General features: G+C 51.8%; 6 protein-coding genes and 1 non-coding gene across 8 annotated transcripts; 3 read left to right on the forward strand and 4 right to left on the reverse strand.

The window, feature by feature from the left end:
* Positions 1-389: 389 nt before the first annotated feature.
* On the forward strand, positions 390-20,453 carry MGRN1 (mahogunin ring finger 1). Of its 2 annotated transcripts, XM_056866188.1 has the most exons (16): positions 390-499; positions 2,585-2,703; positions 3,829-3,917; positions 5,488-5,634; positions 8,200-8,317; positions 8,638-8,704; positions 9,518-9,570; positions 10,591-10,638; positions 11,871-11,939; positions 12,848-13,007; positions 13,461-13,570; positions 14,177-14,400; positions 14,727-14,850; positions 18,881-18,926; positions 19,304-19,420; positions 20,341-20,453. In XM_056866188.1, exons 1-16 carry the CDS (start codon positions 412-414, stop codon positions 20,451-20,453), a joined length of 1,692 nt encoding a protein of 563 aa, XP_056722166.1. In that variant the 5' UTR covers positions 390-411. The 2 variants fall into 2 exon arrangements, with proteins under 2 accessions (XP_056722166.1, XP_056722165.1); XM_056866187.1 differs by lacking the exon at positions 19,304-19,420.
* On the forward strand, positions 2,060-2,131 carry TRNAV-UAC (transfer RNA valine (anticodon UAC)). The gene has a single exon. It is a non-coding gene; the product is annotated as a tRNA-Val (tRNA).
* A 2,161-nt stretch (positions 20,454-22,614) lies between the features above and the next one.
* Positions 22,615-24,900, reverse strand: LOC130492470 (forkhead box protein J1.2-like). The gene is given in 4 exon segments (XM_056866220.1): positions 22,615-23,235; positions 24,112-24,674; positions 24,677-24,749; positions 24,751-24,900. Coding segments are annotated over 4 exon segments (1,407 nt in total).
* An 11,262-nt stretch (positions 24,901-36,162) lies between these two features.
* On the reverse strand, positions 36,163-41,020 carry NAA60 (N-alpha-acetyltransferase 60, NatF catalytic subunit). Its single transcript, XM_056866190.1, has 5 exons — positions 40,867-41,020; positions 39,770-39,899; positions 39,345-39,441; positions 37,471-37,718; positions 36,163-36,308 (listed from the first exon to the last, which is right to left on the reverse strand). The coding sequence occupies exons 1-5, from the start codon at positions 40,974-40,976 to the stop codon at positions 36,165-36,167; spliced, it is 729 nt and encodes a 242-aa protein (XP_056722168.1). The 5' UTR covers positions 40,977-41,020; the 3' UTR covers positions 36,163-36,164.
* Positions 41,021-51,924: 10,904 nt separating this feature from the next.
* INTS15 (integrator complex subunit 15) lies at positions 51,925-63,613 on the reverse strand. Its single transcript, XM_056866189.1, has 6 exons — positions 63,412-63,613; positions 60,317-60,538; positions 56,010-56,175; positions 54,120-54,647; positions 52,472-52,511; positions 51,925-52,132 (listed from the first exon to the last, which is right to left on the reverse strand). Exons 1-6 carry the CDS (start codon positions 63,601-63,603, stop codon positions 51,925-51,927), a joined length of 1,356 nt encoding a protein of 451 aa, XP_056722167.1. The 5' UTR covers positions 63,604-63,613.
* Positions 63,614-65,480: 1,867 nt separating this feature from the next.
* Positions 65,481-70,171, reverse strand: LOC130492471 (deoxyribonuclease-1-like). The gene is made up of 8 exons (XM_056866221.1): positions 70,025-70,171; positions 69,088-69,176; positions 68,558-68,641; positions 67,797-67,912; positions 67,234-67,346; positions 66,888-67,042; positions 66,122-66,218; positions 65,481-65,534 (listed from the first exon to the last, which is right to left on the reverse strand). The coding sequence occupies exons 1-8, from the start codon at positions 70,169-70,171 to the stop codon at positions 65,481-65,483; spliced, it is 855 nt and encodes a 284-aa protein (XP_056722199.1).
* A 12,056-nt stretch (positions 70,172-82,227) lies between these two features.
* LOC130492472 (deoxyribonuclease-1-like 2) lies at positions 82,228-116,800 on the forward strand. Its single transcript, XM_056866222.1, has 9 exons — positions 82,228-82,337; positions 92,051-92,201; positions 93,086-93,174; positions 109,985-110,068; positions 111,601-111,701; positions 111,930-112,042; positions 113,049-113,203; positions 114,169-114,265; positions 116,747-116,800. The coding sequence occupies exons 1-9, from the start codon at positions 82,228-82,230 to the stop codon at positions 116,798-116,800; spliced, it is 954 nt and encodes a 317-aa protein (XP_056722200.1).
* Positions 116,801-122,434: the final 5,634 nt, after the last annotated feature.

Below are 122,434 nucleotides of genomic sequence, written 5' to 3' on the forward strand. Positions count from 1 at the left end.
TACTTTTATTGTTGTTTGTTAACATGGAAAATTTATATTATAAAAAACAATAAAAAATTTCAAAAAAAAAAAGAGCCGCCTGGAAGAAAAAGACGAATGCAATCAACAACGAACCAACACCCCCCCCCCTTCTTCTTCTTTCTCCTTTGCGGGGCCGTCTTGGCAGCCTCCGCCCTTCCCGCGCCGTTCAGCCTCGCCGGCAGCCGCCCCACCGCGCGGACTGGCCCCCACCCTCGCCGCGGCCTCTGCTCGGCCTTCTCGCTTGTCTTCCCCCGCCGCGCGCAGCGCATCCTGGGGGTTGTAGTTCTCGGGCGGAGGCACTCGCTTTCCCGGGGTGCCCCGCGCGGGAGCGGCCTGGGCCGAGCGACGGAGCCTCCCCGACGCCCGACTCGCCTCGCCGCCGCCGCCGCGATGGGCTCCCTGCTCAGCCGCCGCATCGCCGGCGTGGAGGACATCGACATCCAGGCCAACTCGGCCTACCGCTACCCCCCCAAGTCCGGTGAGCCCCCTCCCCCCTTTGGGACCCCCCCCCCGCCGGCCCTTCCCGAGGGGAGATGCTCACGGGAGGGGGAGGCCTGCTGTGGCCCCTCGGGAATGCAGGCCGGGATGATTTGGGGAGGGGGCACGGTTCCCATCTCCAGTTGGGAAATTCCTGGAGGTTTGGGGGCGGAGCCTGGGGAGGGGGGAGGGTCCCCCAATGCCCCAGAGCCCACCCTCAAAAGCAGAACTGGTCTCTGTCGCCAGGAGGTCTCCAGGAGCCACCTGGAGGTTGGCATCATTGTGGGGTGTGTCAGCCCCCTGGGGAGTTGCTTTTGCGCGGGGGGGGCAGGTGAATCTCTTTCCCCCTGCTGTGCCTGTGGAACTCCCCGCTTGGGCAGGGATCACAATATCTGCTTGCCCAGGGCGGCTTCTGCCCCCCCACCCCTCCCTCTCTTTGCCCTTGTCCCTGACCGCGGGGCATCAACCCAGAGGGTCATTTATTTGTTTCTGTTGCAGATTTAAGAGTAGCAGTTCTCTTACAAAGGGATTTTAAAGGGAGATTGGAAAGAGAAACTGCTGAAATACGATTGATATTCAAACTAAAGTCAATGCATTTACCTGGGCTGAATAAAGACCTTGCATTCATGGCTCATTACCAATGCTGATTTCTCCACACCCATTTCTCCCCTGGACATCACAGGCTCTTCTGCATACCACACCTAATCCCGTCACGCCTGCCATTCACATTGACATACTGTTAACATTTACCTACTAATGCTTGTCTGAATTCACTCTCCTCTACTTAAAGACCGATGGATTCACATTCTAGCTGTATCTGAAGTAGTGAGCTGTGGCTCACGAAAGCTCATACCCTACCAGAAAATATTTTTGTTAGTCTTTCAGGTGCTACTGGACTCTTGCCCTTTTTGACTGCTGTAAACAGACTAACACGGCTACCCACTGTGATTTATTTGTTTATTTGCTGTATTCACATTTCACCTTTCTCCCCAAACGGGGGCCCAAAGCTGCTCATGTCATTCTCTTCTTTTTTTTCATCCTCACTACAACCCTGTGAGGTAGATTGGACTGAGCTCTTGTGTGTGTGTGTGACTTGCCCAAGGCTGGCCAGCAAGCTTCTGTGACCAGAGCAGGGATTGGAGCCTGGCTCTCTCAGATCCTAGTCGAACTTCTACACCATGCTGGCTCTGTGGGGTGGCTTTGCTTTGGGCGGGGTGGCGGAGGGCTCAGTCCAATGTTTTGAACTGTCACGGCCCCTTCGAGACCTCTGGGACACAGGTCTTTGCATCTGGCTTTGTACCTGCCTCCTTCGCCACAGAGGAAGCCCACCCAATGGAGATGTGGAAGAAACCGCTCCTGGGGTTGCCAACCGTGTCCCATATGCTGACCCTCATCTGTGGGCTTGTTTCCTGCATCCATGCTAACGTGCAGATCTAGGGATGCCAACCTCCAGGAGCTGGAAATCTCCTGCTATTACAACTGATCTCCAGGCAACAGAGATCAGTTCATAGTGTTGCCAACCTCCAGGTGGAGGCTGATCTCCCAGTATTACAACTGGGGAGGGGTTGTGGCTCAGTGGTAGAGCCTCTGCTTTACATGCAGAAGGTCCCAGGTTCAATCCCCGGCATCTCCAGTTAAAGGGACCAGGCAGGTAAGTGATGTGAAAGACCCTAGAGAGCCGCCACTGGTCTGAGAAGACAATACTGACTTTGATGGACCAATGGTGGAGTATTCAGTATAAGGCAGCTTCATGTGTTCATGTGATCTCCAAATGACAGAGATCAGTTCACCTGGAGAAAATGGCTGCTTTGGAAGGTGGGCTCTATGTTGTTATGGCCATTGAAGTCCCTCCCCAAACCCCGCCCTCCTCAGGCTCCATCCCCAAAATCTTCAGGTATTTCCCAACCCAGGGCTGGCAACCCTGGCTGATCGCAAACATGCCACGAGTTCAAATCTTTCAGCTTCCGGGCACAGCTGAAGCGGACCGCTGGCCTCGCAGAACCTTTCAGCCCAAACCCCGTATCTTGCTGTATAGGTGCAGTCAGGGTATTTTCAATCACCTTTTTGCCCCCCTCCTTTTCTCCAGGGAACTATTTTGCCAGCCATTTTTTCATGGGGGGAGAGAAGTTTGACACTCCGCATCCAGAGGGGTACCTTTTTGGGGAGAACATGGACCTTAACTTCCTCGGCAACCGGCCAGTCCAGGTGAGTATTCTTAAGTTACAAGCGGGAGACTCATTGGCACCAGAAGGAATGGGGGTGAGGGTGGGTGGGTAAGCAGCCATCTCTAGCGAGTTCTCCTAATTTGATTTCATCCTTCCACCTTATTTGGAGTGTTGCTTTTTTTTGTTTGCTGTTTAAAGAAAAGGCTTTCCAGTTGCATTCGGAATGAGGATTGATATATTTCAGAAAAGTAAAAGTACAAAATATGTTTTCTATTTTTTTAATTTATTTTTTAAGATAATGATAAGATACAAAGAATAATAAAAAATAAGCAAAAAAAAATAGATAACACTGAGATTGCTACTACCCATTAAATTAATCTGACTTGTTTAAGACAGAATAACTAATGGCCATCATCTATACCAGTGGTTCGCAAACTGTGCTCCACGGAGCACTTGGTGCTCTGCAAAATATCTTCTAGTGCTCCGTGAAAAGATTGGAAAGAAAAATACTACTGTCATTCGGTTTAGTATGTAGGTGCTTGGTGAAAATTAGTGCTCCGTGATTAATTTCTCTCCTGAAAAGTGCTCCATGACTCAAAAAGTTTGGCAACCGCTGATTTATACAGTCGTTTATAGACCTAAGTTATAACACTTGAAAATATTTTGTTTCGGGAAAAACAGTGTATTAGATATATAAGCCATCATATTTCTACAGTCATTTCTATATTTGACTCTTTCCATCCTGTGATTTCTAGATAATCAGTATCCAAGATACAATACCACAAATATTTTGTTAATTTATAAACTGCTTCATATTTGTAATATCTTATCCAGGATGGCTAAACGTTATACAAATAATCTTAATTAAGTTTCATCAAAAGTACAAAATATATTTTCTATAATCCCCACAAAGCTAATTCTTTTTAGAAAGTGCCCCTCACAATGACAACTGGTACTCTAAAGATGTCGGGCTTTCTTATGAAAACGTGCTGGTTTCTGTGCGTGTGCAGCCTTTCATTTGTATCTTGCCTGGATGCCCGTGGCCGAGTTCTGCCTTGGTGCAGAGGTGCCTCATCTATGGATCTCGGGTTGGGCTTTGCCAACCAATCTGCCCATCTCCCTTGGTATGTCTTTTACCCAAACGGCTTCTGGTCTTTCGTTCCAGTTCCCTTATGTAACCCCGGCGCCTCATGAGCCAGTGAAGACATTGCGGAGCTTGGTGAATATCCGTAAAGACTCCCTTCGCCTGGTCAGGTACAGTAGACAGACATGTCTGGAGCAAGCAGAGGCGAGACTTTTGTCTCAGGCCACGTAGTGGTCAGGGTTTCCCTTATGGCTTATCTGCTGCTACAGGCAAGGGGCCTCTTACATTGCTGTTCATGTCCGTAGCACCATCAGAGGGCCGTGGCACTTCTACTGAGTACAAGGAGGCTGGTCTCTTCCCTGAGGAGTTTGCAGCCAAGGTTTTGACACTAGGGAGGGTGGAGAAACAGCTAAGATCCTGTGCGGAAAGTTATCAGATTCGTTTGTAATAACAACTCTGTATTAAAAAGGAAATGTCAAGAAACTGTACAGTTTAGGGGAGGGGCTGTGGCTGAGTGGTAGGGCATCTGCTTGGCATGCGGAAGGTCCCAGGTTCAATTCCCAACATCTCCAGTTAAAGGGACTAGGCAGGTAGGTGATGTGAATGGGACCCTGGAGAGCTGCTGCCAGTCTGAGTGTATAGTATAGGGCTGTGATTCAGTGGTTGAACATCTGCTTGGCATGCAGAAGGCCCTAGGTTCAATCCCCGGCATCTCCAGTTAAAGGGACCAGGCAAGTAGGTGATGCAAAAGACCTCTGCCTGAGACCCTGGAGAGTTGCTGCCGGTCTGAGTAGACAATACTGACTTTGATGGACTGAGGGTCAGATTCAGTAGAAGGCAGCTTCATGTATTTATATGGGACCAGGAGGGTTCAAACCGCCTCCCTTTTCACTGGTCATGAGTGGCCAGTCAGTTGACGACGTAACCATTTTTACTGGCCTTGAGCTTGGGATCAGTGAGATGAAGGCCCGAGTCACAGGGAGGGATCCTTGTCCTGGCGGCAGAGAACAAAAGTCCACCTGCAGACCTGTTAGAGGCAGCCAGCGCTTGGTGGCGGAGGCAACACGTTGGGATGGCTGAGAGGGTCGGTGGAGCAGGAGCCGGAGCCTTCCAGGCACAGCCAGGCCGGGGGTGGGGGTGGGCCGCTTAGGATGTGAGAGCAGGAAGTTCGAGGGCGGACCGGAAGCCAGCTCCTAAATTTAAGGAAGGGCCTTGTGTGATAAGAATGATGGAGGAGAGAAATGATCTCAGTGGTAAAACACTGGATAGAGAGAGGAAGAGGCCGTGGTGTGCAGTGGAGGAGGCAGCCGCAGAAGGGCTGGCCGGAGTGCGGAGAGGTTGTGTGAAGATGGCAGAGGAAGGGAGCCGTGTCCTTGTAGTTTTGGACGTGGCATGGCTCAGCACGCTGGTGCACAGGGTGGTTCCGTCTTTGGCTCCTGCGGCATCCATGGGTCTTGGCTGTATAGGATGAAGGCCCTGGTCCCATGGCCTGCCTGGACTCCTTGATGGCTACTGGAGAAAGGGCGGGAGGTGAAGGCATGGCAGGGATGGAGAGGGGGGAGCACCACCAACCCATGTCCTCCTTCGAAGAGTAGAGCCTGTGCTGGTGAGGGCTAGAGGCCTGATATTGGTGAGACAAGCATAGAAAAAGACGTGAGTGGTTCAGGAACTTAGGTCTTGCCTGGGGCAAGTGAGTTCAATGGAGCCCCCCACCCCTGACTCCAGCTTCCTCTGTGTTAGGTATAAAGAGGACACTGACAGCCCCACTGAGGAGAGCGGGAAGCAGAGAGCCTCATACAGCCTGGAGTTCACCTTTGACGCTGACGCCCGGGTGGCCCTCACCATCTACTGCCAGGCGACAGAGGAGTTTGTGAGCGGCATGGCAGTGTAAGTGCCGGAAGGCTCTTTGTGCCACAGGATGACCTGCTGTGGGAATCCCCGACCGTTTTAACCTGGCGAGCACCTTGGGAACGCTGATGCAGGGTGGTGGACACAGCCACAAAATGGCCACCGCAGGAAGTGGAGCTGCACAATGTTGGGGGTGGGGGAGGTCAGGCATCACTCTTGACGGGCTCTTTAACATTTCGGGCAGAAGTTCATCTTAACAAGATGCCTTTTAAAATGAATATATCATTTTAAAATTCTTTGTTGCATGCACACAGCTTCCCTTCAGCTGCGCAGTGAAGCCCCTGTGTGGTGGGGGCAGCTGCCACCAAAGCCATTTTTAACAAAAATCTGCGCAGCCCGACAACAGCTCCATCTGTCCCCAACCTCTTTCTAAAAAGGCTTGGCGCGTGCCAGGAAAAGTGTTGGTAGGCACTGTGGCACCCACAGGCACCACGCTAGGGACGCATGATTTGTTGGAAGCCTCGGGCGGGGGTTTCTGCCCATCCAGCAGCCTCCTTTGTGGAGGTCTTCTCTCTGACTGGGGCACCATCTTAGCCCAGCCGCAGAGGGAATGTGGGGGTCTCCAAGACCATCAAGCAGGGTGGCGCTCGGGCAGTTCTGCGCAGTCTGTATCCTGCACACCTTCTGCAGCGGGTCTTGCAGCACGCCACTCCCAGGCATGTGGTGTGTCCCCAGTCTTGCAGGATGGGTCATGGGGATGGTCTTGATGGGCGACCTCCAGGGAAGCTGGCAGGGGCCACGTTTCCTTAAACAGGCCAAACGCAGAACCAAAGAGGGGCCCAACAGCAGCAGCAGAGAAACCCACGTTTCCAGTTGCTGCAGCCGGTGTGGAAGAGCCCAGTTCCCATCTTGAATCCGTACCGAGGTCAGGATGACCCCTGCAGGCCTTGTCAGTCTCCAGCTTCTCCAGGCTTATCGAGAACTCCGTTAGTAGCTCCAGGCTCAGGCTGTTCATGGGGGGTGGGGGCTCTTCAGCTTCATCACTGCGACCCCTAAGCGACACACCCACACGACAGCAGGAGAGACTAACAGGCTGGAGAATTGGGCTAAAACCAATAAAATGCACTTCAACAGAGATAAATGTAAACTTCTGCATTTAGGTACAAAAAATCAAATGCATAATTATAGGATGGGGGAGATTTGTCTTAGCAGTAGTGTGTGCGAAAAGGATCTTGGGGTCTTAGTAGACCAAACACTGAACATGAGTCAGCAGTGTGATGCGGTAGCTAAAAAGGCAAATGCCATCTTGGGCTGCATTAACAGAAGTATAGTGTCCAGATCACATGAAGTGATGGTATCGCTTTACTCTGCTCTGGTTAGACCTCACCTAGAGTATTGTGTTCAGTTTTGGGCACCACAATTTAAGAATGATGGAGATAAGCTGGAAAGTGTCCAGAGGAGGGCAACAAAGATGGTGAGGGGTCTGGAGACCAAGTCTTATGAGGAAAGGTTTAAGGAGCTGGGGATGTTTAGCCTGAAAAGGAGAAGACTGAGAGGGGATATGATAACCATCTTCAAGTACTAGAGGATGGTGCCGAGTTGTTTTCTGTTGCCCCAGAAGGTGGGACCAGAACCAACAGGTTAAAATTAAATCCGAAGAGTTTCCATCTAGACATTAGGAAGAATTTTCTAACAGTTAGAGCGGTTCCTTGGTGGAACAGGCTTCCTTGGGAGGTGGTAAGCTTTTTTCCCCTGGAGGTTTGTAAGCAGAGGCTAGATGGCCATCTGTCAGCAATGCTGATTCTATGAACTTAGGCAGTTCATGAGAGGGAGGGCATCTTCTGGGCACTGGGGTGTGTGTGTGGGGGAGGTAGTTGTGAATTTCCTGCATTGTGCAGGGGGTTGGACTAGATGACCCTGGTGGTCCCTTCCAACTGTATGATTCTGCTCTAGCAGGGCTGCTCTTACATAAGAAAAGCCCTGTTGGATCAGGCCAAGGCCCATCAAGTCCAGCGGCCAACCAGGTGCCCCTAGGAACCCAGCAAACAAGACTTTGACTGCAGCAGCATTGTCCTGCCTGTGTTCCAAAGCATCTAATATAATAGCCATGCTCATCTGATCCTGGAGAGAATAGGTATGCATCATGACTAGTAGCCATGAATAGCCCTCTCCTCCATGAACATGTTCCCTCTTAAAGCCTTCCAAGTTGGCAGCCATCACCACATCCTGTGGCAGGGAGTTCCACAAATTAACCATGCATTGTGTGAAGAAATAGTTCCTTTGGTCTGTTTTGAATCTCTCAGCCTCCAGCTTCAGCAGATGACCCCTTGTTCTGGTATTATGAGTGAGGGAGAAAAGCTTCTCCTTGTCCACTCCACACCATGCATAATTTTATAGGCCTTTATCATGGCTCCCCTTAACTGCCTTCTTTCCAAGCTCAACAGCCCTAAGCAGGCAGTTGCAGGAGGCACCTCAGCACCCATGCACCAGCGCCTCAGTTGGCCTCGGCTTGTGCTCGGCTGATTTCTGGCAATGGCCAGCCGCTGGCTACAGGTGGGCCGGCCAGAGCAGCATTCAGCTCGAGCCTCTTTCTGCCCCCTGCAGTTACAGCACCAAGAGCCCCTCCCTGCAGTCTGAGACGGTCCACTACAAGCGTGGGGTGAGCCAGCAGTTCTCGCTGCCCTCCTTCAAGATCGACTTCTCCGACTGGAAGGAGGATGAGGTAACCCGCCTGCTCTCCCGGGCTCTTGAATCCGCCCTCTCTGCTCCCCCCTGGCCTCTTGTGGCTCAGGCGCATGGCTCCTGGGTGGGCTTGTGGCTTTTCGTACCAGTCTGGGGAGTGGAAAGAGCAGCTGGGAGGTGGAGCCGAGCACAGCCTTGCCCCGGAGGGAGAGCTGGCAGTGGGCGGCCCTTGGGGGTCCCGCCTCCCTTCGAGAAGCAGGGGCTGCCCCTCTGCCGTGCCACCGGGCCGGATCCCTCAGCGCCTGGCCCTGGGCCTTTGCCTCTACAACTGACCTCTCTTGCCTTGCTTTCCTCTCCCAGCTGAACTTTGACCTGGACCGCGGCGTGTTCCCTGTTGTCATCCAGGCCGTGGTGGACGAAGGCGATGGTAAGTGAGAGGAAGGGGCCTCAGTCATGATTCTGTTTCAGAAAGTGCAAGGGCTGAAGAGGCGGGCAGGTGACACAACTGACCTTTCTGCAGGCCTCAAAGGGCACATATTCCACCCAGAGAGAATTTGTGCAAGAGGCAAACAGCTGAGTGTCTGACGCTCCAGACTGCTGCGGAAGGACCAGGCCTTAGACTTGGCATGCAGGAGATTGGGGGGTGCCGGTGGGAGATTGCTTGTGCTCTCCGGCCCATGGGGAAAGGGCCATGAGCAAAAGAGTATGCGATGGAGGCTCTGGGTACCTTTGAGAGAGGAGCCTTGCTGGGGAGAGTCTTTGTCCTCAGAGTGGGGCCTGTCTGAACTGGGACGGGCTGAAGGCACTGCATGGAGGGCTGTGCCGCCCATTATCCTTTGCCGAGCCACAGAGTGCACTCGGGTGCCTCTGTAAACGATCCAAGCTCGGCATTCTCTGCCAGGGAGTGAAATCCCAGGAGCTCTTTCGGTCTGTTGTGACGGAAGAGCTTTTTGCATGGACTGAGCAGAAATGCAGGACTGGCTGCTGACCGGGTAGCAGAGAAAAGAGCGCCACACACGCCCGGATCCTGCAGGGTCATCAGATCTAATCTCGCTCCCCTCTTGGCTGGCAGAGCTGCTGGGAAGGTGCCCATGACTGCCTGGGGGAAGGGGAGGGTCTCTCTGAGCAGGCCCTTCCAGCTCCACAGTTACGACGGGAATCCCAAGTGTGGGGGGGCAGCCATGGGGCTTCCCAAGCATCTGGGCCCCCGGTTCTCCTGGGCCTCTGGTTTCTCTTCCAGTGGTGGTGGAAGTGACAGGCCATGCGCACATCCTCCTGGCTGCCTTTGAAAAGGTAAGAGAGGCTCTTGCAGGGGTGTTATGGGACAGCAGAAGCGCTCCTCTTGTGCTGAATGGGGGGGGGGGAAAGCACTGACTTTGTCCCTGAGGCAGCTGGGTCTATGCGGGGTCATTTGTGGGGGCTGGAGCACCGGAGAGGCAAGAGCGCCCTTCCGCAGCGCAGCCTCCTTGCCTGGCTCTCTCCTGTCTCTGTTGCCTCGGCCCCTTTCCTGCTTCCCACACAACCCACCTCCTGCTTTTAAACAGAAAACCAGTATACCAATAGGGGAGTGGTACCCAAAGTACACATACACAGAAAAAAAAATACCACTAGACACCTGAATGTGATCAATTATATAATTTCAAAAAGGTGATTTATAATTCCAAATGTACACTTATAATATTCAGAATACTTATGTCCAAACAATGCAAACTATCCATACAAGGTTTCACGATTATGTCCTTGTTTCGTATCAGCTTCATCAGAAGTCTGTTGCTTTATATCTTGCTATTTGCAGGAGAATCTTGACCGTTTCTTTTAGTCTCTCTGATTTTAATCCTGTTGCCAAGCAGATTGTTCTGTTTGAGCTGGTAGACCACGCCGGTGCGGCATCAGCCTTTCGCCCAGGTCTGTAAATTCTCCTGTAAATAGCAAGATATAAAGTAACAGACTTCTGATAAAGCTGATGCGAAACAAGGACATAATCGTGAAACCTTGTATAGATAGTTTGCATTGCTTGGACATATTTTGAATATTATAAGCGTACATTTGGAATTATAAATCACCTTTTTGAAATAATATAATTGATCATATTCAGGGGTATAGGGGCATTTTAAATGGAAAACCGGCAGCACCTGCGGTCTCTGAGCTTGCTGGTGGAGTTAGTTGGCCGGCAGGTTCCGTGCATCTGTGCCGGGATGCTGAAAACCATCCTTGTGGGAGTGGGCCGGTGGCTTCCTTCTCACCTGCTTCTGGAGTTGTGTAGAGCCGCACTGATCTCCTTTTCCTCTCTGGTTGCTCCCTCCTCTCCCACAGCATGTCGATGGCAGTTTCTCTGTGAAGCCCTTGAAGCAGAAGCAGATCGTAAGTTCTCATGGATCAAGGAGTGATTTAAAATATTTATTAGCCGCCTTTCTTCCTTACAGCGCTCGTGGCAGCTTAAAATTATCATAAAATGCATGAAACAGATCACATAAAAACCATAAAACCAAAATTTAAAATAGCAGTTTGGGACTCCCCTTTGAGTCAGCTCCAGGTTCGGCTGAAATTCTGAATGTCTCCTGAGAGACCCTGCCCCTTGTCCGTCCGTTTCCCCCCCCCCCTCCCAAGATTGAGTTGCATTCTGAAGTTCCTGCCGGGAACTTTTGTTTTGCCTTCACAAAGGATCTTGCTGGAAACTAACAAACGAGCAAGGTTTGCCTTGAGTGGACATGAGAATGGAAAACGGGGCAAGAGAAATCTTTAAAGGGAGCCCCCATGACAGGCAGAAGGGCTTGATGTGTCATTTGGTCAGATCTAAGCACGGGGACGGATGGACAAGAAGGTTTAGTCACATGACGCGTGATCCATTTCTTAGACTAGAGGAGGGAGGGGCTGCGGCAGCCACTGGGTAAGGAATTCTGCAGCCAGGTGGCCAACCGAGGGCGGGTGGAGGACAGCCACCGCTCCTTTGCCTGCTCCCCTTCTGGAACTGCCAACTTCCTTGCTGGTTGGTGGGTGCCTGTTTCTTGAGCTTGAAGCAGACAGAAGTCCCATAGGTACTGCATGGGGAGAGTGTAAGGTGTAACCATAAGGCACTTATAACGCTCCAGCTTCCAATTCCTGGGACAGGTTGCTTCAGAGGCCAAATGAGAGAGAGAACTTTGTTCTTAAAGCAAGGCAGGAAAGAGAGCAGAGTTGGCCACTCTCCTGAACTCTCCCCTCTTTGGCCCACCTGATCTGGACCGTGCAGGCTGATCCACCCATGTGACAATTATGTAAATTATGAGAGCCATTGTGGTGTAGTGGTTAAGAGCAGTGGTTTGGAGCGGTGGACGCTGAGCTAGAGAACCGGGTTTGATTCCCCACTCCTCCACATGAGTGGTGGAGGCTAATCTGGTGAACTGGTTTTGTTTCCCCACTCCTACACATGAAGCTAGCTGGGTGACCTTGGGCTAGTCACAGCTCTCTTAGAGCTCTCTCAGCCCCACCTACCTCCCAGGGTGTCTGTTGTGGGGAGGGGAAGGGAAGGTGATTGTAAGCTGGTTTGATTCTTCCTTAAGTGTTAGAGAAAGTCGACATATAAAACCAACTCTTGTTCTGCCCCCCCTTCCCAGGTGGATCGGGTCAGCTACCTGCTTCAGGAGATATACGGCATCGAGAACAAGAACAATCAGGAGACGAAGGTGAGAAGAGGTGGCCTGCAGCCCCTGAGTTGGAGGTTGGAAGATGGCTGTGGAGGGGCAGGGGAGCCCCTTGTGTCCAGGGGAGGCCCTTCCTTCTCTCGCTGCCATTCTGGGACAGGGCCAGGAGCCAGTGTGGGGCAGCGGTCGGCACATCTGAGGGTTAGAATCAAAGAATCAAGAGTTGGAAGGGACCACCAGGGTCATCCAGTCCAACCCCCTGCACAATACAGGAATTTCACAGCTACCTCCCCCCCCACACTCCCAGTGACCCCTACTCCATGCCCAGAAGATGGCCAAGATGCCCTCCGTCTCATGACCTGTCTAAGGTCATAGAATCAGCGTTGCTGACAGATGGCCATCTAGCCTCTGCTTAAGAACCTCCAGTGAAAGAGGCTCACCCGAGGAAGCCTGTTCCACTGGCGAACCTCTCTAACTGTTAGAAATTTCTTCTTCTGTCTAGATGGAAACTCTTTTGATTTAATTTCAACCCGTTGGTTCTGGTCCGACCTTCTGGGGCAACAGAAAACAACTCCTCACCCTCCTCTATATGAAAGCCCTTCAAGTACTTGAAGATGGTTCTCATATCCCCTCTCAGTCTTCTCCTCTGCAGGCTAAACATACCCAGCTCCTTCAACCAATCCCCGCTTGTCCACGCAGCGGACGCCCTGTCTTTCGGCCTACCCTCCAGGGTGGTCATCAGTATCAGGCAGGGAGGGGAGAATTACTGCACGGCATTCCCGAAAGGAAGGGGCCGTAAATGTGTGGCGGGCGAGTCTGACTGGTGGGGGAACGGGGGCAGAAATGGGGGGTCTCGGACGGCGGGGGAGAATCTGACAGCTCAGGGGGAGCTGCCTCTTACGGCTCCCCAGAGAGGTCCCAGGGAAATCCCTTCCTCCTCCTCCTCGCAGCCCTGCGACGACGAGAACAGCGACAACAGCAACGAGTGTGTGGTGTGCCTCTCGGACCTGCGGGACACCCTCATCCTGCCCTGCAGGCACCTCTGCCTCTGCAACTCCTGTGCCGACACCCTGCGCTACCAAGCCAACAACTGCCCCATCTGCCGCTTGCGTGAGTCGGAGGAGGCCGCTGCTCCTCCGTGGGGGGCTCTTCCGCTCTCGGGCAGCTCTGCTGCGTGCGTGAGATTCTCCGCTGGGGCCCCCGCTTCCGTGGTTTAATACGCATCGCCAGCCTTATGTGGGAAGGAGCTTTCTGGAGGTCCTGGGGTGGAGGTTTCTGGGCTGGAAGGCGTACCTGTTCCTTAGATGAAATTAATGCCCTGGCATGGCAGCAGGGGCTCATATGGCCAGCCCAGCCCTGCCCGTTTGTGCTGCTAGAAGCCAGCCCTCCCCTCAGCCCCAGGGCAGTCATCCTAAGCAGCTTGGCCAGTGGGCTGTTAGGGGGTCCCGAGCCTCACACAGGCTCCTTGAATGTGGGCAGCGGCACTGAGTGGGCTGAGCAGGTCATCTCATCCCAGAGGCTTCCAATGCCCACGGTCATGGTGCCACTCGTCTTCCCTCCCAGCCTTCCGGGCCCTGCTGCAGATCCGAGCGGTGAGGAAGAAGCCGGGGGCTCTGTCCCCCATCTCCTTCAGCCCAGTCTTGGCCCAGACGCTGGACCACGACGAACACTCGGTGAGGGGCTGCAGCTCTTGGGGTAGGGAGGGGGGACCTGCTTGGAATACAGATGGTCTCCAGTTCCATCCCCGCCACCTTCAGCTTATGGGGGAAGGGTGGCCCATGTCGGGGAAGACCCTGGGGGTGAACCGCTGCCACGGAGAGAGGATGGGGTTGAGCTCGAGGGGCTGCTAAGGCAGTGTCATGGGCTCAGCAGAACGAGCTGTCATGTGTGTCGAGAGGCAGCGTGTCCTCATGAGTAGTTTGTGTGTGTGTGTGTGTGGGGGGTCTTGGGCATGGTGACCAGGACCTTTGCAGGTCCCACTGCAGCCTTGAGTCATGGAAACGGTAACGGTCGACCTAGGAGGGAGCATGGTGGCCAAGGAAAGGCTCTGTAAAGTTGGCAAAGCAAAAAGAGAATGAGAGCCCCTGGGTCGGTTTGGTTGGGTCCTGGGAACACGAGATCCCAGCGGTGGCACTGGAGTCTCCCCCTGTGGGCGAGAGGCTTAGCGGTGCTGGAGGCGTCGCCGGTGTCTGGCTGGTGGTGGGGAAGAGCAGGTCAGGGGTGAGCCAGGAAACCCAGCAGTGCAGAGGTGGAAGAGCTTTGCCTTGCTCTCCCTGCAGTGTTCGGACAACATCCCTCCTGGCTACGAGCCCATCTCCCTGCTGGAGGCCCTGAATGGCCTACGCTCTGTCTCGCCTTCCCTCCCTTCCGCTCCCCTCTATGACGAGATCACCTACACAGGGGTGCTTGACGGGCTCCCCCCACCCGGAAGACCCCTTGTGGGGCTCGACCGAGCCGTGGAGAGCAGTCACCAGAAGAGCAAACGCAGCAAGTCACCAGACAGGTGAGCGGCTCGGCCTGGGGAAGGGAGGGACCGCGGAGGGGCGGCCTGAGGTCCTTCCCTCTCTCCCGCAGGTTGGTACTGTCCATTCTTCGAGGCGGCTGGACTCGGGATCTCAACCTGACAGCTCTCACAGGGCTTTGCTTGGACCCTGCCACTCTCAGGAGAGGCCTGAGGGACTTCTGAGCCCACTTCCCCTCTGGGCTGGGGGCTGGGCGGGAAGCAAGCGTTGGCCAGGAGAGGACAAAGCCGCACCCCTGTTCCTCTCCACCCTTCCAACGGAGCTGGCTTCTCAAGCACAGCCGCCAACCTTCTTTCATTCTCCGCAGCGCCCTCCGGTCACCGTCTTCGCCGATCCACGAAGAAGACGAGGAGAAGCTCTCCGAAGACTCTGACCTGCAGCCGCCGCTGAGTGGGACGGAGCTCATTCTTTGCGAGAGCAACTCCCCCGAGGTGAGCTTCTCTTGTGCCCACGTGCCCCCTAGCCTCTTGGCAGATGCAGCAGGTCCAGACCAGCTGCTCCATGGAAGTACTGCAGTCAACTGCCCACAACTGCTGGGCTACTGGATGCCCCACGAAATGGGGGCCGTGGGTGGGTGTTGGGTGGGTGTGGCTGCACTTGGGGCTACAGGAAGAGCTCCCCGATTCCTGAAGGGTCTGGATCTTTGTCCACCAGACCCTGCTGAGGTCTGCAGTTGGAAGTGAGGATCCAGCGGGGGCCTTGCTGTTGCATCTGAACCCAGGCCTCCAAAACTGGTGGGGGGAACAGAGCCATTCTTCCAATTGATGCCAATGGCTAAGAAAAGGGCAAGTCTGCCCTCCTGCGCCAGGCTGGCTCCCATAGCTGAGTTTTGGAGGTGCCGTGGGAGGCTTTTTCTCCTCTGAAGTGTACGCAGAGCCAGCCCTCTGCCCTTCACCCCTCCTTTCGTTATCCTGTTTCTGGGGGGCACCACCGTCATTGGTCAGGCGCTTGGCAGGGGGTGAGATTTCCACATTCTGCTTCTGGGTTGCGGAAAGCATGCTCCCTGCTGCTGCTGAGCCCCGCCCACTCCTTCTTCAAGCTTTGCAGCTGGAAAGCAGGGCAGCCAGTTGGGGCGGGGAGGTTGGATTCTGTGGTGTTGCTCAGCCTGCTCTCTGCTGCTGCCAGAACCACAGACAGGTGGGCTTTAAGAAGGCCCATAGAGGACTCTCCCCTGGGAAAGCCGCCACTTAAAAATGACCTTGCTTTACAACCAAATCACAGCAGCGCAGCAGGAGAGAGATGGTGCCTTGAAAAAAAGCAGTTCTCGTTTGAATGAGTAAAATCAGGATGATGATGCCGGGATTCGCTGAATGCTGCTGTTGCTCTCCTCTCCAACCTGAACCTGTGGACGGAAAACCATTCCTGAAAGGACGTCTATTCAGAAGTTGTTCAGGAACGGCTCCGCCCAAGTTTGTTTCCCTTTGGCAGACTCTGGTCATTTATGCCTGGGAGTTTGACCTGAGGTTCGTTGCTGGCAGGACCCACACTTTCCTGTAGAAATCTTTGCACTAGCAGTCCCCAAGCTGAAATCAAGTCTCTGCCCCTTTAAATACTGTTTTGTAATTGGCTTACTTGTAGTGCTTACTGTGAGAGAAAATCCCCTCCAAACCCAACTGCCACATAAAAAAGCATTTTAAGAACAACAACATAAAAACCGGAGCAATCTGAAAGTGGTGGTGGGGGGAATCCAAGCCTCGGTTTTAAAAAAGCCTTTCTTGTGCTCAGAAAGAGCTCCGAGGATGCAGGAAGCATTTGAATCCCCGCCTCTGTCCATGCTGCTTTGTAATTGACTGTGAGTGAAACCAGGCTTGTGTGCCCCGCACTTTGCTTTCTGCATGGGGATTTCACCTGGGCTGAGCTCAGGGGAGAGGGAACAGTCGGGTTAACAGAGGAATGGGAAGACCTGGATGGCAGCGAGGTCACCACTAATGGAGGGGAAACTCATGCATAACTCCAAGGAACAACCAAGACAGACCGGGGGTGAACGTGAGTCGAAGTACCCATGCATAAATGACCTCAGACAACCAGTTTCCATGTTATGATGCAGCAAAACGGAGTCAGTGGAGGCAGGAGCCTCCAGCTCGGAATCGAGGTCTCCCACAGAAACAGAGGCCCTGATCGTGTGGATGCAATATTTTGAACTTGGGCTGTGTAAAGTGGATGTTTCCCTCCCTCCACTACCCTTCAGCAGTCATCTCTGCCCCCTGAAATTGTTCCCCTGTGGGAGTCCAAGGGGAGGGGCACAGTGGGGAGGAAAACAGCAAGTGATGCTCCCCCGTCCTCTTCTGCAAACGGAGGGGTCATGAGTCAGCAGAAAGGCAGCCTCTTCCATCCTTTGGCCCTTCATGAAAGTGTGTGTTTTTTAAGACATTAAATTACTATTAGCTGTTGCATCAAGAGCCTTTGCCATATTACATAGCTCCTAATCATTAGGAAAGCCTCCAGCATCATTCATATTGGACCTCATGTTTCTAAAAATGGATCGGAGAAAGGAGGCAGAGCTTATTCCAGCAGCTGTCCCACACAGAAGGAACGGGGCTGTCTCTCACACTCTTCCTCGGATCCTCTCTGCAGCAGTTGAAATGTGGGCAGAAGGACCCACAGACCTCCCCCACGGTCTAAGGGGACAGCTTTTATTAGGACCCATAACAGACCTCTGCCTTGTTTGGGCTTGAATGAACCTCTGACTACCCCAAACAAAGTCTGATAGCCTTTTTTTGCCAGCATTACTGCTCCCTGGCGCTAATTGGCAAAGGCAGGCAGATGTACAGGAAAAGGATCCTGGGAAGAACTGACATTTTAACGGAAGTGATTCAAGCAAACAGAGAGCATCTATCCACATTTTTTAAAAAGCTACCTGAAGTAAAAGGCAGTTAATCTCTGCTCTCGGTGCCAAGTGTGATGTTAACATCTACATGCAGAGCTGATTTATTATTTTAAAAGTAAATCCGTACTATGCAATGAAATGGGTCATTTATCTCTGTTCACCTCTGATGCAGCAGTTAAGCCAAAATCTATCATTGCCATAAAGGCTGAAAGAAGCAGAACGGCTGTTCCAACTAAAGCTCCACGTGGCTTTCTCTCTCAGCCTTCACAGGACAGTTTTTGCCTGATTCACCCAGATCACTAGTAACTGGATCCCGCAGCTTTGATCAAACTATCTAACCCCAGCAACCAGCAGTCTGATAGCAAACACAGGCAGCAGCTGTGATGGCGAGGTTCCTCTTTTCAAAACGGAAGAATCGGTCAGGAGTTGAGTGAGAATCCTCTCCAGCCGGAGAGCTTGTGGGGAGCTTTCAGTGCAGCCCTACTGAAGGGGGGCGCGTATTCGGTTTAGGGGCCGAGCCAGAAACAGAGGGATGCCCCCTCTGCCCACCTGGGAATGTTCCCCATGCCTTTCTCCTCTTGGACTGGAAGGATGGTGCCCCCTCCCGCCCAATGAGAACTGGCTAGTGGGGATCCTGGCAGAGCTTGCAAACTGGTGCGGCTGGTCTGGAGAGGGAGAAGGCCCAAGTTCTCTCGCCGTTCCCATTCCTGAATCTCCCACCACAGATCTGCTTTGCTAGCATGGCCTAATCTCATAGAATCGTAGAGTTGGAAGGGGGCCATACCGGACATCTAGTCCAGCCCCCTGCTCAATCCCTAGGATCGGCCTAGAGCATTCCCGACAAGCGTTTGTCCAGCCTCTGCTTAAAGACTGCCAGAGAAGGGGAGCTCTCCACCTCTCTCACCCAGGGTCTCCCTTTGGGGCTTGCAGGTCCTCCCTTCCCCCCCCCCCGCCCCGATCAAGGTGATTCCCTCCACCTCAGTGGAAGACAGGCTTGCTACCAGCCGTGGGCTTCTGAGGCCAATGGCCCAGGGCGCTCCCGCTGCCTCTTCCTTGTGGCTGCCGTCTGGGTCCTGCCTCTGCAAGCATCCTGCAGAAGCCTCCGGGCCAAGCCATGCATCCCAGAAGTCTCCTTCTGTGCTCACTGCTTCCTTCAAGGGATTGGACTGATCTCAGCGGGGTATGTGTGTGTGTGGAGTTTAGCTTAGAATCATAGAATCATAGAGTTGGAAGGGACCACCAGGGTCATCTAGTCCAACCCCCTGCACAATGCAGGAAATTAACAACTACCTCCCCCCACATCCCCAGCTTATTGTTGTTATGGTCATAGACCAGTGGGGAGGTGCTCTACTGCTTTGGGGTAAAAGGCCAGTCGTGTGGAATATTGTGGGGAGGGGCTGTGGCTCAGTGGTAGAGCATCTGCTTGGCATGCAGAAGGTCCCAGGTTCAGTCCCTGGCATCTCCAGTTAAAGGGGCAAGGCAGGGAGGTGAAGTGAAGGACCCCTGCCTGGTACCCTGGAGAGCCGCTGCCGGTCTGAGTAGACAATACTGACTTTGACAGACCAAGGGTCTGATTCAGTATAAGGCAGCTTCATGTGTGTTTATGTGAACTCTCTCCCTCTTCTGTTTTCAAGAGCCTGACAGTGGAAGAAGCGGAGGAGGTGGTCTCGCTACAGCAAGGTAAATACTAGGCGTGGCGGTGTGTGTGTGTCTGTGACAGTTGACCCTTCAGGGTTAGATTGGAACCAGCCAGCGCCCCCCCCCCCCCCCCCGAGGTCTGCTTCTCTGGGCGGAAGGCTTATCAGCACAGTAAGAGCTCGAGGTGGAATCCTTCCCGGGGTGTCGCTGAGTGCAGAATCCGCTGGTGGAAGATTTGGAGTTGGGCAGGGTGGAGCGGGAACAGAGCTGAGCCCCTGGAACTGGGTGGGAAGAGGCCCAGATTGAGGCCAGTCCTGGGGCACAGAAGGGAAGCTCGACCTGCGCGCGAGCAGTGGTGGGGAAGGGGGGCCCCTCGTTGCCTCCAGCCGCCCGAGCACCTTCTCTTCGGCCTGTCTCAGGTAGCCCGCTTCCCTCCGGCGAGGACATCCTCAACGAGAGCCCTGGGGGGGCCTGCGAGGCGATCACCCTCCCAAAAGCAGAGAGCGAGGCATTGCCGGCGGAGGTGTACGTGCCAGGTAACAGCCCAGAGGAGGGAGTGGGAGGCCCTGACACCAGGCCAGGAGCCCCGGGAGCTGGGAAGGAGCCCAGCCGGCCTCGCTTGCAGGAGGGTCCTCTGTGGCTCCCCCAGGCTGCCAACTCTCGCTTTGGGCACGGGAGCCAAGCACGGGAGGGCAGCACCCTCCCTGGCTGTGCTGGAGGCATCGGGGCTCCACCTGGGCTCATCACCTTCTGTTGATCTTGGCCCCTATTGCAAGGAATGGAAGCGGATGGGAAAGGCAGCGGAGGGAATACGGGGATGGGGCTTTTCTGTAAGCCTGGTCAAGTTGAGGGGGGAGCCTTTTAAGAAAGGCTTAGGGTGGCTGAGAGGGCCAAGGGGCCCCCTCTGAAGGCATGGTCTGCCCAAGAGAGGGTTCGAGAGGGCCAGTAGGGCCAGTGATGTTGGTGAGGGCAGCCGTGCGCTGTGGTGTGGCGGAGCCAGGAGGGGCCCGTGTGTCCCCAGCACTTTCTAACGTCTCCCTCTCTGTCTGCCCCCATGCCCCGCCCCCCGCCCCTCCCCCACCCTGCCTGAGCAGCGCTTGGCCCCGATTCCTGCTCTATTGGGATAGAGGAGTGAGCCGGTACGTCTTCTCTTTCCTCCGTACACGCTGGCAGGTGTCTTTCGGGAGGGGAGGGGGTGGGGTGGGGAAAGGCAGGCAGAATTGGGGGGTGGGGTGGCACAGGTAGACCCCCCGGGCTGTATCCCTGCCCACCAGTCCTGGGGTGTGGCTGGATGCAGCTTCGGGCAGAGGGGGGCCAATCTCCTTTGATGGTTCAGGCACCTGGGGGGGGTGGCTTCCATCCAGGTCTCACCATGCTGTTGCTTCTGCCTGGCCTCTCCAGGAAGGGAGGGGTGGCGGCTTGGCCCCTTTCCCCACACACCTCTCCCCCCTTCTAGGGTCTTCTGACTTTGCGGGCATCCTCCAGAGCCGCGGGACCAGCGACGCCGGGCCGGCCACCCTCTTCAGCCATCCCCATCTCTGTATGGAAAGCAGGCACAGCCCGGCCTGAGTTGGACCGCCAGGCACAGTGCAAAAGCCCACGAGCCCCTGGGGGCCACCGCTGCCGCCGCCTCCTCCCCCCGGGACGCTCTGCGCACGCTCTGTTCTGTTCTCTCCTGCTGCTGGCCAGGCAGTGTTCCCCCCGCAGTTGGACTTGGCCTCCCCCTATGATGGACTTGTGTCTTTGTACAGACGTGCATTGTTCAACTCCCTGCCCCTCCAGGACCCCCCAACCCCCTGCCCGGCAGGACCCCTCTCATTTCTTCTTGGGCAATTAAGACCGAAGGATCTTCCTCCCTCACTGCCGTCCTGCTGGAACTGCCTTCCCCGTGTCAATAGCTGGCGGGACTTCAGCCCTCTTAAACGTTCTGCCTGGCTGCAGGTTGGTGCAGTGGCCAGGCCGTGGCACCTCCCTTTGCTCTCCTGCCTGCCTTGCCCTGTCACTTGCTGGCAGACCCGGGAGGGTGGGTCCTTCCTTCCTGGGCTTTGCCACAGGGCCTCCTTGTGCCCCGGGGGTGGGGGGCATCTCTGTAAAACTGGGCAGCCAAGCACTGCTCCCGTGGTCAGCAGGGGGCTCTGCTGGAAGGGGAGGCCACCCCTGCTGCTGCGTGCCTGCCACTGGAGGGGACCTCCCTTTCCCCCATCCTCCAGTTTCCCTCTCCACCTCGGAGCATTTGCGGCCCAGGTGCAGACTTCCAGCAGAGGAGCCAGGCAAGAGCTGTGCTGCTGTGACCAGAGGCCACCTGCCCCACAGTTTCCCTCTCCCCTTTGACCCCCAGTGGCCCTGCTGCCGCTGTGACCCTGTGCCTGTCTGAGGCCCCCCACACAGGCTTTTGGAGAGGGGGATGAGGAAGGGCCAGCTGGATCGTGGCAGGAGTCCCTCCCGGGTCCCATTCCAGCCTCCACCCTCTTTCTGTCAAGCGTTGTTGGCTGGCGATAGGGAAGGAGAAGACCCTCGGGGCATGAGTGGTCCTCCCAGGCCCCTAACTTGGGCAAGCCAGAAAGGGAGATGCCGCGGCCTCCCCTCTTCGGCTCTCCTGCCCTGCCGGGGGCCGTGACGTGCCTGGGGTTTGCCCCGTCCTCTCTGGTGGTGCCATCCTTTTCTGTCCGTGTCTCCTGAAGGGCAGTGCTGAACTCTTGCCCACGCGGCTTGGTGTGTTTCTATATTTATAGGAATAAACTCCTCCTGTGTCTTGCCTGCGCTCCCGTCTCTGGCTGTTGGGGGGGTGGAGCAGACGCCCTTGAGCCCTTGGCGGCAGGGCGAGTGTTCCCCAGGGGCTGGGCGGCACAATCTCGGATGCGGCCTGGTTGCCCATTCAGAAGGACTGTGCGAGAGGCAGCATGCTTTGTAGCCCTTCCTGGGGAGCACAGGCGGGATGCTGCTGCCGCCGCTGCAGTCACCCTGTTTGTGGGCTTCCAAAAGACCTCTGGTTGGCCACTGTGTGAGCAGACGGCTGGACTTGATGGGCCTTTGGCCTGATCCAGCGTGGCTCTACGGAAGTCCTTATGCCTTCTGTGGGGCTAAGACGGGCTTCCCCTTCAGGCTGATGGGGCGCAGGGAGTGGTTTGGGCACAGGAAAGGCGTGAGTGAAATGCTAAGTTCTGCCCCTTCTCCTCCCAGCCCCAGATTGAGGGCGGGGCCAGTAGTTTCCTCTTGTTGACTGGTGGGCCTGCTCCTTGGGGGCTGCAGCTGAGCTGCCCCGCTTGCCTTTCAGGGGCAGCCATGGCACGGCACTGCCCCATCTGCCTCTTGCACCTCTCCTCCTCTGGAGAGCCAGCATGGTGTAGTGGTTAAGAGCAGACCAAAGCAACCTCTGCTCCTGGAAAATGGTGGGGAGGGGCAAAATCCTCATTCCCAAGGCTGGGGGCTTGTTCCTCATGTAAGAAAAACCCACACACAGCAACTTCTGCCACGTTACAGACTTTTCTTTTTTTACAAAAATGGAAAAGGGGGAAGTTGGGGGTCAGGGCCTCAGAACATTGGGAGGGGGCCATAGTGGAGGACTTGCCCCCACCCTGCCAAACACAGTGTGTATATACTTGCACCCGGAGGACTGGAGCCGCCACCAGGCAGGACACCCAGCCAGAGTGCAGCGCCTGACAAGCAGCCCAGGCCGGCAGCAGGGGCTCCGCCATCCCTTCTGTTGCAGAGGGCTCAGAGGCCAGCCAACTCACACTTCCCAGGGCTGTATCTCAACCAGGAAGCTCTCGGCAAAGCAAGGGTCTTCCTCAAGGCCCCAGCTGGCTCCCAGGGCCGGCTCCTCTCCCGCTTCCTCCCATGGCTCGGTCAGCGGCTCCAAGCGCAACACCAGGTCCTCCTCCTCCACTGGGGGACCCCGTTTGCTCAGAGCGTCGAGAGGCAGAGGGTGGGAGAGGGAAGCCATGTCTTCCTCCGCCGGGGCCAGAGCGCAAAGGGCCGTGGCGAGCTCCACTTCGTCTTCGCCGGCAGCTGCAAAGGTCCCCTCCAGCCCTGGGACCCAGCTGAGGTTGCTCGGCAGAACGGCCGTCTCCCTGCTGATCTCTACCATAGGAGAGGAAGGGGCCCTCCTGGCGGCTTTGCTGGGACGCAGCAGTGGTGCCTGCATGCATGTCCCGCTCAGCAGGCTGTCTCCTCTGGTGCTTGCAGCAGCGGAGGGGAGGGCTGGCATTCGTTTCCGTGGGAACCCACCATTGATGAGCGTGTCTGCGTACTGGGGGTTGATCTGCCAGAAGCCCCCCTTGCCCGGCTCATCCTTTCCCCGCGGCACCTTCTGGAAACACTTGTTCAGGGACAGGTTGTGCCGGATGGAGTTCTGCAACGACAGACACACACACACACATACAGGAGGCTTAGCTGGGGGATGCAAGAGAGGGCTGTGGAGGGAGAATGGGGGCCACTGGAGTGGTTAATTTATAAACACCGCATGGCTACTGGCCAAGCTGGAACAAAGAGTCTCTAGCAGAGTTACCCCAAGGTATTTGGGAAACATTGACCCAGCACCCAGCCGGACCATTCTCTCCTGCCCTCAACAGAATCATAGTGCTGGAAAGGGCCACCAGGGTCATTAGTCCACCTCCCTGCACAATGCAGGAAATACACAACTACCTCCCACACCCCCAGTGACCCCCTGCTCCATGCCCAGAAGATGGCCAAGATGCCCCTCCCTCTCATGATCTGTCTTAAGTTCATTGAATCAGCAATGCTGACAGATGGCCATCTAGCCTCTGCTTAAAAACCTCCAGGGAAGCCTGTTCCACTGAGGAACTGTTCTGACTGTTAGAAATTTTTTCCTAATGTCTAGATGGAAATTCTTGATTTAATTTTAACCCGTTGGTTCTGGTCTGACCTTGTGGGGCAACAGAAAACAACTCGGCACCCTCCTCTATATGACAGCCCTTCAAGTACTTGAAGATGGTTATATCCCCTCTCAGTCTTCTCTTCAGGCTAAACATCCCCAGCTCCTTCAACTTTTCCTCATAGGACTTGGTCTCCAGACCCCTCACCATCTTTGTTGCCCTCCTCTGGACACGTTCCAGCTTTTCTACATCCTTAAATTGCGGTGCCCAAAACTGAACACAAGTAATCCACAAAGCCAATGGGCCAGAATATTTACACCAGAGAACAGCTATGTCCTGCCCCCGCCATCCCCCCATAGCCCTTTGCCACCCTGGGGCTGCCCCTAATTCACCTGCCAGCTGGGATCCGCATGGCGGTAGTAGCAGAAGTTCTCTATGATCCAGGTGTAGATGGCGGAGAGGGTGAGCTTGGCCTCTTTGCTGGCCCGCATGGCCATGCAGATGAGGGTGGCATAGGAGTAGGGGGGCTTCACCCGGGCATCAGTCTTATAGTCGGCTGTTTCGGAAGCAGGGGCGGGGGGCCGCCAGAAGCTGGTGCTGGAGGAGGTGGGCTTGCCCATGCTCGGGGGCATCCCCTTGGCGGCTGTGTCTCCGGCCGGGGGGCTGGCTGGGCCGCAGGAGCCCTGAAGGACCCTCGAGGGGCCAGGCTGGCCAGAGGCAGAGGAGGCCTCGGGGTCAGCAGGGAGGAAGGAGAACTCCTGGAGCCACTGGAGGCTGGTGAGGCTGTCGTCCAGGGTCCCGGCCCCGTCGCCATCCTTCCAAGCTCTTGAGTCCAGCTGCTCCTCCTTCCGCTGGACCATGGGCAACCTGCGGCTGGCCATGCTCCGTAGCCCTGAGCCCTGCCGGGCCCTGCTTTCTCCCACTGGGAAGCAAAGAAAGGGTGGGTGGGTAAGAAGGAGACTGCTTCGGTTAGATCTCCTGCAGGGGCCGAGACAAAAGGGATGCTGTTGCTGGCCTCCCCCCCACCCCCGCCGGCTGGATTGGGTTACCTGCGCTCTGTTTGCCAGGGGGGCCTCACAGCTGCCCGCCTCTTTGGGAAGCGGCTCCCTGGGGATGAACGATCCTGTTTCCAAGGGTGTCCAGGTGGCCGCGGTCGAGCCAGGGTTCGTGTTCACCTTCATTAAGGGAGTGCGTGGCTAAGCCGATGGGGCTGCAACCTGAGAAGGCCAGGGGGGGGGGGGGTAATCGCAGCCTCACCCCCCAAAGGACTAGCTAGCCAACAAAAAGCCTGAGGCAGCTGTATGGCCCCTGGGGGTATCTTTTCACATCTCGTGCGTCCTTCTGTGTAGCAGCTGTGGGGAGCACGGTGCTGCTCAAACCACTTGAATCATGCATGTGTGTTTGATTCACCTGGAGGGAAGTGCCCAGCCTGGCGCATAGTTCTGCCCCGCCTTCCACCGCCCTCGCTGTGAGCAGCGGAGTTTCTTGGCTGGGCAACAGAAAGCGCAGTGGAGTCCTGCAATGACCCCAGAGAAGTCCCCACTTGGGCAAAGGAGGGCATGAAGGATCGAGGGCTATTTGAGAGAAAAGAGTCCCCGAAGGAAATGCTGGGCCTGAGGATGAGGAAGGAGCAGGGGGAGGTTGGGGGAGGGGGGGCTGTGAAGTATCTCCCCCCCCATCCCCCAGAAGGCCTTGAGGCAGGGAAAATGTTCAGGACTTCACCAGGGGTGGCATGCAACTCTTGGACTGGCCCTGACATCGTCCTGTCATAGAATCATAGAGTTGGAAGGGACCGCCAGGGTCATCTAGTTTAACCCCCTGCACAATGCAGGAAATTCACAACTACCTCCCCACAACACCCCCAGTGACCCCCTACTCCATGCCCAGAAGATGGCAAAAAAAAACAACAACCCACCTCCCAGGATCCCTAACCCCAAATTCCTCCCTGACTACAAAGTGGCGATTGAGCGGCATTACCCTGGGCATGCAAGAAAGGGCCATGACAACCAAGCACTGATGCAAAACCCTTCCTGCTCTCCCTCTCTTCATCTGCCTCAGTTCACAGTCAGAATTAAAAGGTGCCAATTCCCCTTTGCCTTTGCCAAGCCCACCCCCCCCCGCCAGTGATTACTTTCTTCCCCACCCTGGTGCCGCCTTGGTGGGGAGGGGACAGTGGGGCTCCCAAGTCTTCCTAGCAGCCCAGAGCACCCCCGGTCAGTGGTGGCCGGCCCCACCTTCTTTGGGCCACTTGGCAGAGGCTACTAGAGAGAGAAGTTCAGATGAGTGTAACCCCAGAAAACACTTTCTCGGGAGTAAGCCCCACCGAGTACAAGTCTGAGCCAACCTGCCTAGGTTTCCTCCCCAAGAGATCCAAAGAACCCTGGCTGTTAAGGGGCTAATGCGGATTAATTTAAACCCACCCCCACTAAAATCCAGGGTCAGGGTAGGTTTCTCCTATGTGCACTGGGCCTTCATCTAAGAAAGCCCACCAAGGCCTCACGTGGATTGCCTAGAGCAGTGGTTCCCAAAGTGGGCAGTACCACCCCCTGGGGGGCAGTGGGATTCCCTAGGGGGGCACTAAGAGGCAAGGGGGCAGCAGGGGGGCACTAGAGGTGGGGCCCTTCAACGGTGTTGTTCACTAATTCACAATAGATCGAGCTATGGCACCATGCTGGGAAATTTGGTGGAAACTGTCAGAATTTTTTTTCCAGACTTTGAAGAGCTGGTACCACTGGGTCAAGTTCATTGGTTTTGTTGAATAAATTTCAACTAATTAAAAGTAAGTTTTAATTTGATTTTGAATAGATGTGCAATTAACTGTTACTGTTTTGAAATTGTATTGTTATTATCTTCTTTAGTGAGTCATGCAAACTCCTATTTTGAATGCTTTTTACAGGACAGGGTAAGGGGCGCTGGGGTTGAGTTTGTGGAACCAAGGGGGGGGTGGCCCGAAAAGTCTGGGAACTACTAGCCTACAGCATGCAGATGCGTGTCATGCATGCACATGAGAATGTCCCAGGCTTGGCATAACCAACCACCTAGACTTCAGTCTTCGTAGAAGCCCCAAGGTTTGCACGCTACATGCTGGATCACCCCCCCCCCCCCGCTGAAATCACGGCTGGCTAGGATGCTCTCTGCACACGACCAGAGATACGTCAACGAGCTCTTCACCTTTGGGAATCAAAATATCAGAAAATATTAAGGACTGTATGTGTGTGTGTTAAGTGCCATCAAGTCACTTCCAATTTATGATGAACCTACAAATTAATGTCCTCACAAATGTCCTATCATTAACAGCCTTGCTGAGGTCTTGCAAAACTGAGGGCTGTGGCTACCTTGATTGAGTCCATCCATCTCATGCTGGGTCTTCCTTTTTTCCTGCTGCCTTCCACTTTTCCTAGCATTATTGTCTTTTCCAGTGACATTTGTCTTCTCATAATGTGACGAAAATACAACAGCCTCAGTTGAGTCATTTTCTCTTGTAGGGAGAGTTCAGGCTTGATCTGAACTAGAATCCACTGATTTGTCTTTTTGGCGGTCCACAGTATCCGTAAAACTCTCCAACACATTTCAAAGGAATCCACTTTCTTCCTATAAGCTTTCTTCATTGTCCAACTTTCACACTCATACATAGTAATAGGGAATATTACGACATGAATTATCTTGATCTTGGTCTCCAGTGAAACTTTACACTTAAGAATTTTTTCTAGCTCCTTCATGGCTGCCCTTCCCAGTCTCAATCTCCTTCTGATTTCTTTTCGTTGATGATGGAGCCAAGGAACAAGAAAATCTTGAACAATTTCAATTTCTTCATCATCAAACTTAACGTTGTGTAATTCCCCGGTCATTTCTTTTGTCTTCTCGATGTTCAGCTGTAGTCCTGCTTTGGACCTTTCCTTTCTGCTTTAACCTTCTTCAGTAGTTTCAGGTCTTCACTGTCTTTTGCCAGTAATGTGTCATGTTCATATCTCAAAATATTAATGTTCCTTCCACCAATGTTCACTCCACTTTCACCTACTTTATGATATGCTCAGAATACAGACTGAAGAGACATCCTTGTCTGACACCTTTGCCAACTGGAAACCATCCTGTTTCTCCATACAAATTCAAGATGTGACAACCCATCAGCATTCAGGGTAAAGCTGATAAGCACTCCAGACATAGAGGCGGCAGTAGAGTAACAGTTTCACCCAGTTCTTGTTATGGTTTGCTGTAACCCTCTGTGACTCTTGCCCCAGTTACTAGCACACAGACACACAGAGATATCCTGCCCAGCAACAAGCTATTCCCTTGCTGTCCTAATACATTTCAATACATTTACAGAAAGGAAAAGAGATTATTACCAATTGCTAAATCAGTGGATCTTCCATAGTCAGGGGAAGTCTACCTTGCTGTCTCAGCAGGAGATCTCCAGCTGGCACCTGAAGGCTGGCAACCCTAGGTTTAGAAAAGAGCACGAGCCCAGCAGCAGCTGAAAGACTAACATTTCTGGCAGGGTATGAGCTTTCGGGAGCTACAGCTCACTTCCTCAGAGTACAGGTTGCGCATCGAAACTATCGGGATGCTGCAGCCCCGCCCGCTTTCTTTAAAACACTGGTTCCCAACCAGGGGTCCACGAGAACTAAATCAAGGTCCGCGAAACAAAGTTATAAACCCATAATAAATTAATATTTTCAATTAAAAGTTCTCTATTATAAAAATATATATTCAAATATTATTCTAAGTTTAATGTTTAACTAACAGTTATGATTAAAGTTTATTTTCAAATTCTCGGGATTTTTATTTTGAACCTTGGGGTCCCCGCTCCGAACAAAAAAAGTCCTAGTGGTCCCTGGTCAAAAAAAGGTTGGGAACCACTGGTTTAAAACCAGCCATCCCTTTTCTTCTGGCTTCCTTTGGGAATTTTCTCGTGTGGACTACACTTCCCGAAATGCACAGCGCCGGGCAGCTAAACACCGTAGGCAGGTCAGCCAAGGTGGGCAACGACCCCATTGGCCAGCCCGGTTCCGGCCGGCGAGCGGCATTGGCTCCGCCTCCCGCTCGCGCCCGCCCCCCTCGCCCCTTCCCCGGCCGCCGCTGGGCCGGCCGGGCCCGACCCCGCCCACTCCCCGCCGCCTCCCCCCGCCCTGGTCCGGCCGGGGCGGGGCCACGGGCAGCAAGGGGCGGGGCCTCGCAGAGAGGCCCACGTGCAGGGTTGCCAGGTCCCTCTTCGCTCCCGGCGGGAGGCTTTTGGGGCGGAGCCTGAGGAGGGCGGGGTTTGGGGAGGGGCGGGGCTTCAAGGCCATAGAATAGAGTTGGCCAGAGATCAGTTGTAATAGCAGGTGATCTCCAGCCACCACCTGGAGGTTGGATACCCTACCCACTATGCCTCCTAGGGCTCACCTCCAAATCTCCAGCGATTTCACAACCCAGAGCTGGCAACCCTACAGATAGGGTTGCCAGGTCTCTCTTTGCCACCGGTGGGAGGTTTTGGGGACAGAGACTGAGGGCGGGGTTTGGGGAGGGGAGGGACTTCAATGCCATAGAGCCCAATGGCCAAAGTGGCCACTTTCTCCAGGGGAGGTGATCTCTATCGGCTGGAGATCAGGGGTAATAGCAGGAGAGCTCCAGCTCGTACCTGGAGGCTGGCAACCCTACCCACGTGGCTGGCCCAGAGGAGAGCTGCTTGGCCCGCCTTTAACGCTGCCGGTTCTGGGCTGGGAAAATCCTGGAGATTGGGGTGGGGAGGGTAGAATGCCAGAGAGCCCACCCTCCACTGATAGCGTTGCCAGCCTGCAGGTGCTAATTAGAGATCTCCCAATATTACAACTGATCTCCGGCCGATAGAGATCCGTTCACCTGGAGAAAGTGGCCACTTTGGCCATTGGGCTCTATGGCATTGAAGTCCCTCCCCTGCCCAAACCTCACCCTCCTCAGTCTCTGTCCCAAAAACCTCCCACCGGTGGCAAATAGAGACCTGGCAACCCTATCCGTAGGTTTGCCAGCTCTGGGTTGTGAAATCGCTGGAGATTTGGAGGTGAGCCCTAGGCGGCATAGTGGGTAGGGTTGCCAACCTCCAGGTGGTTGAGGAGAAAGAAACCAGCACGACTCAATATATTCAACAATTCATTAACTATGCATAAACAGTGAAAAAATCAACCACAAGGTGTGCAAATATATACAGCTATTTTCAAAAAGTTATCACAAGCCTAATAGCAAGTCCAAAAAGTCTATCAGAGGCAATTTTTCTTCAGATCCAAATGTGGTTGACACTGTCGATAACTAAGTTGGGACAAGGTCCAATCCAGAGAAGGAGGAAATGCTATTCCGGATATTCTCACCTTGTGGTTGATTTTTTCACTGTTTATACGTAGTTAATGAATTGTTGAATATATTGAGTCGTGCTGGTTTCTTTCTCCTCAGCTCACTGTTACCAGTATTGTGAGAATTTTTTACGTTAACCTCCAGGTGGTGGCTGGAGATCACCTGCTATTACAACTGATCTCTGGCCAATAGAGATCAGTTCACCTGGAGAAAATGGCTTCTTTGGCCATTGGGCTCTATGTCATTGAAGTCCCTCCCCAAACCCTTCCCTCCTCAGGCTCTGCCCCCAAAACCTGCCAGTGACGAAGAGGGACCTGGCAACCCTGTCATGGGGAGAGAAGTGGTAATTCTGGGAGGTCTCCAGGCCCCGGCTGGAGGTTGGCAACACCAACAGCCCACCTTTCTCGTTGCACAGTGTGAATGTGTACAATCAACAGGATCAGGATAGGGCCTCTGATGAGCAAGGCAGGAGGGTGGGGAGTGTGCAGACCCCGCCCCTCTTCTTTTGCAGGTGCCACTGTGGTTCGATGGCCGGCCAGCCTTCCCTGTGGGCTTTGTGGAGGAGGGCCTGGACAGAGTGCTGGACTTGGGCCGGGCCTGGCGGACGACTGCATCGTCGCCTGGTGGCGCACCTGTACACCAGGCAGCTGAGCGTGCCTGAACTGCACGCCCTCAAGCTCTGAGCGGCGCACTCCCAGGTGGGTGAGGAGGCCTTTGGGCTCTGTGCCAGGCTGGTCAGCTGCTGCAGCTCAGCACCTCAGGCCAACAGTTGGGCTCCAGGTGGTGAAGCCCCGGCCTCCCTCGGGACGGGCAGAAGAGTGGGGCGGCGGCAGAGGGTGACGGAGTATTGTGCCTGTGCCATTGCAGGTGATGGAGACAGCCGGAGTGCCCTTGTATGCCTGGAAGGGTCGCCTGGGTGGGCTGCCCACCTTCCTGTGGAACCAGTTTGTTAGTGCGGCCAAGGTCCGGCAGCTTTACGCACTCAGTCTTGAACGTGGCTCCAGTAGAGAAGCTGGTCTGGGCCGTGGCTGCAACACAGATGCCCCCAAAGACAGCCCTGGAAGCAGCGGCGACCTCAGTAGCCCCTTCCCCCTTTGGAGCTGGAACCTCGGCCTTCGCTCCTGCCCTCACTGCTTCTGAGCCAGAGCCAGTGTGAAGGGTGTGTGTGTGCAAACGAGAGGCTTGGTCCATAGCTGTGGGGTGACACAGCTGTCGTGATTTGGGTGGGCACGGGGGGCTGAAGTCTTCGCCCTTTCCAAGGAACGTGACCCTTCTTGCCCCTGATGAAGTGTTCAGGATGCCACAAGCTGCAATTTGGGAGAAGACCCTGCTGTAAGGAGTCTTCAAGTTCCCAGGCTGAGCAAGCAGCTGCGGGCCAGTGGGGGTGTGTGTGATAGTGGCTACAAATCCTCTTTGAGCACCAGAACAACAGTCTAGAGCAGAGGTTCCCAAACTGTGCTCCATGGAATATCTCCTAGTGCTCCATGAAGAGATTGGAAAGAAAAACACTACTGTCATTTAGTTTAGTATATAGGTGCTAGGTGAAAATTAGTGCTCCGTGACAAATTTCTCTCTTGAAAAGTGCTCCGTGACTCACAGTTTGGGAAACTCCAGTCTAGAGGTCTCCATAGCCAGGGATTTGTGGAAAGATTTTACAGAATTCACAGCAAGCCTTGAGTCACCAGGGGAGCCAAGTGTTTTGAGAGAGTGCTACTGCCAGTGGCCACTAGGTTTAGGGGACCTCTCTTAACATCTGCATGGTAGGGCGTGCTTGTTTTTGACCACTTACTGTTCAACGACACACAGAACAGATGGGAGCCAAAAGAATAAGGTTGTGCTGTTTTGAAGCCGGTGATTTTGTTTTGGTGTGTCATTGTTGCTACCTGTATGTTTTGATACACTGGTATGCATGAAGATGACCCCCTATACCACCCACAGGCCTGAGAGGCTCTACCAGCAGCACCTGCTGGCCCACACCATACATTAGGCCCGAAAGACAGTGTCATCCAAGGCGCTTCATGGCTGGGGGGCGGGGGGACGGGACTTGAACCCAGGCCTGCCAAGTCCTACTCCCGCATGATAACCATGCTGGCTCTCAGAAAAAAAGTTTTCAGCTCCCGAAGGGTCCATCTTACTTGCCACCCTCTTGGCATAGCAGCATCTGCACCTACCCCTTCATTGGGCCTGGGAGTTGTGGTGGAAATCTTGAACTAATGGCGGTAGCCCACTGGAAGCATCAGGTGGTAAAAGTGCAAAGGAAGGCAACCAAGGCAATTAAGGGATTGCAGCAGCACCTTTCCTGGGAGCAGAGGCCGGGGATTCCGAGTCCAGAAAGGAGACAGCAGAAGGGAGAGACATGATGGATGTTTCTAAAATTATAGCCGGGGGTGGAGAAAGCAGCTAGAGGGTGTTTCCGCCCCCTCTCCCGCAATACTAGAACTCAATGAAATTCTTGGGAAACAGGCCCAGGATTTAGAAGAGGAGTTGGTTTTTGTATGCCAACTTTCTCTTCCATTTAAGGAAGAATCAAACCAGCTCACAATCACCTTCCCTTCCTCACAACAGACACCCTGTTAGGTAGGTGAGGCTGAGTGTGACTAGCCCAAGGTCACCCAGCTGGCTTCATGAGTAGGAGAGGGGAAACAAATCCAGTTCACCAGATTAGCCGCCACTGCTCATGTGGAGGAGTGGGGAATTGAACCTGGTTCTCCAGATTAGAGTCCACTACTCCAAACAACCGCTCTAAACCACACCACACGAATCCCCCTTTTAAACTGATTTAGATTCACGGATTCATGGAGTGAAGTGGTCCATCGATGGCTGCTAGCCACAGGGACGGAAGGCAACTTCCACATTCAGAGGCAACGTCTGGCTGGAGTATGCAGACAGAACAGCTGTCTGGCTGGAGCAGATGGACCGCTGGCCTGACGCAGCAGGGATCTGCCGATGTTGTTCTTATCAGGCCAGGCAGTTAGAGCAGGTGCTTGCTACAAGGAGTCCCGTTTCCACCCACCATGAATGGCCAGGGAAAGAAGATGCTGCACAGACAACCAAAGAATCACAAACAAAACTTTTTAATCAAGACATTGTAAGTGGTCGGCTAACTTTAGCTCTTAATAAATAATGGTACAGCAGGCAAGTGGTTGACCTCAAAACCTTTCGGGGGGGGGAGCAGGTGGCAGCTGTGGAGTGGGTATCACAGCGCAGAGGGAGGTCTTCCTTGAAGCCAATCTGTGAGCTGTGTGTGCACTCAACAGGCAGAAGAACTTGTCAAGCGCACGGAATTCAGATATGGAAAAGTGTGTAAAACCATTAAAGAAAACCAGAACTGTACAAACTAAAACTCAAGACATTCTCAAGCAGAAAAGTTAGAAAAATACATTTAGAGAAGATCACACACTATGATTTATATTAAAGAGGCTCTTACCAGTTCACCAGTTGGAACCCCCCCCCCGCCCCAAGGACAGATGGGCCCCTGACAGAGAGACCTCTGCCCTTTGGCTCTGTGATCGCTGCAATGCGGAGGGGGCCGTCCAGTCCGTCTGCGGCACCACCTGACCACTGAGAGCCGGGCCTCCGCAGCAGAACCAGGGCCTGTCCTCTGGGGGATGCCAGCTCCTTCAGGTCTGTCGGGTGGTTCTCATTAATTCCTGGAGCGCAACTGTCCCCGGGGGACTAAGGGCTACTGAAGGCACAGCCTACAGGTACTGTGGGCCAGGCCACCTGGACAGTCCTCTCTTGCAGGGACAAGCCCCGTTAATTGGGAGGAGGCAGGGCCTGCGCCAATGTGCCTCAACTGTTTCCTCTTCCCGTTGTGGAGGTGTTCCTGAGAACTGAACCTTGGACAGAGGCAGGGGAGCCCCCTTCTGCTGCATGGCGAGTGTGAGTGGGGAAGGCCTCTTTCGTCCCCCCCCCCTTCCTAGGCTCCCCCTGCCACAAGGTCAGGAAAACATCTCCGCTTCAGGCCTGCCACTTTCTCAGCTGATCTTGGCTAGCGGGCTGCCCCAGACACGCAAGAGGGGCCTATCGCCTCCCGCCTCATGGAGAAGCGGGGCTATGGGAAGAAGCTGCCTGGGATCAACGTCGAGGTCCCTGAAAGGCCACACCGCTCCCCACACACCCACCAAGGGATCCTCTCCAGGCATCAGGAGATGCTTCTGCAGCGGCAAAACTCCAGGACCCAAAAGTCCCGATGCTGCCTGACTTGATAGAGCATTCCTTCCTGTTCCACTTGCACCTGGAGGCTGGCTGTACCCACCAGCTACGGGCTGACAGTGCAGGCAGAGCAAGCTGCTTTTGACCCCCGCCCCCCGCACACACACACTGCATTTGCAGAGCTGGGGGAAATGATTTTTCATTCTCCTTGAGGATCAGATACCATTACAGGGCTTTCTCCCCCCCCCCCCCCTCAAAACTGTGCCCCTTTCTCAGCTTGATAGAGGAGGAGTGTCTTGTGCAAAACAGGCAAATATTGGCTGGGGAAGTGAGCCAAGTCTCCACTGAAGGGCTCGAGGGCCCCTGGACAAGCCCTGGGACCAGATTTGGAACTCCTGCCCCGGGGCACTGCAGGCTTAGCCCCTGTACCTCTCCAATCCTGGCTGCACCTGGGGAGGGGAGAGAGTTTCACAACAGCTCTTCGGAACATCCAGAACGCTGATGGGCAATCTCTGTCCTAAACTGGCTCCCCACGGAAGATACTGCCAGGGTGGCATACAGAGATCCCTGAAGACGAGGCTTTTAATTCAGACAGTCCCTGGCCACCCTCTGCCCTTGAGTTCTAGCTCAGACTAGAGGCAAAAGGATATATACACAGTGCATACTGAATTATATACACACATTTCACTATGAAACAGCAAATTCACTCCCCGCGTCTTCCCCGTCTCCAGCTGCTTGTTGCAGAGTCCCAGCCAGGCCAGCAAGTCCTGTGCTGCAGGGCCGAGGGGCGTCCCCAGCCTGGTCCTCTCGGCACGAGGAAGCCTCCGAGCAGGCCACGGAGCCACGCCAAAACCATCCCTCCGACTCCTGCATGGTCTCCTTCCTTCAGCCCACCTCCTGGCACGTCGCCACGCCAAGCCGGGTTGCCAGAGCCCGCAGATGTCTCCCACACAGCTTTGGAGGTGCTCGCTCAGGTACAAACAGCCACCTGTGGCACCAGGACGGGCCCTTCCGAAGCAGCTGCCACCCCCACCCCGGACCACCTCACTAAGCCCCAAGCCAAGGTGGAGACCTGGGAGCCCAGCCAGGTGGGAAGGGCTGCAAAGTGCCGCCTGGTCCACGGGGGGGCATCCTGGTCCGCAGGGTCAGGTCCGTCCACGCGTGGAGCTCCTGGGCGCTCCCTCAACACAGTGCTGCGCGACTCCAGCAAGCACGAGAATGGCCTGCAAGAAGAACCAGAGGCCTTTTTCAGGCAGTAACCACCGTAGCAGAGTCTCTGCTTCAGGACAGACAGACAGACACTTCTCCCTGCCTCAGACTCAGAGAAGAAGTGGTTGCATTAAACCAGGGTGTAAAGCAGCAGCTTCAGGGAAACCCTGCTTAACATGAGTGCTGACAAGTGGCGGAAACACGGTATTGATTGAGGGGGGAGGAAGCCTGTGTGACGTAGTGTCAGACTAGATTCTGGGAGACCCGGGTTCAAATCCCCACTCGTGCCATGGGAGCTCGCTGGGTGACTTGGGACCAATCACTCTCCCTCAGCCTGACCTACCTCACAGGGTTGTTGTGAGGCTAAAATGGAGGAGAGGAGAATGATTTAAGCCACTTTGGGTCCCCATTGGGGAGGAAAGCGGGGTATAAACGAATAAATAAAACAAAAACTTGCTTCAGGGGGAGGGGAAGGTTCCCGAACTCCTGCCCACAGTTTGTCCCAGAGCCACCCTCCCGTCCGCATCAGTCGTTGATAACCTCAGATCCTCCACAGTCTCATTTTATTGAACAACAACATTTTGTTCCCTGTTGAAAGGGAGTGATGCTGGTAACTGGAGAAGGGGGTGGGGGAATGGTGGCTGAACAGCCAGTGGCCAAGATCCGTGCCACGGCATCCGTCCCATCTCACTCGGCGCTGCACCCCCTCCCCTCGCTCCGAGCCTCACGGGAGAACGGCTCAGAGGGTGGCCCGGCCAGGCTGCGGCCTACCTTCGCATCACATGGTCCGGCTGTATTCAATGCCGCTCTTTGCTGAGATGCTCGACCACGGCAAAAGGCTGCACAGGAGGCTCTGGGCTTGGCGGTAAATCCGCTGTGGAATAGTACAGGGGCTCAGATTGGCCAAGGCTGACCCAATGTGCTGCAAGTAATCAGTGCACAGCCATTAAGGAATCATAGAATCAGAGTTGGAAGGGACCATGAGGGTCATCTAGTCCAACCCCCTGCACAATGCAGGAAATTCACAACTACCTCCCCCCCACTCCCCCAATGACCCCTACTCCGTGCCCAGGTGGCCAAGATGCCCACCCTCCCATCATCTGCTTAAGGTCATAGAATCAGCCTTGCTGACAGATGGCCATCCAGCCTCTGCTTAAAAACCTCCAGGGAAGGAGAGCCCACCACCTCCTGAGGAAGACCGGGGAAGACACAGAGCAGGTGAGATACCAATCAGCAGGGGCCGCTGCGGCGACTGCTCACCAGACACTGACTGCCGCTGCACTATGCAGGAGGAAGGCTCAGCACCCGTTACAGGGGCAGAAAGTGAACAAACCCTCTGGCTGTCCTGGCCCTAGGTGCTAGCTCGACATTCCAACAAGCCCAAGCCCCCAAAGAACGGGCGTGGACACCCCTCTGCAACAGCTCAGCCGAACACACAAAGGGCAGTTCCACAATGGAGGGCTCTGCTCTGCGACTGCAGCAGCACTGAGAGTGTCCGGGGCAACGTGGAAATCCTAGCCTCAACATTCACACCCTATCGGGTTGTCCACACTAGTCAAGGGGTGCCTTGGGTTGCATTCTGATCTGTGCAGCAACAGAGACGACCCAGAACAGCCTGCTGAGCAACCATCTCAGTCGGTGGAATGCGCTCGCCCCGCACCAACATTCTCGTTCTCATGTGTTTCTGAAATGGGACCCGCTCCTGACGTTCTGGTACTTTTCAGCCCCCGCTTGCAAAGTAATTCCTGGCTCTTTTCCCCAGCGCGAAACGCAAGAATCTCACTGACTAACACTGAACGAGTTAACATTTTTCCAGTTTGGCATTACTGAGCGACAGGATGCCCATTTTGCACATTACCAGAGACAAACCAACATTTCCTACTGTGCCCCCTCCCAGAGCTCCCCCTCCTGACTCTCTCTGTTCTTCCTCCTTCTCCTCCTCCCTGGTCTTGCAACCCACTCTGGCTCCCAAGTCCTCAGTTTGCAAACAACTGGGCAAGCACCTGTCCCTCTTCTCCACCCGTGGGACACAGCACGGCGCTTCTCAGGGATCTGCGGCACTGTGCACAGGCCCGCCTGGCCACCAAAAAAGGATATAAGATCGTCCAGGGAGGGTGCCCGCCGTTGATGTACAGGACGTAAGTGAAGCCATCTTTGAGCACGCCCCGGATGGAATAATAATAGGGCAGGTAGTGGTGCTGCTTGAAGTCTCTGTTCTCGTAGAAATTGATCGCGGTGTGGTTAGTGGTGAGGACATGCAGGTAGATGGCTTTGCAGTGGTCTTGAGCCGTGGTGGAGATGTGATCTTTCAAGCTTTCCAACAAGAGCGAGCCTGCCACAGGAGGAGGAGGAGGGATGTGAGAAACCGGGAGCCACACCTGCAGCCCCGTGCTCAGCACCTCCCTCCCCAGGGCCAGGCCAAGAACGCCTCCCCATTAGGCACCTTGCCAAGAGGATCCTGGCAGCTCAGGGACTGCCAAAGGACTGCTTGGAAAAACTGCACGGTGGAGCCCAAACCATTGTCCAGCTGGCCTGCTTGCAGAGACGTTGGCAGCTATTTTACCACCATGCTACATCTTGCAGAGCGAGCCAAAAGCAGTGCTCTAGTTAAGAGACCTGCCAAGGACTGCAAGATAATTTTACAACAATCTTCCCTTGTAAAGCAGCTCGGTGAACTCCAGACTCAGAGGTCATCAGCTCTGGCTGTATGTCTTTGCTCGTTACACTGCAAAAGCTTCCTAGGGATCTTACTTTTATTGAAGGAAATAAAAACCAAGTTTGAGTTGAGGGCAGGACTGAAGAGACGTGGACTAAAGCCTGGCACGCGTCAGCTGGACTTCCAGGGAACACAAGAGCAGCCATGCTGGGGCACACGAACGGCACCTTGTTTCCAGCAGCAGCCTGTCCAGTGCCATGGGGAAGTCGCCGTCTGCTGACAGCTTCCAAGGCCCAGTTGGAGAGCGGGATAAAAGTTTCTCTTCACCCAGTTTCTCCATTCCAGGCATAATTCTGTAGACCCCTTATCATGCTGGTGGAGATGGAAAGTGCCCTCAGGTCGTAGCTAACTAACAACGACCCTGGAGGGTTTCCCAGGCAAGAGGTGGTTTGCCATCACCTGCCTCTGCGTAGCGACCCTGGGCTTCCCTGGTGGTCTCCCATCCAAGTTGTAACCAGGACCAACCCTGCTTAGCTTCTGAAATCAGCTGAGATGGGGATAGCTAGGGCCATCCAGGTCAGGGCCTTATCACGTTACTCCCTCTTCGATAAGACTTTTTTACCTATTTATTTTATTTATATATTTTGCCATTCTTATAGCCTGCCCTCCCCAGCAGAAATTGGGCTCAGGGTGGCTCACATAATAATATACAATAAAACTTCAGAATCACATAAAAATAGATTAAAAACAGCCCTAACAAATAATAAAATCATATATCTCACTGGCACAATTGATTGTGATAAAAGGCCACAGCAGAGCCTGCAAGTAAGATGGAAACACTCAAGCACAGTGGGGCCAGCACTGATAAGAGAAACCGTAGCTGGCCTCAACCATAGGCCTGGTGGAATAGTTCTGTTTTACAGGCCGTCTGAGCGTGACTGAACACAGTGGTGATTTTGTAGCAACCTGGACATTTCACATCCATGAAGTAAGAGTTAGGACTCTGAACCAAGCGCCTTTTCTTATGCTTCTTCTTCTCCTCAGGGGAGGGATGCAGGAGATCTTTTGCCAGAGGCATGTTCGTGTGGAGGCAGCTACGGCCGAAAAGGAGCCAGACCGGGGGGGAAAGCCCAGACCACCACTCTTAACCACTACACCATGCTGGCTCTCTTATCAATGCTGGCCTCCCTTCCCTGCTCCACAATGAGAATGTGCAATTAAGACGTGCCAGCGCTTTAGGTGCGATCACTCGCCCAGTTTGCATCGCCCACCATCAACTGAGCAAAGGAAAAGGCCCCTTACCAATGCCGTGCTTCCTGAATTCTTTTACCACTCCCAGGCTTAAAATGTAGGCGACCTGAGTATTCACAGGAAAGCTGGATGCTAGAATGTCACCATCCTAGAGGGGGGAAAGAAACCCATGAAAAAGGCAACACCTCAGCATACCTTGGCCCTTCTGCCAAGGGGCTTCTTCCTTCTTTCTTCTGAGAAGGGAGAGACATTCGGGGGCAGAAAAAATGCACAGTCTGGAGTGCGTCACAGCTCTCCTCATCCACCCAGTGGATAAAGACTTCATGATACACTTTTCTAAGGAAAACGTATTTGGATAGATTTGGTATGATGTGAGAAAATGTAGCGGCTGGGTTAGAAGGGAGATACTGGCTTGAAGCAGGCAGTAACCTCGGCGTGGCTGCACATCTCCCCCAGGAGCGGGGCCCTCCGCCTACCTCCTTGTGCACTTTTGTTCGACTCTTGATCTCGGCCACTATCATTCCCACAATGATGCCCCGGTAAGTGGCTGCCAAGGAAAAAAACTTCTTGTTCGAAGTGATGTCCTGATACCATGAGTCGGGGTACCTGGGAAGAAAGCAAATGGAACTAAGGGAGGAAGCCAGCCAGGCCGGAGGGGCACCTGTTGACAAGCGAGGAGGGAAAATGTTCTGATGGCCTGAGGAACACGGCCCTTCCTTTCAAGTGCCGTGGCTCTCTCAGCTCCAGATTACTCAGACTTGTCCAGATAATGCAGACGCCGCCCACCATTTGCTGACTGTGGCAAACTGGCCAGGGGGACAGAGTGGGGAGTGGCTCCAGTTTGGGGCAGGGGATGTCTTGCGGTGTCCCAGGGCCCTTCTCATAACCCTACTCTCCCCCTGCCCCCATGATCCCAAGCCTGAAGCTAAGGATTTAAGAAGGATATAGACAAGCTGGAACATGTCCAGAGGAGGACAACAAAGATGGTGAGGGGTCTGGAGACCAAGTCCTATGAGGAAAGGTTGAAGGAGCTGGGTATGTTTCGCCTGAAGAGGAGAAGACTGAGAGGGGATATGGTAACCATCTTCAAGTACTCAAAGGGCTGTCATATAGAGTAGGGTGCAGAGTTGTTTTCTGTTGCCCCAGAAGATCGGACCAGAACCAATGAGTTGAAATTAAAAGAGTTTCTGTCTAGACATTAGGAAGAATTGTCTAACAGTTAGAGCGGTTCCTCAGTGGAACAGGCTTCCTCAGGAGGTGGTAAGCTCTCCTTCCCTGGAGGTTTTTAAGAAAAGGTTAGATGGCCATCTGACAGCAATGCTGATTCTATGACCTTAAGCAGATGATGAGAGGGAGGGCATCTTGGCCATCTTCTGGGCATGGAGTAGGGGGTCACTGGGTGTGAGTGTGGGGGGGAGGTAGTTAATTTCCTGCATTTTGCAGGGGGTTGGACTAGACGACCCTGGAGGTCCCTTCCAACTCTACAATTCTATGATTCCTCCATCTGCACGGTATCCTGTGCCATTGTCCCTCCCCTGCCCCTCCCACCCTCAAAGCCAGGACTGTGACGTACTCTATCGGGAACCAATCGCCGCAGAGCTGCTTGACCGTGTCTATGTCATCATGGCACAGAAGGCGAAGGTTTATCTCACTAAGTGCAGTCGGGGGCACCTCCTCGGTCATTCACACCTGTAGGGGAGGGACAAGACAAAGTCCATTTGGATGAGGATCACCCACACAAGGAGGAGCAGGGGTGAGTCGAGTAGGAAGCCCCCATACAGAGAATAAAAGAAACACTGACCACTTGCCCCATTCACCCAGCCTGTGCCACCCCTATGCGCTTGCTTCCTTCTCAGCCCAAAGGGCAGAAGCCCCTTTCTCCCTCTCTCACAATGCCAGAATGTGGGGTCATCTGCTGAAGCTGGAGGGTGAGAGATTCAAAACAGATAAAAGGAAGTATTTCTTCACACAACGTATAGTTCAACTGTGGAACTCCCTGCCTCAGGATGTGGTGACGGCTGCCAACTTGGAAGGCTTTAAGACAGGAGTAGGCATGTTCATGGAGGAGAGGCCTATTCTTGGCTACTAGTAAAAACGGATACTGGTCATGATGTATACCTGTTATCTCCACGATCAGAGGAGCATGCCTATTCTATGAGGTGCTGTTGAGCACAGGCAGGATAAATGCTGCTGCAGGTGTCTTGCTTGTGGGCTTCCTAAAGGCACCTGGTTGGCCACTATGTGAACAGACTGCTGGACTTGATGGGCCTGGGTCTGATCCAGCAGGACCTTTCTTATGTTCTAAGCCTCCAAAGGGTTTTCAACCTGTTAGTAAGCCTGAGTTCTTCGCCAAAGTACTTCCCCCAGGAAACTGAATGCAAGCCAACCAACTCCCCAAGTCTCAACTGAGCAACAAGGATTACCAAAAGACTGCTGGGGCACAAATAAAGATGTTCAGAGTTCTAGACCACAAAGCTGCCTCTGGAAGCACGACCCAGTCCATTCTGGGAGGCGAGAGACAAGTCTCCCTGAAACACTGGCTGTGTGAGAACTCCTGCCCTGCAGCTCTCTCACTGCTGGGGCTGAACAACAAGCATCAGGCTAAAGCAGCATGAAGCATTCTGCACCCCCAAAGCACAACAGAAGGGATCAACAGCCAGTAAGGCCGTGCAAGGGCAACAGGCACACCCAAAGCAAAAGGCACCCCCTGGCAAGGGGGCACGCGTCACCACTCCCAACCGGTGTTCCTACCCAGGCACATCGCTGGAGTTGCTCGTCTTCCGGAACACCTGGGGCTGATTAACCTAAAACCCTGTATCAGGCTCAGGGTGCTTCTGTGGGAGTAAGGCCGACCCATAGAAACTGGTGGGGATTTCTGCACAAGCAGGCATAGGATTAGACTGCATGCACGTGGCCCCAGGGCACGTGCTTCTGGGCACTGGGTTCCACCGCCGATGTTGCCCGGAGGGGCAGGGGGGGCAAGCCAGCCCTCCTCCATCCTAGTTGTCAGTAACTCCATCAGGCTGCTAAGAGTGAAGAATGCTGGACAATGTTTAGTCTGGAGAAGAGGAGGTTGAGGGGGGACAGGATTGCTCTCTTGAAGTATTTGAAGGGCTGTCACTTAGAGGAGGGCAGGGAGCTGTTCCTGTTGGCGGCAGAGGAGAGGACTCACAATAATGGGTTTAAATTGCTGAAGGAAAGGTACCAGCTGGATATGGGGGGGATTTACAGTAAGAGTTCTCCGACAGTGGAATGGGCTACCTAGGGAGGGGGTGAGCTCCCCCTCACTGGCAGTCTTTAAGCAGAGGCTGGACAAACACTTGTCAGGGATGCTGTAGGCTGATCCTGAATTGAGCAGGGGGCTGGACTAGATAGCCTCTATTCTAACTCTGTGGTTCTATGATTGTAGGAAAGAGAGATGGCGGGCCAGCCGCATTAATCTGCCGCACCATAATGACATAAAAGCCCATCTGCGTCTTCAAAACTTACAAAGGGCACTGCTGCATAAGCCACTGTGAGTGAGAGCTGGCTTCCCCAGACGCACCCAAGCGGATACCCATCGGGCAACTGCTCAGCATACAAACGTGCCCCTGGCCAAAAGCAGGGCAGCCAGCAGAGCCACCCTCCCATGGTCTGCCAACCCCACCTTTTTCAGGGCACAGACTGCAACTACCAGCAGGTACCCAGCACCTTCCAGACACGCAAGCTGACTCGAAGCGAAACTGGGATAACGGCACTCCTCGGGAGCAACAACATCTTTGTACTGCAACAGGAAGCAGCATCAAGGCAGTACATGTCTAATACGGCTACTCATCTGGGTCAAAACAAAATCTGAAGAACTGTGATTCACAAAAGCTCACAGCCTGCTGAAATTTTGTTAGTCTTTAAGGTGCTACTGGACTCTTACTCTTTTCTACTGGGTCAATACAGTATATGTGGTTTGCCAGGTGTAACCCAGCAGATAGAAAGCATTACACCGGGGGGGGGGGGGCTTTTTCCTGCAAGTCTTTAAGGCCTCAGCACATAAGTACATGAAGCTGCCTTATCCTGAATCAGACCACCAGTCTATCTGGATCTACTCAGACTGGCAACAGCTCTCCAGGAAGAGATCTTCCACATCACCAATTAATTATCTGCTCTGAACTGGAGGATCTCTCTGCTTGCCAAGCAGATGCTGTTCCACCAACATGTTGTTCCACCGAGCCCTTTTCAACTCTAGAGACAGAAGCTCTCAAAGATGCCAGAAACAAAGGAGACAAATTATCAAGACTGCTGGATCACTTTCTTGATAGCATTGCCAGCTTCAGGCTGCAGACTGTATTTCTTCATGCAGTGGTTGGGGCAGTGGTTAGAGAACTCCCCACTCACTTGGGCCAGTCATTCTCTCTCTTGGCCTAACCTACCTCACAGGGTTGTTGTGAGGATTAAATCCCTGAGGGGGACAACTGCTTCCTCTTTGGAGGAAGGATGGGATAAAAATGTACGGACAGTAATTCCAGTTCAGAAATACTGGATATGCCTTGACTCCTGCATTTTCAGACCAGTTCAGGCTCAGCCCTGTGTCTGGATGCAAAAAAACGTCTTCCTGAGGCGGTCCCCATCCTGCCTCCACAGCAACCTCTACAGTTGACCTTTACAAACTTTGCAGAGCCCTTAAAGGAATGTTTCTTTAAATTATCTTGTTGTTTTTTTCTTCCAGTCTTGGAAGAAACAAAGCTTGCTGACTTCTAAGAAGAGAGGTGGAAACATACTTTCTTTTTGAGGGCTCTTCTTTCCCTTTTTCCAGCTGGTGAAATTTGAAAGTTCCCTTCTCGCCCCAACCATGAAAACGTGCTCTTTCTAACATGGAGAATCACTATCTGAACATTTCAGATCAAGGGCCTCTCGACACTCCGGTTGACACTCCCATTCCACTTATATTGCGTTCACACGCCCGATTTCCCCATTCACCCCCACTGAGCCATTTTGCAGCCTTTCAATCACACGCCCTTCCATCCACAGCTAGTTTTCTCCCCACCAAACAAGGGCCCCCCTCTTCCAAATGCTCTCTTGCTATCAGCACACACTAACTGTATGAAAAGTGACACCAGATGGCCTTTTAAAACAAGACATGGGAAGATCTATAATTCAAGGCTCAAACTGGAAATAAGAACTCCGGCTCTCAATTATTTATGCTGAGTGGCATTTAGCGCCGGATAGAATTCCAAGAGATGTATCAAATCTATGACCACATCAGCAGCTCCCTCTCCAAGCCTGATTTTGTCAGTGACAGACCGAAACCACTGATCAGCAAATCCACAGGGGTCGCAGCAAAACCCCAACAAAATAACGAGGCAGAGAGCCAGAATTAGGGCGCAGGACCAAGGGAACAGGAATCCACTGCGGGGCTTGTGCACCACCCAAAGCACCCCAGGTCTCTTCCGATCCCTGCCACCTGTCTGCTTTCTCACAATAAAGAGGCACGAAGTGAAGCTGTTCTCAGCCCGCTCCTCCGGGGCCTGCTGTGGCCAGACTGACAGCTTTACAGAAGGTAAACAAGAGCAATGCTGTTGAAGCCAATGAAAGCTGGGTTTAGTCAGTCCGCCGATCGCAGGCTTATTTTGGACACCTCTCCCCTCCAATCTATTGCACCTCGAGTTGCTTGATAGAAGACAACAACAAGAAGAAGACTTGGTTTTTATATGCCAACTTTCTCTACCACTTAAAGAAGAATCAAACTGGCTTACAATCACCTTCCCTTCTCCTCCCCACAACAGACACCCTTCAAGGTAGGTGAGGCTGAGAGAGTGTGACTAGCCCAAGGTCCCCCAGTTTCCAAGACAGACCCTGAGAAATGAAGCCCTGGAGGATTTACTTTACCCATCTCTCCCAAAGAATTCTCAAGATCATCACACACTCCCATTCCCAGCATTCCTTGAGAGAAGCCACGGCAATTAGGCGCAATTAAAGTTGTAGGGGAGTCACGTCCTCGACTGCTTTGGTGCCTCTGCTCTAGACGGTGACTCCAGCAAAGATGAAAGGTGGTGGTAAGGCAGAGTCTAATTCCATCCTCTTCACAGGAAGGAAGTCGCAACACCGCAACAAACAGGCAGGGGAAAAATAGCACTCATTATATGTATGCTCTTGGCAAGCATGTGGCAGAGCCTCCCAGGGTCAGGGATAGGACTGTTTTACGCTGTGGATCTTTAATGCAGCATTCCACACTCCAAAGGTCATGCTAACTGCCATTTCTATGCCAAGGAGAACCACGCCACTCAAGTTTATGCTTATTTAAGAAGGACGTAAAGAGTTCCTAGTCCAAGGTGAGTTGCTTCCATTTCCCAAGTACGTTTACGGTTATCTCTTGTATTTATCTCCCCCACCCATTCTTCTTGGATGGCCCTGGCTAGTCCAATCTCAATGGATCTCAGAAGTTAACCATGGCCAGGCCTGGTCAGTACCTGGATGGGAGACCTCCAAGGAAGTCCAGGGTCGCTACGCAGAGACATGCAATGGCAAACCACCTCTGAACGTCTCTGGCTTTCAAAACCCTATGGAGTCGGCTGTGACTTGATAGCACTTTCCACCAACACCACTCTTCCATAATAAAACTCAAAGCAATGTAATTCCCAAAAGGTTTCCCGAGGAGGCAAAGGCAAAGCAGAGCCAGCCCTGCTTAATTTCAGCTTTCAGACCGTGTCCTGGGAAGGTAAACTCCCTCAGAGTGAGCACTTTGGATACAAACTCCTGCAAGGCAATGACACTACTTGCATGATGCCACCCCAGAGAAAGCGGTGGCTCACTGGCTCCAGTTTCTTTCTCCCCACACACCTTTCCCACGCCATTCAATGTTTCCCTGCAGAAGCATGAACAAACACCCTCTTTCCCAGAAAGACCTTTTCCCCACATAGGACATCAAGAAAAGAAGAGAGGGGAGTGTCTTAAATTTGCATACCAACTACAATTAAAACCTCTTCCACATAACTTCATTTTTTAAGGGTGATCTCTTACTCTCGTTGACATCTTCCTTCTCAGTAAAGAGGAAGTTTTTATATCCAAAAGGATCCTCACAGCGATTTACAATCGCCTTCCCTTCCCCTCTCCACAACAGGCACCTTGTGAGGTAGGTGGGGCTGAGAGAATATCATATCTCAATGACTAACCCAAGGTCACTCAGCAGGCTTCGTGTGAAGGAGCAGGAAATCAAACCTGGTTCTCCAGATTAGAGTGGAGGAGTGGAGAATTGAACCAGGTTCTCTAGGTTAGAGTCCACTGCTCACGTGGAGGAGTGCAGAATTGAATCACCCAGCAAGATTATGTGGAGGAGTGGGGGAGTCAACCCGGTTCTCCAGTTTAGAGTCCGCCACTCATGTGGAGGAGTAGGGAATCAAACCCAGTTCTCCAGATTAGAGTCTGCTGCTCATGTGGAGGAGCAGGGAAACCAATCCAGTTCACTAGATTAGAGTCTATCGCTCACGTGGAGGAGTGGAGAACTGACCCCGGTACTCCAGATTAGAGTCCACTGCTCATGAGGAGGAGTGGGGAATCGAACCTGGGGAGGGGCCGTGGCTCGGTGGTAGAGCCTCTGCTTGGCATGCAGAAGGTCCCAGGTTCAATCCCTGGCATCTCCAGTTAAAGGGACTAGGCAAGTAGGGGATGGGAAAGACCCCATGGAGAGGGGCCGTGGCTCAGTGGTAGAGCCTCTGCTTGGCATGCAGAAGGTCCCAGGTTCAGTCCCCGGCATCGCCACTTAAAGGGACCAGCAAATAGGTGATATGAAAGACCTCCTCCTGAGACCCCGGAGAGCCATGGAGAGGGGCCGAGGCTCAGTGGTGGAGCAGCTGCTTGGCATGCAGAAGGTCCCCAGGATCTATAGTTAAAGGGACACTAGGCAAGTAGGGGATGTGAAAGACCTCCTCCTGAGACCCTGGAGAGGGGCTGTGGCTCAGTGGTGGAGCCTCTGCTTGGCATGCGGAAGGTCCCAGGTTCAATCCCCGGCATCTCCAGTTAAAGGAACCAGGCAAGTAGGGGATGTGAAAGACCTCCGCCTGAGACCCTGGAGAGCCGCTGCCGGTCTGAGCAGATGAGTCTGACTCGGATGGACCAAGGGGGGGGGGGGTCTAGATTCAGCAGAAGGCAGCTTCCCGTGTGTTCGTGTGAACCCAGTACTCCAGACTAGGGGTCCACCCCTCTTAACCGGCCACGCCAAGCCGGGCAGCCCAGGCCAGCCTGACCGGTCAGATCTCAGAGGGTCAGCCGAGGAAGTCCAGGGGGGCTCCAACCCCCTCTGAGGGCCGCCGGCCTTGGGAGCCCCGCTGTCCTGGGGGTCCCCGTGGGCCGGCTGCCACTCGACGCCGCCCCCCCCCCCCACAACACAGCAGGCCCGCCGGCCTCCTCTGCGGGGCTGAGGGGAGCGTGTCAGGCGGCCTTCCTTCCCGAGGAGGCCTGAAGGGCGGGCCGGGCCGGGCCGGGCGGGCGGCAGCTCCCTCCTCCGCCTCACCTGAGGGGGACGGCGGCTGCCCCAGCCCGAGGCAGCGGCGTCCGGACGCGGCCGGCGGGGCGACGGGGCGGTTGGGCGGCCGCTGCGCGACGAGGCCCGGCGGCGACTCCCCTCGGCGGCCGGCAGCGACGGGCCCACCTCACCTCACCTCACCCCACCCCGCAAGAAGGCGCCGCCCCATTGGCCGTCCCGGCGGAAGCCGCTCACGTGACCCGCGGCGCCGCCATCTTGGAGGCGGGCGACGAAGGCCCCGCGCCCTCCGCGCGTGCGCAGCAGCCGCCACCTTTCCCGCTGGCTCTTTCCGGGAGGGATCCCCAGGGCTGCCAACCTCCCGGTGCGGCCTGGAGACCTCCCGGAATCACAACTCCTCTCCGGGCAACTGGGATCAGCTCCCCTTTGGCATCGCACCAACACATGGAGCTGCCTTATACCGAACCAGACCCCCCCCCCCAGGGCCCACCCAAGTCAGGCTTGTCTGCTCAGACCGGCAGGGGACCCCCGGGGTCTCCCCCATCACCTGCTGGCCTGGTCCCTTCCACTGGAGGTGCTGCCGGGGATTGAACCTGGGACCTTCTGCATGCCGGCAGAGGCTCTACCAACTGGGCCACAGCCCCTCCCAACACAAAGCTGCCTTATACTTGTGGCAGCAGGTAGACTTCCCCTGACTATGGAAGCTCCACTGATTTAGCAATTTGTAATAATCTCTTTTCCTTTCTGTTAAATGTATTAGGGCAGCCAGGGAATAGCTTGTTGCTGGGCAGAATATCCCTGTATGTCTGTGTTAAGACTCATGGAGAGTCAGAGTGAACTATAAACATTGATAGGAGAAACTGGATAGAACTGAACTGTACTGCGCCGCCTCGATGTCTGGAGTGTTATCAGCCTACCCTGAATGTTGATGGGTTGTCATATCTTGAATTTGGATAAATATCCCTTCCTCAGTATGATCGGGGCTCAGAGATTTCTGCCCATTAGGGCCTCTGAGTCAGCAGCTGCAAATAAACTGTTTTCTTGAAATAATGATCTCAGGTCTCTCTCTCTCCCCCCACGAACCCTTGTTTACCGTATCATACTGAATCAGCCCCTGGGTCCATCAAAGTCAGTATTGTCTACTCCACTGGTTCCCAACCAGGGGTCCGTGGACCCCAGGGGTCCGCGAGAACTAAATTAAGGTCCACGAAACAAAGTTATAAACCCATCATAAATTAATATTTTCAATTAAAAGTTCTCTATTATAAAAATATACATTCAAATATTATTCTAAGTTTAATGCTTAACTAACAGTTATGATTAAAGTTTATTTTCAAATTCTCTGAATTTTTATTTTGAACCTTGGGGTCCCTGCACCGAACAAAAAAGTCCTAGTGGTCCCTGGTCAAAAAAAGGCTGGGAACCACTGGTCTACTCAGACCGGAAGTGGCTCTCCAGGGTCTCAGGCAGAGGTCTTCCCTGTCACCTGCTTGCCTGGTCCCTTCAACTGGAGGTGCTGCCGGGGATTGAACCTGGGACCTTCTGCATGCCCGGCGGAGGCTCTGCCACTGAGCCACGCCCATCCCAACCAAGCTCCCTCGCCCCCCCACCCAGGTCCCACCCCTGGATCTCCAGGAATTTCCCAACATGGAGCTGGCCGCTAGACTGGGCTTTCCCCTCACTCTCCGCTGCCTGGATGCCGCTCAGACAGTGACTTCACACACGCTGAATAATGCACTTTCAATTTAGAGTTGCCATAGAGTCCAGGCTCCAAAGCAGCCATTTTCTCCGGGGGAACTGATGTCTATCACCTGGAGATCAGTTCGAGTCCAGTCCAGTAGAACCTTAAGAGACCAAAAAGAGTTTCAGGGTATCAACTTTCGAGTGTCAAAGCTGCCTTTGTCAGTAATGAGTAGAAATGGAGATCTCAGTCTGTACTGAGATAGGACATTGAATCATAGGGTCACCATAAGTTGGAAGGGACTTGATGGCTTTCAAAATATTGTCGAAGGCTTTCACGAGAACCAATGGACTTGATGGCATTTAACACACCTACACAGAAGGTGGAAGAGGTGTTGTAAAGCAGGGATGGGGAACCTCGGGCCCGGGGGCCGTATGCGGTCCCCAAGGACATTTTTTTCGGCCCTCGGGAGCTCCGGAGCCCTGCCATGGAGGCGGGGCACAGGGCGACCCTCCCCATGGGTGTTCCTGGGGCCGCGGCTTACAGGCGCGCTGCGGCACCCTTTGGACCTCCTCTTGACGACTGTCGGCTGTTGGTCAGCGAGGGGAGAGGGAGGGACGCTTCCCCCAAGGCTGTCCCCTACAGTCGCGGCGTGCAGGAATGCCACGGCACATTATAAGCCCCTCTCGCTGCCTGTCGGCTGTTGAGCAGCAAGGTGGGGGGGTGGAAAGAGGCCGGTGGCTCATGGGGCCTGCGTGCATGGGTGTGTGTGTGGGGGGGAGGCTTTTCTCTCTTTTCTTCCTTTTTCTGTCACTCCTCCTTTCTCTCCCTCTCTTTCTCCCGCCTGGGAGGGGGGAGCGGGGGCGCCCTGCAGGCCTTCTCTGTGTGGCCTCCCCTTGGTTTGCCAACCTCCAGGTGGTGGCTGGAGACCTGGCAACCCTAGCCTCTCCCCCCCACCAGGAGATCTATACCTGGTATGGCCCCTGAATGATGTCATAAACGTGCAAATGGCCCTTGGCAGGAAAAAGGTTCCCCACCCCTGTTGTAAAGGATCAAAGGTACAATGACCATTGCAAGCAGCTTTATTAGAGCAGAGGGGAAATGCTTGGGGGCAGGAAATTAAATGCAGTCAGCCATGCTGCAAAATTAGGGTCCATCGCCACCAGTGACCTCTTCTGCCTTTATAAAGCTCCAGAAGGAATCCAGGCTGGCATAAATTCGCTACGGGAGCTTTGGAACGTTATGAGGTGCTCCCTCCTCCAAAAGAGGAGGCTCTGTACAGGGGAGGAGACTGCATTTGTAATTCCTTGAGAAAGGAATTACATCTCATTAGCACACAGAGCTCTTCGCTTGAAATCTGCTTGCAGATACAGTAGAGGTGGAAATGGTGTGTGGGAATGCACTGGTGCCCTGCCCTCTGCTGAAACCAGGGCTAGCCCTGGCATTTCTAAAGATCTCAGCTGACTTTTCTTTCCCAACATCTGAAACCATTAACGGGGACTGAGATGCACAAAGAGGGCACGTGCCCACCGGGATCAATCGCCTTCAGAGTACAAAATTGGGAGCACTGGCAAAAATGTTCCTGCCAGGGTCCAACAGAGCCCCCAGCAAAGCTTATGGGCAAGGAGACCCCTGGAAGGCAATCTCATTAAATCAACAGCACTTGATGCAATTTCTAGGAACCCAGAAGCAGGAGACTGGCACGCTGGGACCCTGTTTTGCCCCTTCATTTTCAGGTGAGGATCGTGTCCCAAGATCGCAGTCATATATATCCCCTTCACATCAACACATGTCAATGCCTTCAAGATTAGTGGTGCTCTCTCTTACTGTCGTACTTTTAAGTGGGATTTCATTTACTCCGACATGTAAAACCTCACCAGCTGCACTGCTACACAAAAGTCTACCAGTTGCAATCTATGAAAAGTTATCTTAATTTGTCAACTAAAAGAAGGAAGGGCCCTCATTTAAACTGAAATTGTCAAACAGTATCTGAAAAAACAAATGAAGAAAAGTGATAATTTCTTTCTTTGCTCCCTCCCACTTTAACTATAAATAGAAGATTGCTACTTCCAAAGCAAAAATCTGCATTTAAAAATTAAAAAGACAAATTTTATGCATACGGGTTCACAGAGAAACACCAAGACATGAACTAGAAGCTCTTCTGACTCCCACACAAACCTCATCTGAACTTTTACTCATGAGGAATTGGGGGGGGTGAGATCCCCCACCCCTCAGCACGGCTCCACAATGTGGTTATTTGGACAGTAACAAAAACCCGCCCACATTCATGAGGCTTCTTATATATACAACAGGGTTTATTTTAAAAAGACTGTCCCAATTTAATATTCAGTGCTGCTGGTTCACTCTTGGCAGAGAAGAAAGCTCTCCAGACTTCATGCAGCACGGAGAAAAAACATGTGTCCCAAGGACGTCGGGTTCTCTGCATGGGCACCCCATGGAAAGAAAACAACTTCACTGGTCAGAGCTTGAGAGAAGTTATTCTAGCGGATGGGCCGGTAGGGAAACGCCATGCCTGGTATAAAAGTTTGTACAGGGTGGGCAGGAAGAGCCGGGTGTGCAGGGATGGCAGGGTGCGCCGCATGCGTCGGATACCCCAACGGAGGTGTATGGATGGGGGGATAAAACCCCGGCGGCAGAGCAGCGTGGGAGGGCTGTTGGACCGGGCCCGAGATCACCAGCTGGAGCAGGCTGTGAGGAGGAAAAGAGAGAAGAGGGGAGGAGTCTGGAGGGGGCACAGACGGCCTGAGAAAGGAACAAGGTGGTGGCGGTGCTTCCTGCTGAGTGGGCAACTGCAGACAGAAAAGACTATGCTGGGAGCACCCAGCAGAACAAAATCCTCCCCCGCCCATTACAAAGCAGCATCCAGGGGAGAATGCCCACAGGACGGCCTCTGAGCATAGCTGTGGTCACCACAACTCGCCAATCAGGAGCTGGCGCCAAAGCACACTGTTGCAAAGCACACTGGCTTTGCAAAGCACCACTGTTGCAAAGGGTTGTGTTTGCAAAAAACAGCGGCGGCTTCCTTACTTGTTGTGCGGCAGTCTGGAGCAAACAGTCCTGAGGTCCTCTGAAAGAAAGCAGAAAAAAGTGAGACTTCGGCAAAGAGCCGCCACAGAGGTGTCCGGGGGGGGGGGGGGCGCTTCTCAGCACAGAACGGCTTTCTCATCCAAGACCATGGCACTCGGCCTCCCGGGACACAGACTCGGGGAGATGGGAACGAGTCAGATCTTTGAGGCAGAAGACATGCCTAGAAAGACACAGACTGCTTGCAGGTGAGGGCAGGAGGGGAGGGAATGAGGCTGGGATGCCCAGGACTGTTTATGGGCTAGCTCCGAGGAAGTTGGCAGACAAGAAGAAGAGTTGGTTTTTATATGCCGACTTTCTCTACCACTTAAGGAAGAATCAAACCGGCTTACAATCACCTTCCCTTCCCCACCACAGACATCCTGTGAGGGAGGTGGGGCTGAGAGAGCTGTGACTAGCCCAAGGTCACCCAGCTAGCTTCATGTGGAGGAGCGGGGAAACAAACCCAGTTCTCCAGATCAGAGTCCACCACTCCAAACCACTGCTCTTAACCACTACACCACGCTGGCTCTCACAATACCATCCCCACCTGATGGCCAGAAGGGCCCACAGTTGCAGACACAGAGCAAAAGGGGAAACTTCCCCCTCCTGCCTGGCAGAGCAGCAGCAGCCCTGGCTGCCCTCCGAGAGGAAGGCTCCGTGTGCCACCTTGTGGCCAGGTTTAGGCAAGCAAGAGGGGTGACGGAGAGAGGACGCGTCTGCCTTTGTAAGAAGACTTTTTATTATCTGGGGCTGAGAGAGCTGTGACTAGCCCAAGGCCACCCAGCTGGCTCCTCCCCCTCAGGCTTGCCCTGCTCCAGAGTTGAAGGGGGCAGGGGGAGCCAGCAGACGCTGTCAAAGGTCCCCTTGTGCACATCTAGTTGCACATCTAGTTGCACATCTAGTTGCACATCTAGTTACACATCTAGCTGCAAGGAAGCACCAGCCAGGGAGAGGAGGGGTTATCCTACCCGTTTTGTCCCCCAGGACAGAGGTGAAAGCCAAGCAGGTGGGGTCTGCTTCCAGCCCCAAGGGAGAAGAAGAGTTAGTTTTTATATGCCAACGTTCTCTAACACTTAAGGAAGAATCAAACCGGCTTACAATCACCTTACCTTCCCCTCTCCCCACAAGACACCCTGTGAGGTAGGTGGGTCTGAGGGAGCTGTAAGAGAGCTGTGACTAGCCCAAGGCCACCTACCTGGCTTCACGTGGAGCAGTGGGGAAACAAATCCAGTTCACCAGATTAGCCTCTGTCGCTCATGTGGAGGAGTGGGGAATTAAACTCGGTTCTCTGGATCAGAGTCCACTGCTCCAAACCACCACTCTTAACCACTACACGCTGGCTCTCAGAAGGGGCAAAGAAGCAGAGAAGGCCAAGCACACGCTCCTCTTCTCTCTCTATGCCAGCCGCGTGCCCTGAGAACCAGAGCTGCGGCAGAGATGCAGACCACCCAAGGTCAGTTGCTGCACAACCACTGCAGCTAACCAAGATTGCAAATGGCACCACTTGCATGCTGTCGCGCTTCACCCAGGAGGCCACAGGCCCTCCTCCTCCTCCCCCCTCCCCCTCGGCCAGCTGCCCGTGTGTGCTGCGGCTGCCCTGGGCACCTACCTCTCGTGCAGAGCAAGGCTCCAGCCGCCATGGCCACCTGCAGGGCCTGCGCCAGCCGGTCCAGGGCCAGCTCCACCTCTTGGGAGGCGTTCAGCGGATTGAGTTCATCGGAAAGCCTGCTGATTTCGTCCACGAGAGACACCACCACGTGGTCAAAGGGCACCAGCCCCAGGCGCCCGTAGAGGTTCTTCTCCGTCAAGTGGCCCTGCAGCAGCATCAGGACCTGCAGGACGCTGAGGTGCAGCTTGGAGTAGAGGGGCTGGCAGTCTTTGTCCAAGGCTGGAGCAGAGCCCTTGGCTGGCTTGCCGTTGAGGCGGCCGTTCGCCAGGGCAGGCTTCCTCCGTTTGTACACCAGGGGGGCTTTCACGCACCAGCGGATCAGGCCACTGAGAGGGGTGAGTTCCAAAAATCCTATCGGCAGGCTGGCCGCGATGGGCGTGTTTAGGAAGGTGATCAGGATCAGGCGCGGGTCTTCGAAGATCCAAGACACAACCATCTCCAGTAAGTCTGGAGGGGGGATGAGGTCATCTGGAAAGAAGGGAGACACACCTCTAAAGCAGCCCTCAAGAGGCTCACAACCCCCCTACAGAGCCACTGCTCACTGCTCAAGAGGCTCACAACCCCCCTACAGAGCCACTGCTCATTGCTACAGCACCTGTGTAGGCAGTGAGGGCCCCACACCTAGAAACATACAGTTGGAAGGGACCACCAGGGTCATCAAGTCCAACCCCCTGCACAATGCAGGAAATTCACAACTACCTCCCCTCCCCACAACTAGTGACCAGAAGATGGCCAAGATGCCCTCCCTCTCATCATCTGCCTAAGGTCACAGCATTGCTGACAGATGGCCATCTAACCTCTTCTTACAAAGCTCACCACCTCCCGGGGAAGCCTGTTCCACTGAGCAACCGCTCTGTTAGAAAGTTCTTCCTAATGTCTAGACGGAAACTCTTTTGATTTAATTCAACCCGTTGGTTCTGGTCCGACCTTCTTGGGTTCCTCTCGCCTCCACCCGCAGAGAGGGGAGCAGCGAAGTGGCAAGGCGAGCTCACTCAGCAGGAGTGGACTCCTTCTCGGCCCTGTCAGGTTCAGACCCACCCCTCCCTATTTCAGCTCTCTCTTCCCTTTCTTCCCTCCAACCCCACCTCTGCGAGAGGATCCTCCAACACTCTGAACTCCCTTAGAATCATAGAGTTGGAAGGGTCCCAAGAGGCCATCTAGTCCAACCCCCTGCTTAACGCAGGATCAGCCTAGCATCCCTGACAAGTGTTCGTCCAGCCTCTGCTTAAAGACTGCCAGTGAGGGGGAAGCTCACCACCTCCCATGGTAGCTGATTCCACTGTCGAACAACTCTTACTGTAAAAAATTTTTTTCAATCTATCCAGCTGGTACCTTTCCGCCCTCAATTTATACCCATTCTTGCAAGTCCTCTCCTCTGCTGCCCACAGAAACAGCTCCCTGCCCTCCTCTAAGTGACAGCCCTTCAAAGACTTCAAGGGAACAATTGTGTCCCCCTCAACCTTGATTCTGTCCACATCCTTTTTGAAGTGAGGCCTCCAGAACTGCACACAGGACTCCAGGTGCAGCTTGACCAATGCTGTGAACAGCGGAAGTATGACATCTTCCGACTTGGATGTTCTGCCTCTGTTGATACACCCCAAGATCGCCTTGCAGCAAGATCCTGACTCGTGCTATCAGCCTAGCCTACCTCACAGGTTGATGTGAGGGTAAAATGGAGAGGGGAAGAATGCTGTACTCCACTTTGGGCCCCCATTGGGGAGAAAAGTGCGGTATAAATAAATAAAGATTGTGGAGCTTGATCATTCTTGTGCAGAAGGCGCTACCATACACAATGCATGCTCTTATGCCCGCTGGAACAGTGGGAATTACCTGAAGACATGTCATAAAGCATGGTGACGGATGTGATAAACTGGCAGCAGAAGCGAGGGCTGGCGCTGAACACCTGCTTCAGGGTCTGAATGGAACCCGGCACCAAGCTGCAGTAGTCGTCCACCAGGGCCTGGGCCAGCCTCACGCAGTAGACCGTCGGGGTTCGCTGGAAGAGATTTGCAAACACTGGCAATGACCAAGAGGGGTGGGGGGGACAGGAGCCACCCAGTGCCACCCAGCTCAAGCTCCTGCGCCAACGCAGAACAGACTCAGCTTCCACCTCGTCTGGGTCGCCAGACCCCCATGCAGCCTTTCTCTGTGATTTGAAACCCCTCCCCCCGTGTCAGCAACGAGAAGGGGGGAAAAAAACTTAACCCTAAAAAAACTAGATGAGGTACCCTGAGGGTAAGAAACAACATGTACCATGGGGCTGATATAAGTGATCTTATGAATGATAGATAATAAATGTAATACATAAATAACTTATATCTAGCCCTGTTCAAGCCTCTATGTATCCAACGTGAATATTAAATATACAAAACAAATAAACACAAAAGTACAACCAGAAAAAAATACCAAAGCTAAGACCAGAAGAGTTTTGGTTGTAAAATCTTCTTCAGTGGTCTACAAACATAAAATTCTGAATACAATTATGCCATTATACAAGAACCTATTTATATATATGAATATTACAATCTTTGTGACTGAGTAAAATGGTGTTTGTAAAATTCAAAATGTACTCATACAAACTCCATCCAGGGTTGCCTATTTTAGATTTAGGCTTCTATGTATCTACTGAAGTACACTGTTCAAATTCTCTCAGTCAACGGAGCTCAGGAGGATAAGTATTTCCATTGTGCTGTATTGGCTGCATGTCGTAAGCCACCTGGACAGATTCTTCTGGATGCACATTACAAAACATAACAAAACATAAATACATAAGGTTTGCTCAGAAAGAAATGTCATTACTGAACACAGTAACTAGTTCAGGGGGATAACGGAATGGATTGCAGAGATTCAGACAAAAGCAGCTGAATTCTCTATGTAAGAAGAGCCCTGCTGGATAGGACCAGTATCCTGATTTGCGCAGTGGCCAACCAGCTTGCCAGAAAAGGCATCGGGGCCAAAACCTTCCCCTGATGCTATTTCCCAGCACTAGTATTCAGAGATTTATTGCCTCTAGACAGGGAGGTTCCCTTTATTCACCATGAATTGCCGCTACTGATGGGCTTCAGGAAACTGTCTATCCCTCTTTTAAACCTTTGATGGCCATCTCTAAATCTGCTGGCAGCGAATTCCACAATTCTCTCATATATCTCAAAAGAGTGTAAAATGTGAGTAGAAAAAACACACAATAACATTACAGCTGTTGCCCTCGAAGATCAAAAATCACATGAGACATTATCTTTCACAGAGGCAGACTCAGAGGAGTTGATTAAGAACTACTGGATGAAAGAAGAAGAGTTGGTTTTTATATGCCCGTGTTGGCGAACCTATGGCACGCGTGCCGACTCTGGCACGCGTTGCCCTCTCTGCTGGCACGCGCCCGGCCGCCTCCACTCAGCCCCCGGGGAAGCAGCCTTCCTTCCCCTTCCCTTCCCGGGCTGGAGGCGAGGGGCCGAGGCGCGGCTTTGCCTGGCCCCGCGCCACGGGCGGTCCGCAGCGACTACGGATTGGGGGCGGGGACAGCGGGCGAGCCGGCAGCAGTCGCCCTTAGGGCCCGCCCGCCCGCCCGCTGCAAAAGGCCCCTGAAGGCCGGGCCGCCACCTGCGGCGCCTCCCCCGCTTGGCCAAGAGGAGCCGCCGCCGCCGCCCCGGTTCTGCCCAGCCGAGCGGCCTGTGAAGCGGAGCCGGGGAGCGGGAGCGGCCCGTGCGGTGGGGGGGGGGGGGCGTGCTGCGGTGGCGGCCGGCGGGATTTGCGCCCAAGCAGCCCCCGGAGCCTCTGGCCCAGCCTGGGCTCCGCTGCAGCTGCCAGAGAAACGCAGCGGAGCACGGCCCTCTCTGAAGCCGCAGCGTGCAGGAACGCTGCGGCCCCTTTAAATCCCCTCTCGCCATCGGCAAGAGGAGGCGGGAGGCGGGAGGGAGGAAGACGCTTCCCCCAAGCCGGGAAGGCGAAGCGTCCCTGCACGCCGCGCGGCACAGGGGTTGAAACCTCTCTCGGCCGCCGCAGAGAGAGGGAGGGAGGGAGGGAGGGAGGGGAGGGGGGGGAAGAAGAGGAAAAAGCCAATCGCTCCCTCCCGGGGCCGGAGCATCCGCGTGGGAGCCGATCAGGTGGAGGACTTTTGTGGACTTGGGGGGGGGGGGGAGAGGTGGGAAAGCTGAAGCCCGGTCGCAGGGAGCCGGCTGTGTGTGAAGGCTTTTCTCTCTTTTCTTCCTTTTTCAGTCACTCTCCTATTCTTTCTCTCCTCTTTCCCCTTCTCTTTCCCCGTCTCTTTCCCCTTCTCTTTCTCCTTCCCCTTCTCTTTCTCTTTCCCCTTCTCTTTCTCTTTCCCCTTCTCTTTCTCTTTCTTTCCCTTCTCTTTCTTTCCCCTTCTCTTTCTCTTTCTCTTCCCCTTCTCTTTCTCTTTCCCCTTCTCTTTCTCCTTCCCCTTCCCCTTCTCTTTCTTTCCCCTTCTCTTTCTTTCCCCTTCTCTTTCCCCTTCTCTTTCTCTTTCCCCTTCCCCTTCTCTTTCTCCTTCCCCTTCCCCTTCCCTTTCTCTTTCCCCTTCCCCTTCCCTTTCTCTTTCCCCTTCTCTTTCTCTTTCCCCTTCTCTCTCTCTCTCTCTCTCTCTCTCTCTCTCTTTCCCCTTCTCTCTCTCTCTCTCTCTCTTTCCCCTTCTCTCTCTCTCTCTCTTTCCCTCTCTCCTCTCTCTCTTTCACCTTCTCTCTCTCTCTTTCCCCTTCTCTCTCTCTCTTTCCCCTTCTCTCTCTCTCTTTCCCCCTTCTCTCTCTCTCTTTCCCCTTCTCTCTCTCTCTCTTTCCCTCTCTTTCCCTCTCTCTCCCTCCCTCCCCCCTCTCCCTCCCTCCCCCCCTCCCCCTCCCCCCTCTCTCTCCTTTCCATGCTTCCTTTCTGCCTTCTTTCTGTCCTTCATTCTTTCCTTCCTTCCTTCTTTCTGTCCTTCATTCCTTCCTTCCTTCTATCTGTCCTCCTTTCTTCCCTTCCTTCTTCCTTTCCGTCCTTCTTTCCTTCCTTCTTTCTGTCCTTCATTCCTTCCTTCCTTCTTTCCTTACTTCTTTCTGTCCTTCCTTCTTTCCTTCTTTCTGTCCTTCCTTCTTTCCTTCTTTCTTTCCTTCCTTCCTTCTTTCCTTCCTTGCAGATCGACCGCAGGCTGCAAGCTGCGCCCCCCTGGCACCTTGGTTGCCTGGGCCCACCGCTGGCTGCCTTCCCACCTGGGAGGAGGGGGAAGACCTGGGGGAGCTGAGACACCCTCCAAGCCTTCTCTGCATACCCTCCCCTAAGGTTGCCAACCTCCAGGTGGTGGCTGGAGATCTCCTGCTATTACAACTGATCTCCAGCCAATAGAGATCAGTTCCCCTGGAGAAAATGGCCACTTTGGCCATTGGGCTCTATGGCTGTGCAGTCTTCCTCCCCAAACCCCGCCCTCCTCAGGCTTCACCCCCAAAACCTCCCGCCAGTGGTGAAGAGGACCTGTCAACCCTAGCTTCCCCCCCCCACACACACACACCAGGAGATCTACGCCCGGTATGGCCCCCGAACGATGTTATAAATATGCAAATGGCCCTTGGCAGAAAAAAGGTTCCCCACCCCTGTTCTAAACTAAAACCTCAGTATTCAGGTTAAATTGCCGCATTGGCACTTGGCGATAAATAAGTGGGTTTTGGGTTGCAGTTTGGGCACTCGGTCTCTAAAAGGTTCGCCATCACTGTTATATGCCGACTTTCTCTACCTTTTAAGGAGAATCAAACCGGCTTACAATCTCCTTCCCTTCCTCTCCCCACAACAGACACCTTGTGAGGTAGGTGGGGTTGAGAGAGTTCACAGAGAACTGTGACTGGCTCAAGATCACCCAGCAGGCTTCATGTGGAGGAGTGGGAAAACCAACCTGGTTCTCTAGATTAGAGTCCTCCGCTCTTTAAAACTACACCACGCTGGCTCTCTGCTGCTGCTGGGGGAACTGGCAGAGGGGGCTGAACTCATCTGTGCCTCCAGACTGGAGCAGAAGATACGCAGCAGCCACTCGGAGGCAAGAAGCCTGGTCATTATTCTGCAGGGGTGTGTTGCACAGTAGGAAAATGCAGAGGAAGGAGTTGCCCTGGGGTGGCTCTGCCCCTTGCACACGCATGTTTCTGCCCCCGCCCAAGCTTCACCTGCAGCCACGAAGCCGCACATTCCAGGACTGGCACTCTACACACGGCCACCGCCATCGAGACAAGCTTGCCCAGCAAAGCCATTCTGCAGTCATCGGCCTTGTTCCCTTGTGGGCCAAAGAGGGAGGAGAAAATGATCTGCCGGACGGAGTCCTTGCTCTGCTCCTGGAAATAGTTGCACAAGATCTCCAGCAGCTGAAGCTCCTGAATTGAATTCAGTCTCTGCAAACACAAAGAAAAGGGTCCCTTTTTGCCATCAGCCAACCCTCAGAAGGATCCGCTTCGCCAGTTGCATTCCAGACCTCATAATGGAAGTCAGCTGCCTTAGAGCAGTGCTTCTTAACTAGAGTGATGCAGCCCTCCAATGGCAGTCTACGTTCCAAATCTTTGGGGCTAAATGGGACTTTTGGCAGCCTCCTGACCACACTTGCAGCAGCTTCGTTCAGCCAGTGCAGGGGGGTTATTTGATATTGAGCAACTCATCTGAGGATAAAATCCTGGCTCTGAGATTTCTCCTCCAGATCCTTAAAAATGGCAAACAGGGATCAAACCACACAGGAAGGAGTCAGCTGATGGCCACAAGGATCACATGGAAGGCATGCCTGAGATGATCTGGAAGTCCTAGGTCAGTTGTACCCATACATATTATTAGCTATATTCATTTATACCCTTTCTTCTCAGTGGGGACCCAAAAGCAGTTTACACGGTTCTCCTCTCCTTCATTTTATCCTCACAACAGCCCTAGGAGGCAGGCTAGGCTGATTACCTATGACTGGCCCAAGACCACCCAAGCGAGCTTCCGTGGCAGACTGTAACCACTACACGACACTTCCAGTCTGACAGAAGGTTGAACCAGAACAAACGGGTTGAAATTAAATCAAAAGCGTTTCCGTCTAGATATTAGAAAGAACTTCCTGACAGAGTGGTTAGTGGAACAGGATTTCTCAGGAGGTGGTGGAGGTTAATGCCACTTTGGGGTCAGGAAGGAATTTTCCAGGCCAGATTGGCCAAGGGATCCTGGAAGGTTTTTTTGCCATCTTCTGAGCATAGAGTAGGGGGTCACTGGGGGTGGGGGGGAGGTAGTTGTAAATTTCCTGCATTGTCTAGGGCAGTGGTTCCCAAAGTGGGCAGTACCACCCCTGGGGGGCGGTGGGATTACCTAGGGGGGAACTAAAAGGCAAGGGGGCAGCTGGGGGGCGCTAGAGGTGGGCCCCTTCAGCTGTGTTGTTCACAAATTTACAATAGATCAAGCTATGCCACCATGCTGGCAAATCTGGTGGAAACTATCAGAATTTTTTTCCCAGACTTTGAAGAGCTGGTACCACTGGGTCAAGTTCATCAGTTTTGTTGAATAAATTTCAACTAAAAAGTTTTAATTTCATTTTGAAAAGAGGTGCAATTAATGGTTGCCCTTTTGAAATTTTATTGTTCTTATTTTCTTTAGTGTGTCATGCAAACCCCTGTTTTTAATAATGCTTTTTATAGGATAAGGGGGCGCTGGGGCTGAGTTTGTGGAACCAAGGGGGCGGTGGCCCGAAAAGTTTGGGAACCGCTGGTGTTGGGGGATGGACTAGATGACCCTTGAGGTAGGACCCTTGAGGTCCCTTCCAGCTCTGTGTTTCTAAGGGGAGCTTTATTATTTTTTACTCATTCCCATTATTTATAGTCCGCCTTTCTCACTTGGGGCATTTATTCATGGAAGGTTTTGCATTGGATTTGCTACTCTTTAGATCACTGGTTCCCAACCAGGGGTCCGTGGACCCCCAGGGGTCCGCGAGAACTAAATTAAGGTCCGCGAAACAAAGTTATAAACCCATAATAAATTAATATTTTCAATTAAAAGTTCTCTATTATAAATATATATATTCAAATATTATTCTAAGCTTAATGTTTAACTAACAGTTATGATTAAAGTTTATTTTCAAATTCTCAGAATTTTTATTTTGAACTTTGGGGTTCCTGCACTGAACAAAAAAGTCCTAGTGGTCCCTGGTCAAAAAAAGGTTGGGAACCACTGCTTTAGATGCACTTTCTCCCCATCCATATTCTCAAAACTCAACAATAAGCCGCCATGCAGAGTTTTGAGAATTCAGATGGGGAAAATGTACATCTATAGAGTGACAAATCCAATGCAAAAACCTTCCATGAATAAATGGCTTTAGACTCAAGGCAGATTACAGAACGAACAGACGGAGGACATAACAAACTATATTCAACAGAACCATCTTAACCAACTTTCTGAGGATAATATAACTCTTGAATCAAGATATTGCAGTAGAAGAGGTACAACGGGCAATTAGGAAGTTAAAGAGCGGGAAGACTCCTGGACCTGACGGGCTTACAGCGATGTATTACAAATCATTCGTAGAAGAAATCGCGCCAATACTAGCAAAGGTAATGAGTGGCCTATGTAAGAAAGACAAGGTCCCAGATACGTGGAAAGACGCTCATGTAACACTCATTCCAAAAGAAGGATCAGACCCAATGTTACCTGCTTCATATCCAGGGGTTCCCAACCTTTTTTTGACCAGGGACCACTAGGACTTTTTTGTTCGGGGCAGGGGACCCCAAGGCTCAAAATAAAAATTCAGAGGAATTGAAAATAAACTTTAATCATAACTGTTAGTTAAGCATTAAACTCAGAATAATAGTTGAATATATATTTTTATAACAGAGAACTTTTGATTGAAAATATTAATTTATGATGGGTTGATAACTTTGTTTCGCGGACCTTAATTAAGTTCTCGCGGACCCCCGGTTGGGAACCAGTGACACAGTCCAATATCTCTTCTTAATGCAGATTATAACATACTCCCTACAGTAATAGCACAGAGACTGCTAAGCAGCACTGACACTTTGACCAATTCGGATCAGACAGGGTTTATACCTAAACGACACACGGCAGAGGTAGGACCCTCGAGGTCCCTTCCAGCCCTGGGCTTCTAAGGGGAGCGTTATTGTTTTTTGACTTGTTCCCTTTATTTACATTATTATTAATTCTCACTTGGACTGAAGGCAGATTTCACAGAGCGGGACCCGGGTTGCAGGACCAACCGGAAACCGGGCCACAGGGCCCTGGCCCTTGGGAGGCCTACCTTGGCGGGGGAGCCGCGCTCCTTGGGCACCTGGAAGACGAACTCCTCCAGCAGCTCGACGGGGCCCTTGTCCACGAGGGGCAGCGGCGCGCTCTGCAGCTGGCTGCTGAAGAAGACGTCCAGGTGGTAGAGCACCTCCTTGGCGGCGCTGAGGGCGTCGCGCCGCAGCAGCGAGAGGCGGATGTCGCTCATGGTCCACACGTGCGCCCGACACGCGTGTCAGGCGGCCGCTCCAGCCGCCATTGCTGCGGGAGGCGTGCCGGGCGACGGCGGCCGCCGAGGGCCAAACAGGCCCCGCGTCGGCTCGCAGCGCCACCTGCCGGGGGCCGGGGCTGCGCCTCGCGGGGGGCGTGTCCGGGGCGGGGCTTCACGCGGCGGCCCGGACCAATGGGCGCCTCGGGTGCCCACTCGGGGTTCGGACATTCCTGGGGATTTGGGAGGGCGGGGCTTGAGGGGCGGGGCTTGGGGAGGGGCGGGGGCGGAGTACCGTACAGTCCACCTTCCAAAGCAGCTTTTCTCTCCAGGAAAAGTGGAACAAGGGTTTCAAAAACTGACTGATTAGGAATAGGTTTCTATTCAATACTAGAAACCAATAAAAATATTTTTTTTTAAAAAAATTGACTGATTAATTAATTAGGTTGCCCACTCCAGCATGGGAAATGCCTGGAAATTTGGGGGTGGAGCCAAGGGAGAGTTGATTGAGAGCACTGGTTCCCAACCAGGGGTCCGTGGACCCCCAGCGGTCCGCGAGAACTAAATTAAGGTCCGCAAAACAAAGTTCTAAGCCCATAATAAATTAATATTTTCAATTAAAAGTTCTCTATTATAAATATATATATATATTCAAATATTATTCTAAGTTTAATGTTTAACTAACAGTTATGATTAAAGTTTATTTTCAAATCCTCGGAATTTTTGTTTTGAGCCTTGGGGTCCCTGCCCCGAACAAAAAAGTCCTAGTGGTCCCTGGTCAAAAAAAGGTTGGGAACCACTGATTTAGAGGGTGATTTCACTTAGAATCTATGACTTAACGTAGAGTCTGCCCTCTGGAGCCGCTATTTGCTCCAGGGGAACTGTTCTCCGTTCCCTGGAGAACACCGGGCCCCACCTGGAGATTGGCAACCCTATAATTAATTAATTAATGGGCTTTACAATGTAATCTGGAGACCGGTTGTCATTCCGGGGGATCTCCAGCCCCTACCTGGAGGTTAACCTATGTCCAGTAGTACCTTCTGTCTAGGAGTATAGCTTGTAGATAATTGATAACAAATCTCTTTAAATGAAATTACCCATATTCAGGTTGCTAGTTCACCAGGGACAGTTCCAACTGAGATACAACTTCAACTTCTGTTGTTTTACATTTATAATCGAAACAGAAAACTTACAGATGGCCCGTGATAGTCCCAAGCATATATACAGTAAGCTATATATACAGCCGATAGAGATCAGTTCCCCCGGAGAAAATGGCCACCTTGGCAATTGGACTCTATGCCTTTGAATCCCCTCCCCTCTCCGAACCCCGCCCTCCTCAGGCTCCGCCCCCAAAATCTCCAGGTATTTCCCAACCCGGAGCCGGCAGCCCTACTTATAAAAGACCTGTGTGTCCCAATTAGTTCCCGAAGGCTCTTCTTCCCTGCCCCCTTTTCTATTTTCAAGGCCTCGTTTTCACTTCTCCATCCCAGTGGATGTCGGCCTCCGACTTCAGGAACGCTGCCTCTGCCTGACGTGTACCTTCTTGCCCACGGATGCAGGTGAGGGGCTGGACGCCTAAGATTCAAGGGACGGAAGAGAATCTGCTTGCAAAAGAAAAAGCACCCCACGACTGTGTGAGAACTGAGGCCGGCGTTTATTCAGACTGTGCGCGATCCATAACCCGGGACAGAAGAACAGGAAAAGAATATTGGGAAAGAATTAATTAATCACGTTTTGCAAAGGGCCTGTGAGAGACCTCGCCGATCGCATCGGACACAGAAAGGGTCACTGTGAGCGAGGGCTGCGGGTCACCCAGATTAGATCCACTGTGCCTGGCAGCCTTGATCGGGTGGTTGTGCTGGGAAAGGAAGGCGAGTCTAGAGGGGCTTCAAGGTCACTTCCACGGGAAAATGGTCACTGACAGCCAAGGCCTGAAAAGGAGAGCAGGAAGGGCCAAGTGAAGAGGCAGACGAGGGTTGCCAACATCCAGGTAGTAGCTGGAGATCTCCCACTATTATAACTGATCTCCAGCCGATAGAGATCAGTTCCCCTGGAGAAAATGGCCACTTTGGCCATTGGACTCTATGGCATTGAAGTCCCTCCCCTCCCCAAACCCCGCCCTCCTCAGGCTCCACCCCAAAAACCTCCCGCTGGTGGCAAAGAGGGACCTGGCAACCCTACCTAGGTTTGCCAACCTCCAGGAGCCAGCTGGAAATCTCCCGCTATTACAACCGATCTCCAGCCGACAGAGATCAGTTCACCGGGAGAAAACGGCCACTTTGGCAATTGGACTCTATGGCACTGAAGTCCCTCCCCTCTCCAAATCCCACCCTCCTCAGGCTCCGCCCCAAAAATCTCTAGGTATTTCCCAACCCGGAGCTGGCAACCCTCGCTGACCCATGAGCAGAGGGGTCACTGGGGGTGTGGGGCGGGGGAGGTGGTTGTGAATTTCCTGCATTGTGCAGGGGGTTGGACTAGATGACCCTGGTGGTCCCTTCCAATTCTATGAGCTGCTCACATCCTTGTAGCTCAGGCCAAAGGTCTTCTGAAAGTCGTTCACTCGGGCTGTTCCAGGCACGATGCTGCCTCTCTGTCTTGGGCCTGCCGCCACAATCCTGCAATGCACCATGGGGAAAGAGAGGTGTGAAGACCCAGAAAGGAAGAAGAAAGGGCCAGAAATACTTGAGGAGCGATTGAGAGGTTCGGGACAGGGGCGGTGGGTTCCCAGAGGGGTGGTCAGATGGCCTCTCTGCAGAGAGGGGAAGTTCCATCAGGCAGCCCCCAGGACAGGAAGGATGCTGCACGGCTGCACCGCGCCACGGCTCTCATGCATGGAGTCAGTGAAGGCAGAATCCCTGGGGCTTGCTCGGCCTGAACGGAAAGGGCATTTCACACACCCCCCCATCTCCAGCCTCCTCCTTCGTTGCCACTCTAAGGGAGGCAGCTGTGATGGGAAGCTTTGGGGCCAGCGTGGCGTAGTGGTTCCAAGCTGTGGTTTGGAGCAGTAGACTCTGATCTGGAGAACCGGGTTCTCCACATGGGAGGCGGAGGCTAATCTGGTGAACTGGATTTGTTTCCCCACTCCTCCACATGAAGCCAGCTGGGTGACCTTGGGCTAGTCGCACTCTCTCAGTCTCACCTACTTCCCAGGGTGTGGGGAGGGGAAGGGAAGGAGATTGTAAGCTGGTTTGATTCACCCTTAAGTGGTAGAGGAAGTCGGGATATAAAAACCATCTCTTCTTCTTCTTCTTCTTCGCTGCAGACCTTCAAGGGGCCCTGCTCACCTGTCGTAGGCGCAATTTGTGGTCGTCACGGTGGTGTCAGCAGTGTCTGGGATGAGCCACTGGAAGTCGCGGCTGGTGCGGAGGCGGATGTGGGGCCAGTCGTCAGACCGGACGAAGGAGCAGTCAGCGTTGAAGTCCCCCAGGAAGAGCACGTCCTGTCAATAAGCAACAGACTCTGACCGGTGGGAGCACTTTGGAGCTGCCAGAGCAGTTGTGCCGTTGCCCGGCATCTAGGCTGCTCAGTGGGCAGGAGCGGGGGTGTGATTTGTGAGCATGCTGGTGGCCGTTCGTTGGTGTGCCCAGGGAGGGGGGAGGCAGAGAGGGACGGAGCGGCAGAGTGGCTTACCTGGCTCCCCCACTGGCTTATCACATCCAGGTAGACATCGTAGAGCGCGTCAATCTCTGCCACGGCTTCCGCGGGAGGAGTGTGCAGCGGCACCAGCACCAGCTCCTTCACCTCTGTGACGCAAAGAGAATACCCGGCTCTCCGGTCTCCGGTGGACTCTAATCTGGGGAACCGGGTTCGATTCCCCACTCCTCCACATGAGAGGCAGGAAGCTAATGTGGAGAACCGGATTGGCTTCCCCACTCCTCCACATGAAGCCAGCTGGGTGACCTTGGGCTAGTCACACCCTCTCAGCCCCACCTCCTCACAGGGTGTCTGTTGTGGGGAGGGGGAGGGAAGGTGATTGTAAGCCGGTTTGATTCTTCCTTAAGTGGTAGAGAAAGTCGGCACATAAAAACCAACTCTTCTTCTTCCAACAAACAGCCCTCTGAGCGGGGCCCGTCTTCCTGGAGGCATCTGGGCAGATGGCCAGGGCTTGTACATGCTCCACTCAGCCTGCACCATCAGCCAGGCCAGGTGAGATGCCAGGTGCCATGGGGGGCCAAGGGTGGGGGGCTCCTTACCAGTGTGAGGGGCAGCAAACTTCACAACGAAAGGCTCCCTGCTGAAGGTGTCGTTGCCGCACGGCTCACACCCATCATCGTACAAATAACTGTCCAATACCGAGACCTGGTCCTCCCTGCACTGAGAGAAGCAGCTGCGGCAGCTCTGTGCCATCTCGTGGGTCTTTTTGTGGGAAGGAAGGGGTGGAAGGATGGATGGGGGAGGCAGGGAGAGGCCTGAATGGCACTGGGGCAGTAGAACGCAGCAGAGAGACTGGAGAAGTCCCTCCACCAGGGCAGGGGGACAGAGGGGCAAGAATCCTGGAATCATAGAGCTGGGAGGGACCACCAGGGTCATCTAGTCCAACCCCCTGCACAATGCAGAAAATTCTTAACTACCCCCACACTCCCAGTGACCCCTGCTCCATGCCCAGAAGATGGGGTGGGGGAACCCTCCATGATCCCTGGCCAATCTGTCTTGGAGGAAAATTGCTTTCTGTCCCCAAAGTGGCAATCAGCATTTCCCTGAGCATGTAAGAAGGGGCCACGACAGCCAAACACTGGCGCAACCCCTTCCTGCCCTCCCTCTCGTGATCTGCTGTCATCTGGATGAGGTGGAAAGGTGAGGGAGGGGAATGCTGGGGCAGAGTAATGAGGTCCAAAGCAGGAATGTGTTCACGCTCCGTCCATTCACATGCAAAGGTATCAGTTATGCTCACGGGGAGAGGGAGCCCCCCTGCCCAGGGCACTCCAGCCCCAGGGCCTTCCACTCTCATGCCCACCTGTAAATGAAGAGGTACTGCTCCTTGTAGGTGCTGCGTCCCAACGGCTCGCTGACCACATAGTTGTACTGCTCTGCTGACACTCTAAGGAGAAACGAACAGTCAACAGTGCAAAACAACGTGCGTCATGTTTCTGATTTTTAAAAAAGAAAGGAACGAAGGAGAAACTGGTCGGCCAGGGGCCACGTGGCCCTTGTAGGGTCACCTCGGGGCAAAACCCCATCCCTTCCTTGGGGAGGGGCTGTGGCTCAGTGGTAGAGCATCTGCTTGATATGCAGAAGGTCCCAGGTTCAGTCCCCGGTGTCTCCAGTTAAAGGGCCTAGGCAAGTAGGTGATGTGGAAGACCTCTGCCTGAGACCCCGGAGAGCTGCTGCTGGTCTGAGTAGACAATAGTGACCTTGATGGACCAAGGCAGCTTCATGTGTTCAAAGAGGGTCTTCTGGCCCTTTCCCCTATAGTGGCATGCCTTTGCTGCCATCCTGGGACAGGAGTTTGTTTGCATCCAAAGTCACTCCATTGCCACAACACACCGGTTGAGTAGGTTCATCAGCTTCTGGACTGCACTCAGATCAGCGTCTCGGACCTCCTGGACCAGGATGAGGTCATATGTGGACACAATCTGGAGGGGGATTAAGCAGAGAGAGACCCTCACAAGCTTTGAGGACCGAACTCCGCTGAAGAGGAGGAATCGCGGATCAGAAGTCTGAGTCTTTTGCACCTTAAAGACAGTTCTGGAGGCCCCACTTCAAAAAGGATGTGGACAGAACGGAGTGGGTGCAGAGGAGAGCAACGAGGATGACCAGGGGCCTGGAGACCAAGCCCTGCGAGGAAAGGCTGAGGGACTTGGGAATGTTTAGCTGGAGAAGATGAAGTTGAAGGGGGACAGGATTGCTCTCTTGAAATATTTGGAGGGCTGTCACTTAGAGGAGGGCAGGGAGCTGTTCCTGTTGGCAGCAGAGGAGAGGACTCGCAATAATGGGTTTAAAATTGCGAGCAGAAAGGTACTAGTTGGATATTATGAAAAAGGTTTTTACAGTTAGAGTTGTTCGACAGTGGAATCAGCTACCAGGAGAGGTGGTTGCAGTGGCTAGACCGTTGTGTTGCAGTGGCTAGACCATTGGACAGAGGGACAGAGAGGCATATACATTTGATTTGCAGTTTTTTTTTTTTTTAAATATGTATGTTTTAAGACTTCACTTTTATTTTTGCGGGACCTGACCAACAATCTTGGTGGGGCTTGGAAGCCTTTAGGGTCTTCTCGGGCCATTCCAAGCACAACGGCCCTTCTTGTCTTGCATACAGTGATGCTACATTTCTACCTCTCGCATGTCATCGCTTTTCACCAGCAGGGCATGTTTGTTGCTGTCCCTTTGGAGACCCCATCCAGAAGGCTTCTTGAGCCCCTGAATTAATTAGCGTCTTTTTCCAGAGAGACACACACAAACACACCCCGCCAAGTCAACTCACTCGGACAATGATGCCGCTGATGGTCTCATTGGACATTTTGCTGTCCCCAAAGGTCTGGATGTTGAAAGCACCAATGTGCAAGGAGAGGGCGGAGTCTGGCAGGAGGTGAGCCACACAGACGAAGGCCAGCAGCAGCGTGGACTTCATGGTCCCGATCCTGCAGGGAAAGAAGGGATCAGAAGGGCCGCCGCTTGCCCCCTACTCCTCTGGCAGCGGGAAACGGGTGCTTGCTTGGAATTGACGTTTGGCACTGCACCGCTTCTTATTTATTTGTTAATTTCACTTCACTGACCAGCCGCCTTTCTTGGTGAGACTCAAGAAGGGTTACAAAACTGTAAAACTGTGAAATAAAGACCAGTCTTGTACCTACGTAAACAATGCAATAAAACTGGATCACCCAGAAAATTACGACATAAGGTCCAATGAACAGCCCAGTGGGAGGGGAGGAGGGAAACGACCTAATTATTTTCAGAGAATTAAAATCACAGCCCTATTTTTTTTTTATAAAAATGACCCCCAAACATTTCTATTTTACACCTTCTGCAGAGAGGCAGGAGCACAGAGGCCTTCCTGACCTTGGTGGGCGGCCGATCCGGGGTGGGGGGATGATAATATGACAAAGAATGCACACGTGTGGCTGCCTGTTGATCTTGCCCATTTGCAGAGCGGGGGGGACTTTCAGAAGACTTTGCTCAGATGAGCACCTTGAGACTGTCCTGGAGGCTTGGGGGTCTTAGACCGTGAAGGGCTTTGTAACGAATAACCAACACCTTGAACCGAATCCAGAAACTAACGGGTAACCGATTGCAGTATATGAAATGATGAAGAAGAGGAAGAAGAGTTGGTTTTTATATGCCGGCTTTCTCTACCACTTAAGGAAGAATCAAACTGGCTCACAATCACCTTCCCTTCCTCTCCCCACAACAGACACCCTGTGAGGTAGGTGGGGCTGAGAGAGCTCTAAGAGAGCTGTGACTAGCCCAAGATCACCCAGCTGGCTTCATGTGGAGGAGTGGGGAAACCAAACCGGTTCTCCAGATTAGCCTCCGCCACTCATGTGGAGGAGTGGGGAATCAAACCCGGTTCCCTGGATCAGAGTCCACTGCTCCAAACCACCGATCTTAACCACTGCACCACGCTGGCTCCTGATAAATGGGATAGGCTCCTGCCTAGCTCCTGATAGTGGATGAGCTCTGCATGGCATCTTGCACCAGCTGCATTTCCAGGTGGCCTTTGCTGGCAGCCCCACGTAGAGTGGGTCACAATAGTCTAGCTGTGAGGTTGCCGTGGCAAGGATCCACAGGGCTGTGATGGCCAGCTCACGTGGAGGAGTTGAGAATCAAACCCGGTTCTCCAGATGAGAGTCCACTGCTCTAAACCACTCCACCGCGCTGGCTCTCACCACACCAGCCAGCCTTACCTGGTGAGGAGTCTGCAGCAGACGACTCCTTCAGCAAGGCTTTTCCGGCAGGCCAACCTCTTGAAAGGTCACCTTTCCGTAATGAAAGACACAATTGTGTCTGGGGTGTGCCCGGGGGTGGGTGGGTGGGGGTGGGGAAAATATTCGGGATTGTTCTGTTCCTTCCTTCTGGGTCACCTGTCTCCATCATCCCCTGGGCCGGGGCCATTCCTGGGCGACATGCCCACTCACGTTTACAGAACTCCTTCCTCGTGCCCACCCAAACAAACCGGAGGCAGTGTTCCCACGCAGCATTTGGCCAGGCCACCCAAGCAGACGAAGAGCGATTGGGGCGCCAGGTTTCGCTGGCCTTGCCCAGAAAGAAGCCGTCTTTTACAACAAGCACCTGTCTCTTACGAGAAAGACCCTTGGGGTCTCCCAACTTCCAAGCCTGTTTGCAGCAGCAGAAGCACCAGAGGAGACGGTCATCCTGGACATAATGGGATCCGCAGCTCTTCTAAGAGATTCCACGTGAGCTTTTTACCTTTCGTGCTCCCGATCCTGTGAAGAAAGTCCATCTGCACAACTTCCTTCAAACATTGCTTAGCCCTGGCCTGACCTTGTTTGCACAGGTGAGTGGGTTCCCAATGGAAAATTGGGGGGGGGGGGGTTTAGATAGCTTTTTAAAATAAAAAGTCCTTCCTATCAGAGGAGATAAGCGTGTGACCCTGCAGTTCCCAAACATACGTTTCTAGCAAGTCATCTGAACCCAGAGATAGAAACTGTAGATTTTACAAATATGTTTGATATGCCTATATGGATTTTAAAAATATGATTTAGGTGGTAGCCGGAACCCCCCCCCCCCAACCCCTGGCAGTATCTGTTCTATTTTGCTTCATCTTGGCTGGTCCAGTGGCCTACGAGATCTGAAGAATGCAGCAGCCGCCGGCAACTGTACATGGATTCAAGCACTTTGCCAAAGAACATGCAATTTGAGTTTTCACTGTTAGATGCTCGTGGAGCGACCTTTGAAGTTTGCAACGTGTGCAGAAAAGCCCAGGGCTACTGATCAGTCGCAGCCAGTTCCTGCAGGGGCGTTTTCAGAGAGATTACTGGCATCCCAGAAAAGAGACAGGTAGGCCATTTATGCCTGGCTGTTTCCTCGCAGTCACCCCTTTGACTACTTCAGGGCCTTGCTTTGATTATGCTTGCATTTTCCGATCTTCAGAGGATCTTTTCCGATCTTTCTGGATGCTGGCTAAACACGGAATCCGGAAAACGCGGGCAAAATGCGCAAAAACGTGCGGGGAGAGCAAGGCGAGCTCTGACAGTCGGAAAATGCAAGCATAATCAACGCAAAACCCTGAAGTGGTCGGCGGGGTGACCATGAGGAAACAGCCAGGCATAAATGGCCGTAAACTAAGCAGGATTCACGTTCACGTATGAAGTTCTGGCGAACAGCAGGTTTTGATGTGGCAGCCCGCTGCTGCTGCCGTTGGCCCCTAGGTGGCACTCTCTCAGCGCAGGACGCATTCCCCCACTGGACTGCTCCTGGGAGATTGTTCTCCTGTTCTCTTCCTTTAGCTCATATATTGGATTTTTTTTTCAATATAAACTTTTATTGAATTTTTTTTTAACAAATAAAAAGAAAACCAAAAAAATATATAAACAAAAAACAATACAAAGAAATTATCAATAAGTAAAATAAAATACAAAGTACAGAATCAGAAGGGTATCAATATACCTTACTTATTACAATCTTAATTATAAAATCCTAATATTCAAAAAAGATACCCCTTCCCCCTCCACCCACCTATAACAGTGACCCTTCACCCGACTTCCGAAGAAGTGTCTAATCAGTTTATAATATTTAAAGATACAAAGGTATAAAATTACTCTAATTTCTATAGCTCGTTAATTATAACCATAAAATCCTTTTTTGCCAGCTTAACCCAATATGAGGCGGCCTTTGACCATGTTTGTTTAAACTCTTCCATATCTTTCCCATGTAGGAACTCTGTTAATTTGGCCATCATATATATCCATAATTTCTCTCTCCATATATTAAGTGAAGGTTTATTCGCTTGTTTCCAAACTTTAGCTAGCACAATTCTTGCAGCAGCAAAACTGCATTGGCAAAAAATCATATATTGGATTTTTAAAAGGCTTCCCTCCTGACCTCTGCCAAGTGTCACTTGCTTAACTGGAAAAGGACGGAGCTGGAGCTGGGCAGCAGAAGTGTGACCACCGCAAAGCGATGGAGAGCTTTGATCAACTTTCCTCCTCTTAACTCTGAAAGGGATTTGTGCACAGATCCTATGAAATGTGCAATGTGGGACTGAGCCTTGTTTTGGGGATGCCAGCCTCTAAGCTGAACCTGGGGAACTCCCAGAATTACAGTTCAGACTACAGAGAACAGTTCCCTTGGAGAAGATGGATGCTTTGGAGGGTGGACTTTGGGGCCTTGTACCTCACTTAGGTCTCTGTTAGGGTTGCCAACCTCCAGGTACTAGCTGGAGATCTCCTGCTATTACAACTGATCTAGTTCACCTGGAGGAAACGGCTACTTTGACGGGCTCCATGGCATTGAAGCCCCTCCCTCCCCAAAAACCTCCCACCGGTGGCGAAGAGGGACCTGGCAACCCTAGTCTCTGTCTACCCCAGGCTTAGGGCTGCCAGGTCCCTCTTCGCAACTGCAGCGAGGTTTTGGGGGTGGGGCCTGAGGAGGACGGGGTTTGGGGATGGGAGGAACTTCGATGCCATAGAGTCCAATTCCCAAATCAGCCATTTTCTCCAGGGGAACCGATCTCTATCAACTGGAGATCAGTTGTAATTGCAGGAGATCACCAGGTTCTACCTGGAGGTTGGCAACCCTACCCAGGCTCCACCCCCAAATCTGCAGGAGTTTCCCAACCTGGATCTGGCAAACTTCCTCCACCCACCCCCCCAGTGCTCAGAGGGGACCTGGCAACCCTATTTGGGACCATTCTCTTGTCAGAATCTCCAAACCCAGTTTGCATCTTCTCTCAGCACTTTCAGAGACAAAAAGAATATTTATAAAATAGACGAGGATGAGACACTTGTCCTGTGTAGGGTTAGAATCATAGAAGCATAGAGTTGGAAGGGACCACCAGGGTCATCAAGTCCAACCCCCTGCCCAATGCAGGAAATTCACAACTACCTCCCCCTGGCCCACCCACCCCAGTGACCAGAAGATGGCCAAGATGCCCTCCCTCTCATCATCTGCCTAAGGTCACAGAATCAGCATTGCTGACAGATGGCCATCTAACCTCTGCTTAAAAACCCCCAGGGAAGGAGAGCTTACCACCTCCCGAGGAAGCCTGTTCCACTGAGGAACCGCTCTATTAGAAAGTTCTTCCCAATGTCTAGACCGAAACTCTTTTGATTTAATTTCAATCCGTTGGTTCTGGTCTGACGTTCTGGGGCAACAGAAAACAACTCGGCACCCTCCTCTATATGACAGCCCTTCAAGTCCTTGAAGATGGTTATCATGTCCCCTCTCAGTCTTCTCCTCTTCAGGCTAAACATACCCAGCTCCTTCAACCTTTCCTCATAGGACTTGGTCTCCAGACCCCTCACCATCAATTTTGTCAATTTTGTGTTGGGAAGTCCCTGGCACATTGGGAGGGGCCTCAGCAGGGTATAATATCATAGAGTTCACCCTCCAAAGTTGCCTTTTGCTCCAGGAGAACTACCTTCTGTAGTCTGGAGACCAGTTGTAATCCCAGGAGATCTCTAGGCCCCACCTGGGTGGGCCTGTAAAAGGTAAAGGTCCCCTGTGCAAGCACCGGGTCATTCCTGACCCATGGGGTGACGTCACATCCCGACGTTTCCTAGGCAGACTTTGTTTGCGGGGTGGTTTGCCGCAAGCCGGGTCCTCATTTTACCGACTTCGGAAGGGTGGAAGGCTGAGTCGACCTGGAGCCGGCGACCTGAAACCGACTTCCGTCGGGATCGAACTCAGGTCGTGAGCAGAAACTTGGACTGCAGTAGTGCAGCTTGCCACTCTGCGCCACGGGGCTCCTAGAGGGTGGGCTTGAGGTAAGAGTAAATGAGAAAAACGTTTAGACGTAGATGAAAGAACCTTCAGATGTACCTAAAAACCTCAGCTGCAGCTGCAGAAGACAAGAGATAAGAAAGTGAACTGTGTCAGTAGTCTCTACATATTCAGCAATAATCATAGTAACAATAATAAATTTATTGCAGTCATAGAACAGAAAATATCATAATACATTTCTGTGCTACATTTCCAAAACCTGAAACCTTGCATATCAAGAATTGCTAACAAAACAGATAAAATACTAATTAAACCAAATACAATGTGTAAAACTTGGAGCAGTATTTCCATACATATTACAATGCATTATCCTTTCCAGCAACCCCTTTCTTGCTCCGTACTTTCACAACTTGCAGATGAGGTAGCAAGCTTGGCCAAGGACAGAGACAGAGGCGTTACCTTATCAGCATAGTAAACTGCCCACCCTAAAGAAAGAATCTCCACCATTTTGTGTACATGCGATGTGTTGTGGGTGTAAGAGGCAATGTATGTATAAGGAGGGGGAAAGTTGATGTATGCAGTGATTGACAGCCTGAAGAGTATTTAACCTTGTGCTGAACAAAAAATTGTCACTTCTGTTTTTGGAGCAGAGCCTGTTATTCAGCTGGATAATAAATTTTGAACCTTCTCCCTCTTGGTGCGCTTATTGGGCCAGGACACCCAGGGATGATCCTGTTGGTTTTAAAACTGCTTCCGGCCAACACCTGGAGGTTGGAGCAACCCAAAACAGCTCTATAACAATATAAAGCAAAAGTGAATTTTATAAAGTGCAAAGTGAATACATATATACAGCATATACAGCATGTCCTTTTGGAGACCTAGATATAAACCTTTGCGGTCCCTATGAGACGACACCTACTAAGGCACATATATATATTTATTATTGATACAGGTCACCGAAGAAGCCATATGCGAAACGTGGTCCCGATCTAGACGACACGTCTGACGTTTTTTTCCTGTGGCTTTGCTCCAATTACTGAAACCTAAAAATAATTTGAAAGATCCAAAAAACTTTTACATCAAATGATATCCTTATTGGGTATATACTTTGACTTACCTGTTGTATTAGGATCCGTGATATCCTTTGGACAACTCATATTCTTTGGATTGTCTTGTGCAATTTTGTATCTGGTTGTACTCCTATTTGTATATGCTGTATATATTTATTCACTTTGCACTTTATAAAATTCACTTATTTGCTTTATATTGTTATAGTGCTGTTTTGGGTTGCTCCAATTATCCTTACAGCACTGAGCCTTTATTTCTTGTGGAACACCTGGAGGTTGGCAACTCGACTCCTGTGCGTCCCTGCAGCTGTTGGTAGCCAGGGTTGCAGAGATAAGCCCCTGCTCTTGTTTGCTTCCCAGCATGAAGGGCATATTTGCATTAGCACCTGTTGACATGTGTGGAAGAGGGATGGGTGTACCAAACTGTACGCCAGATTACGCAGCTGTGGAGAGTTGGAGCAGGGGGCAGAGTCACGTTCAGAACTGCCAACCATTTTAAACTATTTGTTTATTCAATTTTTACGGTCCTTCGGCCAAACGTAAAATGTTTGCCGGTACATTGCCTTACCCAAACCGGCAGTATAGAACAATACCTTTTGGTTAAAACACTATACAAAATATTACTCTCTTTAAAATCTGGTCAGCAATATAAAATTAAGCCATCAATCCACTCTACAACTTTTCATTTCTATTTAGATTTCCTATAATTAAATACTGTTCTGCAAAACTTGGCCACTAACTGGGTTACCTGGGAAAATTAATCCTTAAGGATGTTAACTCTAGCGGATTCAGGATAACCTCTTTCTTAAAAGAGGGCCAAGGATCTTCTCCCTGTCCTCCCTATAGTAACCGCACCTAAAGGACACGCTCCAGTGTTTCTGTTGCAGGGACAGAGGGGAGACTTCTTGAATTTTCCTTCTAATACTTCAGAGGGCAGAGTAAACGCTCGCCTAGTAGTATTTCCTTCTAAGATTGAAAGGTTTGTCTCTGGGCAAGGGATGTATTTGGTTTTGGCAGATGCCCTAAAAACAGGCACTCTAGCTCGATCAAATTGCCTTTCAGTGGCTTTTATTCTTTGTTTTACTGCTTGCCTTGCTCTCTCATAACCTAAAGCCCTCATATTCTCTGGGGGGAAACCCAGATGTTCTGTTTTGTTCCTAATGGCCTTAAGCCAACTTGATGGGTCTTCTAGAATCAATGGCAGAAGTCCACAGGGTCTAAAGTTCAATTTGAGCCATAAGTAGATCGATAGTAAAACGACCCTAGCCTCTACTCTTATTTGGCCAGTCTCCAGTCTCACCATAAACTATTTGTAGCGTGGATTTTCTCAGGTGGATTTTCTCTTCTAGCCATGGCACCGTAGGATACAAGCCATTCCTTTCTTGGAAAATTCAGTATTTCCCAACATAGAGAAAGATTGTAGGTAACCATTTTGGTCCACTAGAATTTTTCGGGAAGCAGATATTTTGAAGCACACATCGCACACAAAAAGGTATGGCCTGGACATGTTGCCCACAGACACAACCGATTGATTAATCTTCTTTTGCCCGTGGTACACACGGACATTTATTTTCTCCCACCACTGCCCTTGGTCAGAGATTTGACAGGTTTAGGACACATCAGGAAAACCTGCACACTCTGGTCGTTGCCAAGAGAGGACCGAGGGGCAACCTGTCCTAAACTCTGTGGGGGAAACCCCAAAGATGGGTGATGATACCAGATCAGGCAGCCCACCTGTGTCCTCATACTGGGAAGGCTCCAGGGCTGCAGGGCCAGCTACCAGACGGTCTGGATCAGGCCGGCCTGGGGACCCATCATCACGCCACATCGCCACAGGCGGAGGTTTGTCTGCAGAAAACATGCAAGCGAAAATGGTCAGAGAAAAAGAGATCTCCAGATTTTTTCCAACCCAGAGCTGGCAGCCCCAGTGTGGGGTAGGGTTGCCAGGTCCCTCTTCTTCACCGGCAGGAGGTTTTTGGGGCAGAGCCTGAGGAGGGCGGGGTTTGGGGAGGGGAGGGACTTCAATGCCATAGAGTCCAATGGCCAAAGCCGCCATTTTCTCCAGGTGAACTGATCTCTATTGGCTGGAGATCAGTTGTAATAGCAGGAGATCTCCAGCTAATACCTGGAGGTTGCAACAACAAGTTACAAATAGTGCTGTAAAATAGCAAGTACAAACAAGAAGAACAGCACAAGCTCCAATTTCAAAATACAAAATATATATTCACAACCAATGTCCAATAGTCAAAGGACTTGCACATCATATACACAAAATACAACTGTACCATGGATGTATAAAGAGTTCAAAACCAAAAGGTAAGTGGAAACATATCCAAATAGTCTTAATGGGTACAAAAAATTCAACCAGTCAATGGCTCATAGAAACCCCAAAGGTCTATTCCCAAAGATGGCAAGCGCAGAGGAGAAGGCCTTTCTAGGATGGAACTCCAATAGTGGCAGGGGATGATCATGCGTTGTAGAGGTGATAGAAGCAATTCCAATACCAGCAATGCTGCTCATGTGCAGCAACTGGTAGTTAGATCTTGCACAATAGGAACTGCTCAAGGAACTCAGTTGCCCATAGCAGTGATCTTATTAATGGAACCAATGTGTACAATGAGGAATCCTCAGTCATACATAAATATCAAACAACCATGGTGCAGAGGGGAGGTTCATGGGTACGTGGACTCCGGATTGTGTTCACGTTTCGCTTGAGGGCTTCATCAGCCTGCGGGGAGGAATGTGCAAGGGAAAAGCAGGTGACTATAACATACATTCATATAAACAAACATTTAAAAACGTGAAATAGCAAAGACAATTGCCAAGATGAAAACTGGCTTACCAATAATACACAATATTCATCAGTGTTGAATTCTCTTAGACCCGCAGGTTCAGTGTCAGTCATCAAGTAATTGAGAAGTAAATTGTGGAACCCAGTTAAGTATTAGATAGAGAATGACTCACATTTTATTTAAAGAAGCAGTATATAATTTCCAAAGTTGGTTGTTGACTATTATAGAAAGCATATGGGGTCAAATTCAATGTTCAGGCCATGTGGAGTCATGGTTTTAAGCATGTGAATGAGAGAGAAAAAAATAACTTAACAATTTATTTAAAGACACAGTGTACAATTTCTAAAGTTGCTTGTTACAATTATAGGAAGCATGAAAGGTCGAATTCAGTGTTCAAGCCATGAGGAGTCATGGTTTTGAACATGTGGATGAACTTACACTCCTATTGCAACAGAACATGTTTGATGTCAGTTTGATTAAAGGGATGTGGTTTAAACTGCCAAATAACAAAGAATGTAAAGTTACTGTCGCCATGTCCTTTTTCAAGGAAATGTTGGACCAGGGGAGCATCCAAAACCCTAGCCCTTATGCGTGAGCGATGCTCCCCTATGCGGGTGCAAATGGCACGGGTGGTGGACCCTATGTACATCAAGTGACAGCTGTAAAGGATGGCGTAAACCCTAGAGGCACAATTGGTGAATTGTTTTAGTTCAAATTTAAAACCTGAACTTGTAGCACTCAGATTTTTTATAGGTAAACTGAGTGGACATACTGTACATGTCCCGCATTTATAATGACCACAGGGAAGAGAAGTGTGAGGGGAACGATGTCTAAGGCTATCAGAATGTGTAAGTATATTGCCAATAGTTTTGGATTTGCGAAGGCCACAGGTGGGTAAGATTTCACAACCTGGAATAGACCTTAGTAGGTGCCAATGTTTTTGAACTATGTTTTCTATTTTTCTAGACCTTGGACTGTACTCTAAAGACCAGCATATTTTAGATCTGTTTAAGTTATGGGACTGTGTATGTGAAGAGTCAGGAGGCTGAAGAAGGGTAGAAGGGTAGCTAATACCTGGAGGTTGGCAACCCTAGGGTGGGGGTGTGATTTTGCCCTCTTCCTGGGGCTTGCTGGGCAGCAGAGCTTCTCCCTGTTGTTGATTGCTGTTGGCTAAACAAAAACTGACCAGTACCAGATGCGAAACCAGCCGCCGCAACACAGGTTGCATCTCTTCCTGTTTGCCAACCAGACAGCGCGGCCCCCACGGGCAACTGCGCTTTCTTTTTGAAAAACACCTTGCGTAAAGCAGCCGTGGACCGGCAGCCCCGTTGTGAAAGGGAACTGGCTTGTTCAATAATTCCCGTCTTCTCTGTGGAAACTGACCTGCCCTAAGCACTGACTTCTGGAGGGGGGGAAGTGTCTGTTCTGTAGTAACCTCTGCTCTTGTGCAACTGGTTTTGTTGGCACCCACTTCTTTCACTGGGGAGGGGGCATGCTGAGCAATGTGAATTGTCACCAATGGATCAAGGCAATGTGGTGTAGTGGATAGGCAGGGACTGGGAAGGCTCAGGTTGTCTGCAAGATCTTGCTCATTCACCTTCTCAGCTGAGCCTCCCTTGCAAGGTTGTTGTGAGGATAAAATGGAGGAGAACTGTCCTGATGCAGGGTTGCCAGGTCCCTCTTTGCTATCGGCGGGAGATTTTTGGAGCGGAGCCTGAGGAGGGTGGGGTTTGGGAGGGGAGGGACTTAAATGCCATAGAGTACAATGACCAAAGCGGCCATTTTCTCCAGGTGAACTGATCTCTGTCGGCTGGAGATCAGTTGTAATAGCAGGAGATCTTCTGCTATTACCTGGAGGTTGGCAGCCCTATTGCCAGTTCTGTTTGGGAAATACCTGGAGATTTTGTGGGTGGGGATGGCAGGATTTGAGGAGGGGGCAGGGATGGTGTTGCCAACCTCCAGGTACTAGCTGGAAATCTCCTACTATTACAACTGATCTCCAGCCGATAGAAATCAGTTCCCCTGGAGAAAGTGGCCGCTTTGGCAATTGGACTCTATGGCATTGAAGTCCCTCCCCAAACCCCACTCTCCTCAGGCTCTGCCCCCAAAATCTCCAGGTACTTCCCAACCCGGAGTTGGCAACCCTACCATAATGCCATAGAGGCCACCCTCCAAAGCAGCCATTTTCTTTAGGGAAACTGATTTTGGTCAACTGGCGAACAATTGTAACAGCAGGAGATCTCCAGGTGCCACCTGGAGGCTGGCAACCCTAGTCCTGAGCTCCTGAGAGGAACGGCCAAAGAAAATGTGATGGATCGAAGAGGCCGACTTCCTGGAGAGCCACCCAAAGGGTCTCGTGAGCGCTTGACAAATGAGCCCCACTCACAAACTTCTTTGGGAGAAGTCGGAGGATGTGGGGCTGTGGGGCCAGGATTTAGTGGCACTGGCTTGGCTCTGGCCTGCTTCCCGCCACCCACTTCCATAGACCCCCACGCCCACATTTCACATTCATCTTGTCTTGGGTGGTTGAAACTTGGCCAAGAGGCAGACCCTGAAAGGTCAGCGAGAAGTCCCGTCTCACCCACCGCCAACCTCAGCCTCAATGAACAAGGAGGCTGAGTCAAGTCAGGAATGGAACCCGGCCTGAATCTTCAGCACGACTGGGGGGTGTTTTCCAGGTCTCTGTGGGATTTCCGCCCAACCCGGATTCCTTCTCCCTCGCTCATCAACCAGCCCTGCTAGTTTCTCCCATCTCCCCATTCTGGAAACCAGAGAGCTTTTTATAACAACTCCGTCCCGTTGGAGCCGGAGATGCCCTTCGTGTTGGCTCCATCCAGCACACGTGTTCATCCCTAGTAGAGCATCATGACCGATTTATTTGGAATCATCTATGCGCCCGACGTTTCTCCTGTCACATCCAGGACCTGATGCAGGATTGCACGTTGCTGGTGAAACGTTTGCTTTGCACGAGTGCGCGACTGTATTTCCTGTATGGCACGGAGCGGGGCCAGAGGCTAGAAGAGCGTCTGCTTCCAAGGTGCTGGGGTGTGGCGGGAAGCAGACACACACCTAGTCTCTTTGCGGGGGGGGGGGGGCTGCCTTTGAAGACAGCTTCAGTGGGGGGGGGGTTAACAAACTTGGAAGTTCCAGTTTGTCGAGAATGCAGCCACCCACTCACTGTGTTGGGTGAAGAAGGTGTGAACCTCAGCTCTAAACCAGCCTCACAAGAAGATGCTGATTTAAGTGCGGGTTCAGCTGAAACGCTGGCATTCATTAACCCTTTGGCAGCCACATCTCTCCCTCTGCGAGCCCTGCCAGCCACGGTGCTCGCAGAGGGAGAGATGAGACACTGGGACCTCCTTTATTCCACTTTGAGAGCTCTTTTCTGGAGTCAAAGAGCTGGATTCGAGTTCAGAAGCACAGAGACCAACAAGATTTCTAGGGTGTCAGCTTTCGAGAGTCAAACCTCCCTTCATCAAATACCAACAAGAATTCCAGGGTCTGAGCTGCAAGAGTCAAGGCTCCCTTTGTCAGATGTCTGATGAAGGGAGCTCTGACTCTCAAAAGCTCATTCCCTGGAAATCTTGCTGGTCCCTGAGGAGTTGCTGGACTCGAATCTAGCTCTTCTGCTGCGGACCAACACAATTACCCTCCGAAACATATCTGCGGTGGCTCCAACCCTCTGGAATTCACTCCTAGGGCAGCTTAGGAGAGCCATATTTCTTGCCAAACATTTTATTCCACACTAGCTTTTGTCTGAGCCATGTTCTGTCCCCTGTTGAGATGATCTTGCCACGTTGCGCTGAGACAGTTGATATTGTCTGCTCTTTGCTTCCCTGTGGCTTTTAGTGTTCATGTATGGCTTATCGATATTTTGATTTTGCCTGACCAAACCAGCAAGCCCACCATTTATTTTTCCTGGCGGGGCTCCTGCACAAGCCAAAATTCAACCAGTAAAGCTTCCAGTACATAGCCATACCAGAGAAAACTTCACCTGCTGAATTTCTGTTGTGCTGCTGCTTAAGGCACCGCCCCCCCCCCCAGCCCTGCAGCTCTGCGAAGGAGCAGCTGCCACCCCAGCAGCGTCTGACATCCCCGATTGCACAACGTGTCGGCTTCCCCCGAGGTGCAATGCTCTGATCCAAACGTGTGCTCAGAAAATGCTCATTAATGCATCTCCACCCACACTGGGAAAGGCACCTGCTTCCTTCCAAGAAGAAAAAACACAGTCAGGTGCCAGATGATGCACCGGAGGTGTGGGGGAGCCTGGACTTTTTCCCCACACCTTGACGGAGGCTTAAAGCCGAAGGGCCGGGGCTGCGGGTGTGTCAGTGTTTGGAGATACTCAGGAAGCACCACAAGACTTCAGTGACTGCCAGTGAAGAGCACGGTGAGGGATGCTTTTAAAAATTGCTCCTTAGCATTATTGGACAGGGTGGTGGTGGAACCAGGCGGCTTCTTAGAATCTTAGAAGCATAGAGTTGGAAGGGACTGCCAGGGTCATCTAGTCCAACCCCTGCACAATGCAGGAAATTCACAACTACCTCCCCACACATACCCCCAGTGACCCCTACTCCATAACCAGAAGACGGCCAAGATGCCCTCCCTATCATGATCTGCCTAAGGTCATAGAATCAGCATTGCTGACAGATGGCCATCTAGCCTCTGCTTAAAACCCTCCAGGGAAGGAGAGCTCACCACCTCCCGAGGAAGCCTGTTCCACTGAGGAACCGCTCTAACTGTTAGTAAATTCTTCCTAATGTCTAGACAGAAACTCTTGATTTGATGTTGATTTGCTTCTTGATATCCTCCCCCTCCCTGGCTGATCGAGGGGAAATTCTGGGAAACAACCTGTAATTCTGAACCTCCCGCAAGGAACAGTGGCAGAAGATACCAGGCAGCCCGAGCACGCCACAGCGGAGGCTGTCACTCCCATCACTAAGGCACTGCCTGGCAGGCAGGCATTCAGAAGGTGAAGCTTCCCTTAGCATGGCAAAGCAGTGCTGCTCCTGCAGAACTCTGTCCTGTGGCTGTGCAGGAGCCCCGCTAGATAAAAGGCCTACTCAGAGGTGTGCTCGAGCACTCTAGGAAGATCCGAGCGGGGTCGAGGGTTCTGGAAGGCCGCAGGAGGGAGGCGAAGGAGGACGGAGCACGGCGAGATCCAGAGAGATCTTCCAAAGCTTTCCCGGAGGGGTGGGCTTGCGAGGGACTCTGGTTTTTTGGACTCCTAATCAGAAGCACAGAACTGGTGGATGAGGAGCATCACTTCCTTTAGCGAGAACACCCCTTTGCTATAGAATGAAAGATGCTAAAGTTATCACAGGGATGCGTGACCAAGAGGCTTTAAGCTCTAAAGTTGCATTTGGAGGGCCATGGCTCAGTCCCCGGTTCAGTCCCCGACATCTCCAGTTCAAAGGATCCGGTGATGTGAAAAAGCTAAACAGTATACCCCGATGGACCAATTATCGGGCTCAATATAAGGCAGCTTCATGGGCCAGTGAGAGACGTGAGGGCATCCTCGTTTGGTGACATTTGGCTAAGCTCGGCAGCTCCTTTTGGTGCGGTTGATACTAAATCCTTGCTCCGTGCATGGAGGCCCACGGTTCAGCCCCCAGCACTGCCGGTGAAAAGGCTGGGAAAAGATCCCAATCAGGGTCAGATAGGGTTGCCAACCTCCAGGTACTAGCTGGAGATCGCCTGCTACTACAACTGATCTCCAGCCGATAGAGATGAGTTCACCTGGGGAAAATGGCTGCTTTGGCCATTGGACTCTATGTCATTGAAGTCCCTTCCCCAAACCCCGCCCTCCTCAGGCTCCACCCCCAAAACCTCCCACCAGTGGTGAAGAGGGACCCTAGGGTCAGAGGAATAGACCAGGCTGAAGTTGATTCCCAGTTCCTTTTTCACCAATCACACCCCAAACAAGGACAACACCTAAAGAGCTCTGCACCCAAAACAATCTTGGGGCCACCACCAGTCATACATTCCCAAACTTGGGAGATTCTGCCCTTCAAGGGGACCTATGCTGTGCCCTGGTCCAAAACCAGGTTTCAACGTGGAGCTGAATTTTAAGAAATTGAGACACATGCCTGGTTTCAAAGTAGGGCACCTGAATTCCCTGACTGGGAACTGTGACCTGCAGAGAGAGAGTCCCCCGCCCCAAAGAGCATCAAGTCTATGTTTCTGTGCAGAGAATCTGGAGGTATGTGGCCTTTTATGCACGGGTTGTTTCAGGGCTTCTTTTTCATTGTGCATGTCTTTCCCAGCCTTCAGAAGTCACTTCACTCTCTCCCCGCATTTTCCCTGCATTTTCTGGATTCTGTTTCTGGTGGCATCCAGAAAATGTGGGGGAAATGTGGGGAGAGAGCAGTGACTTCTAAAAGGTGGGAAAGACGTGCACAATGAAAAAGAAGCCCTGAAGTAGTGGGTTATGTGTTTTTTTTATCACCACAGAAACAACTCGTGCATAAAAGGCCTATGATTTTTGGGTGCAGAAGGGAAGCAGCTGCCTCGGTTCCTTGGACAGCACATCATACTAACACAATCCAGTGTGGTTTGGGGGAAAGAGCATTTTGAAGTTCAGTATGCCCTAGCCCAACCGATGTTCCCCATTATCGTTCCCTTTTTTAAAAAGGCTGCAGAAAACAGCCCGCAAATTATAGACCAATTTCTCTAATAAACATTATTGCCAAACTGTATGCGAGGCACCTGTTAGACAAGTTTAAAACCTGGCTGGATTTAGAAAATATATTAGCAGTAGAACAGGCAGGTTTTAGAGAAGGCAGGTCAACCCTAAATTTATGTTTCCATAAATTCCATGTTTCCAGAACCTTGCAACTGTAAGTTTAGTTTATTCAAATGTGAGAAAATATCCACAAGATAAGCCAAATGCATATGACTTTTCGAATCAGAAAACTGCTCTAGTAAATCTTTAATTTTCTTCTTGGCTAGAAACAGCTCAACCTCTTTTCTTAGTTCAAATAACCTTCCCAGCATATTGCCTTTCGATAGCCAATGAACTTCGGTGTGGAAAAGAAGAGTCTCATGATCGGAGTCCATTTTAGTGCACAGTTTTTTAAAAAGGCGTGTATTTAAGGCACTGGTTTTAATAACATTGACCACTTTTATGGCCATTTCCATGGTATTAACAAGGCTTTTAGGAAGAGTTTTGGAAGCTAACGCCTGACGATGTATGATACAATGAGTTGTTATTGCTGAAGGATTCTTCTGTTTTATTAATGTTGCTAGATCCTAACATGGCTGGGGCGGGATCCGTACAGAGGCCGGCGAGCTTTTCCCACATAATGCTATGTTTCTCAAAATACTCGGCTATTATATTCATGACGTCGATACCTTTTGACATTGTTTCCAGTTTCCGCGAAATCAATAATTCCTCTTTAATAGTGTTGTTGTCGTCTAAAAAGCGGACAAATACGAGCAACTGACTGCAATTAGAAACGTCTGTCGATTCATCACACTGCAAAGCGAAACATGGCGAATTTTTTATTTTCGAAACAAGCTGCTCCTCGATGTCATTTGTAGGGCTGTTGATTCGGTTTGGCCCGAACTGAAAATCAGCCGAATTTCCCTTGATTCGGTGGTTTTTAATTCGGGACGAACCGAACTCAAAACTGGTGGGCAACCGGGGAGCCGAATTCAGCGAGTTCGGGAGTTCATGAATAAATCCGGCCAATTCGGGGCGTCAGTAAGCAGCATAACCTTCAGTAAGCAGCATTCTCCTCCCCTGGCCAATCGGTGGCCAAGCTGGGTCTTCTTCTAGCCAATCAGTCAGGATTGAGTACTGGAGGAATCAGCTGATGTGCGGCCCCGCCGGGGAAAGAGAGAGAGAGGGAAATCCTCGTGTGTGTGTGCGGGGGTGCTTGTGCACATTTGCTCCTTTCCGTGGCTGCAGGGGGCGCATTTTTTTGGGTACAGACCCCAACCTTTCAGGGGATATTCAGACAAGCCTTCTTAAGAGACCACCCAAGTTTTGTAAACATTGGGTCAGGGGGTCCTGAGATATGGGCTCCCCCCTTTTTCTTTCCATGGCTGCAGGGGGCGCATTTTTGGGTGTGCCGACCCCAAACTTTCAGTGGAGCATCAGACAATGCTTCTTAAGAGACCCCCCAAGTTTTGTAAACATTGGGTCAGGGGGTCCCGAGATATGGGCTCCACCCCTTTTTCCTCTCCCCCCTTTTCCATTTCCGTGGCTGCAGGGGGTGCTTTTTTGGGGGTGCAGCCCCCAAACTTTTATCATCGCTTCAGACAATCCTTCTTAAGAGACCACCCATGTTTTGTAAAGATGGGTTCAGTGGGGGCAGAAATATCGGCTCCCCCCTTTTTCTCTTTCCGTGGCTGCAGGGGGCGCACTTTTGGGTGTGCTGACCCCAAACTTTCAGCGGAGCTTCAGACAAGGCTTCTTAAGAGACCACCCAAGTTTTGTAAACATTGGGTCAGGGGCCCCCGAGATATGGGCTTTCCCCTTTTCCCTATTGGGATGAATGGATCACCCTCGAGAAATGCATACATATGGATCTCATATTGGATACAAATGGAATCATATTGGATTACCCAGCCTCCCAGCCCCTCCTGATGGAACAGAAGACAGCCACAGTAAGACCCCTTTGGGGGCTTTAATCTGTAATTTTTCTTTTCTGTGTGTGTGTGTGTGGGGAAAGCAGAGTCTGTGTGTGTGTGGGGAGGGAGCAGTTTCTGTGGGTGGGTGGGTGGGTGGGAAGCCAAAGGGGGCTTTTGCCGGTTCTGCCTGGGGTGTGTGTTCCCCCTCCAGTCTCTCTCTCCCTGGTTTGAGGGGGGGCTTCATTTTTATGTCTTCAGGTTTTCCCTCATTCATAAGATCAGTTAGGTTATTTTGATGCTTGCTCAAAACTGGTTTTCAAATGGTGACTTAAAGAATGCATCTGCCTGGTCCCAAGTCCAATGCAAAAGGAGAAATTCGACCCCCTCCTGCTCATTATGCATGGCTAGCTGCCTCTGTCCCTTTCCATAATTTGCAAACTCCCAGGTGTCAGGTGTTGCTTTGCACTGTTGCAAAGGTGTTGCATTGCGTGCTTGTGTTGCTTTGCAAAATTCTTCACACCTGCCCCGCCCTTTGCATGTTTGCAAAGGTGTTGCTTTGCAGTTGTGTTGCTTTGCAAAGTTCTTAGCACCTGCCCCGCCCTTGCTCTCATCAGCTGTTTGTCGGGGCTGGGAGCTTTGTTGGGCGGCAAGCTCTGCTCAGAGATGCACATTAAGGGTGGGGGGACCCCTTTCGGGGCCCATATCTCAGCCCCCCCTGACCCAATCTTTACAAAACTTGGGGGGTCTGGCAAGAAGGGTCCTTTGAAGCTCCTCTGAAAGTTTGGGACCTCTACCCCCAAAAATGCCCCCCCAGAGCCGCGGAAAGGCGCGGTTGTGTTTTTAATGGCTTTATTCAGCCGAATTTTTTTCCCGAACTTTGAATTGCCGCCGAATTACACAGACCCGAAGTGGGGGAGTTCAGACTTCGGCATATCCCGAATCTAAACGGGCCGAATTCAGCCGAATCCGAACTATACTGAATTTTTTTAAATTCAACAGCCCTAGTCATTTGACATCATTTCAATTCGAGCTTTTACCGTGTTGTTCGATAGAGGTATTTCTTGTATTTTCTTTTTGGCTTCCTAAAACTTCTTCGACAGCTATCATCAAACAAGGTTTGACGAGTGTTTCTCCTATTGTGTGTGGTTTTTTTGATTGCGCTATCAATTTTGATATCTCAAATGACGCGACTAATGTTTTTTCCGATGACGCATATCTTGAACCGCTAGGCCCGAGTTTCATCTTTTTCAGATTCTCTAATTTACCTTCAAAGAATTCAGGTGGTCGGTCAGATAAATTAGGATGGACCGTTTCTAAGTGGCGTTTCAATTTTGCTGGCTTCAGAACATCGTTTCCGAGAACGGTGGCACATATAACGCACTGTGGTTTTATTTCTCCATTACTTTCAATGGAGGTAAATCCGAATTTAATGTAACTATTGTCGTATTTTCTCTTTTTTGATGCCATTCTCTGAAAATAAAACAAAGACGCAATCAAAATTCATTTCCATAACTATGTTATTTCGAATCAATAAATTAATACACTAATTATGTCCAGCAGTGGACTGCGATCGGCTGAGTTGATTGATTGAAATTAACCTCTCACATCCCAGTCTGGGACCATACGGTCCCGCGCAAATGGACGCCATTTTGGGTTGGGACCCATGGGTCCCAGCTACACCACCACCTAGTATTTTATTTTATTATTTTTTTCATGGCAAATCCTAAATCCAACATCCAAATTAAAAAATAAAAGCTCCTTCTCTATGGTATGTGATTGAATAACAATTTTTTATAAGAGATACAGTGGTCAATAGCTCAAAACAATTTACCAATACTGTGTAACTTCAGTGAAAAGTGAACCAGACAGTTTTTTGTGTCGCGCTCATCAGAACTACGTGTACTGCCACCAAATGGCATGCACCGCAGGACTCAGAGGAGCATGGCGCATATTTCACAGGTATCTTAGAGGTTAATACAAATTTGAAGGACTTACCGTTACTCTGGAACCGTCATATCACTTCACTAAACAGTAGTCACAGACACAGCCCTGAGCAAAACAAAGTAGGTACTTAATGCATGCGACACGACTTGCGCTACGTGCGTGCGGATGCGAAGTGGCATGAGCCGTGAGGCTCGCTTGCACCCTCCCCCGGCCTCCCCACCCCCACATGTTCCTTACTTGTCATGCGCCGCTCCTGCGAGTCACCGCCGCACGCTGCCGTGCCCGCGTAAATATTAATTTATTATGGGTTTATAACTTTGTATCGTGGACCTTAATTTAGTTCTTGCGGACCCTTGGTGGTCCGCGGACCACCGGTTGGGAACCAGTGATCTAACACCATGGTGAGGCTGGAGACCGGACAAATAAAAATAGAGGCCAGGGTTGCAATATCTTCATTACACTTATGGCTCAAAATAAATTTTATACCATGTGGGTTGCTCCCACTGATTTTGGAGGATAAGTTTATGTCCAGATGGATTACTGCAGTAAGAAGCAAACTAAAAGTTCTAGGCCCCCTTCCTCAGAATCTGCTGAAAATGGGTTATACAGGCACCGGACAAGCAGTGAAACAAAGAATAATAGACACAGAAAGACAGACAGATCTGGGGCATGCTCCTTTATTTAGAGCACTGATAAATACTAAATATCAAACTTGCCCTGCAGAATACCTTTCGAGGGTGGAAGCAATCAATACCAGGAGAGCTTTTACCTTCGCTCACTGCTCGACTCTGCTCCGGCCCTTCTGGAGGGAAAATTTTTAAAAATCCCCTACTCACAAAGGTTATGTCCTTATTGCCTCTGAGGAATTGGAGCATGTTCTTTTTAGATGTAGTTTTTATAAGGAGGTGCGTGGAAAGATATTAGGCCCTCTTTTAGAGAAAAGCACAGGTTTTAACGAAATAGATAAAATTTTCTTCTCAATGATGCGTCACCAGAGATAACAAAACAGGTGGTCAGGTTTTGCAGACTGGTGTGTATCACCAGAAAGGCCAAATTGAGTCATACTTTTACCCCAGAGCAGGACAGGGATTTATGATTTTACTAGTCAGTCCTTTTTAGAACTAATATCTGTTTGTTATGCAGTGTGTGAATTTTAAATAATACTGGATTTGTACATTTTATGTGGGGGGAAACTGAATGTTGTAGAGTTTTAAAGTCTGTGCTGAACTGGTCTTTTGACCACAATAAACAATTGATATTGATATAGGCTGTGTGTGACTGGCCCCAGGTCACCCAGCAGGCTTCCAAAGCAGAGTGGAGATTCGAACCCGGGTCTCCCAGATCCTAGTCCAGCACTCTAGCAACGGCACCGACCCTGGCTCTCGTGGGTGTTTGAATCCCCATACTACCATGGCAGTTTGCTGGGCAGGGTTGCCAGGTCTCTACAACTAGTGGGAGGGGGCAGGGTTTGGGGAGGGGAGGGACTTCAATGCTATAGAGTCCAATTGCCAAAGTGGCCATTTTCTCCAGGGGAGCTGATCTCTATCAGCTGGAGATCAGTTGTAATAGCAGGAGATCTCCAGCTGCTACCTGGAGGGTGGCAACCCTAATTCTGGGTGACCCTGGTATAGTCACTCTTTCTCGGCCTACCCCACCTCACAGGGTAGTTGTGGGGGTGAAACGGAGAAGAGAACAATGTTGTAAGCCCTTTGAGGACAAAAGAGGGGGTGTAAGAAGTTGCTTGCAGTTCAAACCAATGTTAAAAGGGCAGCTGGAGGGACCGGTTTAAAAATTGGCAGCCCTACCTGGCCACTGCTGTGACTTTCCAGTGGGCAATTTGCCCCCCCTCCCCCTGATGTCTTCACCCTTCAGGTGGGGAAGGGGAAGAGGGGTCTTGCAGTTCCCTAGAGGGCTGCAGCGGCAGAGTGGTGGAAGGCTGAAGAAAAGGGCTAGCCTACACAACAAGGATGGTTCTCCGAGGGTTGCCAACATTTCCTCCTGACCTTGCTCCTCTGACTTTACCAGCCGATGGACACATGGCAGTTTTACAGGAGAAGCTTTCCCCTTTTGGACACCATGGGGACATTACCCTCCTTCCATGAGCACCGGGTGCGAAGGGGGCAGCCCCAGCGCTGACCGATGCAGAACAATTGGGGGGGGAGATTTCCCACCCCCTGGCACTCCCCCTCTCACCCCCTAACTGCCTTCTTCCCCCCTTTCTCTTCCCAGAGGTGAAGGGGCCATGAAGCTGGGGCTCCTCGTCCCCTGCCTAGCCGCCCTGCTGCGTGTGGCCAGCCCCTTACGCATCTGCGCCTTCAACATCCAGACCTTCGGTGACAACAAAGTGGACAATGAGGCCATCGCGGCAGTTATTGTGAAGGTGAGTGCAGGCCTGGTTGCGGGGGGGGGGAAGCCAGAACCCCCCTTGCCCTGCCTTTCATGAAAGCGGATCGGTCAGAGGAAAAGACCCCACCCTCCAAAATGCACAAGCCCCAGAAGAGGGTGGGGAATGCATTCTGCACATTTCCAGTTCTTCCCCGCCCCCAGACTACAGGCCAGAAGGAAGAGTCTCACATGCACGTTGTTAAATCAAAAGAGTTTCCGTCTAGACATCAGGAAGAATTTTCTGACAGTCAGAGCGGTTCCTCAGTGGAACAGGCTTTCTCGGGAGGTGGTGGACTCTCCTTCCCTGGAGGTTTTTAAGCAGAGGCTAGATGGCCATCTGTCAGCAATGCTGATTCTATGACCTTGGGCAGATGATGAGAGGGAGGACATCTTGGCCATCTTCTGGGCATGGAGTAGGAGGGTCACTGGGGGTGTGTGGGGGGGAGGTAGTTGTGAATTTCCTGCATTGTGCAGGGGGTTGGACTAGATGACCCTGGTGGTCCCTTCCAACTCTAGGATTCTATGATTATGAAAATGATGAGGCAGAGTGAAAACACTGTGGTGCCCAAGGTGGAACATCAGTGGGGTCACAGGGTTGGTTAGGACCAGGAACACCTGAGTTCAAATCTCCACTGTATGGACACATGGCAGTTTTACAGGATCTCAGTTAATTCTGGGTGACCTTGGGGCAACGGTTCTCTCGCCACCTAACCTTCACAGGGTTGTTGTGAGGATAACCAGGAGGAGGAGGAGTGTTGGCTGCCATGAGCTCCCCAGGTGAAGGGATACTAAAACACGCATATAAATAGTGTGCACACACACACAGTGCTAGTGAATCAGGACCTTGTAGTTCCTGAATGGGATGTGTGCTTGTTCCAGATCCTGGCTCGCTACGACATCGCCCTGGTGCAAGAGGTGCGTGACTCCGATCTCAGCGCTGTCACTACCTTGATGGAGCAGCTCAACAGGTGCGCCAGGGGGCATTGAGGGAGGGGCAGGCAGAAGCTCAACAGGTGCACCAAGGGACGTTGCAGGATGGCAGGCAGAAGCTCAACAGGTGCACCAAAGGACACTGTGGGAGGGGCAGGCAGAAGCTCAACAGGTGCACCAAGGGACATTGCAGGGTGGCAGGCAGAAGCTCAACGGGTGCACCAGGGACACTGCGGGAGGGGCAGGCAGAAGCTCAACAGGTGCACCAAGGGACATTGCAGGATGGCAGGCTGAAGCTCAACGGGTGCACCAGGGACACTGCGGGAGGGACAGGCAGAAACTCAACAGGTGCACCAAGGGACACTGCAGGAGGGGAAGGCAGAAGCACAGCTTCTCTCCCCGCTTCCCTCCATTGCATTGAGGCCCTGGGGTCAGAAGGGCAAGGAGGAAGGAGCTGGGGCCAGGGGATGAGGGGGCTGGGGCTCCTGCCTTGGTGTAAGGTCTGAGTTCACCTGTTGAATCCCAATCACCAAACGTCCAGGCACAGTATTCTAAGAGGCTGGTTTATTTGGGAAGCATAAGGTGAGTGGCAGGAACTTACAGGGGAAGGTACGAGGACTCTACTGGGGGGAATACAGACAGGTTGGAACATATACAGAAAACCAAAGGCACAGTTGGTTACCAAGCTGAGCCTGGTTCCCATGGTAGATTACAGTTATCACACAAACGGAGAGAAAGCAGTCATAACAAACTTCTGAGAAACAGAACCTTGAAGGCCAGCTGCCTGGAGCTCACATTCTGCCCCCCCTAAGGCCCCCCTTCCCTCCTCGTTCGATGGGGTGGGTTTATCCGGATATGAGGCATGAAACTGACGTAGTAGGCGAGGGGCGGAGATATGACGATGCTTAACCCATTCGTCATGGGCGGGGCTGAAATGCTTCCAACGGACTAGATACTCCAGCTTCCCCTATGGATACGGGAGTCAAGAATCTTGGAAACTTCACAGTGTTCCTCCCCCCCCCCCACATCATTTCGGGAACCTCTGGGGGATTTTCTGGGTGCCACTGAGGTGCTGGCACGTACTGTTTCAGTAAACTGACATGAAACACTGGATGGATTCTCTTTAACGTTTTAGGCAGTTGCAATTCCACCATTACCTCGTTAATGATTTGAGAAATAGGAAAAGGCCCGATGTACTTCTCACTTAGCTTTCTAGAGGGTCGCAGAGATCGCAGATTCTTGGTGGAGAGATAAACCAGATCACCCACCCTGAATGTCCAACCAGGGGCCCGATGCTTGTCAGCCTGGGCTTTATACTGTCTCTTGGCCCATTCTAGGTTTTTGGTTAACCAAGGCCACGTAGACTGTATGGTTTGAATCCAATCCGATATCTCCGCTCCCCCCTCCTCCCCTGACACATCCACCTGACCTACAGGTCCAAATTCTTTGTTGTGCACAATGCGGAAGGGACTGAAACCTGTGGACTGATGAACAGCATTATTATATGCGTACTCTGCAAAAGGTAATAGGTCAACCCAATCATCTTGGTGATAATTCACATAACAACGGAGATAGCATTCTAGTACAGCATTGACTCTTTCGGTTTGTCCATCCGTTTGGGGGTGAAACGCACTTGACAATCCTTGTTCCACTCCAACTAATTTGAGGAACGCTTTCTAAAATTTGGCTACGAATACCGACCCGCGGTCAGAAATTATCTTGCGCAGGAACGAATGATATTTGAAAACATGTGTTACAAACAAGTGAGCCAGTCTTTGAGCCGAGGGCATGCCAGCGCAAGGGACTAGATGCACCTGTTTGGAAAAAAGGTCAGTAATCACCCATAGTACAGTTTCCCGCCGGCTTAACAGCAGATCAGTCATGAAATCCATGGCAATGACTTCCCATGGCCCCTGAGGCACTTCTAAAGGTTTTAGTAGCCCGGTGGGCTTGCCGGTAGGACGTTTCGCGGTGGCGCATATTGGACAGCTACGGATGAAGGAGTCCAGGTCTGAACGCATACCCGCCCACCAGAACTGACGACAGAGCAAATGCAACGTTTTAACGAAACCAAAGTGTCCAGCGGTTTTCGCTCCATGAGCAAGTCCTAATACTTCCGCCCGTAAAGCTTTAGGCACATACAATTTAGTGTCTTTCACCCACATTTCCCCCCGTTGCTCAAGACCAGAAGGTAGGGCATTGTTACTCATCTCTGCTTGGCATTCGCGGATCAAAGCATCACAGAAGGAACTGTGCAGTCCCTCCGGGAAGACAGGTTCACTCCCTGCTGGGGGCTGGGCTGGAGCGTTACTGTAGCATCTCCAAGCGACGGCGGAGGAGCAGGAGGTGAAACCCCCTCAGTGGGCAGAGAGGAGTTACGGTCTGGGTTTGCCGAGCTTGAGCACACGTTTGAACTGCTAGGGTGGGTAGGATACCTCTTTGCTCTGGAGTAAACAGGGATTCAGTGGGGTGCTCCACCTTAACTAGGTATTGGGGGAGCCGGGAAAGAGCGTCAGCTAAGAGGTTTTCCTGCCCGGAATGTGATCACAAAACGAAATCGAGAAAAGAAGTCCGCCCATCTAACTTGTTTTGCTGTGAGTTTGTGAGTCCCTGTTAAGGCCTCAAGGTTCTTGTGATCCATCCAAACCTGGAAGGGAGTTTCAGAACCTTCAAGAAAGTGTCTCCAGACTGTCAATGCGTGTTTCACCGCCGCTGCTTCTTTTCCCCAAATGGGCCAATTAAGCTGAGCTTGGGAAAACGTTTTTGAGAAATAGGCACATGGGTATAATTGGCCGTCCTCACCCTCTTGCAAAAGAGCCGCTCCCATGGCTACTTCAGAAGCGTCTACTTGGACAATGAACGGGCAGTCACAATCCGGATGCTTCAGCACCAGTTCGGTCGTAAACAAACGTTTCAAAGTCTCAAAGGCTACCTGACATTCCGGGGTCCAGTCTATTTTTGCGGAAGGCTGGGTAGCAGCAACCCCCTTCCCCTTGGTCTTTAGAAGATCAGTAATTGGAAGCACCACCTGTGCAAAATCGCTGAGGAAATTCCGGTAAAAGTTAGCGAAACCGAGAAATCTTTGCACCTCTTTGCGAGTAGTTGGCGGCTCCCAATCCGCCACCGCCTATACTTTGTCAGGGTCCATGGTTAACCCTTGATGCAAAATCCTGTAGCCTAGAAACGTTAGTTCTTTTTTATGGAACTCACATTTGGAAACCTTAGCATAGAGGTGGTTTTCTCTGAGACGTTGCAAAACCTCTTTGACCAAAGTAACGTGCTCATCCAAGGTTTGGGAGTAAATGAGAATGTCATCTAAGTAAACCACCACTCCTTTAAACAACAAGTCATGAAGGATTTCATTAATCATTTGCATGAAAACCCCCGGAGCTCCTTTCAACCTGAAGGGCATCACAAGGTATTCAAACATCCCAAAGCAACTAGAAAAGGCAGTTAGTGGCTCATCCCCCTCCCGAATACGAATGCGATAATACGCTTCCACCAGGTCCAGTTTAGTGAAAATGCGCCCTTCTTTTAGTTGGCTTAAGAGGTCCGGGATGAGGGGGATGGGGTAGGCATTGGTTTGGGTGACCGCATTTAGTTTGCGAAAGTCTATACAAAGTTGCAAGTCACCTGTCTTTTTACGCACAAAGAAGGCAGGAGCGCAGTGGGGAGCCGTGGAAAGGCGGATAAAGCCCCGTGTCAGATTCTTGTCAATGAAGTCTTTCAGTACCGTTTTTTCCTTAGGATTCATAGGATAAATCTTACTCTTTGTTAGCTTCTCCCCCACCACCACCTCAATAGCACAGTCCGTCTCGTGGTGGGGGGTGGGTAAAACATCACACTCTTTAACATCAAAAACGTCAGCAAAATCCAGATACTCGGGGGGTAATTGGGAGATGTTGGAAGCACCCCCGACCTCTGCCATCAGGGCAGGAACCTTGACTGCCACCTCCCTTCGGTGACGTTCGCATTGCGGCTGAGCAAACTCAATTGTTTTCTCTACCCAGACAATAGTGGGACTGTGCCCACATAGCCAGTTTGCCCCCAAGACTACTACAAACTGAATGCCTGGCGCAATGGTAAAGTGTATTTGCTCCCAGTGATCCCCCACTCCCATGGCGACTCCGCTTTTCTTTCGGTTAACCAGCCCCCCCCTAAAGCCACTACCATCCATCTGGGCGAATTGAATGGGTTGGGGTAGGGCGACGGCTTTCACTTTTAAAGCCTTGAAGGTGTCTTCATTAATTAAAGTGCAGGCGCACCCAGAGTTTACTAAGGCTTTAACAGTTATTTTGGAGCCCCCCTTGTAATGCTGCAGAATGACGTCGAGATATATTGTGTCCTCCACGTCTCTTACCATTAATGGAGGTTTTGTTTGTACAAGGGTCTGCGGTGGTCGTTCAGTTGACTGGTCACCAGTTGGGACCAGGTTCAGGGCCCAAACCTCTTGGGTTTCCTCTTCGTCCGAGGAATCCATGTTGTCCTCATTTGGGATGGCAGCATTTATAATCCGAGACTCGGAAGGGTCAAATGATGAGACGGCGAGGTCCATGGCAGGAGACCTTGCAGGCACCTTGCATCCGCTGGCGGCTTTCCGACGGTTGCTTCCTCCCTTGCGTTCCGGATTCTCCTGGCGAGGGCTCAAGTTTGGCCATTCGGATCGTACCGGGCAGATGAAATGGCCCACAACTCCACAGATGAGGCAGGTGCCACTCTGGATCCGTTGAACTCGCTCAGTCACGGGAGCCACCGTCCTCCGTGGTGGCTATGCGGGTGTCTTTGAGGTTGTCCGCTCCGGTCGCGGCTCCACTCCCTTAACTCTCTGTCTGGAAAGGGAGAGGTTTTGCCGCTGGCATTCCAGTTCTTCCACGAGCAGAATCCATTCTTCGAGTGTAGGTGGATCCCTCTGCATGTAAGCCCAGTACAGTACTTCAGGATGCAATCCTTCTCGGAAGCACTGTACCCGGGAGGCCTCGCTCCAGTTCATAATTCTACTAGCAAGCCGTTGGAACTCGCTGGCATACTCTCTGACCGACTTAGTGCCTTGGCGCAGTTGAAGAATGGCAACCTTAGCCTTTTCACTCTGGAAAGGGTCCTCGAAGCATCTTCGTAGCGCCCACATAAAGTCATTTAGGGTCTGAACGGATCGGGTCTGGAAATCAAACTGTTGGATCATCCACTCCGCCGCCGTGCCTTCCAAGAGGGATGAGACAAACCTAACCCGACTTCCGTGGGGAAGGTATGTCCCTGTTCCCTCATAAAGCTATCCATTTGATGCAAAAAGCAGGGAAAAGTTTCATCAGACCCATCAAAAGTCATTGGCAGGGCAAATGGTGGAGGCAAGGGCTGTGGCCACGGGTGCATGTATGCCCCTGGTAGTCCCAGCGCTGCAGGCATTGGTCCCACACCTCTGGGTGGCGGAGCAGGTCCCCCCACTCTGGGCTGTGGCCCTCTTGGTTGCCGTGGTGCCAAACCTCTAGGTGTCGGCACCCCCGGTTGTCCTGGCGCCCCCGGTAATCCTGGCGCCGGCTGGGGTGCTCCTGGCTGTGGAGCTGGGGGGAGTGGATTAGAGGTCCACTGTGACCCACCTGACGCTGGTTGGGACAGCACACCTGGCTGACCTGGTTGTTTAGGGGCAGCGGGGTCGGTACAAGTGTTTGCACCCGCTGCATCTCGCCTAAGTCTTGCCCCATTAAATCCATTTGATTCTGCATCCGAGCCATGTACTCCTGCAACACCTGGTTTTGAGCCCGCAGACTTTGGACTTCGTCTGTGTTCTCCCTGCTTGGAAGGTCATAAAATGAGGGTAGCGAGTGGAACGTCCAGTCCCCCTCATCCGTGTCAGGCATCTCTGGACCCTTGGGTTGTGCTCCGAATGCCTGTGCAGCCGCCAGCGTCTCCAGCTCGGCGGCCCGGACATCGACCGCTTCAGCAAATGATAGTTCCGTCTCTTGGCAAAAACGGGGTTGAGTAGGACCTGGTGTCTCCACTCGCTCCCCCATGAGGGATAAGGGTACGGGATCGGGGCCCTCCAGGAGAGATTCGTTACCCCTGGCTGCATTCTCACTCACACAGCGGTACCAATCCAATAGTCTGTCCCTACTGCCCCTCAACCTCTCTGCGCTGCGCTGCCGGCAGGACTCCTTCCACTGCGGAGTTCGGGAACTCCTGTCTAGGCTTCGGTGTCACCTTAGATCCACCTCCACACCCACGGCCTCTCCCGAGCCCACGGCCCAACACAAGGAATCTCCCTCCAGGATGGGTCACTGGAAGTCCTTTCCCGCAGCCTCCTCTCGAGCGCGCAGGGTCTGTATTCTCACCTCCTTTCGGAGGAGCTGGCGAAGCACTTCTCTGGCTGTAACGGTCCTGGGTCTCCCCTCCTGGGACGACCCGTCATCCCTCCCTCCAGGGGAAAGGGTGAACTCATCTGCCGCTGCCATGCAGAACTCAGGGAAGAGGCTTCAGCCTCATTTCCCCCAAAAACCAAAACAAAGAAAAAAACAAAACGATGAAGGGCTTTGAGAATAAAGGAAGCTGAGTAGAGTCCTAATGTAAGGTCTGAGTTCACCTGTTGAATCCCAATCACCAAATGTCCAGACAGGGTATTCTAAGAGGCTGGTTTATTTGGGAAGCATACGGTGAGTAGCAGGAACTTACAGGGGAAGGTACGAGGACTTTACTGGGGGGAATACAGACAGGTTGGAACATATACAGAAAACCAAAGGCACAGTTGGTTACCAAGTGTCAGGAGCAGGCCATGAGAATGGTATGTGGTAGTGCTGTTGTGCTGCTTCCAGGTGCTGTTGTGCTATTCTGTCCAAGGCCAGTCTAAGCCCCATGTTTAGTCTTCATAGATTCCCATACTGTGGGAATCGCCGAGTGCTCCTTCCTGCCTGTTGGAGGGGGGGGTTGCCTGGGAGGGGGTTGCCTGGTTATCTCCTTTTGCTCTCCCATATATGCTATGTGCCTTGCCTTTTGAATATGGCTTCTGAAACCTGTCGATTTTAACCAATAAAACTGCTTTCGCGGATTTGCCGTTTGCTGAAGTCTGTTTATGGGTTTGCCGCAGGACTAGAGCTTACATTAGGACACTAGTCCTATCCTTACTTGCTACCCTTGGCTGGAGCCCTGGAGGGTTCGCCTGGACATTCATCTCCTCGGCTTGGGGCGCAAAACGAGCTCCCCGAGAACTCAGGACGCTGATCTATGTTCCCACAATGACCTTTTGGGACAAGATACTTTGCTGGAGGAGGCCCGGTTGGCGCAAGAGGACTTTGCTCTCCTAACTCGGTTATTGGCTGAGCTTGCGCTCCACAGGATGCAACAGGAGTCGGCAGCCCCAATCCAGGGGCCCGAGTTCCATTTCCCAATGGCAGGGGCTCAGGGGGGAGACGTTCTGCAAACTGTTCCTGATCCCACCCTATGCCGCCGGGAAGCACAGAACGCTGCCGCCAGGACAGTCCTGGTTCTTATGGACTTCACACTGACCACGGCAACGGTGGCCAATGTCGAGAAGGTACTGACTCCTGAATTCGGTCCTTCCTCTGGGGATCTGGCTCAACAGGTCCAACCGCTGTTGGGCCAGCACAAGAAAATCCAAATGCTCTTGGAGCAAGCAGCCGAACCAAGTGACGGCTGCCACCGCCGCCAAACTCGAGGTGGACTGAGTGCTCACTGACCGGAGGCGGGCGGAGGAGCAACTGTTGGTGGATGGGGCCGCCGCTTGGGTGCGGGTGATGGCAGGAACTGGAGCGCAGTTGAAAGTTAGTGGGGGACTGGACTGGTCTTTCCCCTCGTTTTCTTTGGGCTCCCCGGAACCTGGCCTGCCCCGGGAAGTAGCGCACAGGCAACAGCTCACCTTTGCTCCTGATGTGCAAGAATATTTGGAGGAGGAGGACTTGTATGCAGAGGAGGGCGACTGGAATACGAACTACCGAGTCGGCCAAGCCCGACAGACTGGGGGGGCTGAGGAGGAGATTCATGCCTTGAGGTTTCAAAACTGAGAGCTGTTGGATCGTATGGCCTGTATACAGGACCAAATGGACGTGTTGATGTGTGAGTACGGTCGCCTACAGCAAGCTCAAGTGGCGCCGGCACCGGTCCCAGGTCAACAACCCGCCGGCCAGCAGCCTCCGGCGCAGCCAGCTCCAGGGCAACCTCCGGTGCAACCTCCTCCGAGGCAGCCAGCCCCGGTACAACCGGCTCCTGGGCAGCTGGCCCCTGGACAACCACTGGCACCACCATCAGTGGGACTGGTCCAGCCTGTGGTCCTGGTAGTGCAGTGGAAGCAACCCCGTTTGCGAGTGACGTTTGATGGCTCCGCGGACACGTTGCCCTGTTTTCTACACCAAGTGGACAGTTACATGAGAGAACGAGGGCATACCTTTCCCACGGAAGACAGCCGAGTAAGATTCGTTTCCTCACTTCTGGCTAGAAAGGCTGCAGAATGGATGGTCCTCCAGTTTGATACCCAGGCCCACTCCATATGGTCGCTTAATGAATTCATGCAAGCGTTAAGGAGACGTTTTGAGGATCCATTTCAAGGGGAGAAGGCCAAAGCGGCCCTCCTATAACTCCGTCAAGGATCCTCCTCAGTCCGAGAGTTTGCGGATGAGTTCCAAAGACTCACTAATAAAATAGTTGATTGGACTGAAGCTACCCGGGTGCTTCAGTTTAGAATCTCTATCCTGAGATTCTAAACTGGGCATACATGCAGCGGGACCCAGCCACCTTGGAAGAGTGGGTTTTACTGGCGGAGAAAGTGGAAAGCTGCTGCCAGTTTATTTCTCTTGCCCGAAGGCAGGCCAGGGAGGGGGGAAGCCAGAAAAACCAAACCTGCCACTCCTCAGGTCCCGCAGAGGCCGGCTCTTCCTCCGCAAGACCGAGCGTTGCGGTTTCAAAGGGGAGACTGCCTCGTTTGCAGTGCCATGGGTCACTTCGCGGCCACCTGCCCGTCACATCAGAGACTGCCGAGTCCCACTCCCCAGCCAGAGGGGACTCCTCACGGGAGAGGACGCGCTTGAGGGAGAGGCACCGCAGTTGAGCGAAGCATCGCTCCAAGACGAAAAGCGCCCCCAGCTCTGCACGCCAGAGAAGTGACGACGGACCCTTTGCCAGTGGACCCATTGGGGTCCAGGATTACAGTTACTACTCCTGGGGAGATCAGCTTTGCTTCCTCCGAGGAGGGTGACCACTGGAACTCCCCAGCCCTTTATTTGGAGTCTCCCCTCGAACAGCCAAAAAACGGACTGGGTCTGCGGTAGAGGGAGCAATACTGCAGACCTCCGCAGGAGTTCCTGCAAAACCCGAGGCTCCCTTCATGGTGAGTGAAGTAGAAGAGACTGTGTATGTAGATGTAATATTACAACATTATAGAAAAGGTCCTCAATTACAAGTTAAAGCTTTAATAGACTCTGGATGTGCCCGCTCGTTAATTAACGAAACCACCTTTAAGGCACTCCAAGTGAAGTCAGTTCCTTTGCTGGCACCTGTTCAATTCGGCCAAATGGATGGCAGTGATCTCAGGGGGGGCCCAGTAGACCGTAGCACTGACGGAGTGGCAATGGGAATTGGCCACCATTGGGAACAAATCAACTTTACTATTGTGCCCAGTGTTCGATATGCTGTGGTATTAGGAGCAAATTGGCTCAAAGGACACAGTCCCACCATAGACTGGGAAGCTGAGACTTTAACGTTCAATAGCCCATTATGTGAGTTACACCGATATGAAGTGGCCGTTAAAACCGTAATCAAACCAACTCCTGCCCTGGCCTCGGACACCTCCAGTCTGACCCAATTGCCACCCGACTATCAGGACTTTGCGGATGTATTTAATGTGCAGGAGTGTGATGTGTTACCCCCCCACACACCGCTGGACGGACTGTGGTATTGAGGTTGTGGGAGATGGATCTACCCAATGAGCCCTACGGAACGGACGGTGCTCTGCGAGTTCTTAGACAAGAACTTGGCTCGTGGTTTCATCCGACCCTCCACCGTGCCCTGTTCGGCATCGGCTTTCTTCGTGCATAAGAAAATAGGAGATTTGTGTTTGTGTATTGACTTTCGAAAACTCAGTGCGGTTACTCAAACGAATGCCTATCCCATCCTCCTCATTTCTGATCTCTTGGGACAATTGAAGGAGGGACACATTTTCACCAAATTGGACTTAGTCGAGGCTTATTACAGAGTCAGAATCTGGGAGGGGGATGAATCTCTGACAGCCTTTTCCAGTTGCTTTGGGATGTTCGAGTTTATGGTGAGGCCTTTTGGATTAAAAGGGGCCCCGGGGATCTTCATGCAACTCATTAATGAGATCCTCCATGATCTGCTGTTCAAAGGAGTGATAGTTTATTTAGATGACGTTCTTATTTACTCTAAAACCATGGATGAGCATGTTGCCTTGGTTAGAGAGGTGTTGCAACGTCTCAGAGATAATTAGCTCTATGCTAAAGTGTCTAAGGGCGAGTTCCACAAGAAGCAATTGACTTTCCTAGGATATATTATCTCGCACCAGGGACTGACTATGGACCCAGAAAAGGTGCAAGCGGTGCTCGGTTGGGAACCGCCCTCTACTCGTAAACAAGTCCAAAGATTTCTCGGGTTCACAAATTTTTACAGGCCACATTTCACTCAGATTGTGCTACCCATCACGAACCTCCTTAAGACTAAGGGAAAGGGGAATACGGCCACCTTGCCCAACGCCTGGGTGGAGTGGACCCCCCAGTGTCAAGCCGCCTTCGATAGTCTTAAGGGCAAGGTGGCCGTATTCCCCTTTCCCTTTTTACATCCGAGCCTGTCTTGCAGCACCCAGACTGCAATCAGCCATTCATAGTGCACGTAGACGCTTCCGATGTAGCGATGGGGGGTGCACTCCTGCAGCGGGGGGAGGATGGGCACCTGTGTCAGTGCGCTTATTTTTCTAAAAAGTTCACTCAGTCCAAACTCAATTGGTCTATTTGGGAAAAGGAAGCCGCCACTGTAAAGCATGCCCTGACAGTGTGGAGGCAGTTTTTAGAAGGTTCCAAGGTGCCTTTTAAAGTGTGGTCCGATCACAAAAACCTAGTAGCCCTAACGGGGGCTCGCAAACTGTCTGCGAAACAAGTGCGTTGGGCGGACCTCTTTGCCCAGTTTCGATTCATCCTGAAACATGTACCAGGGAAGCAAAATCTACTGGCTGACGCTTTATCTAGACTTCCCCAATATCCCACCAAGGTTGATCGGCCCACAGAGTTGCTCTTCACCCCTGCCCAATGAGGTCTATTACCCACTTTGGCTGTACAAACCCGTTCTCAGACCCGACCCCCACCGCCGCCGCTTCCGGAGGGAGGGGAAGCCACATGCCCGGCTGAGCCGGCAGCGCCGCCCGTCTCATTTCCTCCTCCCCCTGAGCGACTTGCAGCCACGGTTCCCAAGGTGCGGGGACCCAAGCACCCCGTTCAGCCACCCCCTGCACCTGTGTCGACTCCGTCCCTAGTCAAGCTGCCTGCCGGCACAACTCCGGAGGGAGTGGAAGGACTGACTGATTTCTTTAGGGAGACTCTTCTATGCAGTTATCAAGTGGAACTTTCCTCGCAGACCCTTCCGGCTACTCTAATTAAATGTGGGGAGTTTTGGTACAAGGATTCTAAATTGTATGTTCCGGAGGTGTTGTGGGGGGAGGTTTTGGGTTTGGTTCATGGCACCAAGACCACCAGACATTTCGGATTTCTCAACACATTGCATTTGCTAAGGAGACAGTTTTGATGGGCGGGCATGTGGTCAGATGTGGACTCCTTCATCCGCAGCTGCCCCATATGTGCAGCGGCCAAACGATCCCAGGGCAAACCGCCCGGACTTTTACAACCGTCAGAGACCCCCTCTAAACCGTGGGAAGTAATTGCAATGGACTTCATGACGGACCTACCCCCTAGTGGGGGAAAGACAGTTCTTTGGGTGATTACTGATCTGTCTTCAAAACAGGTGCATCTTGTACCCTGCGCAGGTATCCCTTCTGCCCTGAAATTGGTCCGCCTCTTTGTGTCACATGTCTTCCATCTTCATTCCTTTCCGCGCAAAATAGTGACAGACAGGGGTTCAAATTTCGTGGCCAAATTCTGGAAGGCTTTTCTCAAATTGGTTGGAGTGGAACAAGAACTATCTAGTGCCTTCCATCCCCAAACGGATGGTCAAACTGAATGGGTGAATACAGTGTTAGAATGTTATTTACGCTGTTATGTTAATTACCATCAAGATGATTGGGTAGACCTGTTGCCTTTTGCCGAATATGCTTACAATAATGCGGTTCACCAATCCACAGGATTCAGCCCTTTCCAGGTTGTCCATGGTAAAGAGTTTGGCTCTGCTGGTCATGTTGATGTTTCTGGGGAGGAGGGGGGAGCTGACGTGGCCGGGTGGGTACGTTCAATTCAAACAACCTGGCCATGGCTGGTCAAAAGTCTGGAGCGAGCCAAATGAAATTACAAGGCTCAGGCTGACAAACATCGCTCCCCCGGTAAGGAATGCAAAGTGGGGGATCTCGTCTATCTGTCCACCAAGAACCTACGATCCACCCGCCCGTGTGATAAACTCAGTGCCAAGTACGTGGGTCCGTTCCCCATTTCCTGGATTATTAATCCAGTGACTTTAGAACTCTCCTTGCCCAAGTCTCTACGGAGAATTCATCCTGTGTTCCATGTCAATCTTTTAAAACCGTATGTTCCTTCCCAAAAATGGCATCCTGAGCCACAACCCGAAGTGCGTGAAATGGTGGTGGCGGGGGAAGGAACATTTTGAAGTACCTAAAATACTGGATTCTCGCATTCGCTACGGTACCCTTCAATACCTGGTCCGCTGGAAACATTTTAGTCCTACCCAGGATGAATGGGTGCGTCCCTGTGATGTCTCCGCCCCCTGCTTGGTACAAGAATTCCATGCCCCCTACCCTCACAAACCCACAGTGGGAGGGTGAAGGGGGGTCTTTAGGGGGGCAGAATGTCAGGAGCAGGCCATGAGGATGGTATGTGGCAGTGCTGTGCTGCTTCCAGGTGCTGTTGTGCTATTCTGTCCAAGGCCAGTCTAAGCCGCGTGTTTAGTCTTCATAGATTCCCATACTGTGGGAATCGCCGAGTGCTCCTTCCTGCCTGTTGGAGGGGGGGGGTTTGCCTGGGAGGGGGTTTCCTGGTTATCTCCTTTTGCTCTCCCATATATGCTATGTGCCTTGCCTTTTGAATATGGCTTCTGAAACCTGTCGATTTTAACCAATAAAACTGCTTTCGTGGATTTGCCGTCTGCTGAAGTCTGTTTATGGGTTTGCCGCAGGACTAGAGCTTACACCAAGCCGAGCCTGGTTCCCATGGTAGATAACAGTTATCACACAAACGGAGAGAAAGCAGTCAACAAACTTCTGAGAAACAGAACCTTAAAGGCCAGCTGCCTGGAGCACACATTTGGCTAGGGTTGCCAGGTCCCTCTTTGCCACCGGCGGGAGGCTTTTGGGGCGGAGCCTAAGGAAGGAGGGCTTTGGGGAGGGGAGGGACCTCAATGCCATAGAGTCCAGTTGCCAAAGCGGCCATTTTCTCCAGGTGAACTGATCTCTATCGGCTGGAGATCTCCTGCTAGTACCTAGAGGTTGGCAACCCTACCCTTGGCACATGGGCTGAACGCAGCAAAGCAACACTTTGGCCCCTCAGCGCCCCTTCCGCACCAGCCTGGAGGGCATTTCGCCTGCATCTTGCTGAAGCCTGGAGTCCATCCACACCACACGGAGTCCATCCTAATTTGTACGAACCCTGGAAAAGGGCAGAGAGAAAAGACACCAGGGTATTGCCAATAATGAGAGGGACGTTGGCAGGGTGCAGAAGCCTCATCTTTTCACATCTCGGAAGCTAAGCAGGGTCGGTACTTGGACAGGAGAGCCCCAAGGAAGGCTCGACAGAGGAAGGCAATGACAAACCCCCTCCGCTTCTCACATGCTTGGAAAGCTCCCTGCTGGGGTCACCGTAAGTCGGTTGTGACTTGATGGCACTTAACATACACCCAGTGTTTGTCCAGCTGCTGCTTGAAGGCTGCCAGTGAGGGAGAGCTGCACCACCTCCCTGGGCAGCCCATTCCACTGCTGAACTACTCTCACTCTAAAACTTTTTCCCTAATGTCCTAACCTTTCCACCCGTAATTTATACCCATTCTTGCAAGTCCTCCTCTGCTGCCAGCAGGAACAGCTCCCTGCCCTCCTCTAAGTGACAGCCCTTCAAAGACTTCAAGAGAGCAATCCTGTCCCCCCTCAACCTCCTCTTCTCCAGACTGAACTTGCCCAAGTTCCTCAGCCTTTCCTCGTAGGGCCCCGGGTCATCCTCGTCGCTCTCCTCTGCACCCGCTCCATTCTGCCCGCATCCTTTTTGAAGTGAGGCCTCTGGAACTGCACACAATTATCCAGTTGCGGCCTGACCAATGCGGTGTACATCTTGCAATTTGGATGTTATGCCTCTATTGATGCACCCCAAGGTCGCACTAGCCTTTTTTGACACTGCATCACACTGGCTGCTCATATTTAACTTACGGTCCACCCATACCCTAAGAGCCTGTAAAACACACTGCCACCCAGAAGTATGTGTGTTCCTCGTTTTTGTTACCCAGATGTAGAACTCTGCACTGATCCTTGTTGAATTGCGTCTTGTTCACATGCATCCAGTTTTCCAGTTTGTTCGGATCTCATTTAATTCTGTCTCTGTCTTCTGGGGTATTCGCTGCTCCTCCCAATTTGGTGTCATCTGCAAATTTAATGCGTAGTTCCTCATTAAATGAAGTTCTTCATAGAAATCTGATAATTCACAGTGGGTAGCCGTGTTAGTCTGTTTGCAGTAGTCAAAAAGGGCAAGAGTCCAGTAGCACCTTAAAGACTAACAAAAATATTTTCTGGTAGGGTATGAGCTTTCGTGAGCCACAGCTCACTTCTTCAGATACCGTTACCTTCAGGTATCTGAAGAAGTGAGCTGTGGCTCATGAAAGCTCATACCCTACCAGAAAATATTTTTGTTAGTCTTTAAGATGCTACTGGACTCTTGCCTTTTTTGACTATAGAAATCTGAGGAAGATTCAAAACAAGTGCATTAGCTGAAGTCCCGTTTTAATATTTTGTACACGTGATATTCAGCATTATCTACTGTGTGTCCATGATGGTCATTCAAGAGGGTGTGTGCTGTTTCGTTCACCATTGGCAATACCTGTGCATTTCTTCTTTTGCTCCCTTTTGGGTAGTGGTCCTGAGAACCTCTTCCCCTTCCTCACTCCAGCATCTTCTCTTGCCCACTGGCCCGTAACCTCCACTACAGCAAATTCCCGCTGCACTTTCCAGTTGTCCCCTGCAAGCTCCCTTCAGAGTAGGCCCCACACCCCCTGGCCTGGAGGCAGGTTGCGACTTTGCCTCCACTCCAAACTGAGGAGAACAGAGTGGCAAAATGTTCCTAGAAAAGGAAGCAGCCCTTGGCTCTGAGCCAGCAGATGGGCATTGCTTCCTGTTTTGTTAACTATTAGGAAATTAAGCAACTCTTAATCAGGAGGAGAACCTCTGAAATTGAGCAGAACAGAAGGCAAAGAAACCTCTGTGACCCTTGAAGAAGAGACGGACCACTGAGGACTAGGTGAGAGGGGCTGTGGTTTAGTGGATGAGCCTCTGCTTGGCATGCAGGAGATCCCAGGTTCTATCCCCGGCATCTCCAGTTAGAGGACCAGACAGCAGGTGATGGGAGAGACCTCCACCTGAGACACTGCTGCTTCCAGTCCGAGTAGACAAAACTAACCTTGATGTACCCATGTACCAAAGTTTGCAGATGACACCAAATTATTTAGGGTGGTTAAAACAAAATCGGACTGTGAAGAGATCCAAAAGGATCTCTTCAAACTGGAGGAATGGGCATTTAAAGTGGCAAATGAGGTTCAATGTGAGCAAGTGTAAAGTGATGCATATTGGGGCAAAAAATCCCAACTTCACATATACACTGATGGGATCTGTGCTGGCAGTGACAGACCAAGAAAGGGATATTGGGGTGGTAGTGGATCGCTCGATGAAGATGTCAACCCAGTGTGCGGCTGCTGTGAAAAAGGCAAATTCCATGCTGGCCATAATTAAGCAAGGAATAGAGAATAAAACTACTATCATCCTGCCCTTGTACAAATCTGTGGTGAGACCACACTTGGAATACTGTGTACAGTTCTGGTCATCACACCTAAAAAAGGATATTGCAGAGCTTGAGGAGGTACAGAAAAAACAACCCAAATGATCAGGGGGCTACAGCAATGGCCCTATGAGGAGCAGTTAAAACACTTAGGGCTGTTTGGCTTGGAAAGAAGGCAGTTAAGGAGAGACATGATAGAGGTCAATAAAATTATGCACGGTGTGGAGAGAGTGGACAGGGAGAAGCTTTTCTCCCTCTCTCATGATACCAGAACGTGGGATCATTTGGCTTGGGCTGGAAGGGCTGTTGGCTCGTGGAAAGGATAACCACCACTAGCTGCAGGGGAGGGGCTGGCTCGGTCTTTTGTGCAACAGCAGCCCGTGTTCTCCCGGCATGGTGTAGTGGTTAAGAGCGGTGGTTTGGAGCAGTGGACTCTGGTCTGGAGAACCGGGTTTGATTCCCCACTCCTCTACATGAGCGGCGGATGCTTATCTGGTGAGCTGGATTTGTTTCCCCACCTCTGCACACAAAGCCAGCTGGGTGACCTTGGGCTAGTCACACTCTCTCAGCCCCCTCACAGGGTGTCTGTTGTGGGGAGGGGAAGGTGATTGTAAGCCAGTTTGATTCTTCCTTAAGTGGTAGAGAAAGTCAGCATATAAAAACCAACTCTTCTTCTTCTTCCCTTTGGTCATGGCAGGGCCTCCAAGCACTCGTACGACTACGTCATCAGTGAGCCGCTGGGTCGGGAGAAATATAAGGAGATGTACCTCTTCATCTACAGGTATGGGATCAGTTGGGCTGGCACCTGGCCACTTACTCGAGAGTAAATTCTTTTGCCTGGTGCAAAGCAGTTACATCATCCCCCCCCCCACCCAGTAACTCAACTTGGTTCATGATACTCGCCTTCCCACAGTTAACTCACACATACGCACTGGATCCTGTTGGAACAGCAAAAAGTAGGGCTTGAAACCTCTGAAGTGAGAAGGGCCGTGGCTCAGTGGCAGAGCCTCCACCTCACACGCAGAAGGTCCCAGGTTCAATCCTTGGCACCTCCATTTAAAAGGTCCAGGTGGGAGGTGATGTGAAAGACCTCAGTCTGCGACCCTGGAGAGCTGCTGCCAGTCTGAGTAGGCAATACTGACCTTGAGGGACCGAGGGTCTGGTTCAGTATCAGGCACCTTCATATGAGACAATTAGCTTGAGCTGTAGGGGCGGCCCTTGATGGCTACAAGGCCATTCTTGGGCCAAGCCGCCCAAGTGATTGCCAAGGGCAGCACCCCAGGAGGGGTTTGGCTGGCTGGCAGCCGTCAGTGGCCCGGGAGGTGATTGGCATCACTTCCTAGGCCTGTGCCACCTGGATCCAACCGGCAGGGGCACCGCCAAGAGGCAACAGAAGTTCCTTGCTTGGGGCGCCAACACCCTTACCCCGCCCTTGCTGTTTTGCCTCCTGGCTGGTTGCCTCTGTGACCCTAGAACAGCAGTTCCACCAGCAGACCACAATAATTTACTAATACATTGAAGTTGCTACTAGTCAAAATGAATCCTAGTCATGAGGCATCCCTATTCTCTCCAGTATCGGAGGAGCAGGCCTATTATATTAGGTGCTGTGGAACACAGGCAGGACAATGTTGCGGCATTCGTCTTGCTTGTGGGCTTCCTGGAGGCACCTGGTTGGCCACTCTGTGAACAGATTGCTGGACTTGATGGAACCTTAGTCAGATCCAGCAGGGCTTTTCTGATGTTCTTAGAATCGTAGAATCATAGAGTTGGAAGGGACCACCAGGGTCATCTAGTCCAGCCCCCTGCACAATGCAGGAAATTCACAACTACCCCCTCACACCCTCAGTGACCCCTATTCCATGCCCAGAAGATGGCCAAGATGCTCTCCCTCTCATGCTCTGCCTAAGGTCATAGAATCAGCATTGCTGACAGATGGCCTTCTAGCCTCTGCTTAAAAACCTCCATGGAAAAAGAGCTTACCACCTCCTGAGGAAGCCTGTTCCACTGAGGAACTGCTCTGACTGTTAGAAAATTCTTCCTAATGTCTAGATGGAAACTCTTTTGATTTAATTTCAATCCATTGGTTCTGGTCCGACCTTCTCGGGCAACAGGAAACAACTCGGCACCCTCCTCTATATGACAGCCTTTCAAGTACTTGAAGATGGTTATCATATCCCCTCCCAGTCTTCTCCTTTCCAGGCTAAACATACCCAGCTCCTTCAACCTTTCCTCATAGGACTTGCTGCTCTTTTTGTCCCGCTTTCCCCTGGCTCTTTCGGGGCCGTGCCTGCCGCCCCTCCACTTTTTCTCCAGGACCGAGAGCGTCTCTCCTGTGGCCGAGTACCAGTACCCCAATGGCAACGGCGCCTTCAGCAGAGCCCCTTTCATTGTGAAGTTCTCGATTCCTGACTCAGGTGAGCTAACGGGCAGGGAACCCCTTCCTTCTTTCCCCTCCTGCCCTGTCTGCACCTTGGTCCCCAGGAGAAGGTGTAGGAGGACACAGAAGCTGGAAGCCAAACACAGAGGGGCGGGGGTGGGGGGGCTCCACAGGGACTGGGGTGGGAGTCGCTGACCACCCATGCCTTCTGAGGTGCGGGGAACGCAAGAGCCGGTGCCGTCTCTTAACTCTGGTTCTCTCGCAGAGGGAGAGCCGCTGATCCTGGTGCCCCTACACACCCCTCCGAGCGAGGCCGTGGCTGAAATAGATGCCCTCTACGACGTTTACCTGCAGGTCCTTGACAAGTGGGGGACGGATGTAAGTAGCCGGGCTGAGGCGGAGATGGAGAAACAGCCCCCCTCCCCATGCCCCCCCCAGTCACGCCTCATTCGTAAAAGATCACTCTTTAGCAGTAAAGTGAGATGGTGGGCGATCCTTTAAACACACACGGAGCTGCCTTATTGTGAATCAGACCTTTGGTCCATTGAGAGCAGTCTCATCTACTCAGACTGGCAGCTGCACTACAGGGTCTGAGGCAGAGGTCTTTCATGTCACCGGAGATGCCAGGGATTGAACCTGGGACCTTCTATGCCAAGCAGAGGCTCTATCGCTGAGCCACAGCCCCTCCCCAATATGCACATCAAGGTCTGTATTGCCTACTCATACTGGCAGTGGCTCTCCAGGATCTCAGGCCAATAAAGGTCTTTCATGTCACCTCCTGCCTGGTCCTTTTAACTGGAGATGCCAGGGATTGAACCTGGGACCTTCTGCGTGCCAAGCAGAGGCTCTACCAATGAGCCACTGCCCCTTCTCATGAAAAGGTAAAGGTCCCCTGTGCAAGCACCGGGTCATTCCTGACCCATGGGGTGACGTCACATCCCGACGTTTACTAGGCAGGTTCTCATGAAGCTGCCTTCTATTGAATCAGACCCTTGGTCCATCAAAGTCAGCATTTGTCTACTCAGACTGACAGCGGCTCTCCAGGGTCTCAGGCAGATAAAGGTCTTTCACATCACCTCCTGCCTGGTCCTATTTTTTAACTGGAGATGCTTCTGGGGATTGAACCTGGGACCTTCTGCATGCCAAGCAGATGCTCTACCCCTTGTAAATCCCATTCTGGAAGTGGGGTTAAAAAGTGACTATTCTGAGTGATGGGACCTCTCTGGGATCCTTCTCAGCCCCCAGCTGGACCCCCCCTTCAAGTCTGACCCAGCAGTGCTTTTCAGGATCCGGCCCTGGGTTCTCAAGGCCATTCCTAGTCACCAGGGTGAGCCATGCCTCCGGCCCCCTGCCCCTCCCACCGGCCGTCTTCTTCCCTTGGCAGAACATGATGTTTCTCGGAGACTTCAACGCCGACTGCAGTTACGTGGGGAAAAAGGACTGGGCCTCCATCCGGCTGCGCACCAGCGAGGTCTTCAAGTGGCTCATCTCGGACTCCACGGACACCACCGTGGGCCACTCGGACTGTGCCTACGACAGGTGGGGTGGCCACGGAGATCTATCAGTAGATCAATGTAAAAAACACGTGGCCAAATTGATCTATGCTAGAAATAAGATTGTTACACTCATTTTGATGCTCAGAGGACATGTTCTCCTTGTGCCCTGGGCCTGTTATCTAAGGGCACTCTTCCTTCTTATCTGGATTCTCTAGCTAAACCAGACCGGCTGTGTGTCCCCTGCCCTCTTCAGTCAGTGGACTCCTTGGTACATTATCCTTTTGCATTGTCCTTTGCGTGTCCCAAATTAGGCGAAAATTGCATATACCAGGTTTTAACAAATGGTTCCCATCTTCTCGAGCAACTTTGGAGCAAAAAGTTCAGTTCCTCTTAGAGGACTCTTGTGACCCTCAGCGTACTTATTTTGTTGCTCGTTTTTTGGAGGCTGCAGAGGAGAGTCGAAGGGATGGGTCATATTTAAGTTTTTAGAGATGGGTCTTATTTAAGTTTTATGGTTTTATTGTTCAAGACCTTGGTCTAAGAACAGGGGGAAGCAAAGAAAGAAGAAAGGAAATCTACCAGAATTACAATACACCTCCAGACCACAGGAATCAGTCCCCCTGGAGAAAATGGCTTTGGAGGGCAAGTCCCCCCCCTTCCCCAAACCCCGCCCTCCCCTCCCCAAACCCCAGGCTCCATCCCCAAATCTCCAGTTATTTCCTAACGTGGAACTGGAGACCCTAAAAACAGGTGAGGGGTACCCATCTCCTACTCAAGGGCCAGCAAGTGATGCAGCTCTGGGGTCCGGACTCCTCACCTCTGCGGCGGGCAGAGAGGGGAGGCCACCGCAAGCCCCATGAGCCTCTCTGGGAGGTTCACTGGTGTGTCTCTGCCACTGGCTCTTCACCGACATCTCTAACCGATGGTGGCATCGTTCTGGTGAAAGAGGGAACCAGCTGCACCAGGCAAGGAGGGAAGCGCTCCATCTGTGCCCTTTTTGCCTTTCAGGATTGTCGTGAGTGGCTCGAAGCTGAGGAAGTGGATCAACCCCAAGTCTGCCCGGGTGTTTGACTTCCAGACCGCCCTCAAGCTGAGCCAAGAAGAGGTCAGTCACTCCCCACCGGGCTAGATCCCGTTAAATCACCAAGGGGCTTGTTTACATCACTCACTTTAATGCCTTCTCCAGTTTTCTACCGTTCCTGATCAGTTGCTAGAGCAATTAAAGCAAATCCTCGAATTCATAACTCCGGAGGAAAGCGATAAGGCAGTAGGTTCAGGCAAAATTAAATCCTTTTGCATAGAATGCAAAACAATGCATGGAACTCATTGCCCCAGGATGCAGTGATAGGTGCTCACTTGGATGCCTTTAAAAGGGGATTAGACAAATTCATGGAGGATGGGTCTGTCAATGGCTACTAGCCATAAGGACCAAATAGAACCTCCATGGTCACAGGCAGTGTACCTCTGAATACCAGTCGCTGAGGGGGACAACTACAGGGGCCATGTTGGATTCTGTGGGCCTTTCCAGGGCATCTGGCTACCAGTGGTGGAACACAGGAAGCTAAGCCTCTAGTATGATCCAGCAGAGCTCTTATGTTTGTTTTAAAATGTATGCCCCACTTTTCCAGGCAATACAAAGTGGCTTAACATGACAATGCAGCTTAAAATTCAATACCAATTAAAGAAAATAAAGAACCAGTTAAGGGAGAAAGGGAAACCTTTGCAAAGCGGAGGGTGGTGGAGCACAAAGAGGGAAGGCCTTGGGCAGGGATGTCTTCGTTTCAAAATGTTCACAAGCCAGAGCAGGGCATGGCAGGGGGTAGGGGGCTTCTGCACACACACACCCACACACCTCCTGCACAGGAAAAAAAACACCTATACAAATTAATAAAAATTTAAAGAAAGAAAAAAAGGGGAAAAAACACCCTACGTTTATTCCCGTTTTGCCACCAAGGAGGGTGCGTCTTCGTGGGACTAGAGCCCCGGGGGCCTCCTGCACCTGCCACTTGGGCCCTCACGCAGACAGTCTCCCAGCTGCTCACTTTCACACACCATCCCGTCAGTATCCCTGGCAGCTGTTCAGATCCCATTCTGGTAGTCCCCAAATCCTGCGTCACAACTCATGTGAACACAAGAAGCTGCCTCACACAGAGTCAGTAGGGTTGCCAACCTCCGGATGCCTTGGACAGCCGTCCATGGACTATTGAAGGATACATTCCTTAGACCTTAATGGTTGTTTTTTTGTCTACGGATCGACTCGAAGCTTGAAAAAATCCGTGAAATGGGAACACCACCGGGAACCCATTGCACCTAGATACTTTTTTCCGGACTGTAGACATACTTACCTGTTTGGATATATTATATTTATGCGCTTACTTTTTGAGCACTTTGTGCCTTACTTGTATTGGGACTTTGCCCGTGTTGCCTTTGTGGGGTTCGCCCCTTGAATTGCCCTTCGGGGTGCTTTTTCCTTAATACATTTTTATAAGCAAATTTGTGCTTCAGCTTCACTTTTGAATTTTGTGCTTGTATCGTTTTGAGATCTAAACTTCCAGGTACTAGCTGGAGATCTCTCGCTGTTACAACTGATCTCCAGCCGATAGAGATAAGTTCTCCTGGAGAAAATGACCGCTTTGGCAATTGGACTCTATGGCATTGAAGTCCCTCTCCAAACCCCGCCCTCTTCAGGCTCTGCCCCAAAAGCCTCCTGCCAGTGGCAAAGAGGGACCTGGCAACCCTAGTTCCTACAATGAAGAGCAGTGTTCATTTCTCAGCAGGCCATAGAGTTGCCATCCTCCAGGTAGTTCAGAAAATCAAAAAGAATGAGTACCAATCTTCTACTTATATAATGCAAAACGAAACTTTAGTGAAAGTGAAAAAAGTGCAAAAGTGATCACTTCCACCGTCTTTTTAAAGAAAATTCATGAATGAAATCTTTGGACTAGTTAATCATTTCTAGACGACTACATTGAAGACTCCTTGAGAGCTACGTATTCGATAATTGTATTGTGTTGTTTACTTGTTGTTTTGTTTCACTTTTGCACTTTTTTCACTTTCACTAAAGTTTCGTTTTGCATTATATAAGTAGAAGATTGGTACTCATTCTTTTTGATTTTCTGAACCCCTATTAGTACCAAGTGCCCCTTTTTTTCCAGTATCCTCCAGGTAGTGGCTGGAGATCTCCTGCTGTTACAACTGATCTCCAACCGATAGAGATCAGTTCCCCTGGAGAAAATGACTGCTTTGGCAATTGGACTCTATGGCATTGAAGTCCCTCCCCAAACACCACCCTCCTCAGGCTCTACCCAAAAACCTCCCGCCAGTGGCTAAGAGGGACCTGGCAACCCTAAGAATCAGACTGTCCTCTATCAAGGTCAGTCTATCAAGACTTCCCCATCTCCTCCTGCCTGATCCTTTTAACTGGAGATGCAGGGCTTCGAACCTGGGACCTTCTGCATGCAAAACAGAGGCTCTGCCGCTGAACCTCAGCCCCTCCCCAATGCAGGCCTAATTATTACCAGAGGGCTCCTATTTCACAAGCTGTTCTACGTAGCTCAGAGGCTTTTCCATTTGTCGTTCTCTGCAGGCTCTCGCGGTCAGCGACCATTTCCCAGTGGAGGTGACACTGGGCTCCCAGTGATGGTCACTGCGGTCTTGTGCCGAGGGAGGCCGAAGGGTTGCAGCCGCTGCCTCCATCACTGCCAGTGATTTCACTTTGCCGCTTCTTCCGGCCTCCTGGGAACCAGTTCTAGTTGGGATTACCTATACCTCTCCAGTCCTACCATGACACTGCGAAAATACAGCATGCATTTCTCAAAGCAGGAACCCGTTTTATCACACAGAATGAAGTTATATATTGAACCCATGAAGCTGCCTTCTACTGAATCAGACTCTCGGTCCATCAGGGTCAATCTACTCAGACCTGCAGCGGCTCTCCAGGGTCTCAGGCGGAGGTCTTTCCTATCGCCCACTGCCTGGTCCTTTTAACTGGAGATGCTGCCGGGGATTGAACCTGGGACCTTCTGTACGCAAAAGCAGAGGCTCTACCACTAAGCCACAGCCCCTCACCTGTGAGATTAATAGTTCAGGCTTTTTCTAGACCAAAGCATCATTTCGTGTGCTCATTGACTTTCAGAACTCAACTCATTCAATGCCTTTTGACAGCATTTACTTGTGCTATTTTTTCACCCTGCAAATATATAGTTTTTATGGAAGACGAAAATTATGGAATTATGGAAGATAATTATGGAAATTATAGAAGATACAATGCACTTATGGAAGATACGATGCACGTATTTACATTTGCCAACACCAACTTATGAAGAAACATTGACTGTTGGGCCAGTCAAGATTTTTAAATTCTCTTAAGTATTTTTGTTGTGAAAGTGAAGGAAGAGTGGCAGGTTTTTCAAGGGCGAGGAAGCCCGCCACCTCTCCGGAGCAGACGTTCGCAGGCTGCAGACGACTCCCTGATTCAGTTTTTCAAGCCACCTCGCTGAAACTCTCTGCCCGCTGGGGTTTTGGAAAAGTTGCTCAGAGCTTTATTGCTTTAATCAGAATTCACGACAAAGCCGGGCCTTTGACATCGGAGAGCAGCCTTCTCAGTCGGGGCCCTCAAAGTGGTGACGATGGACTTCTCCCCGGCAGACTGCACAGCAACTGATACGATACAGCTTATGCCAGCCCCAACCTGGGTGGCCCAGGCGGGCCCAATCTCGTCAGATCTTGGAAGCTAAGCAGGGTCGGTCCTGGTTCGTATTTGGATGGGAGACCACCAAGGAAGGGTTGCTATCCAGAGGCAAACCACCTCTGTTTGTCCCTCTGCCTGACCAGGATGGCCCAGGCTAGTTCGATCTCATCCAGTCTCAAAAGCTAAGCAGGGTTGGTACTGGTTAGTACCTGCATGGGCGACCACCAAGGAAGTCTAGCATTGCTACTCAGAGGCAGGCAATGGCAAACCACCTCTATATGTCTTCTGCCCTCACCTAGATGGTCCAGGCTAGCCTGATCTCATCAGTTCTCAGGAGCTAAGCAAGGTAGGCCCTGGTTAGTATTTGGATGAGAGACTGCCTAGGAAGTCCAGGGTTGCTAGATCATTTACATGGTATGTCAACTGTGCTAAGATGTCTGTGTATTGTAGACGTATATAATTTTTAAAGAGAAGAAGCGATGCCATGTTTTTATCCAAAAGAAACCAGAGAGAGGGGAAACTGCTGTGGTGTAGTGGTTAAGAGCGGTGGTTTGGAGCAGTGGACTCTGATCTGGAGAACCGGGTTGGTTTCCCCACTCCTTACACATGAAGCCAGCTGGGTGATCTTGGGCTAGTCACAGTGACCTTGGGCTAGACCCACCTACCTCACAGGGGGTCTGTTGTGGGGAGGGGAAGGGAAGGTGATTGTAAGCCGGTTTGATTCTGCCATAAGTGGTAGAGAAAGCCGGCATATAAAAACCAACTCTTCTCTCCATCTTCTACTTCTATTATCAATACTTTTAAGTTTCCAAGAAACAGTGTTGGATTCCTCACCTTATTACCAAATACATTTTGTTTCAGTCTAACTTGAACTATGCATGACTTACTTCTGAGTACGAATGCCTGGGACCAGGCTTTGACACATAACGGATGGCTCCTCAGCCGACTGTTAACCCAACTTTCTAATAAAAACCTCCATGACCTTACAGCCAACGGGTGCCCTTCCAGAATGCTTCTTCTGTTCCTCTAAAGCTGATCTGAGTTCGACGCCCCACCAAAAAGGACAGAAGGATTCTGCCCTGCCTGAAGGCTTCCCCGTCTCCTCCACCTTCCTCTTTTTCCTTCAGTATTCAACCCTGTCGCAGCTGAAGCTGGCCGTTGGAAGTCTTGGAACCCCCTGGGCTTTGCTCAGTCTGGACAGCAACAGGAAGGTGTCGTGGTTAAGAAAGCTCATACCCTACCAGAAAATATTTTTGTTAGTCTTTAAGGTGCTACTGGACTCTTGCCCTTTGTGGTTAAGAGCGGCAGACTATAAGCCGGAGAACCGGATTCGATTCCCACTCCTCCACATGACTGGCGGACTCTAAACTAGAGAACCGGGTTTGATTCCCTGCTTCTCCCCTTGAGCAGCAGACTCTAATCTGGTGAACCGGGTTTGATTCCCCACTTCTACACATGAATCCTGCTGGGTGACCCTGGGCAAGTCGCAGTTCTCTCTCAACTCTCTCAGCCCCACCTACCTCACAGGGTGTCTGTTGTGGGGAGAGGAAAGGATTGTGATGGTAAACCGGTTTGATTCTCCTTAAAGGGTAGAAAGTTGGCATATAAAAACCAATTCTTCTTCTAAGTAACTTTTTTTAAGAGAGAAGAAAATCAGGTCCCATCCTGCCTCTCTTCTCCACCTGCCTTTGGTTTTCAGCCGGGAATCCCAGGATAGTTGTGATAAGCATTCCCCAGCTGGCTCTCCTATCTGAATCTCCACATCTTTTAAATGTGACTGAGCAGCCCAAGTGTAAAACCTGCTTGCCCATCATTTTCCTCATCCCATTCTCTCCAGGCCAAAGAGAAGGTCAGGACAGAGGCCTCACAAAAACCCCTTTCCCCACTACCAACCCATCTCCATCCCTCTCTAATTTCAGGCAAAGCAGTAAGACCAGGCAATTCCCTCGCAGCTCCAAAAACCTCTGGAGCGATGTGGAGTGGCTGCAGTGTCAGAGTGAGAGCTGGAAAATCCCAGTTCAAATCCCCACCTGTGCCAGGAAGGCTCGATGTGGGTGACCTGTGGGCCAACATGGTGTAGTGGTTAAGAGCAGCAGACTCTGATCTGGAGAAGCGGGTTTGATTCCCCACTCCTCCACATGAGTGGCGGACTCTAATCTGGTGAACCAGGTTGGTTTCCCCACACCTACACATATAGCCTGCTGGGTGACCTTGGGCTAGTCACAGTTCTCTTCGAGCTCTCTCAGCCTCATCTACCTCACAAGGTGTCTGTTGTGGGGAGAGGAAGGGAAGGTGATTGTAAACCAGTTTGATTCTTCCTTTAAAAGGTAGAGAAAACTGACATATAAAAACCAATTCTTCTTCTCTCCGGCTAACCTACCTCACAGGATTGTTGTGATGATAAAATGGAGGAGAGAATGATGTAAGCTTGGAGGGAAAGGTGGAGTGTGAATGAATAAATAAAACTCTGGGTCTCTAGTCAGTTTGGATACCCAACTGGATGTGGTAGAGAGATGTGGTGCTTGGAGATCAACTATGCTTCCTTATGCTGAGGAGGGGATCCAACCACCTCTGAATTTCCCTTTTCCCATCACACTGCCCCAGTCCAAAATAAAAGAATTTGCTTGGACAACGTTAAAATAAAACCTACGCAGGTGTTCCAGAACAAACACTCCCTTGAATACAGAACCGGATTAATTCGAGGCAGAACATGGCTCACCCAGGTGGCAGAGGAGATCCAACTGTGACCTCATCAACTCAAGAGGGAGCCAGCGTGGTGCACTGGTTAAGAGCGGTGGTTTGGAGCGGTGGGCTCTGATCTCGAGAACCGGGCTTGATTCCCTACTCCTCCACGATACTGATACTGCCTGGCACAGCCCAGAAAGTATTAAAAGGGACTATACAGCTTTGGGTAAAAAGGTGAATGAACTGGGAGCACGGTTCTTCCTGTAGTAGGCTGTGGATTGGGAAGAGAACGAAAAATTCTGGAAATAAATGAGTGGCTGCGTCGATGGTGTCGCCAGGAAAGGTTTGGTTTTTTGGACCATGGCTTATGCTACCTGGATAATGCTCTTCTATCGGGAGATGGTTTGCACCTCTCAAAGGTGGGTAAAAATGTGTTTGGCCACAGCCTTGCAAGCCTGATAAGGAGGGCTTTAAACTAAATCTTCCGGGGGAGCGAGACGTAAATTTAAAGCCTCAATTGAGGACAGTAACTGCAAATATAGATATGAACAATTTGCAGAGGGTAGCACATACGCAAGGAAAGACAGTTCAGAAACATAACAATGGGAGGGAGACAATCTTAAATGAGCTGCCAAGAAGAAGGACCTGTGGTCTAAGGTGTCTCTACACTAATGCACAGAGCACGGGAAATAAGCAAGATGAACTAGAACTTTTAATAGCAAAAAGCAAATATGATATAATAGGCATTACGGAAACCTGGTGGGACGAGTCTCGTGATTGGAATGTATTAATTGAAGGGTATAACCTATTTTGGAGAAATAGACCAAATCGGAAGGGGGGAGGGGTAGCATTATACATTAGGGATGATTATACCTGCAAGGAGATCCAGGACTTAAACGCTGGAACCCAGCTTGAAACCATCTGGGTAAAAATTAAGGGAGAGAAAAATAGTGATGTCATTGTGGGGGTATATTATAGACCCTGAAGCCAAACTGAAGAGTTAGATTATGCTTTCCTGGAACAGATGTCCAAACATTCAAAAAAGAAAGATGTAGTAATGGGAGATTTCAATTATCCTGACATCTGTTGGAAGGCTAACTCTGCCAAAACAACTAGGTCCGACAAATTCCTCACTTCCCTTGCAGACAACTTCATAGTCCAAAAAGTGGAAGAAGCGACAAGGGGAACAGCCATTTTGGATCTGATCTTAACCAGTTATGATGACGGTTTATGGGGTAGAAGGAGTGGGATCTTTAGGTGGGAGTGACCATGTTCTCCTGGAGTTTGTTATACAGCAGAAAGGAGAAGCAAGAAATAGTCAAACATGTACTCTAGACTTTAAGAAAGCTGATTTCAATAAATTTAGGGTACTACTGGGTGTGATTCCGTGGGTGAGAATATTGAATGAGAAGGGAGTACATGAAGGATGGGAAATTCTTAAAAGGGAGATATTGAAGGCGCAATTTCAATCAATTCCCACAAGGAGAAAAAGAGGTAGAGGTTTGAAGAAACCAGGGTGGATGACTAAAGAACTTTTGGTTGAGATAGGATTTAAGAAGGGCATGTACAAGAAATGGAAAAAGGGAGAAATCAACAAAGAGAATTCAAACAAGTAGCCAGCACGTGTAGGGAGAAAGTCAGGAAGGCTAAAGCGCAGAATGAGCTCCGGCTAGCCAGGAAAGTTACAAACAACAAAAAAGGGTTTTTTGGTTATGTCCATAACAAAAGGAAGATCAAGGTAATGATCGGGTCATTGCGTGGAGAGGATGGTGAGTTATTAACAGGGGAGGCAGAAAAGGCAGAATTACTTAACTCCTTTTTTGTATCAGTCTTCTCCCAAAAGGGGAATAGTGCTCGGGAATAATGGAGCAGAGGATGTAATAGGGGAATTACAGCATA

Source organism: Euleptes europaea, chromosome 21 (assembly GCF_029931775.1).
Source record: "Euleptes europaea isolate rEulEur1 chromosome 21, rEulEur1.hap1, whole genome shotgun sequence".
NCBI lineage: Eukaryota > Metazoa > Chordata > Lepidosauria > Squamata > Sphaerodactylidae > Euleptes > Euleptes europaea.

Excerpts from the sequence above, each read along its gene's own strand:
- LOC130492472 (XM_056866222.1), top strand. The coding sequence starts at position 82,228 with ATGCAGGATTGCACGTTGCTGGTGAAACGTTTGCTTTGCACGAGTGCG. Across the intron at positions 93,175-109,984 it reads TTGATGGAGCAGCTCAACAG|GGCCTCCAAGCACTCGTACG; the intron begins GTGCGCCAGGGG and ends TGGTCATGGCAG. Across the intron at positions 113,204-114,168 it reads TCGGACTGTGCCTACGACAG|GATTGTCGTGAGTGGCTCGA; the intron begins GTGGGGTGGCCA and ends TTTGCCTTTCAG.
- NAA60 (XM_056866190.1), bottom strand. The coding sequence starts at position 40,976 with ATGACCGAGGAGGTGCCCCCGACTGCACTTAGTGAGATAAACCTTCGC. Across the intron at positions 39,900-40,866 it reads GGCGATTGGTTCCCGATAGA|GTACCCCGACTCATGGTATC; the intron begins GTACGTCACAGT and ends CTTTCTTCCCAG. Across the intron at positions 39,442-39,769 it reads GAACAAAAGTGCACAAGGAG|GATGGTGACATTCTAGCATC; the intron begins GTAGGCGGAGGG and ends TCCCCCCTCTAG.
- MGRN1 (XM_056866188.1), top strand. The coding sequence starts at position 412 with ATGGGCTCCCTGCTCAGCCGCCGCATCGCCGGCGTGGAGGACATCGAC. Across the intron at positions 2,704-3,828 it reads TCGGCAACCGGCCAGTCCAG|TTCCCTTATGTAACCCCGGC; the intron begins GTGAGTATTCTT and ends CTTTCGTTCCAG. Across the intron at positions 18,927-19,303 it reads GGTGGTCTCGCTACAGCAAG|GTAGCCCGCTTCCCTCCGGC; the intron begins GTAAATACTAGG and ends GGCCTGTCTCAG.
- LOC130492471 (XM_056866221.1), bottom strand. The coding sequence starts at position 70,171 with ATGAAGTCCACGCTGCTGCTGGCCTTCGTCTGTGTGGCTCACCTCCTG. Across the intron at positions 67,347-67,796 it reads GTTTGCTGCCCCTCACACTG|AGGTGAAGGAGCTGGTGCTG; the intron begins GTAAGGAGCCCC and ends TTTGCGTCACAG. Across the intron at positions 66,219-66,887 it reads ACAAATTGCGCCTACGACAG|GATTGTGGCGGCAGGCCCAA; the intron begins GTGAGCAGGGCC and ends GGTGCATTGCAG.
- INTS15 (XM_056866189.1), bottom strand. The coding sequence starts at position 63,603 with ATGAGCGACATCCGCCTCTCGCTGCTGCGGCGCGACGCCCTCAGCGCC. Across the intron at positions 60,539-63,411 it reads AGCGCGGCTCCCCCGCCAAG|AGACTGAATTCAATTCAGGA; the intron begins GTAGGCCTCCCA and ends TTGTGTTTGCAG. Across the intron at positions 52,512-54,119 it reads AGCCTTGCTCTGCACGAGAG|AGGACCTCAGGACTGTTTGC; the intron begins GTAGGTGCCCAG and ends GCTTTCTTTCAG.